The sequence below is a fragment of the Columba livia genome, chromosome 5 (assembly GCF_036013475.1).
Source record: "Columba livia isolate bColLiv1 breed racing homer chromosome 5, bColLiv1.pat.W.v2, whole genome shotgun sequence".
In the NCBI taxonomy this organism is placed as follows: domain Eukaryota; kingdom Metazoa; phylum Chordata; class Aves; order Columbiformes; family Columbidae; genus Columba; species Columba livia.
The window spans coordinates 14,069,399-14,197,543 of NC_088606.1; the positions used below are offsets into that span (position 1 = coordinate 14,069,399).

A 128,145-nucleotide genomic window follows, 5' to 3' on the forward strand; every position below is an offset into this window, starting at 1 on the left:
ATCGGCTGTGCGCGCGTGTCCCGCTACCATCACACTTCGGGTAGGGAGAGAGGAGGAAAAAAAAAAAAACAACAAACCACCACCACTCTCCCCAACCCACACAGATATTTGTGTTGTTGTAAAACTGTTCGAAAGAAATGCAGAGGGAACGCGCTCACCGCGGAGGAACTGCGGCGGCAGCGGGAGGGAAGAGCAGCCCGCGACCCCTCGGGAGCTGCTGCTCCCGGGCACGGACGGCGGAAAGCACGACCCAGCGCCGGGCCCGGACGGCGGAGATCGGCCTCCGCAATGAGTAACGGCGAGGCGGCGGCACCGGCGGGCAGCGCTCCGCAGACCCGCGCCTCCCTCCGCCGCCGGGCGCGGAGCAGCGCGGCCTCCGGCAGCCGCCCCCGCCCCGAGCGTGGCGGGGCCGGGCCGCCGCCCCCGCCCGAGCCGCCCCCGCTGCGGCCGGCGCCGGGCGCGGGGAAGTTTGGCCGTGCGTGAGGAAGCGGATTGATTCCATCCCCCCCCACCCCGCGCTTTCCTTCGCTGCCGGCGCTCCGCGTACCCGAGCGAGCAGCGCTGCACAAAGCCCGGAGCGGCTCCCGAGCCCGGCATGTGCTGTAGTTTGTGTGTGTGTGTGCGGGTGCGTGCGGTGTGTGCGAGTGGCGTTTCTTGTTCTCTTGCAGGGTACAATGTTAAAAAGCCACCGCTAGTCGCCCCCAGTGCTCCTACTCTCTGGGTCTTTTTGTCTCTAGTGCAGATTAAACGTCACGTCCGCACTTGAACTTGAATTTTATCCCATTGTACAGAGGCAGCCCCAGCCATAGAGAGACAGAGCGCTCCCAGAGAACCAGGACTCCGCCATCTTCACATTGCAATATATAATAGTAATAGCCAGCACCAGCCCAGCTGCACTGGGGGCTTCCTTCCTTCCAGTCCCAGTGCCAGGCGAGGGGGGAAGAGTGCAAAGTGGTGCAGGAGCACTGGCAATCCAAAAGCACCAGGGCAGAGCAGTGCCACTTGAACTGGGAAAGAGGAGACACAGTTTTGGCTACCCCTTTTCAAAAAATTCTCTCTATATATCTACCCAGCAAGGGTCAAGCTCTGAATTTTTTTTTTTTTTTGGCAATTTTTTTTGTCTGGGCAATCCCAATTCTAGTACTTTTAAAATATACATTCCTGCCTTTTTTCTTTTCTTTTTTTCCTTTTTTAATTTTTTTTTCCTTTTCCTTTTTTTTTTTTTTTTTCCTTTTTTATCCTCCTGTTGGAAAAGCGCACTTGCCAATTTGCGAAGCACTCTGGAAAGAGGGAAAGAGAAAAGTGTCACTGGCGGTGCTATCCTCCTAAGTTCAAGAAGAGATCTGGAAGTCCAAGTGCCAGAAGCAGTGGAGAAAAGACAGAGTGTGTGAAAGAGAGAAAAAAAAAAGAGCGAGAAAGCTTTTCCTGATGATGATGATGATTTTTAATTGAGAGAGGATCCCATCCAGCGCACCACAGCAGCAACAAAAAGGAGGCTTTTTTTCTTTTTTTTTTTTTTTTTTTCCAAGAAGAAGAACTCGATAAAGAAGAAGAAGAAAGAGGAAAAAAATAAAAAAAAGGAAGAGGAGGAGGATCGCCCCCCCAACACATCACCCCAAACCAGTGCAGCTCTCCAGGCGATGCCAGTGTAAATGCCAGGGCAATGTCCCGTCGCAAGCAGGGAAACCCGCAGCACTTGTCACAAAGAGAGATTATCACACGTAAGTTTGAACTTGGAACCAGACTGAGCCGAAATCGAGAAGCAAAATTAGGGAAGGGGAGGAAGCGGCTGGGGGGGGGGAGACTCCAAGAGCAACCAAAGCTGGTAAATGACTTCAGAGAGAGGGAGAGGAGAAGGGAATTAAAGAGGGGAGGGGGGTGTGTGGCTAGGGGGGATGGGCTGAGGGTGGAGGGGGGGAGAAGCCCGAAGTTTGCCGTGCGTTTTTGCAGCGGTGCGGAGGTGAGGCGGTCAGGCAGGCGGCGTGGAGCTGGAAAGGCGCTGCCGGCGGGGAGAGCGCGGCGTGGCGTGGAGCGGCGCGGGGCTCCTCCGGGGAGCGGGTGCGTGTGCGGGGGGCGGCGGAGCCGGGCGCGCAGCTGCGGGCCGGGCTATCCCGCTGGGGCTCCGCCGCTCGCCCCCGGCCCCGCTCCTCGTTCCGCGCTCCTCGGGCAGCGCGGAGCGGTGGGAAAAGTTGGCCGAGCGCCTCGCTTCGGCGTGACAGCCGGGCCGGGGCAGGGGGGGCGGCGGATCAAGGTGGGCAGCGAGCAGGGGTGAAGCGGAGCGGCCGGGGGGGGGGCTCTTAACGGGAAGCACATGGAGGCGGTGGGCCGGACAGAGCAACGCGGGCCGGCAGCGGCGGCCGCCGAGCCCCCCGGCGCGGGGAGCGGGGGCAGGTAGATGGGCAGGCTGAACCCTGCCCGCCCCAAATGCATCGCCGGCGGGGGGAGATAACTCTCCTCCAAAGTGGGGGGGAAGGCAGGAGAAGCTTCTTTGAGGCTAGAGGCAGGGCAGAGGGTGCAGGGGGGCCGGGGGCGGGAGGAGGTGTCTGTCGGAGACATGGAGCGCGGGAGAGCCAAGGTGGAGGACAGGTCTAGAGGGCACGAAATGAGGACCAGGCAGCAACACCCGCTAGGGTGCCGGGGCAGGAGCGGATGCTACACTTTGTCGAAGCTCCCATTGTAAAATGAAAACACACACATACCCGCCCGCCGCGCGCCCCCTCACCGCCCCCCCCAAAAAAAGAGAAGGAAAAGATAAAGTGGGGGGAGGGAAGGAGGCACCCCCCTCCAGCTCCAGCATCCCCCTTCCTCCCCGTTTCCACCCCTAAAGCCCCGGGAGAAGGGCGAGCGCCTGCAGGCACGGTCGTGGGCAGGTCCCCTCGCCGGGCGCCCCGCTCCGCTGCTCCGCCGCTCCCGTCCCCGCGGGGCTTGTGCCGCGTGGGGGGGGAGAGGAGTGGGGGCTCCCCCCGGGGCGCGGGACACCAGCGCTCCCCACTTCTCCGCTACCACCGGGGTACGGCAGTGGAGTCAAGGAGGTCCCCATTTTCCTCCTGTAGCATGGGACCCGTTTGGGGGGGTTGGTAGAAAATTCCCTGCACATCGTGGCGAGGTTTGGGGGAGCGGAGGCCGGGATGGGGCCCCGCACCCCGCCGGGAAGGCCGGCCAGACACCCCTTTCCCCTAAGAGGAGTCCGCAAGTTGCTGTGCTGCGGGGGGCGGCGGCGCACACCGAGCCAGCCCGGGGCTGAGCCGGAGCCGCGGTGGATCCGAATATTTATGTTGAGATTTTAAAGAATTTAAATAAATAAATAAAATATTCCCCCGGCTTCTCTCCCTCCCCTGAAAGCCAAGAATAGGAGCCATCTGCCAGGAGCATTTGGTGCTTGCGAGCTCCTCTTTCTTTGTTACCGGTGATAAATTTCTGTTTGTAAGATTTCCTTGGGAATGGAGATATCTATGTGTTTATCATTTTTCCACCTCCTGTGAGATTTATTTTCTTTTCGTATCGGAGGGGTTTAGTGGGGGAGGCAGTTTGAGTCCCGAAATTTCAATTTCTTAGTCTCTTTTTTTTTTTTTTTTGGGTGTACCTTTATTTTTTAACCCGTTCCTCCCTCTCCCCCCCCGCCTCCCAGCCCATCAGCTGGTGGAACACAAATGAAGATGCATCTAATATGAAGTTATTTCTGGGGGGGTTTGTTTTTAATTCATTGTTATTTTGGAGCCAGATTGGCATCACCATAAAAGGTGGATTCAACCCCCTCCTCAGCTCCCTCCCCTTCGTTAATTGCATTTTTGTTTTTAACCATCCGGTTTGGAAAATGCATTTCCTTTTTTATTGGTGGCTTCTTAATTTTTTATTTTATTCTTTTTTAAGAAAAAGCGTCAACAACCTAACCCCTCTAAATCGCCCTGTGAAATTTCTCCCACTTCTTTTCTGTTTCAGTTCCGAGGAAATGTGTGGTGTTGAAAGGGGGTGTGCGGAAAATCTGGTTTGTTGCGCACGTTTGAATTTGTTTAAAGGGGTGAAACATTTATTTTCTCGCTGATGTTGCTGGTGGTGGGGGGAGGTGGGGTGGAGAAGAGAGACAGGTAGGTTTGTTATTCCAGTTTGATCTCCTTTTCTGATCGCTTTACTTGAAAGTAAATAATGAGGCAGGAGAGCATGAGAAGGTGCCGAGGAGCTGCGTGTACAATGGGTTTAGCGAGGAGGCTGGGGAGGAATGGAGAGCAGAGCGGTACGCATATTCCCTCCCTCCCCTCCTGTATTTATCTGTCTCTCCATCCTGAGGAAGCTGGCGGAGAAATCAGCCTGCATACTGAACAGTGGCAGAAAAAAATGAAGGTATTCAGGGGAGGAGGAGGTGGGAGCCGGGGCGTGGGGGGGGGGCGCGCTGCGGCTGGGGCTGGGGGGAGCAGGGAGCGCAGGCATTTCAGCGCACAGGCGCGGAGCCTCAGCTGCAGGCTTGCAGGAGGAGGTTTCGCAATCCCCGCACTCCCCGGGAAGGTGTCATTCTTTGGGGAAATAGCAGCCAGGGAGACTGTCCTCTGCAAGGGAGAGTTTGGAAAGTAGCGGGCGACAGAATGGGAAACCAAAACACTTACAACAAAATAAAGACAACCCCAAGCCAAGCCCCCAAAGCTGGGATGGTTTGATACTATTTTCTGAAATCTTGCATTTATGTCATGTTCAGCTTGGGCTCACTCTCCCTTTTTGGCATCTGTCAGGAAAGTTGCATTTCAGGCTGGATTTGAGGTCTGTGCCAGGCAAGGAAATAGAGATTGGGAGAGAGGTGGGGGGAGAGAGAGAGAACAGTTTTCTGACACTGTTCAGCTGGAGTTTATTGGGTTTCATGCTCTTGGTGTTCAGAGAAACATTTAGATCCTGTGTAAGACAAACAACACAAAAAGCAGAGGGGCTGAAATGTAGTCGTGGTCCAGAGTTGCAGTGTATCCTTAGCACAGTGGTCTTTAAAACTACAAAACAGGATGGCCTGTTGATCCTCAACCAGGCAGCCCCGTAATAGATGCATGTGCAGGGCAAAAAGAAGGAAAACACTTAGAGAAGAGCAGCTCTGGACCTTTATTCAGCCGTGGTGGACAGAACAAACTTGGTAGTCGAGCTCAGTTAGATGAGTGGACAAAGCCAAAGAGGCAATTATGTAAAGAGGAGGCTGAGCTGTTGAGCTGCTCTATGCAAATAAACGTTATTTTAGTTTGATTCAAATTGCTGATTTTCCAGCTAAACATCTTTTTTTAACTCGAGAAATCTGTTTTCAAACTAGTCCTGCATTTTGTATTTGAAGGAAATGTGAAAGGCGAGAGCATGTAAAAAGCTTGCTGATAGCAGTTTTGCAGAAGGCGGCAATGCAAGAACATTTCTGTAGAGCAGAAGTAAAGACTGGGAGGGAAAGGTTCAGTAAAATCATACAATTCCAGGTAGAAAGCCAGGTTTCCCAAGGAGGCTTTTCAGTACCTGGTCAACAGGTTCCCTAGGAAAAGTAATAATTTCCTTTATTGCTTTGTATCTGTACGTAGTCATTAGCAATAATAATAAAAAAACCCTACAAGTTTTTGCATGTCAAAGTTTTCCAAATTGCTTCAAGGAGCTTCTCTTAAAATGCATTTAGATTTAGTGCAATTAATGCACTTTTTCCTACAGAAAAACAAAACAAAAAAAAACCCCCAAAAAACAACAAAACACACCAAGGTAATAAATTCTAATACAAAGAGAACGTAAGCTGTGACTAAAGAATTAGAGTGGAAATTATTATTATTTTGGAGGCAGCTGACTTTTTCATAATACCTGCATAGTTGTGCACAGAAAAGCTTAACATGTTTTTAAAAAGCATTACATGTGTTGGCTTTAAATAGGACAGGAAAATAAAGGTTGCATGTTGTTGGCTTTCACTTGCCGTTCATTTGAATGTATTTGTACCAGACTTGCGAGATTTAAAAAAAAAAAAAACTGGCACATTTTAATAGTTTCTGGTATTTTAAAATGTTTTTTAAAAACTGTTGCAGCGTAGCTAGATTGAGGATCTAGGTTGTTCTGTCCTTTTTGTTGGATGTGCTCAGTGGTTTAAATAGATATACAGCGGGTGAGAAATCATTTTGCATTTTATGTTATTTGCTGGTCGGCAGATGCAGAGCATATTTTGTCCGGCTTATTTAAATATTGAGAAATAAAAGTCTTCAAGATTTTACAACCTGGCTGCCTTTAATAGGAGTGGTTGGAGCCCTTGTCTTGCGCAAAATGTATGTTTCTCTGGAGAACAAAGGGTTGTCTTGTGGCATATTTGACAATAATTAGGACTTACAGGAGTGTGCGCTCGTAGAAGTAGTACAAATTATTGATACCGGTTACCGACTCCAGTTGACACCTCTTCAGCGGCTCTTCCCGGGGCTGAGCTTCCTGCTGGCAAATCTTTTCGCTTAAAAATTGCCTCTGTGCAAGACTTTTGCTTCCCTTCCGCGTTTCCTACCTGGATCGCTTTGCGCTCCGTGCTGTTTGTTGATGGAAAAACACTTTCCAAAATAAACTTTGCTGGCTTCTTTTCTGCTCGCCTCCCGAGCCTGCCTGGTGGCCCGGCTGCCAGTGGCGGGAGATGACGACTAGGGGGAGCTCCCGGCCCGCGGCACGGCGGGGCCGCTGCCCGGGACGGGATGCGCTGCCCGGGGAAATCACAGCCGCGGCTCAGGCAGTTTACGGTGTTGCAAAATGTTTTCGGTGTAAAGTTGTGGTATTGATTTTCATGCGAAGATCTATACAGCACTAGCTGAGAGGGGCTGTGAGCGAGACAAATCTATTTTTAGCTAAATTGTGGCTGAGTAATGGGCTCGGGCGGGCAGGAATTTTTAATTCAAATTATTTTTTAACAATGCCTTTTATCGTCAACGTACGATGTTTAAATTCTCAATTTGTTGTTGTCAGATAGCAATCAGGCTAATTATACCTGTACATGAGTGAGTCTCTGTGCGTGGGGGGAAAAAAACCCACAGAGACCCATTTGTTTGTTCCAGTGGACATAAAAACACAGAGCGGGGAAACTGGAGTTCTAGGGGAAGGTGTGTAGAGCAATAAAGCAGACATACATGTACATAATTTGGTGTTGATTACATGTCAGAAAGCCACATGTATCCCTGCCGAGAGGATTTAACATTAGATAGTTTACCTTACTTTCATCATCAGACCCGTATAGCAAAAAAAATCTGCAGTTCTTGCAAACGAAAATAAGCTATTTTTTTTTTTTTTTTTTTTCTAGAGAAATAAACACAAAATCACATCTGTCATGCAGAAGTTGCTGCTGAGCAGCTCACAGGCTGCTCTGCTGGTCTTGTGCTGTTCTCTACTGCAGTCGGCTTGTGCTTCATGGACGGACTTTAGCGGGACGCTTTCTTGCCCAAACATATAATTTTGTGGCGTACACATGGGAAGCTTTGATCGGTGAATGTTTATTTCACCCAACCCTAGAAATTCATCAGGTTATGATATTGCTAACATAGCACAAGCATCTTCTTATTTTTATGGCACAATATGTGGATGGAGGTTATCCTGTGACAGGAAAGTGCACTTTATTCTAACCTGAAAGAGAAGTAAATTAGGTCAGACAAAAGATCAGGGCTGTCATCAGCTGTACAAAACCCCTTCACTCTTGGGTAGTGAGGGCCAGCAATTTATCTGATTATTTCTCTACTTCATTTATGTTTGAATTGAGCTAGTTGGAAGCATACAGACAGCAGCCAGCTCGTTTGACAGACCGATAAGCTGAAGAGCACAGTGCCCAGGCCGCTGCTGATGCTGGCATTCCCCAGTCGCGGGAGAAACCTTCCCTTCTCCCCTCCTGAAAAATCAAACTTTTCTGACGATGGCTTTCCTTCCATTCCACAACTGTTAACTTTCACCAAGAGAAACAGCAATCTCTCTCTCCTCCTCCCCGTCGCCTCTGCCCACCCAGCACATGCACAACCACACTCCCCTTCGTCCTGCTCCCTCCTCTGCCTCCCACCCGTCCCACTCCCCCAGGTTGAAGCCTGGTGGAAAAGTCTCCCCACAGAGACCTGCTACCTGAAAATGGCTCTCTGCTTCACTGATGGAGCTTTTCCTTCTTTTTGATCGCAGTTTTGTTTCTCCAGGGTTGTGTTGCAGTGGTCGGTTGAATTTGGTCTTCCCTCGGTAGCCTCCAGAGAAAGCAGGCGGAAAAATAAATGAGGGTTGGGGGTTACCGCCTGCTTTAAAGTTAGTGGTACCATAAAAATGCTTGGTGAAGCATCAGCATTGGCTGTAGATGGATTTATATATATGTATCTTTTTAACGAGGGAGGGAAACGACAGCAATAACTGCGTGCATTGATAAATGCATGATTCATTCAGCTGCTCTTACTACAGCACCTTCCTCTTTCATGTTTATTTACTTTCTTAAAATGTATCTGGGCAGGCTGCACATCGTTCCTCGGCACCCACGGTTACAGCCTCAGAAGCAGCTGTGTGTTCAGCTCCCGAACATCAGTTAAATTTGCTCGCTGTCCACCCTCCCTCCCAAAATGCTGTTTCTTGCTCAGTACTGTAGACCCTTGTTGGAGCTTTAAGTAGTAGCCTCTTTCTGTTTCTTTTTTTCTTTTCTTTTTCTTTTTTTTTTTTTTTTCCAAAGGATATATAAAAAATGCCTAAAGCAGGCTATTCAAAAACAAATTAAAGCAGAGGGACACACTTCATGCGTTGCAGGCACACGCCAGTAGAAGCAGGTTAGAGAGTATCATCATTTTACTGGCAAAAGTGACACCAGATCGGGGATTTGATTAATGGTGCAGCATTCACGGGGACTTAGTTCTGTATTTTTGACATATGCAAGTCTTTTGTGCAGTTGCCTCAGTGCAAGAAATTCCTTTTTTTAAAAATTTTTTTATTCCTGGAGCAGCTGATAATTTGTGTGTGTGCTGGATATGCCCAAGGTACTTTCCAAAGACTAAGCACTAGGCAGCACAGTATAAAAAAGGAATCCAAAGTTAAGGGAGAGGAAAAAAACACGCTGGTTTACTTAACTTTTTTATGACCCCTTTTACTAAGCCACTGGAAGAAGCCATAAATTCGCTGAATGTTATAATGAATATGTTTCAATGAAAGTAAAAAAAAAGGCTTAAGAAAATTGCATATGAGCAACAGTGTGCCGTACACAATTGAGAAACACAGTTGCTTTTGAGCCTGATATTTAAGAAAAGAACAGAGCTGTTATGTGTTTAATACGTGTTCAAAACTAATTACTCAATTTTGATCATGCCTTTAAAATCCTTGGGTAAGAATCTGTGCTTCCAATATCCTTTTCTATGCCAGTTAAAAGCTTGCACCCAAATACTGCTCCTTCTCCTTTTGTGGCACCGAGCGCTCCTTTCTCTCCTTGGTTGTCGTTTAGTTTTAAATAAAACAAATGTATTCACTGGGGAACAAAGCATGCTTTTATATCACATCATCACATCCCATTTTATCTGTGGAGATTTACAGCTGCTGCAGTCTATAGAAGAGCCTATGCATTTTACACTTTCTAAAGCAGTAAATATTTTTTATGAACGTATAGCTTACTTAAGAGGAGACACATCCCTGCCTTCTTCACCGTACATAGTTTCTGATAAAATAACATATGACAAGTGTTGGGGGTTTTTGTAGATCCTCGGATATTCTTGGCTTTTGTCCTGTTTGGGTCCAGTGTGGTTATTGTGTTGTTTTCCCTCTTCATTTCCCTAAACCCTGATGCGTTGCCTGGCTCTTTGTGGGGGTGCTTGGGCTTGCTCTGTCTCAGGTGTGTACGGAGGATTAAACTGCTTTCCCAGGGATTTGGGATACTTCTGCAAAAGGTGTCTGATGTACTGGTGTTGCAGGAGAACCCTCTCACTCACAGCTGTGCACGGGGCTCACTCAGGTGCTGGAGTGAAACCTGCCCCACACCACAGGGTCCCGCTCCACTCGGTGCTGGTACCCAACAGGGGAAGCTCCGGGGGCTCCATCCCGCTGCTGCAGGCCAGTGTCAGTGCCCAGCCTGCCTTGGCCACCATTGCCACCACCGGACAGGGACACAGCGGCTGGTGTGTGGCAGCAGGGACCGGACAGCAGCGGCTTGACAGCTGCACCGGGGCCACGCACGGCACAGCAGACGGAGGTTTGCTGCTGCTCCTGCCGCCTTTGTGCACTTGGCATATGCCTGGGAACCGCTCGCAAAGAGCAGCAGAGCTATGGACCCCGGTGTTTCTAGGGCTTCCCCATTAAGTCGCCTCTTTTGGCCAACGCAGGCTCGGACTTTAATTAAAAAAAACCGAACAACACAACAAAAACCAACACTCTGAACAATTGTTTTTCAGTCCTCAGAAAAAAATTAAAAATTGATGGCAGATAAGCAGTGCCTAGCACCACTGAGCACGATGCTGATGCAATATATAGGCATAAGCTCAACACTGCACCTTGAAGCTGCAGGGAGCTGCAGGAAGGCTCTAGAAACAGGTTATTGATAAACTTAGATGGCGAGGAGCCCCGTCGCCTGCTTCGAGCAGCCGTTAGTCTTTGTGCAGCGAGGATCCTGACACCGATCTCGGCGATAACCCAGCTAGAGAGCGTGTGATCTGAGCTATTTCCGTTAAGCATGTTGATGTTACAGTAAATGTGACATGTGGGTGTCGATTGAAGGGACATCATTTTCAGGCCTGCTTTGGGCCAACACCCTGAAGAGCAAGTCACTTCTTTGTGCTCGCTCCCAACTAGGCTGAGCTCTTTCTGGATGTGCCTTCAAGACAGCAGTGCCTGTGTGTGGAGAACGGCACACTCCACACACTGCGGCAGGCTTGCGGGTGGCTTCCCATGCCTGGGCACCAGGAGCTGTGGCACCATGGCAGACCTCAAGCAGCCCCAGCTTGTCCCGGAGGCAGGTGACCCCTGAGGTAGCTCATGCTTTGCCCCCCGCTGTGCAGAAGGTTGGGCAGTGGCTGTGGCGGAGTGCCCTGGCAGGCAGGGCACTCACCCACCATCTGCAGCAAAGGCACTGGCAGTGCTTGCCTTAACCCTCTGTTATCGATTTGTGCAGAAGCCGACCGCGGAAGGGAGGTTTGACATGCAATGCTTTGGCCCAGCACCAAACTGTTCCCCCTTCCCCCTTCCTCTGCCTCCTGTTGATACTGCGGGACAGGAAAAATACAGAAGAGAATAGGTTGGCAACTTTTAGAGCTGTTCTTACCTTGGTTCTGCAGTGCAATAAATTACTGCTGTCTGGACCCAGCCTCACCCAAACCCCGTAAACAAGCATCCACGGTTTTGTCCTTTGAGGCCTTGGAAATTATTTTTAGTAACTCAGTCTTTTTCACTATTAATGGGTACAATTTTGAGACATCTGACAGGCAGAAAGTAGTAAACATGTGCATTTGCTTTAATATTGGGCACGAGAGTATTGTTTGTATGGGGCACATATGCTCTAATGATGTCACCACGCAGAAGTAGGAGCGCTGATGGTTTTGCGACAGTGCCTTTATGAAATTAAAGAGTTTGTCCACTGTATTTTGGCATGGTAGGCAGCCAGAGAGCTTGGACATGCTGCTTAGACTCCAGACAGCAAGTGTAATGCTTTTCAAAGCAAAACAAATGATTTAGATTGTCCGGTTGCATTAATTTCCTGTAGCCATCGGATAACAGCAGTGTCAATCATGTCCCCACAGATCACCCATCCGTGGCTCGCTGTGCTCCCTTGGCAGGCAATGCCAAGGCAGTCCTCTTCGGAGGAGTCTCTGGGTGCAGGGAAATTGCTGGGCACACCTTAGTGCACCTGGAAGAACCAGGGCACGATTCCTGTCTGGAAATAGCTCGTTTGCATTTTTTTTTCCCCTTTTCCCCCGTAAGGGAGTTTTTTTTTGTTTGTTTTTTGTTTGTTTGTTTGTTTTTCTGTGTGGCTTGATTTCTCCTTCTTGAAAAAAAATAATTTAAAATAAATACTTGTGAGGAAACACCCTCCTTCCCCCAAACCCAGCTACCAACAAACAGCAATAAAACCACAGAGTTAAATTCAAATAATGTGAAGCGACTTATTGGAAACCCACAGACACCAGTGGAGTCAGAACTTTAGATTGAGACCGGCCTAAATTGCCCCATTGGTATTAAAGGACTCCTTAAACAGCCTAAGATCTTGGCTGTTTTATTAACTAGGCATGACCCGATGTGTTATGGGCTGGACTTGTAGGCTTTTTTCTCTTTTCCTTTGTGGGTTTTAAATCTCTCCTGTAATGTTACTTGAATATAGGTTTTTAATGGCTTAATTGAGTTGTCAATAGGAAGCCTTTTTTCCTTTTCTTTTTCTTTTTTTTTTTTTTCTTATTCTGAGTGAAAAATAAAATGCAAATTGACATGGATAAAACGCATTTGAAGATCTATTCAGTATTTTGTTTCTTATTCTGTCTATTTTCTTTGTTACAAATAAGGGGATGTCATATAGCTTCTGTATTGTTGGGTATATGGCTGGTCTCATGCTTGATGATTTGCATTAAGCTCAAATCAGAAATAGAGCTGAGTAAAAAAATCTTTTGACAGTTTGAAACCCAATTACTACTGATCATGAGGGCTCGGCATAGCAAGAAAACGAAAAGCTGATTTTTGGTAATGCGATGACTGCCAAAACATGAAGGAATACCAGATGCAATTTTAAAAAAGTGCCATTGCAGAGTCCTTGGAAAGAGAGAGTGAGCGAGTGTAAGTGAATAGGCATATCTGGATTTAACTAATATTCAAATGAAATTTAGGACAGAAAAGAAAGAATTCACAACAGTTTAGCTGTTTAAACCTCCTTCGTGTTTCGCAGGCACCTGGTCAATACCCTTATCAAATGTAGCAGTTTTGCTACATTTTCTGAAGAGCACAATTTAAATCATAGGCAAAAAAAAAAAAAAAAAAAAAATCCTCACATCAAAAAGATAATAAAGTTGAGATCTGTGCTTCTCTTTTTATTTGTTATATGTACAAAAATGCCAAAATTCAGCCTTTGTAATTTGAGAGACGGACTTTAATCTAAAGGCTTTACAGGAATGCTAGATGGAACTAGTTGCAAGCATTTTCCCCCTCTGTCACCGTTCTTTCCTTACGACCCTTGGTTCAGTTCCTATTTTCGTGTTGTCTTTTCCAGCTCTTTGTCCCATGTCATGTGTGTGCATCTGCGTGACTGTGCCTCTGTGTGTGCATGCTTTTTTTTTAATATTTTGATGCTATAGTCCCCCTTAATAGGAATTCTTCCTAGAAATAGTGTGCACATTTCTAAAGGACCCTATTTACAGTCCTGTCCTTTTGGCTCTAAAACAATGTATTTGTAATTGGTAATTAAAGGTGCAAGCTCTCTTCAATATAAACAATATTGCTCAATGTTGGACCATTAAAGGGAACTGCAGCACTAAATAATTACCTTTTACACCATGACATGGTGTTTACAGGCATCCGCTGCCTTCCCAGCAGTCCCGTTCACTGCAGGGTTATGGTTACATTTTCGCTAAGGCAAGGAGGCATCTTTTCACGATATAAATTGGTGAACTAGTTACATAGCACTGTCTTCAAACTCCTTTTAAAATTAGATTAAGGGGAAAAGGTAATTAATGTTTTCCAGAATGAGCATTGCATTGTGTATTTGGTAAGCCTGGTGTGGGTTAGGAAAATGAAGCCTTTCTGTGCCCATCGTCTGCTCTGGCAGGACAGCCCGTGCTGGGGCACTTCGCTGGGGTCTCAGTCCTGCTGCTGCCGCTGGTGCTGCGGCTGCTCTCTGCTTCGCCGCCTGTGAGCTCCAATGCAACTTGTCATACATCTGGTAGAGACACCGATCAATTATTTATTCTGGAAGGCAAAAAGAGGGGGTGATTCTTTTTCTAAACTGCCTTTTTCAAGGCTCAACGATTTTTGTATCCAGGTAATACATTTCACCTTCTACCCCTTGTCCTTTTAATACTTTCCCCCCCCCCCCCCCCCCAATTTTCTGAAAAGTAGGACAAAACTCCTTTTGTTTTTGATCAGGAGGAGAATCCAGATCTGAATTGTAACATCTGTTTATCTCAGTCCCACTTCTCTGAGATATTTGTGTGACTTGCTTTCCCCAGGAAATCCATAAACAAACCACTCAGGCTAATAGAGAACATTTTTCCTCCTTTTCCTTTAATCCTGATTCGATTAGAGGTCTCACTTGCTGATTTACATACTGTTGGTTCCTCTGTTTTGTTCAGCCCAAATCCTATAGTCCTTGCAGAGGCAAAACAGCCTTAGGCAAAAGTCAGTGGAAATTTTGCCCGAGTAAAGCCCAAGGTTTGTGTGATTTGGCAGTTACATGGCAGAACAAGAGAAAACAAACCAAAAAAGCACGTTTTGCCCTAGAAATGGATTGTGATCTGTAATTATTTTATAATGTAAGCATTATCTCTAAAATGCTCATTAAAAATGCACTGTTTTATTAATTATGAAATGAGAAGTTACTTACTTCTTAGAAACTGATGCAGGTCACTCAGAAATGCTTTTGCAGTCTTTGGGGGTAATGGTATAAAATCCATCAGGTCCATGTGCAAGATTAAAACAAAAAACTTTTATTAACCTATATAGCAACTGCAGACATATTTGACATCAGCATGAGTCGAAGATTTCAGGCTCAGCCAATATTCTAGTACGTTAAATAAGTGCCTAATTCTCTTTCTCACCGCGCACACTTTTGAAACCCCTTAACTTCTCATGAGACCATATCCTGCTTACCTTAGTCTTGCAGTTGTGTTAATGGGTGGTTTTTTAACCTTGCCGGTATCTTTGTAATGGAGCAAAGTGGTACTCATTTCATATGCTACAGGTAGCCCAATCCTGCTTGTTTGGAGCACACAAGCACTTCCCTCCTTGCTTTCCCCCCCTCTGAAACAGGAGGAGAGGTTCAGGTGCATAACATTTGCTGGATGGGGCCTTAGCCAGACGGCTGGGAGATATGGTGGGAATGAGAAGGTGGGATAAAAAGAGAGGAACTATTTCAGAAAGTGACTTGGGGCTTGAATGTTTGTGAAATGGCTCTTTGCTGATATTCTTGCAGTGCTGGCAGCAGTGGGAAAGAGCTGTCAGAAAAGCTATGCCAGGTCAGCCTTTCCATTTTTTTTTCAGGCAGGGCTTGGTTGCAAAATATATTGAAATCATTCTGGGAGAGCAGAAAAACTGAAAAATAAAAAAAAGATCTAATCAGGCTTGGCTTCTTTGGGAGGGTTGGGGGAGGCTGGGCCTCTCATGATGCATCCTTCAGAGTGTGTGAACATTCAAAGCAATCTCTTTCTCTTCTCCCCTCATCCCTTTCCTCCCTCTTTCTCCTTGTCCATGTAAAGCAGAGGCTGACCATGTGGAACCGGCACTCGCCGACGAGGATGAGAGCCTGGCAATAGCAGAGCCGGGTGGCATCAGCATCGCCGCAGGTGGGACAGACCCCGACTTGTTAACCTGTGGACAGTGTCAGATGAACTTCCCGCTGGGAGACATCTTGGTTTTTATAGAGCACAAGAGAAAACAGTGCAATGGCACTGTTGGTGCCTGCTATGAAAAGAGCATGGATAAGAGCAGCCCTCCCCCCTCCTCACGCGCCGAGCTCAGGAAAGTGTCAGAGCCAGTGGAAATCGGGATCCAAGTCACACCCGATGAAGAAGACCGTCTTCTCACGCCTACAAAAGGAATTTGCCCCAAGCAGGAGAACATTGCAGGTACAGCATGTTTTACACTCAATCAACTGCCTAGGTAATCTTTTAACAAGAGTCCTCTAGAAAGTGCCATGAAACAGAAGCTTCAGTAACAGATCTTTATAGGAACCAGCGGTCTGGAGGATCTTCACGGCTCCGCAGGGATCAGCAGGGCTGTCCATCCCACGCTACATTCAGCGTAGCTGTCTGCCAGGGCCAGCTCCTGCAGGGAGGGAACTCTTAATCTCCCCAGGGAGCCCAGGGGCAACCTGTACACATAAGAAAAAGCAGAAGGCGGTGGTCAGAAACCATTTCAGGAGCATCTTTAAAGAGGTAGCAGTGGTGGAGGGATAAGTGACTTCGGTGAGATGCCCAATTCAGTCCAGTTCAGACACTCTGTAATATGCAGACCCACTGGGAAGGACCAAATCCTGACTTCACTGAAGACAGTGGAATAATCCTCTTCCCACTGCCCGCACTGCCTGCAATGGGAAGAAGATTTTGTTGCTAGAGTAGGGGTTTATTAAATCCTTGCTTGTCCCCTTGATGGGGATAGACATCAGCTTCTGGTCTGCATTGCTGACTGTGCTGCCTGTCCTGGGTCTCTGCAGCTGTCTGGAGTTGGGTGGGCGACACCTGAATTTACATGCACACCCCAAATGGGGCTTTTGAATGAGGAGACTAGAGCACTGGCTGGCCCAGATGAGTGAATTAGAGGCATGTCTTTTTCTAAAACACTGTGCAGTTAACGTTTGCTCTGCGGACCCCTCCAGCTCAGAGGCAGGTAGTTGGGTGATGGAACCCACCTGGTCAAGCTGCTGTGCAGCGGGTCCTGCAGAGCACCTGGCGTGGGGCTGCTTCAGACATGCTGGGTGTTTCTTCTCTCTGCAGCCATGTGTTCCTCTGCAGCAGTGAAAGGAAGGCTATGCTCCCTGCTAGTGCGTAGGAGTTTCAGGTTACACAGCAGGATCTTTCCTCAAACGGGCCTTTTTTGTTCAAATCAGTGGTATTCCATACAGGAAGCCAGTGGCAAATTGTCATTGCTGCCACTATTCCAGTTTCTCTAGGAATTGTCCTATGGGATTAGATCTGACTGTCCAGGATCCTGCCTGTAGTAGAGATGTTCCCATTAGGGTGTCCCCAGAAGACTTGTGAGAGGCTCCTATCTTTACAATTGAAGATTCAGAGTGTCCCGCTTTTTGCACTGGAGGTCTCTGAGTCAGTCCCCAGCATACCTGCTGGGCTTGGCCATCATATCATATGAAGATGGGGGCTTTGAACTGCTTCAGTCTTCACATCTCCAGATGATCTATAGGCACATGCCACCCATTGAGTACCTTGTTGTTTTCTAGGAATCTTTTATGGGTGCAGTCACCATCTTAGCAAGGTAGTTTTGGGGGCATTAGCAGTGGCAGCCCGCGCTGTAGAGTTGTAAGCAACCCTGCTGTAAGACCTGACCTTGTCCTTTCACCATCCTTTTTCAACTTTCCCCATCCTTTTGCAGTTGTGAATATCTACCTCATGTTGTAGCAGATTTGAGGGCTATATTTCCTTCCCTTTTGGTGGGAGCGGCAGAGACGCATTCAGGACCTTCTTTTCCAGTCTGCTGAAGGCTTCCTGAATGGTGCTGAGCTCTCTCAATAGCTGATGGTGCTCAGCCCCTTGCAGAGAGTACCCAAGTGCTTAGTAAGATTGGTTCAGGAGACCCACACTGTTGTTGCTGTCCAGATCTCACATTTTACTAATCTATGACCAAGTTCAGTCCACAGCAAGATACCTCAATGGCTTTACCCAGTGCAGAGGTTGCTGTCCCATTCCAACTTCTGGAGGTCAGCATCAATATAACTAACGCTTTTGCCATGCAGAAAATCTGCTGGGGGAGGGGGTGATGGGGGTGTTCACACATGGAAAAGGCATGAAAAAAAAATTTAAAAGCCAATCTGCAGCACCTAATCTCTTTCAGACGAAACTGAATATCAAATGAAAATATGTAGGAAAGATTTTGAATTGAGAAAAATAAAAGGATTTATCATTTGACTGGCATTTTCTCAGCAGTGCACGGAGATAGGGACATCCACTAAATAGTGCAGTAAGAATGCTTTCTCAATTAGGAGCCCAGCTCCGAGATAAAAAGGTGCAGTGTCCTTCCATATTTTTTTAATAGCAGCGGATAGTTTTCAATAGTAGGATAAAAGCCTCACATTACAGCCATGGAGGGTAGCCATGAAAAACCCACAGAAGTCATTCACTGGAAAGGCTTTAGTGGGATATACCAAACCCCTTATTTATATTTCAATAGAAAGGCTTTCTGCATTAGCCAAGAAAATCAGAATCTGCATTTAACATTAAAGGTATTTCCCAGTGAGCGGCTGTAGAGCATTGTTGTTAGATTTGTTAAAAAAAGAGACTAAATACGATTTCATAAAAGGGAAACTTAATCTCTAAGGCAGCTTTCTCCCACCCCGCCACCCCCTCTCTTTATTTTTTTATTTTTTTTGTAATAATGCAACAGCCTACAGTATTTTTACTTTATATGTGACGAAAGATATTCTTAGCCTTTCTGTACTGCGACAGGAAGAATGAATTTCTTTATTCCACCAAGAAATATGTAAAATAATCCCTTAGAAGTATGGGGAGATATGTTTGTTCAAAGCATTTAAAATGTTATTTTAATCAAAGGCACAAAACACTTCTACATGCTGTGTCAGCTAAAGGAGACCATTACATTTTAACAGCAAATCATGCTCTTTTTCCCCCTCCTAGCCAGCCCCCCCACTTTGAAACTAACTTTTTTTTTTTTTTTATTAAATAAAAAGGCGAAAAAGATTAAAGAATAAAAAAAACTTCAGTGGCTCAAATGTACAAAGTAATTTAATATGGTGGAAGCATTAATTATTTTAGCTTAATTGAATTCTGAGGACTGCAGTAGTTGCATTTTTGTAGACAAGCTCTGTTTATTATTTCTTTGTGTAGATTAACAGTAAAGGAAACATAGATAACTTTCAGTTATTTATTGTAAAATAAATGTGTCAATTCATGTGTAAAGCAAGCTGTTCAAAGATAATTGAGTCTTTATATTTGAAGAGGGAAACCAGAAATCACCCACTTGCCACTCCGGCTCCCTGAAATATGCTGCCACTGCTGCTGCCCTCAAATAGGTTTCAGCTCCTCTCCTTGATCTTCTGTTATTTTTGTAGACCTTCTTATTTGGTCGAAATGATTTGTGTGTCCTTCTGCAGTGTGACTAAGCAGCCAAACCGTACAGCTTACCATGGCTGAGTGTACGGAGGGTATGTCAAACGCTGAGCTTGGCTCTGCCATTGTACCTCTCTTCCCTCTGGGTGTGAGGATGCTGGGATGCAGCACCATGCCGAGTGCTTGCCCTGATGCAGGATGCTTCGGAATGCAGACATCTTTCCTCCTTGCTTGCTTTTTTTCTTTCTTTCTTTTTTCCTTTTTTTCTTTCTTTCTTGATAACTCTGTTTGCTGTGGTCACCGAATGTCTCTTGGCCACACAACAGACCTTGTGCTGTTTCAAGGGAGGCGGGTAGAACTCAGGAGTCTGCAGGAATTTGCATGCATGCAACACAAATCCCAACTGACATTTCTAGGTATCAGTAGAGACAAAGGCAACTTTATCTTTGCAATCAGCTTTTAAAGACCTCCTGATAATGAAGTCTGTCATCTTTTCCTGACTGGCAACTTGCAAATTCAAGCTTTTCAAGGTGCTTTCATTTAGTTACGGCTGTTCCTGAAGTGTATGGTAGTATGTTACTGGCACTGGAAGGATGTGACTTGCTTAGGAGCAGTCTGTCCTGTAAAGATTCTGGTTTTTTTTGTTTTGTTTTCAATTGGCTGACCTTTTTGAAAATCAGTTCTACCTCTTGTACAGAGGGTGTGATAGCATCAAACAGATGTACCAGATTGTTGCACAGCAAAACACAGGCAGGCCAATGAGTTGGCTAGGAGTTATCAGTTACTGCTGCTTTCATTTCACCGCTGGCAGGTATTTTGGAAACAATTAGACCACTGTTGTATTTTATACTTCTTTTTATCTTTCATATTTATCAGATCCTGGGCATAACCAGGTGACCTGTCCTGGCTGAAGAAGGTCCCGGGGAGGTAGCTCATGTTGTCCTTTTATTCATGGTATCTCCTGTCCTCCTCATGGCCCTGCTGTGCTCATGGGCCATCAGGCTGTTTCTTACCAGGGCTCTTTGAAATGATCCAAATTAAAGAAAAAGTAATGTACAGCTTGTTTTTAATGCTGGATGGTTTCAGAGAACCGCAGCAGAGAGGAAGTAGCCTCCATGGGCCAGGCACCGCTTGGACCAGACCTTCTCCAGCTTCACTTGCTGGTTCACATGTTTGAGACAGCATACCCTTGCAGACAGATAGCCACACCAGAAGCAGAGGTTCATTAAGACAGGATAGTTAATTTCTGCAAAGATGGTGGTAGAAATGGGGAGGCGGTTGGCTGGAATTCCTCGTGCATCCCATCCCGGCCACCAGTGCTGGCCTCCATACACAGCGTACTTGAACTAGATGTGCATCGAGAAAAAAGGCTCCCTGTCAGAGACAGGATTTAACTGCAACCCCTGCTCCATGAATGTTCATTTCAGGCTTTTGAATGGTAAAACTGCCAGTGAGAGAAACTAAATAACTCGCATGTGCTGGAAGCCAGAGATAAACACCGCCGCAGGTTGCCATGAAATGGGCTATTTGATATATTTAGAATTGTTATTTTTTTCCAAATTAAGATTAGTTAAATCCATGTGTGTTGTGTGAGTGATTGTTAACTCAATGGCATGGATTATCCTTTTTTCAAATCATGACAGCTAATTATTATTGCTGTCTACCCTGAGACATTCACTTACAATGTACCATTATGGACCTGTGCACCCATATTAACTGTAGGATTCAGACAGCCATCATGATGCCTTCACACGTGAGGGGAGGAAAACGTGAGCTGAAACAACCCGAGGCTGGTGGCAACAATGTCGGTGTCGGGCAGGTTGGGAAGAGACGTCCTGAGCAGCATTGAGCCAGCACAGGGCTCAGGGGCCAGAAGCTGCCACAGCACAGGGTCCTGCTGCCAGCACCTCTTTAGGGCCGTGGGTCTTGCAGGAATGACTTGTCAAAGCCAGGCCAGGGAAAACACTACTTGAGGAAGAAGAGGCTTCCAGAAGTGTGTGGTAACAGTGCCTGAGAAACTTGGGTTGTAGCTGCAATCCTTTTCGTGAGGCTTTTCCAGGCATGTTTCTTCCCTCGCATCTGCCATGCTTTCCCTGAGCACAGATTAGTTACCTGGCCTCCTCCTTCTCCTCCTCTGCAGCTTTACCAGGTATTTAGCAATGTGTTTTGCTAGTTGGTGTGGCTGAGCAGCTCAGTGGGGGGACACATGGAAGGTGTCAGCTGCAGCTCTGTGAGAGCAGGGCTAACAAGCAAGTCTCCTGCTCCTGGGGACCTTGGCTGAGGTCCTGGCTTAGGTTCTGGGTAGAAAAACAAGCTGTGTGATCTCACCCAGCGCCCTGTCTGCACGCAGGGAGGGTGGGGGCATGCTGGGAGAGCCTGGCTCTCCTCTGAGGGACAGGACACTGGCAGCTGCTTTCCCCTGGCTCACTGCAGCTTCAGGCATGACGGCGGGCTGCTGAAATATCGACAGCTTAAAGTTTTAAGGGTGACGGTGAGGCCAGGTGGAGGCGTTCCAGAGGATGTTATCCATATTTTTAGGGGTCTTTAGCGGGGCGGGTGCAGAGGGTGCTCAGTGGTGGCTTGGCAGCCCACCATTCTCGGCATGGCCCCCAGCTGGCAGTGAGAGAGGGCAGGGCTGCGGCTGTTGGCACTGCCAAGGCAGCGGTAAGCACCCTGCTGATCCCAGCAAGAGTTAAAGGGGAGAAACCTGCAATTATGAAACCCTTTCTTCCCCTTGCTTGAACTCCACCGCACCCATGTGGCGTGGCTCCAGCAGCCTCTGCTCAGCCCGGCCCAGGGGCCACCAGCCACGTTGTCCCCTCACCCATCTCAGTTTGCCCCCAGCCGTGTCCTTCCCAGGGTGTGGCCCCACCAGGCACTGAGGCTTTCCCAGCATCCGCCAGAGTCAAGTGTGAAATTAATCACACCGGGCTTTAAAAGCAGACCAAAAAACCACTGAGGAGTATCATGCCCTCAATTCTCCCTCCTGGTTTCAGCTTCTTGTTTTGTTCCTCTCGCCATCCTGTTTTTCAAAGTTATTTTCTGTGCCCTGTGTGTGATGAGCTGGACTCCCTTGAGGCCAGAGGACAGCAGGTGACGATGCCAGAGGAGCAGCAAGTGGTCGAGCCCGGTTTCACCTGGGGTAACTCCCCTGAAACCGGTGGTGCCATGCCAGATGCATGGGGTGGCACAAGCTGGGACCTGCCCCCTAATGTGTGGGGTACCAAACTGTGAAACAGGAGCTTGCTGCTGTTATTTTCTCTCTCTAATCACTCTTAGTTACAGTCATCTTTGGTTTTACATGTGACAATGCTAGATAAAACTCTTTCGACAGAAGTGCCATTTTGCAGGCTGATGAGAGGGGATTTAAGAAGGTCATTCAATAAACGTGGCCAGAGCCTTCTCACTCCGGGGTGGATATGTACCGGGAGTCACTCTGTTAGGAGCAAAACTTCCTTGTTTGCACCAGCTTGGCACTACCGTTTCCCTCTTTTAATTCAGTGGAAGGACTCTGGACTTCCTCAGAGGTAGAGCCTAGACAAAATGTCACCCAATAAAGTGTTTTTTTTCCGTCATTTGGGTCCTTTTGTGAAATTAGTTGGGTCATGTGTGGGAGACCAGAAACCACGTATATCTCCGCTTAGTATTAGCATGGAAAGACTGGTAGATTTTTTAGACAACAGTAATGGTAAATGATGAAAAGGCACTGGTCAGCTAGTCATTACTCATTTTGCTTGACAACTTTGTGAGCACTGTTAGGAGTAAAGTAAAAGTAGTGCCCAACCATCCTATAGACTGCTTTGGCATCTGTTTTGGTGTGACTAAGAGCAATAGGCTTGTGCTCAGTGGAGTATTGACTGCAAGAGAGGAATTTGTGTGCATTCGCAGGGGAATTTTGCACTGGGATGTAACTGAAGGAAAGCCAGTTCCATAGAAGTACTATAAAACAGGAAAGCTCCTATATAGATAGAAGAAGTTGCTGTTCCTCTCCTGTGGTGAATAAATATATAAAGGCACAGAAATTGTTCCTTTGCTTCAGCAGGACAGAAGTGCTGCGATAGCATGAGGCTGCCTCCCTTCATGTCTTTTCAATAGATTGTTTTTCTGTCTCAGCCCGTGTTTGAACTGCGTTGCCTATATACACAGTGACCAAATCGGCTGTGACATAAAGGTTGAACCTTTCTAGGGTTTTTTGGAGATTGGAACATTTTTCTATCATAACTGGAGAAAAAAACCTTGTGAAGTAATCATACTTTTTGTACAAGAAAGGCTTGGATTTCTATGTCATGTCACATAACTTCAAAGGGCATAGATTTGGGGCTGAGTTTCAGCGCTGGCTTCAGTGGCTGAGTGGGAAGATGGGAGCCCAGAGGGTGAGAAATAGAGGAGGGAGGCCAGGCATAGCAATAAAACTATGTTTCTCAGCAGAGAGCCCTGGAAAACTGGAGGAACTGGGTAGCTCTCAGCCGGGGAGATGCAGGCGCTCGCTCCAGCAAGAGCATCCTTTTCAGCATGGTTCCTTTTCCCCGATCCCTCCCACCCTCCAAATGGTAATTGGTGGGCTGTGCAGTATAAATGTTATAAAAAAAAAAAAAAAGAAGAAGAAAAAGTGGGTGGGTGGGGTATCTAGGGATTTGGTGTCTAAGCTCAGGAGTTAAGCCGGAAATCCCAGAGATGTAATGAAAACAAAACGGACTTTTCACTTGCGCTGTGGCATTCTGGCAGTGAGAACGCTTTCATGAGCCAATGTTTTCATTGTAGGTTTTCTCGAGAGAAGTAGTGGAAACGAATCGTTAACCCCTTAACAGGAATGAATGTGGTTGCTGCAGCGGGGAAAGGAGATATGTCTTGGCTTCTAGTTGCCATGTTGGAGAGCTTGGGGGTGTGTGTACGTTTGTGTGTAGTGGGGAAGGTGGGGTAGATACCGCTTGTAAGGAGTTTAATAATCTTACTGGCAGATGTGAAGTGGTTACTTAGCGGTTGTTGTTTCTTCCTCTTTGCATGTATGCCTTTGCAGAAAGGTTCGAGCACGATCAACACAAACCACTGTTAAGCCCAACGGCTCTTAAACTTGCTCTTTCTTCTGGCATTAAGTAGTGTATTTCTTGAACGAGAAAAGGGGGACACTGCTCACTGGTCCCTCAGCAGGGTCATAAAAGCTGCAGATGGAAAAGACCTACCAAGTAGCAGATCCCAGTTTTCCTGGAAAGTGGAAGTACAGGATGTGTGCCTGTCGCAGGCTTGTTACATATATAGCTTTAAATGTCCAGCAGCTTGGGATGGCGTTCAGCCTTACAGGAGTAAGCCCCTTCATTAAAAACAAGGGAGTTTGGGGAGGAAAGGAGGTGGGAGTGATTAATCTAATTTACCTTAACAACCACTTTTGGTGAAGAGATTGTCTATCCCTGTCCTCCATGCTCTGATTAGGCTGCATTTTATTTCAATGTTTTATTTCACCTTTTGATCATATCTGGCACTTACCATGTTTCTCTCTCCACTCTCTCATTAGGGTATTTTATCTGCATGTATTCTTGCAAGCAGCATAGAGCAGCAGCCCCCTGCACTAGCTAAAGAGCATCTCATCTACCCTTTAAGCATCTCGGAAGAGCAATTAAAATCATTATACCCCTTCTTCCAGCTGCCCTAGATCCTCCGGTCCCATCCTTACGTGCAGGTTGTGGGACTCTCGGTGCTGTGCAGAGTTTGGATGTAATTGCATTGCTGCTGCACAGGGCTGTGTCTCGGCAGCTGACCTCACTCTGCGTGTCTGGCCCCTGAATAGATGTTTGCTTTCTTTCTTCCCACTCTGACAGCTCCCCCCCTCCGCAATCTAGCCCCTCACTCTGCCCCAGCCCATTCCTTGTCTGTTCAAGCTGGAAAAGCACCACGGCAGTGAGGTATTTGTGGCTGAAACTGTCTTGGCAATGAGCAGAGGCTGAGGAGTGCGCTGGTTCTCCCACATGCCTCTGTTTAAAGAGGGGAAAAATAAGAAAGGAAAGAGATGCTGCTGAATAAATGATGGTTTTACATGTTTTTTTATACCACGCTGCTTGTGTAATGGTCATTTAAACAAGGTGGAGTAGTGGGGGAGGAGAGAACAAGATGAGACTGCAGTCAGGTATTAAACAGCTCTCTTCTTCTTTTAAGACATTTATTATTTTCAGAGTCAAACCTGTAACTGTAAAAGTCTCCTTTGAATTATTGGAGAGTCCTCTATTATAGCTGATGTACTTGTGCACAGGCAAAATCCAGATTTCATATTAGCACCTACTTGTTTTATTTTCTTTATTAAACCAACTCCCGGCTCATTTTTTCCTTTCAATACCCGCTTTTCGTTTCCTATTTTCTAGAGTGCCTTATTACTAGCTCATAAAAAGAGTTAGAAGCTGAAGGGAAGTTTCCTGAGCAAGAAGGAATTTTCTTTTTTGGCCTTTTTTTTTTTTTTCCTTATGGCTTGGCCTGGAGCCAACCTGTCTTTCAACAAGTAGAGAGCCATTCCAAGTTGAAATTTATAGAGCAGAGTCCAGGTTCAAGGGCTGAAGCCCGCCAACAGCTCCAGCCTCTTTGTTACTGATTAATTCTGCAAGCGGTTCAGCTGGTTTGCTCACTTCTGCCTGCTCTTCACAGCACCGCAGCACTTCCGAGCGGCTGCCGCTGCCTCCCCCTCCGCTTGCCTCCTTCACCGTAGTGCAAGCCCCCAAATTAATTTTAACCCCGTGCAGTCCAAGCTGCGCCACCTTGACTCTATGGTAAAATTATGAAAAAACTTTTCCTTATTTTTTTTTTTTTTTTCCCCCTACAGCTAATTTAAACATCTGGAGCTTCCCATTTCACTTCAGCTCATATTAACAATTGCTTCTTGGCATTGTTTGGAACCCAAGTTCCCAAGTTTTAATTAGTTTACTCAAATGCACGCAGCAGGGCAAAGTAGTTTCTTTCAGCTTTACCTGCAAAGGACGTTTCCCGTCTCAGCGAGGGGGGTTTCCCTTGTCGAGGGATTTGAAAGGTAGAAGTTTTCAAGTGGTCTCAATATGGGGCCCCACAAGAGTGAGTGTGGGAGGTGAGGGGGAGAAACAGCAGGAAGGAAAAAAAGGAGAAAAAAACCCAAACCAAAACAAAAAATAGTTTGGGAAAGTACCTTGAAATGAGGATGGTCCCAATCCTGTAACAGACTGGATGTCAAAGCACAACCTTATTGACGTCAATGGGGGTTTTGCCACTGGCTTTAGTGAGGGCAGGATTTCATCCCTGGCTGGCGCCGAGCTGTAGGTACGCCAGCCGTCCTTCCAGTCAGCGGGATTACTGATGTGCAGAAAGTTAAGCATGTCTGTAAGCGTTGGCAGGATTAAGATCTGTGCTGGTATTTTCAGACCAAGTGAAATGCATGTGGGAGGTTTTTAAAGAAGAAAGTGCATGGGAGTTTTAAAAAAAGGAGCGGATAGCCGAGCCTGCCATTTTTAAGTGCCTTGGGGAAAAACCTAGGTTGCTATTAAAAATATCGGAGGACTAATGTGTTACTAATTGTGACACAATTAACTTCTTAAAAGTATTTGATTGTGCGTCCCAAGAAAATAAAAAGATGAGGATAAATAACTAGAAATTCAGGCCTGCATTTCAGTTTAAGCATTTCTTTTTTATTAACTAGTAATTAAAGTAAGCCTAGAGGTTCACTTTACCGTGCATATTGGTTACTCTGCTCCTAGAAGTCTACTTCAGAGTAGGTTATTTAAAGAATTAAAAAGGACAACAACAAAGAAAAGAAGCTCAAACCCAGTAGCTGTCTGAGACCCCTATATGTGGCTTTACCACAAAGCTCTTAAATTCTTGTTTAAACATTTCTCCAGAGCTGTTACTCGAGAAATAAAAAATGTGTGCTGTTTGTCTATAGCAGATTAAAAGTTTACCTTTAATGTGACAGCTTCTCAAACCTAGTGTCGGAAACATGCCTCTATTTTATGGTATTATAAAACAGGTCTGGAGCAGAGACAATATATTTAACTAAGAAAGAATGAGACAGAATTTGTGGGTTTCTTTCTTTAATGATTTATAACTAGAAACCTTTTCTGTGTCTGTCTCTGAAACTTTTGTGCATACAAGTGGCCAGCACATGTAAACCACACTTTGAAATTTAACAGTTAACTTTAAAAAATTTTAAGTTCAGCAAAATGGTGTTATTTTTTTAGTCTATGGACAGCTCTTTGTAATGATCTGGCAGAGGAACCTAAAGTTGTTTATTTTGCTCCAAAATATTCATAATTTCAGCAGTAGAAAAGTGAAGCACACCCGAGCTCTGAGAAGGCTCTCTCACATCTGCCTCTGCCTGTATGCCGATTCCCTGGGGTCCCATTTATAACAATCTAACAAGATAGAATCTGCCTTTGAGTATCAGTAAATATGGCTAAAGATCACAAAACTGTACTCATAATTGTTCAAGACTAAAAGGCAGAATATAGTGTTTGATTAATGTTTATGGTACAGGGATTTCTTGCAGAAAGAAGTTAAAACAGTCACCCCCAGGCCTTCCTAGAAAAATCCTTGAGCCTCCCCTTTGGCCACCTCAGACTCCACTGAAGGATGCTATCTCATTGTGCAAAGTTTATAATTTAAGATGATGCACTTTATTTTTGCTTTTGAAACTGATCAAGCATACCTGATCAGAGCTGTTTCTTGAAAGAGATATACAAGGTAGTTTTCTGTTAGCAGCATTGTACACAGGAGTGAAGGACATCTTTACTACCCACCATGTGCACCAATCGCTCAGGTCGGGGGCTTTTGACCATGCGTTGTCTTGGACTGGCCTTGTCCTTATCATGTTTGCTCTGTGGATGAGGAAAAACATTCAGTCCTCAGTGCCCCCTATCTGACAATGAACGTTCATTAGAAATATTTAAGCAGAGGGAGGTTATGAGGGACCCCTAGCAAAGGCACCTGCTTGTGTTGGAAAGACTGATGAGCTGGACTGATGAGGTGTCCTTTGGTACTGGAGCCTTGCTGATGCTCCGGCTGGGGTTTGTGCCGGGGAACCAGCAGCTTGTGGCAGGCGTTACCTGGGTGGGGTTGTGCACCTGGGGAGGCTTGTCCTCACTCCCTCCGAGGGGCGCTTGGGAACTCCTATTGTCTTTGCTACAGGGAGATTTCCCTGCTGTCTGGAAAGGTTTATTTTTTAGAGTGATAGTGGGTAGAGAATTCAATACAGATGGATCTATTTCTCTTTCATTAGCTCTTTTAAGATGCTTGTTTAAATGTGTTTGCTTTGCTTTTCAAATGGTAAATGTCAGTGTTTCAAATATCACTGTTAGTAAAAAAAAAAAAATAAAAAAAATAGGTCTTTGAAAAAGCACAGGCCAGGACTTCGTTCAAATGCTGGTCTAAAAATGGCAAAGGTGACTCTGGATGTGCATGAAAAGGGGAAGATGCGGAGAAGAGTCGGGGTTAGTTTACATTCAGGACAGGTCCCTCTCCTGCCAGGGCGCAGCCCAGAGTGGGTCCTGCAGAGGGGGCAGTGGCAGGGGAGAGCTGTGAGTGGGGCTGGGTGCTGGTGAGGGTGCCCTGACTTCTGCAGTGAAAAAAAACATGCGTTTGGGAACAGGGTAAGGGTACAGAGGGAAAACCCTGAGGGATAGACTTGTGTATGCTCCCGCGGAGTTTGTTTCTTACTGAGGAAACAGTGGCCTTGGGGGTGAAACACTGACTGGGCTGGACAGAGCGCTGTGCTAGCAGAAATACTACTCCAGTGTGCCATCACAGAAGAACCTTGGCACTTCCAATACCCTTCAATACTTCTGTTTCCCACCCTTCTGTCCCTACACTTCACCCAGTCCTGACTGTGTGGTGGCAGTGCTGAGCAGAGCCTAAACCCCATCCTCCGTAACCCTTCTCTAGGTCTGTGTGGCTTGGTGGGTAAAGCACAGGAGACCATGAGCGCTTCTCTAACCCTGCAATCCCACCTTTGTTCCTGGGAGTGGAGCAAGTCCAGGAATATTTAGTGCTCATTGCTGTTGGTTTTAACCCTCCCATCTCTTTGCCAGCGCCAGCTTTAAACCGCCCACAGGAGATATGCAGATAGGCACTCTCATTTCTCAGATGATGCAGAAAAGATGTGAATGGCTTGATTTTCCAAAGTGCCTGGCTGTATCCGGCAGGGGCTCAGGGCAGCCTGCCGTGCTCAGCACCCGTTTGGATGAGGCCACAAGCACTACCGTCCAAAAAGGACAGCAGGGAGCGGGTGATGGCAGTGGGGCTATCGCTGGGAGAGCTTGCCCTCTGTTTCACTGCTCGCAGCCCTACCCTTTTGTGCATGCATTGATGTTTTTGAACAAGCCAAATCCCTCTGGGTCTCCATGCTGTTAGCATGTTTCCCCCTTCCCCAAATTACTCAGTAAAAAGGTTTGATTAAACAAATGTGAAATCACCAGCAGGACACTGGGAGGTGATACGGCCATCTCACCTGTCCCTGATCTCATGGTCTCGCAGCCTGTCCGTGGCCGGTGGGGATGAATGGTGGATGGGGAGGCTTCGTACCATTTCCCGGAGCTGCGGCAGCAGTGCCGCCGTGGGCATAGCGCCAGAAGATAGCTTCTGCCTTGTAACTGAATAAGAATCTAAGGAAATTTAGCTTGCAAGTGTACGATAGGGCTCTTCTGTGTGAGGGGAGATGGGAGCCCCAGAGCCGGGTGCCTCGGGTGAGATTCTGTCTGAGTTTGGCTGGGTGGATGAGGATGCGTGTCCTCGCTGCTGTGAGTGCCAGTCCCAAGAGGAGCTGGGACTCATTCGCACTGCATCTCTGAAATGGGGTGCTGAGGAAGAGGAGGAGGCAGGGAGGAAGAGGGGGGGGAGAGGAAAAAAATAAAAGATCTGTGACAAAATCATGCGACACCCACGTAAATATTGTTTGTATGAATTGGGTCCTTCATCTTTTGTTAGCAGCAGCTTGTTAATTAACAGCAGATTAGTGCTGCTTTCTTCTGACACATGAATATATTTTGGGCTAGAAAATACTTGTACTCAATAAAACTGTGTGGCTGAACAATTCAGAAAGTACCAGCGGAGTGCCGTAATGGATTCCCTTTTCATCCCCTCCCCCCGCCTTCTCCTCCTCCTGCTCTAAATGCAAGCAGATTTCTGCAGTCTAGTGCAGAAGAGACATGTTAAACACAGCTAAATAAATCATGTTTACTCTTGGCGTTCTTGGTAGTGAAAAATCTGTTGGCTGTTTTTGCTTCCTTATTTCTCAGCATTTGCTTCCTACCTGTTTTTGAGCCTGTGCCCAGAAATAGTAGTTTTGTCAAACGAGTGGATTATGCCAACCAGCAGTTCCCTCTGCCAAGGAAGCTGCTGGATCGCAAAACCTGGTGACTTCTTTCTTACAGTGACACTGAGATTCTCCCCCTTCCTCCCTCCCATATTAGAATATAAAATAAAAGTATTAAAATATGGAGAGGGAGAAAATGTAACCAGATCCTGGCAGTTTAAGAGCCCAGATTAAGGAAAGTTAAACTTCTGTTCCAGAAGCACTCCCTTAAGCTGTTTGTGGAAGCGAAAGCACTGCAGATAGCAATAATAGGAACCAGACATTTTCCCTTTCTTGTTATCATTCCTTGTCCCACTCCCCCCGCCCCAAATGGATGTGGGTTTTGTTTCAGTGTTATTATTATTTTTTTTTTTCCCTCTACAGAGAGCTTTACGGCTGGGAGGGAGAGTTAACTAAGCCTTTATTTTAACCAAGTCTTCTCACGAGTCTGCTATTGTAGGCACTGGGTGAACTCTGGCTACCAAAGCCAAATTCTGGGCAGCCCCATAAAGCTCCGGCTTGGGTGAGGGCTGCCGGAAGGGCTGAGCTCCCATTGCAAGGTGGGCTGAATGTCGATGTGACAAAACTGTGCACAGCTATATGTGCGTGTGTAGTTATAGATATGTTTGTATATACATATATGGCCCACCTACTGTTGTCTTCAGAGCCACATCAAGTGGAGGGGAGTGTAGCCCCAAAGGTAACTAATTCCATTTTCATGCAAACCTGGGTATTAAGTGCTCCTCTTTGGCCTCAGGTGGCACTTTTTAGCCTGGACCCATCCTCCTTGCTGCTGTTAATCCCAGACACCAGTGATCCTAAATGTGACTGCAACATGGATTACGAGGCTGGTGGACTCTCCCTGTTTGGTTTTAAAATTAGAAAAAAGATCCTTTTTCCCATCAGAGCTTTGCATGTATTTACTCTTTGATCACATTGGAAGGGCCTTATCCTGTCTCCAGAGAAGCTTTAGTTCAGCTTTCAGTGGTAACAGGGATCTGGCCCGGGCTGAATATTAGCATTTTAATGGCTTACTTAAAACCCTGTTGCTGGTTCGCTTGCAGGGCTCCCGGCAGGAGGAAAGTCCAGCTCTGGGGTTTTGCACAGCGCTGTTGCAGGCTGCAATGCCTGCTGAAAGAGAGGAGTAGGGATGGCCCATTTGTCATAGATTATTAGTATTGTCAATAATAACATGTCTACAGAAGGCAAATTAATTCCTTCTTCCACTTTACTAAGTCCAAGAAATGTCAGATCAGTTTCAGAGCAAGGGAAAAAAATAAACAGAATCAAAGTTTGTATGTTATGATTCCTCTGAATTTCTGGTGGGAATACTCTGCGATAGAAATGATATTTCCATAGAGGCATTGGCTGCCAGTTTGCTTAATTACATTAAGTAGCGGTATAAACCTCGGCAGAACATAAACCTCTGTTACAGTCAGTCATTAGAATATTGAATCATAAGGAATAATGATACCAGTGCTAACCTGTTATAACAGTCTTTATTATATTAGTGATTGAAGTGTTATTTAAAAAATAAGGTTTGTTGTAGTGGTTTAGGTGTGCATGTATATTTTCTCTGATCACCTATTAAGAGACCGAAGACTGGATTTGAATTTATTATAGAGAAATAAAAGGCTTGCTTAGAGAAAGACCTATTAGATTGTTGCTTATGATTTTACAATTTGATTCCGCTTGTCCTTAAGGAAGGTTCATAATGCTTACTTCGGAAATGCTATCTACATCTAGAAAATTAGGGTTAAAAGGACTACTTTGTTGAAACTAATTACAGGCTAGTTCAGTTTTTTAGTTGGTGACATTTTAGAGATTTTGCTTGTAATGCAAGAGGTTATAGAAAGATTTGGTTAGACCGTGATATACAGCAGTAAGCAGCTGTTTGAGTATATTGACATTTTCATCTGAAATGAAACAAAAACCCACTAGCCTTTGTTTTACTGGGGTGATAAGTATGAATTTAGTATCGCTTCCTCATCCTAACCATGAATGTTTGAAGAAGTTATTTTGCTTCACCTCGGTTTGCACAGTATCTCTGTATTTTTTTTTTTGTTGTTTTTGTTTTTTCTTTTTTTTTTTTTTTGAATACGCTTTCTTAGGTAATCAACTTTAGCTTTCATTTCAAGCAGATCTGATAATCAAAAGCCTTTTTGTGTCTTATACTTTTATGGAGAAACATGTATTTCTGTACAAATAAATGGATGAACTGGGAGTTATGTGGGAAAAAATACACCTCAGAAAAAATGTCATGTATGCAGAATGGTTTTTGCTTTCTTGTCTTTGCTCTCAGTTTTGTGTCATACTGAAAAGAGTTAAGGGATTATTTTTATACTGCATTTGTGTTTTACTCTCCTGGTGTAGGGTTCAGTTATCCTGTCTAATTAGTACGTGTGACTGGCCAAATTCTGCTTGGATCCAAGTCTTTGGGTGAAACTTTTCATTGTCCTATTTAGCAGCAGGATTGGGCACAGGCTCGCAACATGCTTCCTTGTGCAAATGAAACGTCGGTTTATTATTTCCTTTTTTTAACCTACATTATAGTCTGAACTAGATTCCTCATTGCTGGTTTATTTGTCTGCTTTCTTTCATTATTGAAAAGCTGGTTAATTTTCTAACCTCTTTTCCATTCAGAGCATTATTTACTCAGTTGTGTTGGTGTCCAGTAAATTGAAGACTGAAGCTTTAGATTTTCAGGGTTCCCCTCAGTTGGTAGATTGTTTTACCATCTACAGCTGATTGCTCTGCTCATTTAATTTGACAGATTCAGTTATCAGACTTGGACCCGCTTGCACACACGCAGCTGGATTGATTTTCCCCTGAGAGATCCAAAACTCAAAGGAAATCCTCATTTAAAAAATCTCTGTTGCTTTCCACTCTCACCGTGGTTGCTCGGCCTGTTTTGCTTATTTAAGTTTGCTTGGTGTTAGCGAAATGCTCTGCTGAGCGTGAATGTCCTCCATGCATGGGAAAAATTTGCAAATTATAAACGTGCATGTTAATGGGACCCCCCAACACCGTTAGTGTATATTACTGTGTAATGTATGCATTCATGCTAGGCAGGTAAACTGTTTTTCACATTGAAATTCAGCACTTATAAAGTGCCTACACTTATATTGCTTTTGGCAAGGGGTGAGCCAAAAAAGCAGGAGCTGTGATTCTCTCCCAGAGCTAATTGTGTCTGTGTATTAAGTTTGTCCATCTGTGCTTTGCAGGGCCATCAGCATCACCTGGTAGTCCTTCATATTTCCAGCAGTGAAGCAGTTAACAGTGCTGCTGCTTGGAACATTGCTTTTACAGACTCTTTTCAGCTCCCAGGACATTTAATGAAATCAGGTGGATGTCATTAGCTGGTTTTCACAGATGGGGAGACTGAGGCACGGAGAGGCAGGGTGACTTCATCTGCCCCTCTTTCCCCAAGTTCCCCTCCCTTCCAGGAATTGTTTTTGCTACCGAACAGCTGAAGAGCTGCTAAAGCCTCAGCCTGCCTAATTCTACCAGTGATTCTGCCACTCAGTTTGCTGCTGCTACTGACTCTTGCCTATCTGGGGCTCTTCCCTGGCCACTTCATTTACCGCATTTTAGCACTCTTGACCATGCTTTAATGGTCAAACCCTCAGATTATTTGTAGTGGTATTTCTCTCTCTAGCTGCCTGACTGTATATATTTTGCCCTTTGGAAACAGCTCTTTCCATCCACTGAGTTCCTTTATTAATTTGAGGGCCTGTTAAATTGTTACAATCGTCTATCGGGGTGGTTTCAATTACATCAGGAATATTTGCTGGTATATAGAAACATGGTATAATCAGGACTAAAAATTTTAATCCCCACAAGGATTTTTATAACGATTGAAACTCCCCAGGACTTAATTACAAGGGTTGGGGAACAAACTTGGGAAAATTGATGAACTGTTTACTGTCAACCCTTTATGCCTTTGGAAAACGAACTCCACAGATCAGGGTGATTATTGTTATTTGTTAGTTTATTGCGGTAGCTTCTGGACATTGCAGTTCAGATCAGGGCACCATTGTGTGAGACACTCTGCACCCCTGGAGCGAGAGCTGGGCTCTGCTCGGAGGCGTTTGGGGCAGAACAAACCAGACACAGAGAGGGTGGGAAGGGGAAAGCTGAGCTCTGGGGGGGGATGTGCCAAACCCCCAGTGGCTCCTCCCCTGGGGTGTGTGCCCTGGCCCCTTTCCCAGCCCAGAGCCCTGTCTGAAAGACCACCACCCTGAGGTGACAAAATGCTCTGGTTCCCTGTATCACATCTGTTGATATGCTGTATTTACTTATCTCTCATGGTGTTTTAAGCTCGGTCCTGCCCTTGTTTCCCATCCTCTTGCTCCTGGTTGCTCTCACAGCAGAGGAGCAAAGCCTTGCGTCACTGGGGTGGGCAGAGGGGACGGCAGGAGGACGCGATGAATGCAGCCTTGGGGGAGGCACGAGCCCTTTTTCTTGTGTGTTTAATGGGGGTGAGCCAAGGTGCTTCAGTTTTCCCCTTAGCTTCGTGTTCAAAGCACAGAAAAGGATCTGGGAGCAGGTTTGGATGAACATCAGGTGGGAGGGGGGATGGCTGGTCCTGCAGGAGTCCTCGCAGGGTCCCGGCTCATGGTGGAGCTGCCGATGCTGCCATGTGGCACCTGGACACCCCCACAGGCCACCCACTCCAGCCCTTGAGCGAGTCCATTGACAACCCACACCCCTATTTCCTAAAAGATGAGTTTTGGCACTGCATAAGCAGTCTTGTAGGCGTAGTGTGGGCTGCTTCTGGGGATCCACATGGTCTTTTAGGTAAGTAAAAATCTCCACAGTTTGTCCTCAACATCTGAGCCTCCAAAATGCCATGTGCAAATATGTGGACAACATAAAATGTAGATTTCTACACAATGAGAAGACTTGCATGCTCAAAACAGGATATTTAGATATATTAGGATATGTATTAACCGCACGGGGTGTTCCAAGCTCCGTTTATTTATCTTTGTAAAGTGCTTCCAGATCTTTGCATGGAAGGCACTAGAGAAATGAAAGGCATATTATTATTATTATTGTTATTATTGTTGTTGTTGTTGTTATTATTATTATTACAGCATCTAACTACTGACAGGCAACCACAGCTGCACGCTCAATTCAAGCCACTTAAATTTAGAGGCTGACTTTTACAATATTGACTCGTAATACCTTTTCCTATTGACTCCATATGCTGAAATGTGTGTTCACCTGCCCTGCTGAAGTATCATTATTCTCCAGAAATATGTAAATGGGGTTCTTTCAAAGAAAGGGAGAAAATGTGGCATAAATATTAAGTATTCACATTTATGTGCTAGAACTCAACTGCCATTTAAGACGGGCTTCAAAGCAACCAACTGTATGAGCTGGTAGTTGCTTCTCTGTCATTAAAAAAATAAAATGCATTGATTAAAATAAAGCCAAGGCATCTCATAGAAAAAGGATAACATTTATAGCGTTCAAGGGTCTGACAGGAGCTATGAAGAGCCCAGGAAATGGAGAGCTGAGTTTCACAGTCAAGCGCTTGCATCAGTGCGGTTGTGCACAGCCGCTGCCGCCTGTGCGCGTTATGTAATGTCACACCTCACCCGCCCACACACACCTCAAGACAACAGGCATCTTCCAAAGGGCTTGGCATATTCGGAGGGAAGACTCCCAGCAATACCCCTGCATGGTGTTTAACCTTATCTTTACTTAGGGTTGGGTGTTTCTTTATTTTTTTTCTTTTCTTTTTTTTTTCCTGTTTTTCTCCTTCACCTCTCTCTTTTTATTATTTTTTTTCTTTCCCTTTTTTCCTTTTCTTTCCTGTGGAATGTAAGTAGTGGTTTTTTTTGTATCTCCAAAAAAAGGAGCAGATATGGGGGAAAAATCCCATTAGCTCCATGATGTGTTTTCACGGCAGCTCTGAAGGTTCCGGTCATGGCCGTTTTGTGTGTTTTGTAGCATTATCCTCATGCTGTTATTCTTACTATTATTTTTCTTTTTTTTTTAAGTAGAGTTGAAATGTTACATTCTGAAGACACCAGCTAATTATTAAATGGCACTTAGACTATTGCTTTCTTTAGATTTTAAAACAGGAAATAATTAACCAGAGGTTTTAAAGATCTGCAGAAAAGCCAAACAGGCCTGTGAAACCACAGGATCTAATAAAAAAAAAGGTGAGTCGGTTTTCCAATGCCTTAAGAGTTTGAAGACATCCTAACTCTGTCTTTTGAGTAACAGAAAGAGCTCAACCACATTTCATCCTTGTATAAGGTAGCCCTGAAGTTAACTGCTTTTCAAAAAAAGACAAAAAAATAAAAGGATGTTGCTGGCTGCTAATTAGAAGTATTTTAACTGCAAAATCATTTTAGCAGCTAATATTGTTATTATGTGCTTCAGTGTGAATCCCTAGTTGAGCTGTGAAACTGTGAGATCCGGAACTTATCAGACATTTTGTAACATGGTTGGATTTTTGCATCGTTGTTCAGAAACCTGTGAGTAGTGGAGGACCTTTCTGGCTCAGACATGGAAAACACGTTTCTTACCAACTGATTACCAGAGTGGGCAGCTGAGACCTCCTTAACCCTCCTTTTGCACTTTTTTTTTTTCTTTTCCCCCGACAATAATATTTCTTCTTTCTGTTGCACTCCCTCACTCCTCTCCCAGACAGTGGTCAAACCCCACGGTGCACCCTCTAGACGAGGAAAGGGATTTAACGGCAGGGACTGGCCTTGGTTATTTCGAGATACTTTTGACTCCTGCCTGTTGTATACAAGAAGTTGGCGGTGCTCAGTAGCCCTTAGGCTCTCAGCATCAGGCAGGCTCCTGCTTTTGAAAAGCAATAGCCCACAGCAGACAGTGGACTTAGCCATCATTTTCCTATCTCTTTCTCACCCAGGATTCTTACTTTGTAATTGCTGGGTTGGGTTTCTCAGGGTTTGGACTTCCCCCCCCCACCCCGCATCTTATTGCATTGGTTGCTTTTATTCTCCTTCGCATTCTAAAACAAAGTGACTGATACAATATTCAAACTGATGAAAAAGAAGGGGATTTTTTCCCCGTTATTTGCTCAGATTTGAATTGGGTTATCTGCCTATCTTGTTTATAAAATTTTGTGCTGTCTTTTCTGCACAGACTGTGACTCCCAAATCTTCCACAGCTCCATTTCCATATTCCTGCGTGCTTGTTCTTTGTTAATCACTTGGCAAGCGCTTATTTGAATATTAAAAATTTCTTTAATCATCAAAGGCAGGAGCACAGCTTCATGAATATTCATATTTTTTTCCTCCTCAGACTGGATTCTAGTTCATTACCCTGCAGTAAAGCCAAACAGTCATCAATCGCGCTCATTACAGCCGCTGGCGTTTTGATTGGCTGCCTGCTGCTGGTAGCCCGCGTCCCCCATCCTCCCGCTCTCCTCCATGAGCTGTCGTGTACCTGCCAACAACAACAACACAAAAAATATATCAACAATGCAAGAATAAATTTCTCCGGTTGAAAAACAACTTTGCAAACTTGTCAAACAGTCCTTGTCACTATTTTTTTTTTTTTTTTGGTTTTACACCAAAAAATTAAAAAAAAAAAAATTAGTAGGGAGAAACTTGAGCTTTAGAGATGAATATTTGTCAAGAGAGTTGACGTAAGTTTCATTTGCATAATGACTTTGTACTTCTGCATTAATAAAATTTGCATATGAAGCCATGTTAATTACTCCTGATCATGCTTTTTGCATTCATGCATAGTAATTTTCTCCGACTTGTGAGAATTAATGTCTTGGCATGGGGGGAGGAAGGGGGGGAGCTGGGGTACTGTCAAATTTCTGTACCAGTGCCCCTCACTCATACTCTTTCTCCTTCTTGCTCACCATGTCGCTGTTCTTGATCTATGACTTATTTATGCATTATCATTTGAAATTCTTGGGAGAAAGAAATTTATCAATTCAAAGGGAATCCTTGTCTGTCAAAACAACAACAAAAAAATCCCTGTGCAAAATATAACAAGAAATCCCTTCCCTACCCTTCTTCTTTCCCCAATGCAGCCTTTCCAGCTTGAACGAAGTTTTAGGCTTAGCATCATAAGTTGGTGCAGGGGAACGGCTCCAAAACTGCCATGTGTGTATGTGTGTGTGCTGGGGGCAGAGGTGAAGACTGGTGTGCAGGTGTGTCTGGTTGAGCACCGGCCTCCACGCATGTGTACTGTGGCACGTCTGCCGATGCCATTGTGTCCTTCTGCCTTTCCTGCGGGATGCTGTGTATGTCTGCCACTTGCGGGGTGTGCACGCCTTGCTCTGCTGGTTGCTGTTGGAAATGTTTGTGCATCTGTGTCTCTGCGCACGGTGTGTGTGTACACGTGCATGTATGTGCACGTTTGCTTTGTCAGCCCTGTTGGTATCTGTATAAAAATCCATGAGAGAAAGATAATAATATCAGGTGGGAAGTCAGTATAAGGGGGTGTAACACAGATGAGACAAATTCTTTTAAGAAAAGCTTGGAAAAAAATCTCTTGGAAAAATTAGTGAATATATGTGTCTTTCACTTTTGGATATGTCTGCTCAAGGCTGCTGCAATGGTACATGTAAAACCCATCTCAAAACATCTGCAGTACTCTCCTTGAACACGATGGGCACAGGGCAGGGATGAGGCTGCAGTCTGCACTCTGCATTTGTAGCTGCACACTGAACAGATGTTTTTCTTTTCATTGAAAGTGAGATTTTTAATAATGAAACTGAGCTTTAGTCTCTAACCAGCTATTGATTGATTTTCCATCACCAGACAGGCACAGAGAGACACACAGAAAAACTTGGTTCGTGCCCTGTTAAGTGGCTCACACGTCTGCCTGTGCTCCCGCCCGTCTGCCTGTGCATGGACACACACCCCAGCAAGCACACAGCACCCCCAGGGATGCACCAGCTACATAGCTACTTGTGGCTGCATTTACACGCGACGCGAGACATAAAGCAAGATCTATTAAATTATAAAGGTCAGGTCCCCTGGTCTGAACCATGCTGAGGTGGGACATTGTGAATGCTGCTTGTGGCTGCATCTTTGTGCTTTGCTCAGGGACTTTCCTGCAGATGTGCCAGAGGAGCATGGTGCTTTACATATACCATATCGTATAGCCAGTCATGCCTAGGCTTAGGGAGAGGGACAACAAAAGGATGCAATTTATGCCTTGATTGTGGCTTTTGTTGTGTTCATCTGGGCTCTTATACTCATTTCCATTTTCTAGGGTCATGTCCAATTTACCTTATTTTCTTCTTTGCAAGTTTAAAAATAGCAGAGAGCATGGTGTCTGGAAGTCAACATAACCTGTGAGCTATTGCCATGTACAGGCACTGAGTATACACCGAACCTGCTTAAAGCGTAAGGACAAAAATCTTCCTTTATTGTCAGCAATGCAGATCTTTTATTTACATGGTGACAGTCCCTGTGCATGTTTCACACTCATGCTACGTGCAAAACTCCCCTTCGCATCCGTGCAGAATGAATGCAGAATATGTAATTGAGATCTGCAGTGCAGGTGAGTGATTTCCCAGTGCTGGCCAAGGAAGAAAATCCAGCCTCACCCATCATGTCAGTGATGTCTGAGTGACACAGAACTGTGTGTTTGTGTCTGCTCACCAAAGCCAGATGGAATATTTGCCTCTCAGACAGCAGCGCAGTTCTTGCGATCTGCTTTCCCTGAGTGCCAGTTGTGGCTATGCCCTTTGTGGCAGTCAGGGGCTTGCAGGAGCGTTTACTTTTTGAAACCTTTGTGCAACATGATGTGGTTGATTTGCCATAGGATTCCAGAAACTGGCTTCCCTCCCTCACCTGGTGCTGGGTGCATTGAGCAGAAAACTCTCAGCACCACTTTAGGATACTGTCTGTCTATTTACCTGTATCTCTTTTTCTTTTCATCTGTTTGTTCATTTCTGTTTGTCCATCACCTGTAGCAGTTAAGTTGAGGAATTATAAAGCCTCTGTCTTAATTTTCAGCTTTAAATATTTTCAGCTTTAAATAGTTTCAGATTTAAATATGGCAAAAAATCCCATTGGAGAAGAGTTGGAGAGGTAAAACATGGGCATGTTCCTAGCAAACACAGGCTGAGCATTTCTGAGCACCACTGTTACTCTTTCTATAGATATGAAGAGGTATCACGTACCTAATGTGGAGGACTCCTTTTCTCCATGCCTTTCCTTGAGGCCAGTGGATATGATTTTCCTGTTAATGATTTGTCACTTGACCTGACTGTATAGGACTGTCCTGATTTGTGACAAAGAAACAAACTAGATTTAAAGCGGTAGCAAAGAGGAGGAGGTATCACCTGATTTGACTTTGCTTGTTGGGGCAGACTCAGCCTCCTGGTCTGGTAGACCTACAATCTTTGTCTCTTAGCGCTGGACTCAGGAGTGGTGGTTGGACTCCATTAGCATCTGCCAGAGTCTCTTATTGTCCATTCTTCCTCTCCCTTACCAACCCCTTCCTTTCTGACAACAGGTTAGAACTTTTTAGATTTCTTCGTATACACATCAAAGAATAGAAAAAAGACCTGACTGATGTGTTCAGTTCCATCCACTTACCAGCAACTGATTCATATAGTTCATATAGTTCATTTGTTAGGCACCTTGTTAAAGTGGATTGCTGGTTTGTTCCAGTGTCTCTGTTGGAAAGCTCTTGAGGATCCCTTTGCCCAAATAGTTAGATGCCTCCTGTTTGAAATCTTAATTGCCTTTCCACTGGAGAGGAGATGTATTAGATAAGAGCAGGGCGGGCCTCCTTGTACCCACTTGGTGAGCTCTTAGCATCTTCTCAGATTCCTCAGGGCTGTGCAAATTGTATCAAGCTAATTGTCAAATGAAAGGTAGGACCCACCAGGACTAGAAGAGAGGCTGTTGCTCTCAGAGTAGCATTGTGTGCTAGGATCCATGCACCTCTGCATTAAAACCCCATGCCATTTTGAGGGATTGTACCCTTCATGGACTTCATATAGTTTGTCTGTTTGATGAGCTCCTTCAAAACCTGTAGTATGATACCAAGATGTGCAGAGGGCCAAGCGACTGCAGGACTTGTGCCCTTAGTCATGTTAGGGCTACAGAACTGTCTAGATGTGACCTGAGAGGTAGCTGTCCTATGGCCCTACTCTAAATCCTGATTTCAAGCTCACAGCTTTCCCAGCAAGGGTCCAGGCAGCTCAACATAGCCTATGATAGCCTAGTTATTTTTATAAGATTAGAAATATAAGAGACAATTGTTAAGTCACTTCAGGGAATCTTTGTTACTTTGTGCTTGTTCCCTGAAAAAAAACAAACTTGTTATTCATATATGTTACGGTGGAAGTAGGGTGGTTCATATACACATAGAAATCCATGTCTGACATCAGATTCCACATGCCTGGCACACAGTCCTGCCCAAAATGTAAGATAGATATAATGTGGATAGTAGTTACCATTACCTGCTTGTGTAGTACTTCCGGGAAGATCAAACTGCTACAAAAGCCAAAGAAATGAGCGCCACCCCCCCCCCCTCCCCCCGCCCCTGCCAATAATCCTTCCTTGTCCCACAAGCCACAGAGATGTCTTCTATTGAAAACCAGTCCTCAAAAAAGAGCACAAATTTTATCCTTGATGCTTGAAGCTTAAGTATTTACACAGGGAATTTAGGCTCTTCACTTGTGGTTTTGGCAAAAGCTTCACACAAATGTTTTGCACTGGTGGTCTCTTAGCCATTTAAGATAAACGACAAAATCAAATACAGTCCTTGCAGACTGGAGCGCTGGATGCTGTGCCAAGGATGAAGTAGCCCCGTTTACCTCACATGTTAAACTGTCAGATCAACATGCAGGCCTTGTTTCCTAACTGGGACTCTCAAGGTGGAGAGTCTTCCTTAGAAAATATTACTTTTTTAGAATTGGAGGGAGCACAGATAAATATTCCTCCTTGCTGCCATGATGTTTTTGTGTGTCTGCAAGGTGCACGTGCATGCACAGACAGAATTGCCACCATTAAAAAAAAGACCATTTGCCAGAAGTTACCCCACAATTAACACACATATTTCCTGATCTAAATACAGGGGGAAACTGTGGTTTCTGATCTACCACTGTGCGGTAACTGTTGGCAAATGGCAGCTTTTTAATGGTGACCACTCCACCACATATCTTCATCTGGGAACAGCCCTTGATTAGTAGCTGCCCTTAATTTAATAATTAAGTGGCAGGCATAGTTTTAAATGAAGGGGATGGGGTTCTTGGTGGATGTAAAGTGGTGCTATTCACTCAACTTCCCTTTAAACTCTGCCAGTTTGCGCCAGCCAAAAATGCGGCTCCTACCCGATTCTGCATGTGTGTATGTGTGTATCTGTATCTGTGCAGGTGTATATTGATATTTAAGACTTGCATCTTAGTTTTTTCAAAGCTGCGGAGCTCGGTTTGGACTAGTGCCAGGAGGAGCGAGCGTTTCCAGCGGAGCAGGAGAAAACGCTTAAATACAGCTCTTAAATGGCAGGTGGTTCCTAGAGGGGTTGAAAATAAATAATACTGTTGGAGGTTACAATGTCATCTTCTAGCTACCAGGAAAAAGGTTGTTCCCTTCTTTATAGGCTCAACAGGGAAGTAGCCTGGCTAATCGGGGCATGCAAAATGCACAACTGGCTGCAGCTCAAGTGGGAAGGCAGCACAGCGGCCGCCAATGCTGCTTCTGGGAGCTCGGCTCCTGGCACCTCGCTGAAGCCATTTGAGCTCTAAGTCACAGCACTTTGTCCAGGCTGGTGTGTGCAGCCCGCTTCAGCGGCGGCTGGGCAGAAAGCCTGCCCAGTTTTGTGTCGGCTCAATTCACTAACACAGCCGTAAAACAATAATCCTCCTTTTGATTTGGTCCCCGAGCAAGTGTCGGTGGCGATGTCCACTGCCTCTGGCTCTGCTCCATGCCAAGGCCGGCCATCTCAGCCCTCCTCACCCCTCTCTGTGCCTCTGCAGGCCCCAAGCTCAGGTTCACGGGTCCACCAGGTCTCTTCTTGCTCTTCTCCCACCCGGCGTGAGCCCACCAGCCTCAGCCAGACCCAGAGAGGGGATGAGACCAAGCGTGTTGCGCGTTAGGCAGCCAGCCCCCACCTCGCCTGTTTCCCCTGATGATGCCTCCTCTGTCCCTTCAAACTTAGATCCGACTGACAGTTTTTTCTATTGTTTTTTCTCCAGGGCCGTCCAGGCCTGCAAACCTGCCGGGGGCTCCCATAGCTGCCTCCTCCCACCCTCACACATCCGTGATCACGTCACCTCTCCGCGCACTGGCCTCCCTCCCGCCCTGCCTTAGCCTGCCCTGCTGTGGTGCACGTGCAGTCTCAGTTGGCGGGACTCAGACTGAGATTCAGACTGAGACGTCAGGCACATTTGGATGTCATTGTCAGTTGTCAGGTAATAGAAATATTTTTTTTTTTTGTTGCTATCTGAAGGTCAGTAGTGCTGCCAAGTGATGTCATCTTTGCTGTGGGAGAGCTGCCTTTGCTGGGTTGCTTGGGGAAGGCAGAGAAAATACCTTAGGCCACCCCCCTCCTCTTCCTCCTTCCCTGCTGGCGGAGGATGGGGAGCAGGAAATGGCCTGCGACTCCGTCCATTTCCCCATGCCTGCCCTCCTGCCTGCCCACCTTCAGCTGTCACCAGCAGCCGCTGCTGGGCTACTTGTGCCATGTTGTAAACAAACATCTGAGACTCCTCACAGACTGATACCCTGGTATCAAGATTTCATCTCTCTGAGCTGTGTATTTCAAGCTTAATTGGATAACATTTAACATCTGAGGTATTTTTTTTTCCTCACTCCTTTCTCCTCCCGCAATAATTCGTATTAAAGGCTCTCCTCCATGTCCATGTGCACACAGGATGTATGTGCTCCATGCCATTTTCTCTCTTGCTTTGAGAAAATGGTCCTTGATAACTTGTCACGCATCCCTTGCCTCTCCCTTGTCAGCTTTTCTTTTCTTTTATTCCTTTTGGGTGCCTGACTTTTGTCACCACGAGGAGGGGAAAGTGATGTGGAAATGAGGGCAAACAGAGCTAGCCGAAGAGGATATGGACATATTGTTGCCAGACTCCATCATTTCAGACCCAGCGATCTCTTTGAAATCAGTGGGTGTTTCTGAGCATGGCTCAGTTGCAAGATTTGGTCTATGATGAACTGCAGGTTGGAGAGGTGAAAATGGGGAGGGCTTGAAAGAAAATGCAGCTGTGGCAAAATCCGCAAATGTTTATGGAGCCTCACTGTGGTGGGCCAAACCCTGCAGCCCTCATTCATGCTAACGTGCATGGAGTTTTAACAGGAGTTCTCAGAATGATGTGTGGGTACCAGAGGATTTAGAAAGACAGTAACAACTGTCATGGGTAAAGACTTTGGGAAATGTCTCCTCATGTCCCTCTGAAGCTCACAAAACTTTGCTGAGCTCAGCTTTTTCCTTCTACAAACAGTGGAACCACCTGGCTGCAGCATGCTATATCTTGTGAAAATGTCCCTGTACATCTCTCATTGTTGTAATAAAGCAAGACAAAAAGTTTTGCAAGAAATCTAAACTTGCGTCTTGGAAACTCTCAGTCTTGAAAGACAGAATAAATTCAGTAGGAGGCTGTGAGTCCTCCACATGGTCCTGTTTCGACCCTGGGTGAAGCTCAGGGTGTATGTGTAAGTCTCCTGTATGGCCTGGGAGAGGCTCAGCCTGTGCCCAGGAACCGGGCTTGCAGCGATGTGATGAATGGTGCACTGCAGCATATCCAGGGGATTTGGTCAGGCTTCCTATTCGAGCTGAGGTACACAGCATGGAGGGGATGATCTTATAATCTGGCTCTGCTTCATCAGCCTCAGCACATTGACCAACTGGCTTGAGACATGTAGACATGGACTCTTCTGAATGGTGAATGCTGGGTCAAGAAGTCTCCTGCCTCCCTGCTTTCCTCTTGCACGTAACCAGTAAACCGAACTGGAACTGATCTCATGTTTTACTGTTCTCTTTCTTTGCTGGTGCAATATGCAGGCAGGTGCCTTTGGTAGGTAGGTAGCTATACCAGTGAACTGAATGCCCTGGTTCCCTGTTGCTTCTGATGCCAGCAGCTAGTGGGGAGGGAAGCAAGTACAACTAAATATAGAAAAGGAAGGAAGGAAGGAAGGAATAATTTATTAAAGAACGTGGGAAGGTGAGGCTTTTGTACTTTGCGTACGTTTTAGTTCTCACTTTGGAGTTGTGTGCTGTGAGTTTTCAGAATTGCCTGTTGGCTGGGAGAGTGATGCCAGCTCTGTGGCGAGAGAGACCTGTTATCATGGCTTCCTGTAATTACTGCTGCAGTCTGTGGCACTTAGAGAATAGGTTATATCAAAGTGCATGCTACATGTTTATGACAGTAGCTGGTCAAGTCCTGCGTGAAGGAAACATTTTCTTGCCTTGAAAAAGGAGATAATGTCTACTTAACCCTTTCTTAGCTCCCATAATATTCACTGTATGTGAGCCTGGGCATGGTTTAAACCATGTAGCAAGGGTTACGGGATCTTTCTGGCTCCCGAAATGTTCTGTGGAAATGAAAGAAAAGTGGGTTCTTTGTGTTGACTAATAATCTAGTGACGATCCCTGCATCATGCCCTCTTTTTTAATACAGACATTTACAACACTCGCTACAGCTTCAGAGATCTGCTTGTCTCTCTGACTTGATTATCCTTTTATTCTGTCAGCCCTGTTCTTGCTTCTGAGTAATTGTTTCCTTCTTTGAACAAAAGCCATCAACAGTTCCCTCCTCTCCTCCTCCTTCATAATTTCTTACCTTTCCTGTTTTTCAGCATTCATTTAAGTCAGGACCTGGAGCTTTTCTGTGCAGTTCTCGAGCAGGCTGCGACTCTAGAGGCTCGAAGTTGCAGGTACTCCAGATCTCTGCTAGGCACTCACAAACTCAAGAGTTCCAGCAGTTTTTTGCGGGAGAACCTAAACTTCTGGCTGCCGATGGTATTTGGGCAGGCATGTGCGAAAACTGCATTTGTAAATCTCCAACCTAGATAAGAGCGATCACCCCGTGGTATTTGGTCATGCACAGGGGGAGCTGGCCTGCCTCAGCCAGAGCTATTTGCGATCTTCAGAAGACATGCTGCTGAGAGTAGTTTCAATCACAGTAAATGATGCTGGGAAGTCTGCTTGGGTGTCCGCTGTGTTGCTTGGCTGATGCTGGTCATTGTTGCCTCTCTCTTTGTTCAGTTCTTCGTGTTCAGGGCACTACAGGATTAGGAATTTGCAAGTCAAGGTCAGTGTTTTTCCATGTGATTAAAAAAAAAATTCCACCACTGGAGCAATCTCTCATTCTCTTTATTTATTTATTTTTGCCTCAGAGGCTGCTGTCTACTCAACTGGCTTCTCCCGTTTAAATGTTTTTAGTGCCTATTTAATTAGAAGTTGGAATAGAGTCATGAAATTCACAGGGTTGTGTAGCTTGCATCTAAAATATAAATGGGCAAAGCATTCATTTTGCTTTACCCCTTGCCAGATTAGGGTGCTTTTTTGAGCCTGCTTTTTATTTCTTTTCAATGAATTGCAACTGCTCAGAGTAACTGTAAAATGCACACAGTTTTTTTTTTTTTTGCATAACAGAGACATGCAAATGGTTGTTGAGAGACGTTATTATGTAAAGAAAAGTATATGCCCATATGCATGCACACATACATGGCAATACTTTTTGTGGGGCTACTTTTTCACAATACATCTTCATAAGGCTCTTTTTATGATGGTGATTTATTAATATTGTACATTAAGGCGTAAATTGTCAAAGCTGCCTGAGAGATTTGGATGCCCATTTCCCATTAAAGTTAACGAGAAATGAGCTTTGAAAATCTCAGCACAGAAGTGCATGGCATTTTACAATGCGCTCTCCAAAGAAAAAAGTCTCTGCCCTGAAGATCCTGCAGTGCAAAAGCCCCAGAAATGGAATTATAATCGGGATAAGACAAAGTGGGTTGTAATGGCACAGATAATAATTTATCCCCTAAGCCCACATTCAGATATATACCTGATCCAAAAATCTTTGGACCTGGGCCCACGAGTGAGGGTTTTATATACCTCCATAAAGATAATTAAATCTGTCCAATACACATATATTCAGCTAACCAGTGAAACTGCTTCCTTCCCACATATAGGCTGATGGAACGAGGTGGAAAGCAATTACGACACTTAGTTGCGTATATAAAAACAGCAAGTGGGCATGGACAGCAGTGATTAATGGACAGGGCTGTGAAGTTTAAGGTCTAAAATAGAGGAAAGCATGGGGCCATAGCTCAGAAGACTGGAACAACCTCCCGTTAATTCAAGGAATCAGCTGTATTAGTCACTAGGACATTCTGAAAATCACAGTCATCTTGTAAAGTTAGTATAAATTTGCCTGGCTACTGAAATTCTACTTCCTGCATCATTTAACTAGTCTGGTGTTTTCTTGGCGAAAGTTAAGGTGACAGTAAAGATAAAAGAAGTACCTGTAAGTAAATAACAGGTTTTAAAAGAATACTTTCCCCTCATTCAATTATATCACCATATTCATTTTGTGTTGGCTTTATAACTGTAGTCAGCCAGTAAGGAGAGCAAGATTAGACCACCCTGCTGTAAAAAGCTTGATGCAATTAATAGAGTCTGTCTAGAAAGCTGTACTATTTCAAAAACTTTTATGTTAATGATATGGTATGCACTCGGCGCATTTTTTACTAGAACAAGAAGAAAGCTTTTGTTCACTCCAGAATGAGTTTTGTTAACACAGGAGGATCAATGGAAAAAAAAAAAGACAAAAAAACCAAAAAAACCCCAACAGTAATAAGAGCGGAGAATGCAAACTCAACCAGCAAAAACCTTCTAACTCATCAAGTCCCAGGACAATGACTGATACTCTACTCTTCACTTTTTGTTGAGTATAATCTCTCACACGCAAAAAAATCTACTAAAACTTGATGTCTGATCAGCAGTGGGTGCTTTTTTGAGAAAGAGGAATTTGGTCTATGTGTCTGAGGGTAGACAAAGACCTATAGTTTCCCTGAGACCCTTTGTAAATGTATCTTTTTTATTTTGCTGCATAAAGAAGAGGTTTGCATTAAGTACTGGCTAGAATTCAGGGGAGATGTCCCCATTAGTCATGGTTACATGTATTTATTTATTTTAGTGAAATATTTAATGCATGCTATACTAGCATTGACTTTGTGGACAGTACTTACAGAGTGCAGGGATGTGTGAGAGATGTATATACTGAAAACGGTAATGCATCAGTCTGAGTGTATGCATCCATCTTTTCATCCGTCTATCAATCTATGTGTTCATCCATCTATCCAAGTATTAAAATCATATGTGACCTGTCTGTCTATGCAGATCTCTGTCTCACTAGATATTAAAATCAGATCCAAACTCAAAATAGATGGATCTGATCATGAACTGATTTTCTGACTGAATGGTGTGTTTGTCAAGAGGCAGCAGAGACCTGAAGGCAGCAAAGGGTGGCTAAAACCAGGGTGCTGCATGGGGCAGCAGTGCTGGCAATTTGAGCGTGGCTGAGGCTTTGTTCTAGACAGACACCCGATTGCTATAACTTTGTAAGTCCTAATTATGTCAAGTTAAGAACCAGCAGGAGCAGTAGTGATATTTAAAGGTGCTTTAAAGTGGATGCCTGTCATTTCCAGACATCGCAGGAAAAAAGAAAAGCCCTTAATTGCAATATTAATGGGTGGAACCAAATCTGGTAGTCTTGGGACAAAAGGGTTCAAGGCAACATTGCCTGCAGTAAAGACAATGGCTCCAACATTGAGAGAGTTAACTCGATCGCATACCACTATGCTGAGCCCGAGAGTCTGAACTCTTCAAACGCTCCAAATGGAGAGCTAAATCAAAGAATCCTGTTTCAAATCCATCCAAGATGTTGCTGTTTTTCTCCTCTGACAGGAGAAGCATTTGGAAGTGCAGTTTCTTTCTTTTTTTATAGCTGTCTTAAAAAGGAGTTTGGATGTTTAGCACAGCTGGTGCTCATTACATTATGCACTATCAATAAAATAGCATGTGTAATTAATTTTTAATGCAGTGCTGTATGCAGCGCTTTAAAGCAGTTACTGTGTGGGGAGAGCCGACACCGGTCACTGACATCAGAAATATTGAAATAGAGGGCTAGATTTTGCATTTTTAAAGGGTGTATGTGCGAGTGGGGGAAGGGTAATTCCCAGCCAGCAATTCTCTAGCCACAATCAAATTTAAAAATATAGGAACAAGATGGATGAAGGTGATTTTATAATTTGCTTATTGGAATGAATGAATTTATTTTCTTTTAGAGTTTGCTGAGTGATGACTGGGTTAGGAGTAGGTGACTTCAGAGTATAGGTGAGCGCCAGGGAACTGCACAGCAAGTGATCCATCTTTGTTAAAGCACAAACAGGCTTTGGTGGTATCAGGTGGGAGATGAGGCAAAAGGAGAGGTTACAAGAAAGCAAAGGAAGGACATTTCTGTTTCATCTCATTGAGGATTTTTTTTTTTTTTTTTTACAGGGCTTCTTTCTTGTTGTTCCCATTAATAAGAAGCCCCATTTCCCCACCTTGATTCAGTAAATATTTGGGAGCTATCAATAGTTTGGAAGGGAGAGAGTAGCTTGGTTACAAAAAGGTACCACTGATGGCGAGTTGCCTGCTGCTCTGACAGAAGACCCAAACAAATCACAGAGTCTTCCTTTTCATGGCATTTGTGCAATACTTTCCAGGAGACACCAGCACAAATAAATACTGCTTTCATGGGGTGCAGTCGGCAGGGTGTGGGCACCACCATAGCTTTTGGCAGCTATTATGTACAAAAACACCTTGGTTGTCCGGAAGAGGAGCAAACCTATTTTTGAAGTTGTAGTGTGGTGCATGTTCATATTCAGCAAAGGGTTGGGAATGGCTTCCATGTTTCTGCAGCAGAGTAGCCACCAGGGATGGTTTGCAGGATAGGATCAGCTTCTCCATGCTGCCACCTCCTTCCAAGCCTTTTCAGGGAGCTGAATGCCTCTTGGTGAACACTTCCCAAGAGAAGAATTCAACTGCAGGAAGGAAGGAAGCAATCACCTACAAAGCGACAAAATTAGGGGTAGTGTTTGTCAGGTGCCTTGCCTTTCTGTTGGGCAATGCACCAGCTTTCGAAGAGCTGATTTTTTTTTTTTTTATACACATGCACGAGGCATAAATGTTTGCAATTATTCTTTCAGTAAATTGCCATTCATTTGTACATAGCATATGCTAAACAGTTCACTTGTACAGCCTCACCTGGCATATTCAGGATGGAGTTTTCTCCTGCCCCTTCAGTAGTAGTTTTTTGTCATCACTTTTCTTCTCGCTTTCTGTCAGACATGTGCGGATGCGTTTGTGTGTCTGAGCCAGGAAGTGAATTGGGCTGTTCAGTTTGTGAGAACAGAGATAAGTCTCTAGTGCACAAATATGATGCTCAGCGTCAAAGGAAGTAGGGCGAGCCATGGGGTATGGTGTAGGTAGTTGCGATAAGAACCGCGCTTGAATTCACAAGCCAGTGGGAAAGTTGGAAAAAACAGTGAAGTGTTGTACATTTTTTAGTGAAATAGCTTTATTTTATTTTAATTTTTAAAGGAATTGGTTCACATATTGCTGGAGTGTCTTAGGTTTAGGCCAGAGAACTGCAAAAAAATTACCTTATGTCCCTCCAGAGCTGCCTAATTCAGGGGACCTGGATTCTTTTTTCTTTTCTGAGTGCTTCATAAAAATAGATGAAAGGAAGAGTTCTGTGCTCAGATGGGATGCTTTATGTTCAGAAAGGAATTTGAGTCAAAGAAGCCATGCTGATGCACCTCGCATGTGCCCCACTGGGCTCCTATGTGCTGCATGTTGGTCTGTCTCTCTGCTAAGCAGTAAACAGTTGAGCAACTGTTAGCAACATACGCTTTTATGTTGTTTGCTTTCTTTTGGACAGGTTTTTTCCAAGCCTTTTTGCAGCACATACAGGAAGCTGATAGGGTAGAGTATGGTATGTGCCTTTGACATCCTTATTTCCCTTTTGCTTTTTTCTTAATCCATTGCTATGGGTCCCTACTCCAGCTAACACAACCTGCTGTAGCACAAACTGGAGAAGTCAGGTTCTATGAATCAGTAAAACGTGCGCTTGGAATGAAACAGGCAAAAATCCCACACAGCGAGGGCTTACATTTCTTAGGAATTTGGCTGTAAGAGTCAGAGGTCCTGGGACTTCTGGAATGAGGTTAACTCAGGCACTAAGCAAGGCAGTGGGGAGACATAGGCACTGGAATCATGCCATGAAACAATGCTTTCTAAATTTTTGTCTTTGCTATTAACATAAGGAATCTCTGGTTAGAGAGAGGACAGTTTGCAGAACATACCTGCAGCTTTTATGCTTGTTTAAATGTCACTTGGCTACTTGGAGCCTATTGTGAACTCATTATTTTCAGTCCATCCCCTGGCAATGGGAGGAGAGCATCTTACCCTTTTTGTGTGTCAGATGGTCTCCTTACCTCTCTTGTATTGACCTAGATTACTTCACTTGAGGCCCAGGTCTAAACCTGATCCTTACGTCTCTTCCATGGCTGTGTGACAAGCGTAGTTCTTCCAGGGCATGTTGTACCATGCCAGCAGTCCACTGATGGATGGGTTAGGGACTGCTGAGGGATGCTTAGCTGAGCACCTTTCCAGGAGCTGCTTTCTGACTTCAGTGGTGTTGTACTCTTATGCCAGCTGTGAACATGATCTATGGAATTCAGGGATGTACGGAAATTTAAGTAAGAATCAGAGTATTGTCGGGAAAGATGTACCATTTCAAACTGTCCATGGTGTTCAGTGAGAAAAACAAAAAATCAATGGGACAACAACATGGCAGCAGCACCCTTTGCTTGTGGGGGACCTATTTTTTTCAGTTTGCATCTCCTAACAGAGACTGGGGTTATTTTCTCTCTTCAGGTTGGACAGGGAGAGAGTAAGTTCATTTATTGTGGCACAGACAGGCTTATAATGCAAAGTCTGTCTAAAAATTGAGTGTTTACGGATTGATTAATCAAAAACCTTTATAAAAATGTGTGAACCGTCAGTTCAACTGGGAATAGGATCATTGTGGTTTTGGCTACGGAGAGGACAAGATTACTGAGTAACTTTACCTTTCTGCAATGCTTTTTAAAATATAATTTTAAAATAATACATTCTTTCTGTATTTTTTCTGTGTTCTCCTTAAACTGTATTAATACCTCCATTGTAAAGTCGAGGTAGCATCTTAAAAACTCTGTAGCCTACTGAAACCAAACCCTTCGCTATCATTGGCAAGAAATACATAGCATAGTTGTACAAAATCTTGTGAAATTGTTGTAAACTCCCTCCTAATTTCCTTCGTACTTTCTCTGCACATTTTCCATGCCGAGCAGTGTGAAAGCTCCAGTGATGCTGGCCCCTGCCTTCACCACCACTGTCAGCGTTCATTAGTGCAGTCGAGCACACTCATAAATGTCTTCCCATATTTAGAACCCTCTAGCCAGAAAATCTTCCCTTCTCTTCTCCCTGTTTTGAGTTAAAAACTGATGGTCAGGGTTTGAGGTTGGCACCTGTGGTTTAATTTTAATTCTGATATCATCCAGAGCTGTAAGGGAGAATGAGGATGTGTGGGAGACAGTACTATCACTGTTAAATAATTTGCTCCTTGCCCTTTCCTGTTAAGTTTGCCAGGCCATATTTTGTGATTGTAAGCTGGGACATCTTAAATTTGTTTTCTCCTTAATAGGTAAAGATGAGGGAATGCTGTTTCTCACTTTCTCCTCACTCTACTCTCTGGGGCTGGCTGGGGCTGCTGAGGAGGTGTTAACCAGGGGATTGCATTGTCCGTGGTTAGATTTGCTCCCCTCCCTGGCAGCACGGGGGCTGTATTGCATAGAGCTCCCTCCCAGCAAGGCCCAGTGAGTCAGCATCCCGCTTGCTGGGCTGGCTTATAGGAACAGGCTGCTCTGTCCTTGGCCACCCTGACCATGGAGTTTCTCCCCACCCACACCTTTCCCTTCCTCTGCTCTGCCCCAACTTCTTTCTTTTTTTTAATATATCATTTCAACTTTGCCATCAGGTAGGTCCTTCGTTCATTGCTGTCTCTGCCAGTGGTCCCTGCAGTAATAATTACAGCGTTTTTTCTAAAAATCAAGTGCATTTTGCACTTTTTTTTTTTTTAAGTGGAAGTGGCTGCTGAAAGTTAACACAGCTTGCAACATTCAGACTTATTGGGCCAGCATGAATTTCCTTAATAAGCTGGGGTATGTGACAGTGTGTGCACGTGTGCCTGTGTGCTTTTTCCCCTAAACTCTGGAATAAGAGTGCTGTCTCTTTAAATCCTAACTCCAACTTTACTGGCGATTTTACAGAGCCTGGTTTCATTTATAGTGGAGCCAGACTTGCTGTGTGAGAGCCGTCCGCATGCTGGAATTAGTCTTAAGCTCGCTTCTGTGGCGTTGCCAAATTCCATGTTTGTGTTTTATTTAGAATTCTTTTCACGGCCAGTCGAATCTGTTCAGGCACACATAGGCAGTGTTGCGCCCCATGGAGAAAATAAGCAAGTTTGCGTTTTCTTTGGCATAGGCCATGGCCACAAAAGACTGCGGTCTAAAAAAACATTTTTTAAAAGCTATTTTAACCCATAACAGATGTATAAAGTAGGCACACGCATGCCAGCTTCCTTAGTTTTAATTAAAAAATAATTACAGCTTTAATGGGATGCTAGTGACAAATTTGGATGAATGGTGGGTGACATTATCTCAAGGCTTACTTCAACTAATAAATTAGTGCATTTCCCTTGGCCAGTGGTAGAGATGAAATTAAATGAAGGAGCAGATTAATATTTCTTAAAGTTACATCGAACCAAACGAAAAACCAAATAAAATAAAAACCCAAGACCCCTTCCTCCCTCTCTTACTCAGATTCCCGTTTGCATGAGATCACAGAACATGGAGAAAAGGTTATTTTCCCTGGCTGATAAATGATCTGGCCAATGATAAACTGGTCTTAGCTTTGTAAGGTACCTGCACCTTTCGTAATTTGACATCGGTAGCCACGTCACCAAATTATTGTGATTAATGTCAGCAGACACTTCTATTTATAAATACATCTAACTAGCCAACACAGTACCTCCGAGCCAGGAAATCTTAAATATAAAACCATCCCTAGGTGCTGCATGTTGCAATGGTTCTCTCTTCATACCTCAGCTAACTGGCTGCCTTTTGCGCTGCGATGCTGGCTGTGATTCTTCACATCTTTAGGCTATTTTCAATTTGAGGCTTTTAAGGCTCACCAGAACTGGGCTAGATGCACAGCCTTGCACAGGTAACAACAGTTTATATTTATTAAAAAATAAACAAAGGAGTAATAAACATGCAATGAGCTAACCCCAGATGGTATCTCTCCTGTTATTACAGTCAGGTATATGCGGCGCTGGGGAAGGGAGAGGGAAGGATCAGCATGGGAGGCTGTGGGTGTTGAAGGAAGAGGAGGAGAGATCTGACACGTTCACTGGAAAAGTGTCTTCCTCCTTCCCATGCAAGCCTCCATCCCACCCATGGACAACCTGAGTAGGTGCTCAGAGGAGAAGTGATGAAGCAACTAATTTTTTCATGGTGTCCAGCAGAACCTCATTTCCTCTGGACTTGCTTGTCCCACCCTGGCGCTTTCCAGCAGCAAAGATAGCCCAGAGTGGGATGGGGCTTTCTGGATGTGAGCAGACGATTGATTTCATGATCTCTGGCACAGGCAGATGAGTATCATTTGTGTGTGGATGGCCAAACCCTGCTCACCATTCTCAGATGTATTCTTGCATGAAACTTCTCATCTGCTTAACATTTAGCACCTCCTTATTAAAAAAACTCTGAAATGCTGCTGATACATGTAATCTAGATTGTGAGAGCTCTTCAGGTAGGAATTGCCAGTTTTCTGTAGCAAGCACGCTATCTTGTTTCCTCGTTAAAAACTATAAGCAATTTTTGGAAAAAGCAATTGAAGGAAAGATAGAAAAAGGAATTATCAGGTGTTTGTTGGATAGCTACGTAACTTCTCCTAGACCAGTCCAGATTTGTCTTGTGATCTACAAATGCTTTGCTACTAATCTCCATGCAAATATGTCAGTGTCCCTCAACTTGCCCGCTGAAAGCTGTCTGCCGTGTGAAGCTGGGGAAACACAGTGTAACGAAGCAACTCTGCTTGGTTCAAGCTAGTCTGGAGAATCTGAGCTCCTCAGCCTGATCTACTTGATCTCTCAGGGAGGGCAGTGTCTATCCTTGGTGTGCAGGGGGTTCATTGCCTGACGACAAACCAAGCCAGACTCTCCAAAGACAAGATTCTTAGCCTTTGTTTAACTGCAGTGAAAGAGAAAGATATTTTCCTTTGTCGTCTGAATGAGGATTTCTGTGGTAATATTTCCCTGAGCTCGAATTCCTCATGAGTGAAAATGAAGTTCCAGCATTAAAAACATGAGTCACACAGTGCAGATGAGAGTAATTTTTGCATTCCTGGAATTTTTGGAAGGGAAACATTACATTTGCATTAATCCTTTCAATTATACCTTATTGCTAAAATAAGCCGTGAGGCATTCTGCAGTAGAGCCCTTTGCTATTTGGTTTCAGCTGAGGCTTTGAAACTAGCACCTGAAAGCTTTTAGACTCCTGTGTGTCAGTATCTTAATTTTCTTTTTATGTTGCTGCACACAGGATGGTCTGGTATCTTTTTTATTTACTCCTTAGGATTTTTTTGTTTAATAAATAAGAGTAATTTGATTTGTTCTGATCTGTCTCAAGTATCTAATTGCTGCTGTAGAGAATGATTAATGTCCAGTTGAAAGGATTCCACATCTATAAATGAGAATTGAAAGCAGATGTTAGTTTGATGAACGTGTGCTGCCCATTCCTTGTCTGCACTGGCTCAGAGAGAAGGCTGCTAAGATATTGCTATTTATCAAAAGAGAGATGTTAGATGCCAAATACAGTTCAGAGTCACACACCTATCATGAGCCAAGTGAACAGTTAACAAATAATGTATCCCAGGTAGTATTTTTCTCTGCTTGTGAAATATCTGTACACAAGACAGCATTATCCTCAAATTGTCAGAAATACTTGACAAACTCCAGTTCAAGAGAGTGCACTGTGAGTTGATTATAACCAGGACTTTGTGTCTCAGTTCTTACTTGGGGAGTATGTCGTCCGAGGGCAGGTAAGTTCAGTTTCCAGAGCTATTGCCTGCACAATGCTGATTCTGAAGTTAATTCAACCCATAAAAAGAATTACGAAGCTGATACTGTTCTCTTTTCTATTTGTGGACTGGCTAGGTGCTCAAGCATTTCTGGCAAGCCAGGCCAAATGCTTTTCAGAGTTTGCTAGCTTGAGTTCATGCAGAACTGTGGAGAGCAGACAGTAAAACGACCAAAAGACTGAATTGCCTGGGCACAAGATCAGTTTTTGTAACATCCTGCCAACTTTGACGTACACTCGCACACAGTAAGTGCAATAGCTTTTATATAAAAGCAGGTACCAATGGGATCTTTTCACGTGGGCTCCTCAGTTTAGTAATGCATGATGCTGTACAGTCCTTTCACACGTGGTGCTCTCTTGGCTGTCGGAGTTCGCCTTCCCAGCCAGTATGTAACAGCAGGTTAGCAGCCAGCGCATGTCAGAGTGGAGGAGGAGAAATTCTGGCCAAGGGCAGGCATTTCTGACAATGGCAATAGGATTGTGAGTGTTTCCAAAAAAACAAGAAATCTTTCTTTTTTAAAACCTCTCTTAAAAATCTTTCCTGGACTCTTAAATGTTCACCAGTATGACTGTGGACAAAAGAGTAAAAAAAAGATTAATAGATTTAGTCACTTTTGGGGTTTTTTTGGTGAAATGGTTTTTGCATTTTTATTTTTTGTTAAATCATCATTCAGATAATACCAAGACTAGCAAACTATCTCACAGGTGGACAGATGGAAATGTAAGGACCAACTCAAATCTTCCTTGCTGTCTATAAATCAGGCTGATTTGCGATATGTGTGTATGGCAAGAGAGAGAGAAGAGAGGAGAAGGACAAAAAAAGGTACAGAGAAAGGACCTGGAGTGATGGAGGAGGACAGGTACTGGCATCCCAGAGCTCTGGCTATGTCAGCTTCTGTGCTGCAGTCGTGTAAAAATGACAACAGAGTACTGTCAGTAGGACCTTCCATTCCTCTGGTACCTGAATAGGACTCTGTATCCAGTAGTCAGGTGAGAACAGAGGAGAGCTTGGTTTTACATTTATCTGTCTTTTCCATTTAGGGACTAACTATAACAACATTAATTTCAAATAAAATTGTTTCTTAAAATCCTTGGCTTTTGTTTTGTGGACAGTACTGAACTGAGGAGTTAGACAATTAAAGTAACTACCGGGGTAAAACCTGGCCTTTTAGATTGTTTCTGATTATTTTTCCTGGCCTATATCTACCTGACTCTGCTATAATGTCAACAGTTTCCAACTGATATACCTCACAAAGTGACTGGAAATCTGAAATTGTACCAAAATAAAATAAATGGTATCTCTCTTCCTACCAGATCATACTTTAAAGTTATTAAAACCCCAAACCTGATTTTTGCCTTTCTTTACTTGTCTTTCTCCACTCTCTTCTTAGCTTAGTTTTCTTATAGGGAAGAAATTTAATTGATGCAAATACAACTATCCTAAATTAAGCTGGAGAGATACTCATGTGCGTGATATCATCACTGGTCAGCCTGTAGTGCATGGTAAACTTCATTTCTGTGGAGGAGAGCTAGGACTGAAGTCAAGAGATGGGGCACAGCTTACAGTGCAGTCAGCAAAATATGTCAGAGTTTCTCTTGGTGTAGTCTCCTGACTGGTTGTTCCTATATCCTTATGTGGGGTAGGAGAAAACACCCTTGAGAAAGTGTGTGAAGGAAGCTATCCTTTGTAACATGGTGGCTTTCCTCATTGCAATGAATCCAGACTGCTGAATGAGCTGTGAATGTGTAATTTTTGCAGGACAAGGCTTGTCCACAGTATTTTATTGTTTCTGGAAGTGGTCACTTGAGCAAGTACACATGTGTTCTGACTCAGTGTTGATTTGCTTTGGCTGCTTCTTAGTAGGTTTTCCTGTGAATAAAGGTGTGTCTGGCCCTGAGCAAATTGTGGAACTCCCTTGTGTTGGCAGTGCAAAGGTGTAAAGGGGTTGGGAAGCACATAGCTCAACGTACATCAGAGGCTTAGCATCAGGAATCTCATGTTTTCTCTGCATGGGCAGATACTCTGTTGGCCTTACACAACTGAGGGCACGGCCCTAAGTTTTAATCATGCATCTAAAATCAAAGGCGAACACCACATAGGCAGTGTTCCTTGGAAAAGGCAGCTTTATGAGAGCAACAACAGGCTTGTTTTACAGCTGGGAGAAAAGAAAGCATTCCTGTCCAGGGCTCCCCAATGATAACAATGAAAGGACCCTGTATTTGGCTAAAAAAGGAAAATATAGATTGAAAAATATTAAGAGTGGATTTCAGAATTTGTTGTATGCTTTTATTGCTATCCAGTGAAAAGTATTAATAAGAGAAAGAGATTCTTGTACTTCATGTTCTATTCCCTATGGTTTGGGAAAACTAACTCCAAGCCTTGTTTCTCTTGCTGTATTTTCCCTGTAATCTTGGAAAAGTCCTTTAATTTCTTCATGTAAATTCTCTGACCAATTCAGTAAGGAATTCCAAGTCTTCACTCTCTGATGGGAGTAAAGATATGAAAGTTTCAGAGGTGTTCAAATACTGAGATAATAAAAAGCTACAGAAGTATATAAAATGAGTGGAAAAAATTTAGACTAATTTTTGAGGAAATGCTCATCCTGGTTTTTATTGAATGTAATGGAAATGATACTGGGAGCCAGTGATGGTGACTGATGTTTGTCCAGCTGTTACTGTATTTAAAATACTCACAAGTGTGTAAGAGGTACTGCTGTTACTCCTCTCTGTGAAAACGGTGGATAAAATTGTGCTCTCAGGTACAGCAGCTCGAGACCATTGCAAATTAGGCCATTGGAAATCAATGGGGTTGCACATTTGTAACTGAGATCAGAATTTGGCTTGGCCTTGTGTGGTGCTCTGTGTGTTAATTCTAGCATCTAAACCTGGAAGAAATGGCTTTTTTATTGCAGCAGTGCTTGAAGAGACCCCAGGAAAGTAAGGTGTAAATATTAGAGGCTGCCAGCAGCTAGTGGCAGTTTCGGCCTAATAAACTGGAAGTAAATAACTTGGTGATTAGCTGGAATTGGCAGGCCACTTAAGCACAGGGCTGACTGGGTACATGATTTTCCCTGTTCACACCTTAGTACTGTATAAGAGCAGGGATAGATGCCTGGAAGATATATGATCCTCAGCAGAACTTGTTCTGAATCTACCTTGGCACTTCTATTTGAGAATAATCTTAATGATACCAACATCAACAGTATATACTTAGCTTGAACCTTCCATCCTAAGGAGCCCAGAGCCCTTCTAATTTGAAGAGTGAACAAACAATACACAATAAAATAGAGCTTGTTACAGCAAGGACAGATTTGCGGCTCAAATGCCAAACTGAGAAGCCAGTGGAAACTGAGGTTTCTTGCTGCTGCCCCCACCACACAGCCTCTCTGTGAACCTGACCAACTCCCTTTCCCCCCAGTGTATCTCTGCAGTGGGGACGTGGAAGGGCTAATAACATGAGAGTCTCAAGTAAAAAGGTATGTGGATAAAGCAAGCAGGGCAAGAACCTAAACAGAATTATTGTGAATAGACTTGTATGTTCAGAGAAATTCAACCCTTGGAGATCCACTCTAAGAAGAAATATGATCAAATAGTAAGGGAACAAATGAACTCTTTCGGGGCAGGACATAGATGAAGTCCATGGGAGTTATCAGAAAAATCAATTGCTATTGATTCTGTGAGCATTAGATCAGGCTTCTTGCTCCCTGACTGCCATTAAGTTGTATTTCAGGAGACAACAGGGCATTTTGGCAAGGATAGTAAGAGCATGTTTGGCACAGTCCACTCATTTTTGCCGTTGCCATGCTCCTGTCTCACTTGCCTCTCTTTTTATATCTGTGAACCGTAAGTGGCAGGAGAAGATTCTGGTTCAGTTGTCATTTGCTGCCTTTCTGAGTCCCACTTTAAGCTCTAATACACAGGCTTGCTTTAACATTTTGTTGTTCCTCTGGATGACTTTACTTTTTCCTTTGCAGCAATGAAGTTCCTGCTGCAAGAAGGAATTCCCCTCTCCTCTGTAATGAAATGACCAGACTGGGCTGGCATTGTGTTCCCAAAGAAAAAAGGTTATAAAACACTCAAACAGTGCCAGGCTTCCTGACAGAATTAATACTTCACAGTATTGTGTCACTCCTATAGTCTCTGCTTTTCAGTTACCCATCCCTCTTAGTCATTTCATTAGTCATTATTTTTGGCAATAGGTGTAGTGATCTGATTTGATTGGAAAGCACCAGGGCACAGTGGCCAGGATTGTTACTTATGAATAGTGACCATTTAATTGACATGTAGATTCCTAAGAATTTAAGCTGTGTAGAGGGGTCAAGGAGTGTAGTTTTCTTGATGCCTCTGCTCTCTGAAGTGTAGTCTTTTGGTGGCTTAGAAATGCGGCAATAATCCTTAAAAATGCTGCAGCTTGCCTGAGATTGTGCAGCATAGTTCATCTTTGTGGTTTCTCCTATTCAGCTCTCACAGGTGAGTATGACCATTTTACAGGCATGAAAGAAAAAAGGGCTTGGGCACAGACTTGGTTAGTAAGTTCCTGATCTCTAGAAATCTGGTCTGGTCATGTCACTACATGAACAACAGGCATAAAATGAATGTACAATGGAAAGTGTTGGACTTTGGGTTTGGATTAGTCCCATCATCCAGTTCAGCAGTTATCAAGTTGACTTGCAGAAGATAAGAGTATTTTGGCCCAAGGTAGTCAGAATTGAATTGTATGACAAAAGTACATTTAAAATTCCTGCTTAGGAGGGCTAAAATGTATGCATGGAGACACTGGAGCATTTCTGGTGAAATAATGGCATCTGCTGCACTTTTAACTTTTACTGTAACTGAGAACAGGAAAAATAAATTTTTAAAAAGAGGGCACCTGGAAGATTTAAATATGACTAATTTTACCTTCTTGAGATTGAGTACTGGATACATGGAGCCTGCAAGGAAACCAAACCAGGGTTGGCTCTACAGGGTGAATCTTTGGGTTTTGAAGAAGCCAAGAATCCAGAGTGGCTGCTTTATGTGGGATTTCTTCTTTTCTTCAGCCTCTTGGGCGAAAGTCAGAGCTATGTGAAGGTAGGTGTGTGCGGTATTTTGCAAGCAGACATGAGCTTGTTCTGCCCATGCTTCAAGCCAACTGGACAGAAGCCAGCCCTGCTCCGGAAGCCATTCAGCTGCTTGGTGAGGATGTGGAGCCCCAGCCCCGTCTCTCTGCAGGGCTTGTTCGCTCGGGTTTGGGGTTGTGCTAACCACAGCTACATGTCCTCTGCATCAGTGCTGGCTTGTGTCTGGCCAGGTTGGAGTGCAGGCAGGGTGAGCCTTTGTCAGCCTGCCAGATACCACGTAGACATACCCTTCCTCACCCTAGGTAGCAGTTTCTCAGGCACTTCATTTTCGTTGAAGTCAGCATGAGCAAACATTAGTCATCTTGGGAAGCAGTTGCCAAAGGAGGTCCTTTGTGTAATGCATAGATTTAGCAATCTAGGCATTGACTTTGCATTACTAATATTTGGTCTGCTTTCTCCCAGGCCTTTCCACTCTCTTGGTCACTGTCAATCCCCTTCACTACTAGCTGCTCCAGTCCATAATTGCATCTGACTGCAGTGATACAGTTGTCAGCCCTGGAAAAGTCTCTAGACTTTGTCACTACCCTCCCTCAGGCAATGCAGTTTACCACCAGCCCTGAGTTGGTTTGGAACCTCTTGAAATTGTTGAGATCTCAACAGTGCCTTATGGTGATATTGGCCTTTCTTTTCACCTTGAAGAAAGGAGTGGCAATTCAGCCACAACAGAATGAGTGACTTTAGCAAACTGGTGTTTCTTCTTTATGGAGTATAAAAAGGTTTCACCCTAGAGGGTACAAACTATGCTTCACAGAGTAAAACAAAAAGAGTAAAAAAGAAGTTATTGGCTTGTGTTTCTGAGAGGTCTGAGCTTTGATTGGTTTTTCTAACTCAAGGAATTAAAGCAGTACATTTTACGTTTCCTCTTATTGTATGTTAATAATGCACTTGTATTCCTTCCTACTTGGCTTCTAGCTGAGGAAACTTGAAGTTCATAGTGATATAAAAGCTTGAAATTGCCCAGAAAAGTTCAATTTCCTTCACTTTTCATGTGCTAGCACTCGTGTTCTGAAAAACACTCCACATGATCTAAGTGTGAAACTGTGGTCTGTTCAACCCACTAGTAACTTCATGGTGACTTCTGTCAGGTTTCTCATAGGGATTTGCATCATGAGCATTAAGAAGAATAGCAAATGTTCATTTTGCAACAATATTGAAGTTTCAAATTGTGTTTTTCTTCTGACTGGATTTAAACCCAAATGTAAAGATTTCTGAGAAATGGAATTTTGTTTTCATTTTTTTAGGCAAAACCATGATATTTTGGTTCAAACCTAATGGCTTCTGGGTCAGTATCAATGTTGTTACAGCATCTTTCAGATAATTTGCAGGCTGACAAACAGAGTTGAATATGGGTCTCATGACTACCAGGGCAGGTCCCTATCTCTTCCACAGTCTTTCTTATGAAATTTCACTGAAACTCAGCTCTTAACACAGGTCATCTTAACTGTCAAGAATCTTTGGTAAAAATGCTCTGAGCAGCCCCAATCCATAGTCTTAAAACTTGTTTCAACTTTAACCATGTAAGTCAAATCTGTAATATAGGGTCTGTGGTCTTCTGTGAAAAGGAATGGGCTTTATACATTGACAATATTGCTTGCCTGGAACAGTTACCCTCCAAGAGCTTTTTTAATGTGATAGACATAAGAAAAGCCTTCTAATTATCTCTTCCATGCCCTGCATTTCCCATGTAGGTTCCAATAGGATCTGAAAGTCCAGACATGGGTCACTCAGTCCTGGGGTGTTACGGATGCCCTCTTGGACCTGGGAGGAAAGCAGGGGAAACATACGTTGTAGAGTGGATGCTCTTCACGGTTGGAGAGATGTAACCTCATTTGTCAGCTATCACAAAACACTAATTTCATTTGCATTGCTGCAGTTTTGGCTAGAACTGTTCAAACCCCGCAGGGTTCAGTTCACAAGGTTGTATGTGAACTGAACCTTGCTCTCAGGTTGAGGAAGGGTGGGTGGAGAATCAAACCTTTCAAGTTTGGTTAGAGGGATGAGTCTGAGAAATTCACACCTTCAGAACTCCTCGTCCTCTTCCTCTACTCACACGTGCACTGAGCCCTTCAGTATTCTTTACTCAAGACTATATAGTGATCCTGGTAATACTTTAGTTGTGTTTCTGGCTTTCTCCGCTGAGTCACACAAAGCTCTATACAGGGCTTTCCTCTCCTTCCTGGCTCTAGATGCTGCCACTGATGAGCTGTTACATTGTTATAAAGAACATTCAGGAGCTGCCCTGCATTGTAGGTTACCTCCTTGCAGATTTGATCTTCTCTTGGTAATTCACAACTGGAATCTGTCTTTCTACCCAAGTTCATGAGAAGTGTGGTTTATAATCAGTAGAAAATGTGATAGGGATACAGTTATGCTCAAGCTACTGAGAATAAACACCAATGCAATATTGTGGCTTGTTAAGGCTATTTGCCTATTACCCAACCCAAAATCCAGTAGGCAAAATCTTATTTATGTTCTACATCCTTGATATGGCACATGCAAGGACTCAGTGACATTTTTAATTCACAATTGTTGTGTCCCTATCAGCGTCCCTCTTCTCGATCATTCATATTAATCCCAACTCCATTTCGACGTGTTGGCTGAATTCTGCTCTTGCTTACACCTAGTTGCTTACCAGGGATTAAATACTTGTAGTGGCAAAAGATGAGGCAATAAAAGAACAGGATTTTGTGTACGCTCCCAATTACCGTAATGAGCACATATATTTTCACTTTGACTGCAGGGATGTTTTAATGTGGCTCCTCAACTTGGCACAAAGTAACTTCCTTTCTTGCTACTTTCCGCAGGTATCCTAAGAATGAATAATGCAAGCTTGTGAGCAATTTAGCTGCATGGTCCTCCTCACTTTTCTCACTGACAGTATAATTTCCCTGTTTAAGTGCAGTACAGAAGATGTGGCTTTGAATGTGCGGATTTCGGTGGAAGACAAACAGATTCCCTCTCCCTTTGACGCTAGAAATAGCAATAGCGCTGAGCAGTCAAAATATTTCAGTCTCTCATTCTAACTGTATTTGAGTGTGCCTGTGTTTCATGCCCTGTTATCATTGCAGAAAAGAATTCCCCATCGTTGATAGCTTTTTTTGGTGCTTTTTGCAAACATGAGAGTGAAGAAGTAAGGGGGAGCTCTTCCACAACAAATACCACTGCATGCTCTGGGATCTTTTGGAAACAAACCTTTTTTTTTTTTTTTTACAAATTTATCTTCCAACAGTCCTTATTATTAAGATATACATTCTTATGAAGGGATGTTAAACAATTAAGCCCCTGGAAGGGACAACATCAACAAATGCTGAAATATATTTAAATAATAAAAAACATCTTTAATTTTTACATGTAAAATAATTGTGGGCTGATGGCAGGTTAAGCATTCATATTTATTAAAATGCACTTGCCTCTCTTTTATAGGAAGAAGGTTGTTGTTTCCTATACTTTCCCTCAGCCTAAGCCACTTCAAGGCTTCCTTCTCTTCAATCAAAAAGAATCAATTATGCATTGTGGTTGCTTTCTCCCAAAATACTTTGATTGCCTCATTTTGTTTTAGCTGAGAGAGCTCAAGTCATTCCTTTTCTATACAGGAGGGATGAGGGATGTAGAAATTACCCAGTCTGTAACCAAATAACCTGGCCTTTAGTGCGGATTCCTACTGACTCAGAATATTGACAGCAATCAGGAGTCTCAGGCTGTTGAAACTTCCCCTCTAATTGAACTGGGAAAGGTAAACCAGTTTCAGTGCTCCACACGCTGTAATTGCAATAATTTAATTTAGCTATTTAACCTGTAATTCAGTGGTATTTATTAAAGAGCATAGGAGAAAATGAGGCCATTAGGAGCCAGAGATGAATACATTGAAATGAAAATGAACACTTCTAACTGCTAGTTGACCTTCGTTTTGTAGCAGTTTTTATTAGGCTGGTCACGGTAATTACTGGGACGTGAATCATGGAGAAAAGTGAATAATTCTGTAATGAACATTTTTATTCATTATCTCACATTTTCAGGAACCAGAAAAGTATCATGTAAAAGTATCTCCAGCATTCTCCTTTTGTTTGTTTTTTGACGAATAATGGTTTGTGGACAATAGCCTGGTGCAAAACATCACTCCACTGTGAGAATTTGTGTCATGCTAAATTGATGGGCCCATGATGCTTGGCATGCAGTGTGCGGGGTGCACTCAGGGAGACAGAGCAGTTTGTAAATCAAGCAGAAATCTAATAGTAGATGTAGGATATGCTGGTCACCTGTGATAAGAGTTAGGAAGCCACACTTTGGGACAAAAGCTGGGGTATTAAAACTTTCCAGTGACTTATGCTGGGCTCTCTGGACTTGAGTTCTTTCATCCTGGCTGCTGCCAAGTAGCAGTTTCTTTGTGAATAGGTCTTCCTGACCATCAGCAAGCTGTTTTGGGGAGAAAAGTCAGCATCCGTGGAGGCTTCTGAATGGTTTTTGTAGCGCAAGAGTGAGGCCTCTCCCAACACCACTGTGTAAGCAGTAGAGTCCTCTGTTCCTCTCCTGTTTCAGCACACACCAGCGTTGCCAACACCAGCCTAGCTCTGGAGTGCACAAGCCGCATCCCCGGGGTTTGCTCCAGAGGAGAAGGGTGGAGGGAAAGCAGGCGCGGGTGAATTTGTGGCTCTGCCTCATGCATGGTTGCTCTGGGACGGCCATCTCGCTGGGTACCAGGGGAGGGAATCAGCACCCTGTGAGGAGGTGGGAGCCCACGTGCTGCCATGCACTGGTGCTTGTGCATTGTGTAGCATGGTCTGCCGGGCGTCCTGTCACTGCAAACCTTCCAGCCACGTTGTTTCATTAAATCTGCTCCTTTGCTGTAGCAAATTGTTTGGAGTTAGTGTCTCGGCAAGGAGGAGAACGGGCAGCGTTTTGACAGTTGCGCTGTGATTGATATTCTGTTCGCTGCTCTTGAACACTCTGACACTCTGATCGTTCTTTTTACCACTCTTGTTTTCTTACTAGTGTTATTAAACCAGCCAGACTCTACAGGGACCTGGCCTCCTGCACTCCCATAGTTCACAAGATCTGAAGGGGTTTTTCTTTTGCTTTTGTAGTTTTTTTTTTTTTTTAAGTCTTTTTTTTTTTTTTTTTTTTTTAGTTTTGTTAATTACTGCACAATGTAATGAAATTTAAGTTCAGTGAGAGCAGTGAGTGCTGTGAGGAGGGTTACTCCCCATGCTCCCACATATCCGCACTATCCCTGGCCACAGTAATTCCAAGATGGATGAAGAGGGTGAATTTATTATTTGTAATTATTCACCCTAAAGAGGATATTAACAGTTCCAGGTTTGAAGCTCTGCATGCTAGAGTTGATCTTTGCTAGGCATTCTTTTCTTTACTTAAAGTGGCCAATAAACCTACACCAAGCAGCAGTGATGAAAAAATCCAGCTGCGCTAACCTCTTAATTTCCAAAAGTGTGTGTTTGCTTACTTGAAGCTAATTTTCAGCCTGACTTTGAAAAGGAACATAGGTCTCATTTATCTTTAAAGTGTTTCAGTGTTGCACATTCCCCAGATAGACTTCCTAATTTCTTTTACTGTCTCCACTTTGAGGCACAACTCGGTCCCTCTGGCAAATCTCTCATGGAGACTGCCATGAACTTGAGGTTGGGTATTCAAATGGATGAGGCTGTATTCTGTGGGTTTAAGGTGGTAAAAACCAAATGGCGTTCTAAGTGGTAAGGTATGAATATTTTCAACATTCACCTGGGGTCATAATTTGACATGACTTGAAATCTAAGACTGTCTCTGCTTATGCAGAGACACCAAGGAGCTGGGCTGAAAAAAGGGTATGTGATATTTTCCAGTTGACTGATTTTCCGGCCATATCCCTTTACCTGCAAGTTGCCTCTTATGGCGCAGCCTAGAATCCCAGCCTGGTAAAGATGCCACTGTTTGCACTAATTTTCTCTACCTGATACTGATTCAACCTCTACCTTGCTAAAGAGTCTAACCAGAATGCTTGCTGGGGATTGGAAAGCACTCACACCACTTTGGAATTTGGCAGTGTGATCTCTTGGCGGCATGCCAAGTTTTTTGTGGGGGGTTTAGTTACCTGTGACTAGTTTTCTTTAGCATACTGCCACGTCTCGGCCCCGTTGCTAAATGGAGATGTACAAATGCATGTCTGACCACCCCCATTCAGCAATCAGCCAGAAAACTTAATCTTAGGTCAACCTGATAGGGTTGACTTTTATTACTAACAGGTTTCGTCTGCGGTGGCTAGTTAACAATTACGGCTGATATGTGAATGCTGACTCAGTATTGCCAGGGTACTGAAGGGTTTGAGAAGGCTTATTATAGCTCAGAGTTTAAAAACAATTAGAAGATTCTGAGTTGCATATCTTTTAAAGACATTTATTTGCCTTGTTCATTCAAATTGGTAGAACTGAGTGTCTTTACTATAGCCATTCTCTTTGTAATGCAAGAGTTAAAAATCCTTGCTGTACATTTTTCTACATCTACATCAAATATACTGTAGTGGTGAGGGTTACAGGCATACCTGTACAAATAAGTATACATTCAATATATTCCTTTTATATTTAATATATATTTTATACACACATGTATCAGCACATATAGGTAGATAGGCAATAAACAATTTTATCATTAAACTTTTGTTTGGAAACAAATGCCAGTCTGTGGTAAATGGTATTCTTTTTCTAGCATAGGATCTTTTTAAGCCATAGACTTTGCCACTGGGGACTGTAGTATGAGATAATTGACCTCCACGTGAGTTATGTGTCCTGAGTCTAAAGCAAGGGCGCACGTGGTGGCATCAAAATCAATTATCTCACAATTCATCCCCCAGTGGAAAGGGCTACTACAGCTAGAATAGACCCACAAAAAAGATTTAGATATTTTAAAATGTTTTCAGTGACTTAATTATTGCAAATAGTGTTATTGCATTATGCAAAGAAATAGAATAATGGTGGTGGATTAAACTGTGCTATGTGCACCTACCGATGTATGAGCACTCACTAGCTGGAGATGAAATCTCATTGGGGTATCAATGATGGAGTATCATCAAGGCTGAATTAACCTGGCTACCTCCATTGCTGTCATGCAGGTGACTGTCAAATAGATGCATCTTCATTTCCTCTGTGGTCATCATTTGCTTCTGTGTGTCAGGGAGCAGCACAAGTAATGGACAGAGCTTCTAAGCTCTGAGGACAAAATTCTACCTCCATCAACCGTTGCAAACCTTTATGAGGGTAAAACTACCTGGAGAGAGCAAAGGTATTTAACTCCAGGATGGCGACTCCAGTCAAAGCCCTATCACCCAAATGATCACAGCTAAACTATAATGTACTGGAACTATGAAACTCTTCTGTTGCCCAGTTGCTTGGTTACAGGATCATTTGTCATCTCTTCTGGTAGCAGGGTGAGAGGTGGGGGAACTGGAGGAAAGGGGGGAGAAGATTACATGTGCTGTTGAAAATGCAATGAGCACATCCGATCATATCTAATTCCCATTTATATTACTGTGGACATCCCTACTGCCCAGCTGCCCTCTCAAAGACTCAGAGCTATGGGATTTTTTGATGCATGAATGAAGACTGGGAAGAGGGCCAGCATGCTGTTCATAGGCTTCTTCATCATTTATTACCTTCTAGTTTTAATTGTTTTCCTGCTTCTCTTGAGATATTTATCTAGGAGGAACTGTACTATGCAATGCAGACATGCGAGGTGGCAAGTGAAGATTGCTTGTTAGCTCAGTGCACCGTACGGTAGATGGATCTTAGTAAAATAGAGAAGACTATTTACATTAATAGAAGAGGCCCATTTGTAAATCTTTTATTACCTAAGTGCACAAGTTTGACTCCTGTTTGTCAATTATAGAGGTGTGGGCTATATAATGATCACAACATTGTCTGTATCCTTATAGTAATGAAAATCAGGTCTCTCCATATGCCTCTGCATTGCACCCTATTGTTTTTGCAGGGCTACACTTATCTCTGGTAAAAGGCTCTGGTAAATTTACAATAGGGCAAAATTTGGTCTGCTTAATTTCTGACTAGTATTTCAGCAGTGGAAAAACTAAACAGAAGCCACCAGAAGAGAGCTTGATGACAGAAGGTAAAACAAAGGGGATGTTGGCAAAGGAGGGAAGGATAATCAGTGAGGAAAATAAAGGAATGCAGTGTGTGTATCATAAAATAAGATTTGAAGAGGCGAGTTCAGATCTCTGGCTCCCTGTAACTTCAATGGAGCTTCACCATCGTTTTCTGTGGGCAGCTTTCAGATGTCACCCACGCTGCTGTTTGAATTCCCATGTCAGAGCCCAGTGGCTTTGTCGCAGGCAATACCTCTGATTACCTTTCATGATTCCCACGCTACATTTATAAATATGTATCATATGTATTTCCTTGCCCCATCCTGCTGAAGCTATGCGTGCCATGGCCACAGCCTTTCTTCCTGCAAGAGCTGGCGATGGCTGTGAAGGGGGCAGCACATGGCCAAGGTGTAGAGGAGCTTGGTTGGTGCTCAGTCAGCCTCCAGCTCCAAGACCTGACACAAACACATTGGTGTACCTGGGGGAAGGAGTGAGTAGCTGTGTGAAATATAGCTCCAGCCTTGGCCTTTTGGTGCTTTGTGTTTCCAGAGCACTGCACACTGTTCCAGAGATGGGATAAATCACTCTGAAGCTCCAAGGGAGGTCAAGCCCATAGGCTGAAACAGTAGTGACCACTTTGATTGAAGTTCTCTTTGATTTGAAGAATAAAAAGATGCAAGTCCCTTGTCATGCTTTGAGGGCTAGAGAATTAGGGGACCTTTCATGCCTTTGTCCCATTTCAGTCTTCAGGAAGGCAAGGTTTATGCATTACTCCATTTTATTTTTTCAAACACAAGAGTGCAGTTGAGAACAATGGTGTGTGCTTTGGGGCTTGGAAGAATTAAAAGCTACTAAATGTAGATCTTTCTTGGTGGAGGAAGTGGCTCTAGAAACTGGCATTTTTTAATTGATACCTCAAAAATTAGTTTACTATTTCTCCCAAAACTTCAGTGACCTTGAGTGTTTTTCTCACCTCTTGGAGGAGTGGATAGAGCTGCTCATTTCATCATCATGAAAGTTCATGTCATTCACTGAAGCAGTCTGGACTTCTCTGTTTATCTGGTACCTAGCAGTCACTTAGTTAATTGGGAGAGTATTTGTTGACTTTGGTCTGCTGAGCAGAGTCCATGTTGCCAAGTTCAGTAGACTAAGCATATACACCAGATTTATCCATTCCTCATCCATCTTGACAAAGGGATAAATATTGACCCAAGTGTTCAGTCTTGTTTCTCTCCCACCTCTCCTCCCGGCAAAACCCAATGAACATGTTTTATGGATAGAGCCGGATGACCAAACTTAGACAAAAATACCTTGTGCTTGAAGATATAAAATGTTAGTCTGAGTAACAGGTCATCTTGCCTGAGAAAGCACACATCATTAGGTCTAGAAAGATGGTAATATGTAATTTATAAATATGTATCATATGTATTTCCTAATGACTTAGGAAAAACCTTTTTCCGTCATATATTTTTAATTGTATAATGAACATTAAAGAATGTGAATCAGCTTGATTTAAAAATACAAAAGAGCTGAAGTACCCTAATAATAAATCTGTAGGTGTGTGTTAGGAAAGAGATGCAGTTCGCGTGACTGATGAGATATTAACAGTTTTGACCTGATCTCTTGGTGACTGATATTGATAACACTCATTTTTAGAGCACACCGAGGCTCCCATACGGCACAGCCTCCGTTGAGGTTGAGGGGGTGTGTGCAGCTCACGCTGAGTCCAGAGTTTCTAAATGGGGTACTTGGAGCAACCTGATTCATTTTAGTGAATCACGGCTGTAAATTTAGAAAGTAGAAAATGCTTGGTTCATAATGCTGCCCTGACTCTGGCAATGCAACATTATTTTTGCCATGTACCCTCAAGTGCTCCTTCTTGTCTGAGATGCCACTGGCTTGGGGCTTCTCTTAAAGATTTGCCAGCCTCAGAGTTAGGAAATGTTTTCCTGATAATAAGCCTACACAATCACTGGCCCTATTAAATTCCATTACTTCTTGTTATACCCCAGTGGAATCCCCCAAACAATTCCTTGGCATCCTCACTGTCTGTCCTGTCAGACACTCCTGGATGCTTATCTGGAGCCTCCTGCCAAACCCTGGTTACAAGTCAGCCTGGTTGCCCTCTTCTGTGCATGTCAAGGGCCCTTCTTCTTCTTTGCATCCCATATCCCTCAATTCCATTTATTTTGTAAATCTGACATGCCATGGTGTTTTGGTTAGAAAATAACTTCTCAGAGTTAAGCATCTACCTGAGATTGATAAAGGCAAAACAGTCCAGACTGATGGTTGTCAATTAATCCCTGTCACCCAGCTCTGTCTGCTGGCCTCAGGGGTTGTAGATCAGGGAAGGTTCTTGATCACTGTCCAGGGACAATGACAATGAGCTGTGGAAAATACCCTTACTTCTCAGTTTGTACACTTCAGTCAGCCTCTGTTATGCACATGGGCCAAATTCAGTCCTCAGTTTCACCATGCCAGGGTGTTCTTGAAGTCAGATTCTGATACGTAGCAAGACTAAATGGGAAACTATTTTTCCACTGAACAATAACCCAAGACTATGTATAATTCTGTGCACCTTGCTAATTGGAGAGTGTTGTCAAATTGGAAGTAATTCAGAGAAGAATAACAAAAGCGATTAAAATGTTGACAGGATTGTTTCTTAGGGAAAGATGAAAAGAACTAAAAATATATGAGCAAGTTAAACAAGGAGCAGGTAGAGGGAATATGATTCAAGTAACAAGGAACATTGGGGGTGATTCAGTAGTGTGACACCCCCTCCAGCCCCCCATTTCCAGAAGGTTTGAAGTTATGAAGTTCGTGAAGCTAATGGGGCCTCACCATCTGTTTGATGCTGCGCACCAGGTGCATTTTCAGAATGAGAGCTACAGCCATGAATAATAGGTAAACTGAACTATGTGTGAAATGAGCGTTAGGAAAAACTTCCAGACCGTGACTGATTTTCAGGCTGTAGAGTGTTCTTAAGAGGTAGAAAAATGCCAAGTTTCAGCGAAGTACTCCTAAACCCATCTCCCAGCGTTTGGTGAATACATCTCTTTCAGTTGAGACATTTAAACCTATGTTAGACATTACACCTAGACTAGGAACAGAACAAGAAACTATTTAGTTGATCAGAAATCAAGAGCAAGCAAACTAAAGGAAGGATGGTTTGGGAGAGAGTTGACATATCTGACTTGTGCCCAATTTTGAAGTTTTCCATTAGCTGTTAGTTAGAAGACAGTCTCCTGTGGAACTGGTAAGGATTTGGCTGAGGTAAGAACTGTGTGAAAGCAGTGAGCCTGATTTTGCTGTCCACATCTCTAGGGAGTATGGCAGCAATGGGCTGCTGCTGTGACACGCTCAGGTTGCACTTGGCAGTACAAGTGTCCCCGTTAAGTGCACCATGAGTTAGGCAGCAGATCTAAAGCAGGCAGATGCAGTTTCTTGCTCAGAGTGGATGAGGTGTGGAATTCATTGCTGCAGGACATCACAAAGGCTAAAAGTAACAAATGGGTTCAGAAAAGGATTAGGCAAAATCCAGGAGATAGGTTGGTGAGTGGTTAATAAAAATGCTAATTTGGTCTGGGTCAACCCCTGGCACTGAAAGACTCTAAATCGTTGATTGCTAGGAGCTGGGAGGTCTGGATAGGGTCAATTGTGAACTTTTTTCAACCTTGATTCACATGCTCTTTGCCTACACTTCTGCTGGTGGCCATGATTGAAAATGGGGTCCTGCACATGGGCCTGACCAAAGGATTTTATGTTCTTACGTGAGCAAGAGCGGTAGCATCTGGCTGGTGGGGGTCCCACTGATTTCACTCTGTCCTGAAAGAGACCTGGAGGTTCCAGCCCAGGATGCCATCATTTCCCTCACAGGCTTCCTGTGTGAAGCCAGTGCAGCAGTTGGGGCTGGCCTGAGTATCCTTTTCCACTAGTTTAACTAAAGCAGTCTTTCAGACAGATAATCCAGAATACTTCAGGGTATAGATTGTTTTAACTGATTGCCACCCTATTTTATCTGACCTGTTTTAGCATACCTATAAAAATTTACAGTGAGGAATTTCCTGGTACAGCCAGTTTTAAGCTGACAGAAATAGAGGCTACACTGGGGTTTGTATTGGTTAAAGGAAGTCATTTTGATTAAACTGGTGCCAAATTCTGTGTGGACAAATCCTCATATTGTACGAAACCCACAGATCCTCCCTTTCCTCTGACAATCATATCAGGCTGGTGAGTCCTGTGGACCCAGTCTAACAGAAATGAATTTTTTACCATGCAAATCTTATTATCTAAAGTGCCAATGAAACTAATGGGATTTTGGATAGTAAAAAAATGCTCTGTATGTGATACATAGTTTGGAATATCAATTCATTGAGAGGTGGAATGTAAGGAAAAGGAGCTGTTATTGCATACGATCCTTTGTGACTTTTGAGGACCTGTTCCTCCCAACAACCCTCAGCTCCCCCTTGATTTCAGTGGGACCAAAGTGGTGTTTAGCACCCTGCTGAAAACACTAGCTCCTTGCAGAGTTTGGTTTTCAAAATACACAACTAAGTGTCTATTTGCTTTAAAATTCATTTGAGGGAGGGGAAGAGAAAAAAAAATATCTCAAACACTCCACTCCAAGGACAGACATCTAAAGGAATATGTATTTTTCCAAAGGGAACCATTTTTGCTGTGGAGGTCGGCTGAAAGCATCAAAACCACAGCATTTGGATATATTTTGACAAACCCTGTATTAAAAAAAAAAAGAAAAAGACTGAATCTATTTAGATAACATTTTAATTTATATTTAGATAACATTTTAATTTACACTCTTCCCTGAATATGCACACACATCTATATATATATATATAGATATATATATAGTGTGTGTTATATAAATGCTAGTGTGCTCAGGCTGCCAACCGGTGTGACAACTCTCAGGCTGAGGGCAGTGTCAGCGGATAGATCCAAAGTTAATAACTGAAGTGCTGCAAACACTACAGCCTTTAAAACTGTCTCCTATAATTCCTATATGTTGTGGTAACACAGCACAACTTGCAGAGGGTTAAGCACCCGTTGCCGTTGGTTGTGGAGAATTCCTGCCAACTTCTCTAGGAGCTTAGTTTATGTGTATGTTCAAGCCTAAAATGTTTTAAAGTAAAATCTTTTTAATAACAGCATTGTGCTGTTTCGATGATGATGCTGATTACTTGGTCTCCTGTCACCTTGGAAGCAAAGATGCAATAAACGATACCTTTATTTTTCTATTTATTTTAATGAAACACACAGAAAAGGCACTTTAGAAAAGTGGAGGAAAGAGGAGGTCAGATAAAAACAACTGCAGTCTGATGTTCGTTTTTGTGGCGTTGATAGTTATTATTCCCAAAGAAAATAATGTCCTTTTTTATTTGCTTTTAACATTTCGCCCTTGGCATCTGTTCCATCCATTGTGGACTAACCTAGACTGTTCTCTGACGATGGGTTAAAGCGAGCACTTACTGAAAAGCATTCTCTACTTAATTACTTTTCCTTCTTCTGGAAGCTATTTTTTTTATAGTCACATGTTAATTGTCTATTAGTAGGCCTTTCTGATTAGTTGAAAACATAATGAAACCTTTGTAAACAACGAGGAGAAAGAGGGAGAGGGAGGGAGGGAGCGGGAAGTGGGGAGAAAGGGACAGGGAGAAATAGAGGTGTGAAGTGGGGACTGGACTGGGGGGGGAAGGTCGGTGAATTTTGAAAGGCAGCAATAATGCCAGTGGAAATTTCTGCTTTTTTTTGTGGTTGTTTTTTTTTTTTTTTTTTTTTTTTCCAACGACAACTTCCCTCGCCCAAATTAATCAACTTACTTAACGAGAAATGAGATGCATGGAGATGCAAATTGCTGCTGATCTCCAAAAGCCGGGTGGCAAAGGCAGCAAGTTGGAATGGCATGGAGGGGGGCTGAGCTGCAGCTGTCCACTAACAAGTCACTCCTATTTGTAAAGGGCACGGAGCTGAATAACGGTTTTGTTATTGGCTTTCTCTCTCCCTCTCAGCCTTAGGTAGAAATGCTGCATTTGTTTCCTGCAACCATTTCAGTGAGATAGATGTCCTCTTTCATCTCGCCTGCAGGTTTGATTCTCACAGCGGAGCCCTGTTCTCCCCGTGCACCCCAGCCTCCTCTGACTGGGTAGGAAATTGGGACGCACGAGGACCACAGGCTCAGGTGCAGGGTCTCAAACACACAAGGTAATACCAGGAATTATTAAGTTATCTGCACACCCCTCAGAAGGGGAGGATTTTTATTTTTTTTTTTTAAAAAGAAAATAAGCGGTACTTAGGACCCAATTCAGTGATGCTCGGAGCCCAGCCAGAGCGGATCACATTCAGTGAATCAGCTGAATTGGGCCCTCTTCTCGGAGATGTTTTTTTTTCGTTTCCTGGAAAGCTGCTTCTTAAACACAATTCACATTGGTTGTTTTTAAAAGGACTATGCTCTGTTTGCAGCGCTGGATTTTGAACGGGCAGAGTCCCCCCGCCCCGCTCCCCTCCTCCGCCCCCACCCCCTTCTGTTGCTGCTTTAAAGAGCTGTGCTTACAGGGATTTTGCAGCTCTCCGTGTGTTATTAGAAAACGTGTGGCTGGGACGGTTAAAATGAGAGTGCTACTGTATGCAAGAGCAATGTTCACTGTAAGCAATCCAAGGAAATCCTGCCAAGGCAGTATATGAACAGCAGCCAAACAAAACACAGGCGCCTTTCCAGTGAAAACCAGCACACTTCTGCAAATAGAGGAAAAATTGACTTTCTGATTTGGAGTGTTTCTACAACTAAGAAGAATTACTACAGCGATTGTTCTAAAAATATTTTTCGGCAGCACATTCTCAATGGGGTTGGGATGCTTAGCATTGTTTAATTATGCTTCTCTTAGGTGATCAATCTGGATTGTATAGAAATAAAATACGAAGTTTTTAGGATCTTCCTTTAAGCCAACATTGGCATTATTTTCTGCAACATTATAGTGGCATAAACCGCCACCTATTTAAGGAGCAAAAATTGTATTTTTATTTTTGCACTTCAGGAGGTATGATCGGAAATTCATCTTTAGCAACTTCATAGTAATAGATTGCAATGCAACTGCTTAATCTAGAGCAAACCCCAAGATCCTTCTGTAACTGACAGGTTTTATTTTTCATATGAAGTATTTTATACCTTCCTCCTACTCTTATTCCCCCCGTGCCCCGTATTTAGACTTTTAATGCTTCTGCTCATTTTGCTGCTTCATTCACCCAGTCTGGGATTTTCCTTTACAGGACTTTTGAATCCTGTATGAACCCTTTAGTATAAGATGTGTCCGCAGACATTCTGGCATTCAAAAAATTGCCATAATGATGGAAATTGAATGGGATTCCACAAACTTGTTTATTGCCAAGAATAAATATGTTACTAAAAAAATAATTTTACTAGCCTCAGCTACATTTTTTTCAAAGAATTCTTAATAACAGAGTTTAAGAATGCAGTCAATTTATCTAAAGTGAGTTAATGAAATAGGATAGATCTATGGCGAATTATTATTATATCTTTTTCCTTCCAAAATCCAACATAATATCAGCATAAGGAAAAGCAACAAAGATTGTCAAAGATTAATTTCAGTAATGTGTTTATCCTACTTTAACTGTTTTTCTTTTAACTACAGAGACAAAAGATGCTTTACTAGATATATCTCCATTTATTCTTCTAAAATATTTACAGCTTACTTCTTTAGGCGTATAGCTGCTGTGAACTCACTTCTCTTCTTTTAGCTACACCACGACAAACCAGATTTATCCCTACATTGAAGACAGTGCCTTGAGATTAACAAATCCCAGTGTGGAAGAAGACCCTCATCCAGAGCCCACTGAAGGCAGTGAAAAGATTCATATTGACTTTGTTAGGCTTTGTATTGGGACATCAAACTTTCATTTCACCTTCTTCTTTTGAATTTAACTACTAATTTTCAGGGTGAGACACTCTCTACTTTAGAGAAATATTACAGTTATTCTAATTTATTATACTAAATTAACTGGTGCTGTATTTACCATTCAGGCAAAACTTGAAACTGTTATATATGATTCTCCCAAGGTAGGATTGTGTTTTTGAAGGTCCAGTTGGACTAGCTAAGGAAATACAGACCTCTGCTCTATACTCAGCCCTCTTTCTCCTTTGTTCATAGTGCTGTGTTCACAGCCAGTCTTTACAGAGAGCAAAAAGTGTATATATGTATACACACAGATACATATATATGTATATATATAAAAATAAAGCTTGAAAAGGTAAGCATTTCTGCCTTGAATGTGAGGGATGTCATCTGCTGTGTTTAAATTAGGACATGGAAGTTATGGCATATGCTGTGGCAAGACACAGCAGCGCAGTTCTGTATCTTTAAATGTTGATGCATAACAGTGAAAGCAGGTGAGATCTGGCCCCAGGTGCTGGCTGCTGCATGCATTGCTGAACAATTTTTAAAGGATACAGATTGGGTAGTTGGAGGAGGAAAAAGTAGGTCTTTTCCAAAATAGACTTTATTTTTTTTTTTAAATATGTTTTAGATTTAATGCAATTATTAAAAAATGATCAACTTAGGCTTCGTGCATTCCTCTAATAGCAGCTCAGTATAATCCAGTCCTGACCTGGCTCCCCCTGATGTGCAGTGTTAGTTATCCTGGAGCCCCAATTGTGCCAAACTGGGGGAAGATATTGTTGAGACCATGCAACTCATTTCACTGGTGACTGTACACAAATGCTGAATTAATAGTCCTTCACAGAATTACTCTGAAGGGAAAGTTTGGATGCTGAAGAGGTTTCCAAGGATTGCTTCTGCTTTCCCTGTCTGCACATTGAGAGCCCACATGGCTTGAAAAACAGCTCCGCGGCAAAGTTTTTGCCTTCATTCCTTTCAATGTAAATCCAGTTTTCAATCATTTTACCTTCAAATCCCTAGGTTCAAATTCTGCAGTCACTAGAGATGAGACATCAAGGTAAATTTGCAGATAATTTGGATAGTAGTCTGTGCTGAACGTATGTAGCTTCTAAACCTAATTAGAGGTGTAGTTTGTTGCAGGCAAAAATTATTGATACACAAGGAAGGTTTTATTTAGAGACATCTGTAGGTTGGCAGCTGTGCCAGCCATGTCTGTTCCTCTAAGTAACGGAAGCCATGCAGCTGGGAACAGCAGTGTTGTGCTGACAAGTGTTGGGAATGTTGGTTGAACTGCAATATGAAAATATTTTCATTATTTTTATTATTACTATTCTGCAAGAAGACTTGAGATGTGTGCCTGCCTATGTCTCTGTGTGAGAGCAGATGAGGTAGAGAGGAAGGGCTGTTACTTTTATTTTTTTTCAGTCGCACCTCCTTAGCATTTTATACATATCAGCATTCTAGCAGAGCGATTTGCTAATTGCACTGGAAGACCCACTTTAAATTCAGGAATACTGAAACTTTGAAACTGTAACATTTTGACTGGCGAGAATGACCAGTCTTCTTTTCTGTTTCGCAGTGAGCTAGTTGAAGGAAGCTGGCATTGTCGCAGAGTGAAAGCTCTGCAGAAGTGCCGCAGGTTTTTCATATGGAAATGTGAAATAATGGGGTGATTAAATAGAGCTGTATATTAAAGTACATCTGACATTAGAATTAGCATAATGTGCTCTAGCCCTAGGCTGAGTACTTTATTTGCCATCTGCGTCGGACCAAAATCCCCTGGGGAAGCGCTAAAATATTCTGAATAAACTCAGCCCGAGTTCTTATTGAGAGTAAAATACCATTTGTGGCACGTCGTATTGATTCGTCTTAATTGCGGTGCAGAAAAGAACATTCAGTTGCTGATGACTTTTGTACTCTGTGACAAGTCGGCTGGAGTTATTCTAACACTGCAGTTGGTTAACCTGAACAGACTGTTGTGCTCAGAGAAGGAGAAAACCTTATCTTCAGTAGCATAAACTACAGTATCATCTCCTGGCTTCACTCCTTTCTATCTCGATGCAGATTTTTTTAAAAAAATGATTATTATTATTATTATTTCCTGAAAACAGCAGCTGATGAACTGAAGGCGGAATGGGGCTGCATTGAATCAGTGCAAGAAAATTCACGTTCTTACCTAGTTACTCCCCAGTCTCCCTCCCTACACTCACACCCCCACATCTTCTTAAAAAAAAAATCCAGAAACATCTGATCAGCTTTCATCCAAGGGAGTGAAAATCAGTGGAACTTGTCCTTGAGAATCCATCTCCGGAACCATTAGTTCAAGAGATTTATTATGTATATTTTGTAAAAAGCTGTGGCTTCTCCTGTGCATAAGCCCACAGTCTTAGTCGGTTGTAATGGTTTGATTTTTGTCAACTCTCCACTCAAATAGGTTGCTGAATACCTTTGAAAAAGTGCTTATAACATGCATAAAAGATAAATATTTCATCTGAAGGAAAATACTTTGATGCTCCATGCAATTCTGTAACATTCATAAGGTCCAGTTTTTACCCTATAATTGCCTATCATTATACACAATTTACATATTCAAACATTCTCTACAAACCTTAGTCTAGCATGTTTTTATTACAAATTCAGATCAAGGGAATAACCTTTAACTTCAGAGACAAATGAGACAAATTTACAAGTGCATGTCTGCTGTTTTCTTGTGTTTTATAAATCCCTGCAGACCCGAACACTTTTGCTATAACGCCACTCAGAACAATATACATATATTACTACTTGTTTGTAGTGCTTCGGTAATGAGTCCCCTTTGTATTAGATAACCTATATAATTCAGCATCTAGGCTCTCCATAACGTCAATTATCTCCTCATAGCTAAATGTACATTCCATTAAAACAAGATTTACAGCCTTTATAATACTTCTTAGGACTGAACGTGGAGATTTTGTGGATTTAAAGAAGCAGAGATGGGAGTTAGCATTTGTTAAAGAAGTAATGAATTAAAACAAAAATGCTATTTCATTTACTAGCTATGAATAGGCACCTAATACCCTTAAGAAATAGTTGCAGTAAAACAGACTGAAGTACTCCTGGGGAAAAAAAGCAGGAAAATTTGTTTTCACCCCTTGGCTTTTTTATTATTTCCTAATTTACTCTTTATTTTTCCATTATATGACATGGACAATTTCCTTTATGTATCCTCTTTTAGTTCCTATTCAGATACTGATAATTCTTGCTTGTAAGATGAGAAAATGGCACCTTAAAAAAGTCGGTGGGGAAAAAAAAACACACAACACTTGCCAGTTTTCAAACAAAACTGCTTACAGGAAACCGATTTAAAGGGAAGCTGCTGGCATATTTCATATGTTGTAAAAAAGACTGACATTATTTCAAATGCATTTGAATACTGTATGCAAAGAAAAGGCCTAAAAGTGTCCTTGAGCAGTACAAGGGTTTTTTGTGAATGCTGTAAGTAGGATCCTATATATTAAACCACGAGCCATGGGTAGTCCTATGGTCTTTTCATCTCATGAGTGGGTACATTTCCCCCCCCTCCATTAAATACCCCATTTTTGCTGATAGTTTTCACAATTTTATGCAGCAGATTTGTAAAACATCCTTTCAGTCTCCTAGCTGATGTCTTAGGTTTAGAGAAACTAATAGACACAAAGCTGTTTAGATGCTAAAGGTGGAGTCAATTGAAACTGTTGTATCACAAAGGGCTAATTTAAAAGTTAACTCATTCACTATTGATCTTTCAATATTGATTTTCCTGTTTGTTCTTTACTTTTCACACTTCACCCTTTCTCTGATTTATAAATTGCCTTTGTATTTTAGAATTTAACACCAATTAGAAGAAGGTGTTCAGAGATGACAAGCATGTATTTTATCTCCCATTCTAACAGTGTTTCTGGGTCAAAATCACTGTGTCGTGAGTTCTATTTTTTGCTATGCATTTTTCTTTATTTTTCTGCACTAAGTAAAAGCACTTTTTATACTTCTGTAGGCTGAACATTAACTTGCAATAAGCCACAGGCTCTTTTAAGGAATGAGAAATTGGACATCCAGAAGGAAGTTACCCAAAATGACTATTGACATTTTATACCTAAAAATATAATATTGCCATTTTGTAATGCACTAGAAATTAAACTGAGCTGTGCATTTGGCTCGTTTGTGTGAATCTGGCAGTACAGATCTGAGGTATGATTAAGTCTCACAGAAAATGGGACTATTGAACACAAGCTACATCTTCAGCCAAAGGTCGCCTGTGTCCATTAAGAAGCAGGAAGCATCTGTTTGTGTTATGCATGGCTGTAGTCTGCCTACAGTCTCCTTTTTAAGTATAAATGCCAGAGAGGACATATAAAATGCTTCTGGGGAAAATTTAATGAAAAAAAATCACAACTTGGTATATTTGTATAAGTCAAGATCCTTCTTTGTCATAACCTGGTATAGCTTATCTGGAAGAATTTGAAGTGTGCAATGGTGGTCATCGAAGCTACTTTGAATTCCTAGCAGGTTAATTCAAATCAGAGTTTGGCTAAGAGTATGATTTTAAGGTATCAAGTTGATATCTCTGAAGTCTTTCAAGGATTTATGCTCTTTGTTCTTGGAATTATGTAGACAGACAGCATGACAGTCTGACTTCTCAACTTTGTGAATGGTAATTAATCTGTTTGTTTTCCACTTGTATGATAGATAGTTCATTTGACAAATAATGTATTTATTATTAAAAGTATGATAAACAGACAATTCACAGTCCTGCCTGATAGAAAAGGAACACTGCTGAAAAGCTTCAGAAAATAAAATAGGCTCCCAAATGGGGCAGCATTTAATCCACCAAAGGCAGAGTTTGGCAGTTGTCTTTAGCAAAGAAAGAATTAGGAGTACATTACTAACAATAGTGCAATATTAATATATTTTAATATTGGTGTCAACCAGTGCTATTGTAGATCTTTTTCAACAGGTAGAGAATGCTGTTGAGAATATTTGCATCATTAATTGAAATCAGTGCTTGGAATGAGAGTGTTTCGGGGGGTTGCAGGTTCTCTTGGTATAAAGCTTCTTGCATAATCTCTGCAGAGAACTTGCAGTCTCAAAGTAGAAACAGGATGGGGAAAGCTGTAAAACATGCAGGCAGTGTGTAGGAGAAGAATATTGCATGAGGTCGTGATTTTTCTTCTGTTTGAAGATGGCACTGGAGGAGATAGGCTATTCAAGAGGTGAAGTAGAAAAAGAGAACCGGGCCTAGTATTGGAGGAAACAGCATTCTGTTACTGAGGAGTAGCACTGCACTGGAGGTGCTTATATTGTGAGACTGCGAGCACCTTGCTAAGCCATAAAACACCAAGTTTAGTTGCCAGTTGATGCTTACTTTATGAATTGGTAGGGATAGTCTTGGTCACGCTCAGCAAGATGTGCTGCAGGATTCTTTTGAGCCCTTTCTTTAGACATGGCAGTGCAGGGATGGATGCACCGTCTTAGCTCTGGGTATTGATAGAAGCACTGTGCTTGTTTTACATCTTCAACTTGTGCTGCCATCAAAACAAAATTAAAATGAAGAGAGGTATGAAGTGAAATGGTTCCTTTGCATTTGGTGTTTAAAGCTGGTGACTGGCATTGGACTGGCAGTGGTGATCCTCACACAGGCTTAAACCCGACTTCACACTTCTGTCTTTTTTATTGAGACTGTCAGTCCCTCTGAAATCGAGGTAGCGGCACTTCCAATCACCCCAGAGAGGGTAAAACCATTGATATTGGGTGTGTTCAGCATATATTTTTTCAATTATAAACATACATAAGTAAATATTCTTGCTAACTTGGATAATTTAGAGTGGTAACACAGCTTATAAAACTTCTTCAGCAGAAACACCCATATTCAAGATATTTTTGCATACCAAATCCAGCATCGGGTATGAACTGATGTAGTTCACACTGCAGATCCACACTGCAGACACCTGGAAAGTATTTGGCCCTTGTCTAGGTGACCTGTCAAACCACATATAACCATATATTTTCTTCACTATGAAACACTAAATCTTTCCAGTATTTAATGCCCTTCTATTTAATGTCAGCTGGTCTTATAAGGAGACTTGTTAAACTAGTGTTCTCAATTATAGCATTTTAATTTAATAATAATTCAATTAAAGTTGTGTTTTTTATGGAGCATCCACGCTACCTTTATTGGTATTATTAGAGTAACCATCATAATAACAAGGGGTAATTATTTAAATGCTCATTAAAAACCAAGCGGTGTAGAAGAGAGTAACATTGGTAGAAAGATTGTAGGAACGTGATACATGTCTATTCCTGAGCACTACAATAAAAGGTGTCCTTTCTTTAAAGCTTGCAAGTTTCTACTTTTCCTGGACTTCTAAGGGTGCAGTAAAGCAGCATTAAAATTCCTTTACATTTTTATTGCTGCTGTTGTAACTTTGTAACGGGAACCAGAAACATTATCTGGAAAGTATTGCTAGGGGTAAAGAATGGCAGTGGTTATGTGGACCTGACTGCAGATCCTCACCAGCAGTCCTGGCGGGGGTTGTGGGTGGGTGATTAAAAAGGGAGAGAGTTCATTCTCTGTTACAGCTAATGGAATTATTCAGGCATGCTGAGGGGAGGATTCGTAAGGCACTGGATGTCACTGTAGCCCAGTAGAAAATAATGAATTCTCAACAGTTATCTCACACTGATTATTGTTTGATGGTATCCAGAATAACTGAGGATATTTTGAGGAAAATTTATCTCCAGGGCAATGGCGCTCGGCATTCAGGGTATACAGAAACTCGTGTATCAACTGGGCCAGGAAGATCTGCGTATCACTAAATGATACAAGTCAGACTGCAGAGGACAGATAAGTCAGGGGATTCAGGCTGCCTGGTGCAGCAGGATGAATGTCCACAGACCCAGGCTGCTCTTGGTCTGGGCTGGTTTAACGGAACTGTCTTTAGTCACTGCCCACTGTGAGGGCACAATTTGGGAGGCAGGATCTGAATTTAGCTTTGTTTTGTGCTGTTCACGAAAGAGAAAAAAGCTTATTATTGCTCTGACATTTTGAGTGGAACATAATCTGTCATGCAGTAATGGAGGGAACACATTTTAATATTTCTGGAAAAGATCATCATTTGTCATAATACACAAAACCAGCAAGAGTGTTCAATAAGTTCATAGTTTATAATTACCTGGTTATGGAGAAGATACTAGAGAGATTTTTAATCTACCATTTAAAAACATAACAAGATCTAATGGTTGGCAGTTGAACTCGGCAATTTGAATCAAAGAGAGGACAGGTTTTTTGACACTGAAGGTAGTCAGCCATTGCCACAGACTACTGCTATACATTGTGAATTCTCTCTCACTTGGCATTTCCAAATCAAGCTGGGAAGAGGGTGCTAAAAGACATTAAGTGGATCAACTGCAAATCACTGGGCTGGATGATATCTGGATGTGACGTGTGGATTTAAATTGTTTCCTGTGTTTTTCATGTACATGTAGACAGGAGAAAATATTATGATCTTAAGCTGCAGGAAGAAAGATTTATATTAGCATTTGGGGAACCTTTATGATGGTAGATGAGAGAAGGAATGAGGTAGATTTTGGGGAGGTTGTCAACTCTCTGTCTGGGTGGACTTTGAAGTAGGATAATGGAGCATCTGCTGTAGTTATGAATAGATGCATCGATACAGACATCCCTTAGGTCAGGAATTGGACAAAGGCAACTCTTAAGATTTATCCCAGTCCCCTCATTCTTTAATTTCACAGTCCTTCCTCTCCTTCACATCTATACTTCTGAACCTACGTGCCTGTGTCTCAGTAGGATCCAGGCCTACAAACCTATCTCATGTGTGAACTCCAGTGGCAGTATCTGGCTTTAGTGCAACCTTGAATCTGCCGTTGACTGCCCAGGGCTTGTGGCCTGGATGTCTCACCTCAGTATGTACACCGTATCTACCAACTAACGTAAAGATAAAAAATTACGCTTGAGCCATCAGCCCCCAAAATCATGCCTAGTGACAGATTGTAGGGTTGAATCCATATGCAGTTCATTAAACAGTATTAATGAAGTCTCAGCTTGTGCTTAACTCTAAGCACATGAATAATTTCATCACTATCCAACAGAGCACTTCAGCTCATGCTTAAGTTTCACGGATTTTGATTACTCACATGCTCGAAGTCAAGCACATGCTAAAGTGATAAAGACTACATATGGCAAAGCCTATATAGCTAGTTGTCATAAAGCGGGTATTTAGACAGGCTTCATGCAGGTGGCAAGGGATTAAGATAGCCATATATCAAAAGTAGTCTTATAACAAAGAGTTTTATAGTGTAGGTGCACTGCATTATTAAATATAAGGATCATTCTTGAGCAATATGTGGCTGTTTCTGGGCATGTTTAAAATATTTAGCAAGTTTTTGAACATAAAAATGTTCGGAGTGGATCTTCAAAGACTTTTTGACATTGTTCTGTTCTTAAAAGTGAGCATCTACACTGCTCAGGGCAACTTCTAGGCAAGATAACCATGAAGTGATAATGTGGAAAAGAACATTAGAACATTTTATTTTACTTTTTTTTTTTTTTAATGGAGAGTCTGGGGAGAGTCTTTGAGGGTTGTGAAAGTTTATATATATATATACACATATGCATATATATACACATATACACAAGCATGCACACACAAACACTTGTGAAGCAGTCAGAGAATGGTAGCCAGGTAGCCTGCAGTTAATTTTGCTGTTGTGTTGGGGTCTCCTGAAAAGGAGTGTTAAGGAGCACAAAAGCTAAACAAAACAGAAGAGAATACTGCTAGCTTGTAAATTTTAGATCACTAATAGCACTAATTTGCTCCATTTGAAAGAAAACTAAAAAGGAGGAGGATTTACTGTTCTCACTTGAATTTCACAGAGGTGTAGTTTTGGAGAACAAAACAAAACAAAACATCTCAGTTCCATGTAACATGTAGCAGCAAGCATCCAGCCAGCTGCCATTTTGAGGGTAATTTTTTTAATCAGCCATTTCAGTTTTAGATTGGCCTTGATCCTCAGCCTGCTCAGGAATTTTTCTCCTTACATATGTGCCTTTGCTGAAGTAAATGTGTTGCTGTTGTTATCATTGTCATCTAATACACAGCTGCTTTCTTCCTCCTGTCAACTCTTGAGCTAAGCAAGGAGAATGCGCTCACACACACACACACACTTTATTTTTTTAAAGAAAAAAACCCACAACAAAAAAGAATGCATGCTGTGACTTTAAAAATGAAAGAATTGAACAGCTGTGGGTAATAAATCGATTAATTAGAGTGGATAAAATGAAGGTGAAGGGTGCAGAGAACTCTTTAATTTGAAGATATATGACCTTGTAAGATCCTGCACTTCATTGGCTATTAGATCACACTTCAGAAGGGGCTTTATTAAAATCTATTCTAGGGTGAGCTGAGGTAAAACATATTGTTAAAAAAAGCTTTTGACAGAGTATGTTATATACTTTAGTCTGCTTCAGTGATTTCTGTCACTTTTTATACTACACATGTTGCCGCGCAAGAAGTTAAAGGTCTAGACGTTTTCATAATATTTCTGTTTGAAACAGAAATTTAAATATTTGAAGTAATAATGGGAGCATTTACTGTTGCTTTGGCTGCAAAGCTGACATAAAACTCCCTAACTGCCTCAGTGCTGAGTAGATTTTTAAGGGATAATGTATCAATTCCTTTCTGTGTTTGTATGTGGCTTTCGTTAATGTCAATAGCAGTTATGGGCACTTTTTCCAAGCTGAGTACAGTTCCCAAACTTGTGCTTTTTCCAATAGTGGTTGTTAGAGATTAATCAAAGCAACGTCCTGCACGATGCAGTGTGCAGGGCTGGGGCACGGGGCCTGTGTCAGCCAGACAGAAACCCCTGCTGTGTTATGAACATTTTTTCTTGGCTGTGGAGAGCCAACTTCTCCAAAACAGGGGTCTGAAGCTGCTGTTCACAGAAATAGCCTTACTAAATCAATAGGAGTGTGAGGAGCTGCACGACATTTATCACCTACCTTTGTAAATAAGTCTTAATCTGATAGATGCTCTTTCCTTTACACTTTTATGGATGTTCATTGGGTGATAAGATTAGATAGACTGACAGGCTGATAGGTAGGCAGATAATCTTCTAGCCTTCTTGTCTAAGGTTCTGTAGGTTTTGTTAGCAGCAGCCATTCCTGCAACAGCCAGAAGAGGGGAATTCAGTCAGCAAGGATCCTGCTTTGCCTGCTGTGCCTGAGCTGATTTTTTTCTTTTTTTTCTTTTCTTTTTTTTTTTTTTTTTTGCCTGCTGTGAGTCATTCCTCTTTACAAAGGTAGTTTCAATAATATGATTCAATTCACCTTATAAGCTCTTTAGTTTCAAGCTCAAGTAACAGTCTTTTGTGAATTGCAGTTCCCCCCATCTAGAAAGGGGTTGTGTAGTTCAGCTGTGGAACTGAGCCCTGTGGATGGGCTGGGATTGGGCTTCGTTTGGGTCATTACACAGGTACGAGTCAGGTACGAAGCTTGGTGTAGGCTTTGAACTTGCAGGAAGTTTAGTGCCTTTAGGTGCAGTGGGGCCATTTCTAGCCAAAATATGTGCTTTCATAAACAAACAAGCGAGAAATTAATTTTAGATTTTCCAAAATGGATAGGTTGTTTGTTTGATATTTTTTTTTTTTTTTTTAGGAAACCTCCCCCTCTTTTAAAAACAAGAACAAAACAAATCCTGGATAATGATTTTCAAGTTGACACATATTGATGAATTTATCAGAGTCTTGCAGAGGCATTGAAAAAAGGAGGAGGGGGGGAAGTGTTTTTTGAAGGTAGCACATAGTTTATATTGTGCCCAGGAGTGGAATTTTCTAGCTAGCAAAATTATGACTGTAGTACAGACTTGTTCACACGTGTCCTTTATGTAAAACTGAATCAAGGTTAAAGGAATGCTTTCCACCTTTATGCAGCCGCTCAAAGAGGCTAGAAAGGCAAACAGAACAATGTTTTTGGCTCCGGTGAGCATTTCTGCATTGGAGGGCAGGCTCAGGCTCAGAAATTCTTGGGACTCAGTTCAAGCATGGCCCGACATTTGTTACTGTTAATTGCAACTGTGTTGTCGGCTTTGATTATCGGATGTTTCATTTGAGTGGCTTTTTGGTGTTTTGGCAAAAAGAATGTCAAAGTGGTTTATGCAAGGGTACGTTTTCCAAGCTCCTGTTGACTTGAATAGGACTTGGGCAGCTAAATACCTACATAGTATTTCAAAAATGGAAGTGCTGGCATGACTGAAACATGTATAAATTAAATTCAGCAAGATCTCAGAGGACTACTACATGGAGTATTTAAAAATATAAAATGAAAGAGTGAAAATGACACTGAAGCTCCTTGCAGGTGCCTTGTAAAGCCTACCACACTGCATTTTCCTCGGTTTTTGTCTGTAGTCATAAATCCCTTGAAACAAATTCCTTTTTGGAGAATAAATGTGTGAAAGTATTTGGATCCTTATGCGTCATAAAGGAAGGTTTTATTTGCGAGTTAAAGGATATAAACTTATATGGCACCAATGCATATGTGTGATATTTGTCATACATGTTAAGTGAGTAAGTGTGGTGAGTAAATGTACTGTTCAACAATTTATATCAGTCAATACATTGCAATTAAGTTCTTCTTTCAGAAATGCCAAGAAGGAAATGTGTTAGCAAAATAAAGCACATGCCAACTGTGTTTAAATGTTCTTCACTATATTATTTTTTGAGTGCTCTTTCTGTTTTTCTTTTATAGGTAAAGATGAGCCTTCAAGCTATATTTGCACAACATGCAAGCAGCCTTTTAATAGTGCTTGGTTCTTGCTTCAGCATGCCCAGAACACACATGGATTCCGCATCTACCTGGAAACAAGCCCTTCAAACAGTTCCCTTACTCCACGCATCACCATCCCTCCTCCTCTGGGACCGGAGACTGTTGCACAGTCCCCGCTGATGAATTTCCTTGGAGACAACAACCCATTCAATCTTTTGCGGATGACAGGACCCATCTTGCGTGAACACCCTGGCTTTGGTGAGGGTCGGCTCCCAAACACGCCTCCGCTGTTCAGCCCACCACCTCGTCATCATCTGGATCCACATCGCCTTAGTGCCGAAGAAATGGGGTTAGTTGCCCAGCATCCCAGTGCCTTTGACAGAGTTATGCGTTTAAACCCCATGGCAATTGAGTCCCCAGCGATGGATTTCTCCAGAAGGCTTCGAGAGCTGGCAGGAAACAGTTCCACCCCTCCTCCAGTCTCGCCCAGTCGCACCAACCCTATGCATCGCCTATTGAATCCTTTCCAGCCAAGTCCTAAATCACCTTTTTTGAGCACCCCACCACTGCCACCCATGCCCCCCAGCAGCACTACGCCTCCCCAGCCTCAGGCCAAGAGCAAGTCCTGTGAATTTTGTGGGAAAACGTTCAAGTTCCAGAGTAACCTTATTGTGCACCGACGCAGTCACACAGGAGAAAAGCCCTACAAGTGTCAGCTCTGTGACCACGCTTGCTCCCAGGCCAGCAAGCTAAAACGCCACATGAAAACGCATATGCATAAAGCTGGCTCCATGACGGGCAGGTCAGATGATGGACTGTCTACCACCAGTTCCCCTGAGCCGGGCACAAGTGAGCTCACTGGAGAGGGACTGAAATCCAGTGAGGCAGATTTCAGGAATGAGAGCGATCCTTCCCTGGGCCATGACAATGAAGAGGAGGAAGAGGAGGAGGAGGAGGAGGAGGAGCTTGAAAATGAGAGCCGTCCAGAGTCGAGCTTCAGTATGGACTCGGAGCTGAGTCGTAACCGAGAAAATGGCTCCAAGTCACTGCCGGATGAGAAATCCCTTGTGCTGGGAAAAGTAATTGAGAATGTAAGTCTAGGTGCCATCCAGCAATATAATGACATGCTAGCTGAAAAACAGAAGAGGAGTAGCTTCATGAAAAGGTCTTCTGACCAGCGAGACTTGTGTCCTCGAGACCTCTGTCAGAGAGATCCAGGTGATGAAGACTCAGTGGTAGGAGAGCTGGACCGCACCGAGGAAGGGACGGTCAATGGAAGAAACTTTGGCCCAGGTGAACCCTTCCCAAACCTGTTCCCTCGCAAGCCAACGCCTATCACGAGCCCCGGTTTAAACAATTCCTCTAAAAGAATAAAGGTAGAGAAAGATTTGGACTTGCCACCAGCAACGATAATACCTTCCGAAAACGTTTACTCCCAGTGGCTGGTAGGGTATGCAGCGTCGCGGCACTTCATGAAGGATCCGTTCCTCGGATTCACAGACTCCCGACAATCCCCCTTCGCGACCTCTTCCGAGCACTCATCGGAGAATGGGAGCCTGCGTTTCTCCACCCCGCCGGGGGACATGCTGGACGGGGGGCTCTCAGGGCGCAGCGGCACGGCCAGCGGAGGCAGCACCCCCCACATCAGCGGTCCCGGCCCCGGGCGACCCAGTTCGAAGGAAGGGCGCAGGAGCGATACATGTGAGTACTGTGGCAAGGTCTTTAAGAACTGCAGCAATTTGACGGTGCACCGTCGGAGCCACACTGGAGAGCGGCCTTACAAATGCGAGCTCTGCAACTATGCATGTGCCCAGAGCAGTAAGCTGACGCGCCATATGAAAACGCATGGCCAGATAGGGAAGGAGGTCTACCGCTGCGACATTTGCCAGATGCCCTTCAGTGTTTACAGCACCCTGGAGAAACACATGAAAAAGTGGCATGGAGAACATTTGCTGACAAATGACGTCAAAATTGAGCAGGCAGAAAGAAGCTAAGGCCCCCCTCCCCTCCCTGCCCCCGCTAGGTTAAATTTCAGGGGTCTAGGTAACATTTTATTTGTACAGTTTAACTATTGCCAACTGAGAGAAGATGACCTAACTTGCCTCCGTAAACATAACTTAGCATAACTATGGTAGGTGCCAGACTTGGGCACTTAAAATATAACCTGTGTCTACAAAGTTCTATTAAACCCGAGGGTTGATTAAGGCAGTAAAAATTGTGGAGCCTTTTAACTGTGCAATAATTTCTGTATTTATTGGGTTTTTGTAATTTTTTGGCATGTGCAGGTACTTTTTTTTATTCTGTTTAAATTTCTTTTAAATTTTGTTGGGTATCCCGTTTTAATTTTACCCAGTTGTAGCCTGAGATTACTTGCATTGTAGAGGAGAGAAACATATCTTTTTAAATTATGATTTTTGGGCCGCTGCTTTGTTGAAATTTAAGCTAAGCATGTGTAATTTCTTGTGAAGAAGCCAGCAGTTGAACAGAAATATTCCTTTGTTTTAAATGTTTTTTTTTTTCCTCTTCTAAAATAATCTTGAAGATTAGGGAAAACAAAATTGTACAGCGGATAACAATCTTTAAAATGAGCACTTTCTTTTGGAATTGGATTGAATATGCAGCACTGACAATGTCGCTGACGATAGAGGCCTTTTCTAAATGGATTTAATCACTAAAGTTATGGCAACAGGAAAGACATAGGTGCAGAACAGCTACATTAAAAAGCAGAAACATTCTTAATTGTGCATTACTATTCGATAGTTTCTTCCTCTTGTTAAAAACTATGGCAACATAATGGTGCTATTTTGTCACTTTTTGGGGTGTCATTCCTTTTCTCTTCCCCTCCTGCCACTCTTCCCAGACACAATGACAGTACATCTTGAGTATTGTAGTATTTTTTTCAAACCTCAGAACAGCAAAATGCCATCTTTTTTATTTTTAAACCGCAAAATCATAAATCTGAGTTCAGGATATCTACTTTAGTCCCAATTTGCCGTAGTTAAAATAATTACTAGAGGATGAGAAAGTGTGAATTTCTCAATGAAAAGCCTCCACTCATAGGCATTTGGTTTATGAATGGAAATATTCTAACTATCTTATGTGATGTATAATGATGCTATTATAAGGAAGGGAAAAATAAATTCTAGTTGATTTACCTGTCTTGGCAACATTTTGCTTCTACTGAAGTCACTAAGAGTTTTCCCCTTGACTTAATTAGGAATAAAACGGAATTGTATTCAGAGAAAAGCATTAGACCGAAAAAAGTAAAGAAAAATGCACCTGCTCTACTTTCAAATTCCAAATTTTTAAAGCCCTTTATGACTAATATTAACAAACAGTGGGCAATTATGGTTAGAGATTTTAATTATGTTGACCCGCACTTTAAATCTTTTGTTTGTTGTTAAGAGTGAAATGGCTTCTCAACAAGAAATTACATCATATTCGTCTACTTGGCCCAAAGGTGGGTTAAACTGTAAGGGAACAGCTGAGATTAAGTGTCAGTGTTGCTAAGCATGGCATTCACAATACTGGCACTATAAAGAAAAATAAATAAAAATAATTTATTGGACAGTTCTTCTACTGCCATTCAATTTGACGTGAGTGCCTTGAAAACTGATCTTCCTATTTGAGTCTCTTGAGACAAATGCAAAATGTTTTTGTGAAATGAAAAGACTTTAACAAAAAAAAAAAAGTAAAACAAGAAAATTACATTCTTTAGAAAAAAAGAGCCACATTTACTTAAAAAAAAAATTACTGGTTGAAGATAGTGGACATGAAAATGCCATAAGACCCAATCAAATGAAGATGTATACCCAGCACAACTTCGGACATCCATTAGCTGAATTATTCTCAGCCTTTTTTTTTTTTTCAGGACAACGCTGCTTAGGAAATGGAATGGAAATGATTTACTGCTGAATTAAAACTCAAATGACACAAATTACAAGTTGTTATCATTGAATGAGAAAAACAATTCAGGAACAACGGCTAATTTTTTTAAAAGTTAAATTTAGTGCACTCTGTCTTAAAATACGTTTACAGTATTGAATACATACAAGGGTAAAAAAGAAATTGTGTGTATGTGTGTTTGAGCAATCTTTTTTTTTTTCAAAGTTTGCTTAATAGGTTATTAAAAAAAATGCCATAATGGCCATGTGTATATTGTTTTCTTTTGGTGACGGGGTTTTAGTATATATTATATATATTAAAATTTCTTGATTACTGTAAAAGTGGACCAGTATTTGTAATAATGGAGAATGCCTGGGCATTTTACAAAACCAGAAAGAAAAAAAAAAATACCTTTTCTTTTTTCCTTGAAAATGTTGCAGTAAAATTTAAATGGTGGGTCTATAAATTTGTTCTTGTCACTGTAACTGTAAAGTCTTGAGTTTTAGTAAATTTTTTTCTGCCTTGGGTGTTGAATTTTTATTTCAAAAAATGTATAGAATCTCGTATTGGGGGATTAAAAGGTGATTGCTACACCATGTAGAAAAAGTATGTAGAAAAAAGTGCTTAATATTGTTATTGCTTTGCAGAAAAAAAAATCACGTTTCTGACCTGTACCTATTTTTCTCTTTTTTTCTCCCCTTCCCCCTTCCTTTACCCTTCTGGAATGGATATTGATATTGGTTGATTCATATGATGTAGGCACTTGCTGTATTTTTACTGAAGCTTGTAATTTTTTAACTGTACGCTTGTCCTTTTAAAGGGATTTAATGTACCTTTTTGTTAGTGAATTTGGAAATAAAAATAAAAACAAACAAACAGGCTGCCATAATATATTTTTTTAATTTGGCAGGATAAAATATTGCAAAAATAAAAAAAAAAATTTGTATGTGAAGTCCTTATTGTACAGGAAAAAAAGGGGGTTGTTAGACGACCTTTGAGTAAAAGAAACAAAACAAAATAATTAAGTGCTTTTTTATTTTTAATTTTTGCTGTTGTTGTTCACAAATAATTTTAGTTGTATATATATTTTTTTTTTTGTCAGAAATGGCCTACAAAAAAGTGCTGTTCCCACAGGGCCCTATATAGCTTCAAAGTTGCCTGGACCCCTTGCATCAAGGTTTTACCAGGTATGGTTGAACCAGGCTGGATGGTTATTGCCTATTTGTGTGAAATGAAATTCAGTTCCTGTAAAAGTGTCTGGGGTGACATCCTGCAACTTCTCCACAGATTTGAGAGGGGAGGAGACTTTTTCCCCCTTCCAGACAAGAAGATGTCCAACACATCTTCCCTCTCCTGGCCACCCCCTACTCACTGCTCCCCGCACCCTGCCAGTGTCTTCCTCTGGAAGAAAGTAGTTTTTATAGCAAACAGCGAGAGCTGTTGCATCCACCTTGAGATAAAATGGTACAATGGGCTGCTGGTGGTACAGCTGTAACTAGGTTGAAGTAAAATTGGTCCAGGCACAGCCCTCCTCTTCCCTGTCAGAACAGGACCTACTCTGTGTACAGGTCTTGCCAGTCCATGTTATTAGCTGCTTTGCTGCTGTTCACTCCTAATTATACATTCCATAAATTTCTGAATGTTTGAGGGACTGGGATGAAATCCTGTGTCTTTTGATTTCTCTCTTCTTTGCTGTTCTTTCTCTCTCTCTCTTTCTCATGCTCTCTCCCTTTTGGGTCGAGGGGAAGACAGGTGGCAGAAGAGGCACTGATGCTCTAGTGAAGGGGAGAAGGAGAAAATGCTCACCACTCTTGCAGGAAATGACGGTAAAACTTAAACACAAACAACAAAATTAATACTGCCATGCCAAATTCTTCTGCTACTTTCATTGGTGCAGAACTGCTGGAGCATTTCGAGAGGCATGGGTGTGACAACAGGGAGAATTTTGTCCAGCTACATAACAGATAGATATATGTCTTCCTGGCTTGAACAATGTACACTTAAGACTTCTGGACAAATTCTGGATCTCAATTAAACTGATATAAATCAGGAATTATTCATCGCACTCAGTCCAGGATTACTCTGGCATAGCTGAGTCTGGAATGTGGTTCCTTAAAGGCACATTTTAAATTTGGTGAAAATGCAGATCTCTGGCATTCATATAAATCCAGAATCATGTCACAGAACTCAGCAGAATCCCTTGGACATGCATTGGTGTAACGAAGATCAGAAGTTAACCACATACTTTCAGTCCACAATTCATTGATTTAAGAAAGAATTTTAGCTTTCGTTTTAGTGTAAGTTGCTTAGGTTCTCCAGTTTTCTTGTTGTTTTTAATTATCCAGGATAGCTAACACCAGCAGTTATCTAATTTTGTGACTTGAATCACTGAAACTAACAGTAAGTCACCTAAAAGCACAAGGGTTGTGTTTCTGCAGACTGTAGTGATAATGAAATGGCCCTCCTTTTCTTCTTGCTTAGAAGAACTGTAGTTTACTAGGCCATAAGCACAATATAACATAGATATAAAATAGCTAGAATGCTGCCATATTTCTCGTCACAACTAAAACAGTTTTTTTGGTTATTATTTTAGGGTTGAATTTATTACTTCCATTGTGTCTAGTCCTGCTGCCTTTGAAGTCCAGAGGAAAACTCTGGTTGACTGCCTTGGCAACAGAACAGGTCCAAGAAACTAGTTTTAGAAAGAAAAATACCATTTTTTAAGGAAAGGGTCAAAAAATCAGCATTTCATCCCAGTCCCATGTAAAAGACAGTCCAAGGTTTTGTTTATCACAGGCAAACTCATTTTTATGGTGCTCTTTGTATTTTAGAACTGCAAAGCAAAGTAACGTTGATTTAAGTTGTTTGCATTTGTACCGGCAAGGCAAAATATTTTTATTACCTTTTTCTATTACTTATTGTATGAGCTTTTGTTGTTTACTTGGAGGTTTTGTCTTTTACTACAAGTTTGGAACTATTTATTATTGCTTGGTATTTGTGCTCTGTTTAAAAAACGAGAGCACTTTTTTTTTAATTATGGATAAAATGTTGAGATGGCTGGAGGTCATTTCAATATGGCTTAGTGAAATATTTATTGTTCCTTTTATTCTCTGTACAAGATTTTTGGCCTCTTTTTTTCCCTTATTGTCACAATGTTGAGTTCAGCATGTGTCTACCATTTCATTTGTACGCTCGTTCAAAACAACGTTTGTTCCAGTTTCAAGTTATAAAAATAAATTGGACATTTGACTTGATCTCCAAATCTTGTCTTTCCTGTTTTTTTGAAATGAGTGGGTGGGAAGGGGACGAAAGAAGGGAGTGAGGAGTTGAAGCTTCAGTACAGATCATAGAGCTTGTGCCGTATTTTCTGTCAGTTCTTGTGGGAGCCAGTCGAGGGAGAATGTTTGTTTGAGGAGGACACATGAGCACCTGCACGATGCTAAGCAGATGCTCAAGTCCTGCTTACATTCCTTGTATGTGAAGTATTTCCTCAGTTGGGGTCTTCAGACGAAATGGTAGAATAATGCTCAAAACGGTCAAATTTCTTATACGAAATTGCGTGACGTTTGGGGCGATTAGCACAGTTTTCTGAAGACAGTGAGGAGAATGCTTTTGTGTTTCTTTCCATCCCCATTAACTTAACTGTGTGCTGCATGAACCTAAGTTTGTTAATGTGTTTTGCTTCTTGGATGAAAATGCAAACAGGGAGAGCACTTACCAGTTAAACCAGGAGCTGAATTTGGGCCACAGACTATGTATTATTGTGTGAGAAGGACCAAAATGTAGCTGCAGCTAAACATCTGCTCCTCCTCCTCAGCTAGGGACAAAGGCATGCACAGTTAGAGGCAGAATTTTGTACAATTTGCAGTCTGAGGATAAGAGCTGACAGCTACAGACAGTGCACTGGGGCCTGATACTCTATCAAACCAACCTGTTAGCAAATGCATGGAAATCTTAAATGAGAGAATTGTTATTCAAACCATTTTGGAAAGCTCAGGAAAAATTTGGAGTGTTGGAGACCAGATTCTGATTTCCTGGAGGCCCTGGTCCAACAAACCATGTAACAGGCTTGTGATTCAAAGCAGGTGGGTGATTGAAATTCATTTCAAAGGTACTGCTCCTGGACTTTAAAGTATTTGGCTCAACTCAGAAGTCAGGAGGGGAAGCTAAGTGGTTTGTGCTACAAAAGAGCTTCTACAGATGGTCCCTTCCTGATCTCAGGCTCCCTGAATCTGCAATCTAAATTTAGGTATGTGTGTAAGTGTTTTGCTGGATCGAGGCTTCAGAGTGATATAAAAGTTACAGGCTTTGAAAAGTTACACTCATGAAAAACCAGTGAAAATTAAATCAGAACCCGATGCTGACAATTATATTGGGCAATAGTTCACACTGTAATTCCCAAAATGCCACATTCATTTTGAATGCCTTCTGCAGTGATCTGTAAAGGCTGTTACATTTTACTTCTAAATTTTGTACAGTTTGCATTTGAATGGGGTAGTTTTTGGCACCCCATAAACATGACTTCACTCTAGTGGAGCTTTATGCTGCTGTGTCATTTTGTCACCCTGAAAGGCGTTGCAGGCCTTGCAGATGTTGATGTGGTGTTTGAAGACTTAGCGGCAGCAGCTGCTGCTGTGCATCCCGGTTTGTGGCCGCAAGGATCTGGAGGGATGAGAAGACTTTCCATGCATTGCTTCTGCAAGAGGAGGTGGTATCTGCCTGGCAAGGAGAAGCATGGACCTCCTGGAAGTGACAATGCCTTAACTCATCACTTCTGGATCTGCTAGAGCTTGTCTGTCAGAGCTGTGATTACTCACACAAGTTGGCATGAGGGAAAAAGAAGGATTAGGTCCTTTTGACAGGGGAAATGTGAGAAATCACACAAACAAGGCTGCAAACAACTAAATCTAAATAAGCTTCTTTGCAGCAACCTCGGGTTGAATACTCCTGTTTCACACATGCTTGTGTAATCCAAGAAGAATTCTATTAAAATCAGTAAAGGAAAAAAGTTCAGAAAAATCTTTGTGAAAACCAAATGTAACCAATGGACTTCAAACTTCGGTATGAGTTGAGAGGTACTTTAAGTCAATGTTGTAATTATTATAATGAAGAAATATTATAAAGGTGATTTAATTTCTCAAGGGCCTTATTCCTCACACTGATTCTGCACCATATTACTTCTTTACATTCAACAGATTTACTCCTGATTTACTTAAGTATTCCATGGGGTGGAATTTGACTTAGTGGTTTTACATACAAAACATGTACATAAAAGGTAAGAACATATAACAGAATAGCAGTGGCCATTGAACTCTAACTCCATAATCGAGATGTTTCCATCAGAAAGTGGAGTCAAAGAGTTACGTTTACTCTAAGGACAGAAAAACAACATGTGATCTGTATGTCCAATTAAAACAGCTTGAAAACTGAACACTCAAAATGAAAGGCTTGTGAACAGACCAATAATTATACACCAAAATCATTCAGGAAATAATTCAGAATAATGAACATATTTGAGAAAATTGTGATCTATTTGCAGACAACTTGTAAGCAAAAAAGAGGCAACATTTGCCTAATAGTTGATTTGCTCTGAATTATTCTCCCAGCTCAGCTAAACACTGACCTTTAGCTACTCAATGACAACATGCATTTCACTGTCTGACAGATGACAGACCGTTCTCTGGGATAGACTCATAGAATCATTTTGGTTGGAAGAGACCCTCACGATCATCAAGTCCAACTGTTAACCTAACTTTGGCACTAAACCATGTCCCTAAGAACCGCATTTACGGGGATCACACGTGTTAGAGATGGAAGACTTATTCACTCCTTTTGCCCATCCACTACTAATACAAGACTATTTCTTTCAGTACATTTCCTAAGCAGGACATTATGCAAGACATTATGCAGATCATTATCAAATATAATTTTATACCTACCAACTGAAAAAAAATATTGGCTTGTAAGTAAAGATTCTTCATCCAGTTTTGTCACTGTCCATTTCCCCATGGGTTTAATCACAGGATATAACGATATGGTGCTACATTTATTAAGAACTGACACATGCTTTGAGGCTTAGTTGGCCTGTAGTTTGAGGGTGAGGATAGTTCCAAAAAATGTTCTAATTCTTCTGTTTCCCATACTAATCAGGAGCCCATCGTGTTATACAGACAATGCACTGATTTACATATTAGTTTTTCTGCACAAATGTTACATGTAGGTTTCCTTTCTTTGCTTATTCTGTCAGGATATCTGTGAAATACTTCCTGGGCAAGTGAAAACCACTTACTTGTTTTCACGTGCATTTGGCAAGTGCCTGTGCTGATTATGGTAGAAGTCAGAGGTATCATCAGAGAACATAAAAACTAATGAAAATGTGAAGGGAAACAATCATGTTTTAGTGATTCCTATAAACTGTCTAGGGATTGCAATAATACAAAAATACACATGGCTCTTCAAACATGATTTAAGCATAAAGAATGGATGTCCAATGACTAAAAAGCTGTATACATGTGAGTGTGCAAAAATTATGTATGCATCTCTGTGTACGTAACTTAGATACAAATTTCAAGTGTACTTCTAGAAAGCTAGAATAGAATATTGATTTCATTTGAATTTCTCCTAATTAACAGACAAGTGTAACTGAGCTCATTTCAGACCGTAGCACTGTAACCTTAAGACTGCCAGTTACTTTAGCAAGGCTGATTTAAAATGGATATTACAATGATAAATGAAGACTCCTTGCTTCCTCTCTAGAAATCTCAACTGGAGTAGCTATTGCATATTGGCAATGTCCATATAACATTCTAGTAGACACTGTTAAAATTCCTAGGAAGCTGTTTTTTACTGGAAACCAATAGATCATAGAGTTCAGTGACTAGTCAGACTAATTCAGGGCATACAGAATTTCCACAGTACCTAAGTACTGCTAGGAGGTATGTTCAGAGTTCTTCTTTCACTATAATTATTGATTCATATGAAAAGATGGATATAACTACCTGTGTGTTTGGGGGATGTGGGTCTTCACTTATTATGGTGCATGGGTCTTCCCACCAGAGTGAGATGTGGAGAAATGAGTGAAACTAAGATATATTACAAAAGCTGAACAGACATGGAAACACTCCAGAACAAACTCTTATCATTTAACTCTCTGTGGTGTAATGGTGAGAGCAATTTTCAGAGTGAAGGGGTCTGGAGGAGTAAAGTCTTCATATGATATATTCCCAATGTGAGCCATCTGCAAAACCAGGGAAAATTGATATTGATAGCAATAGTAGTTTCTATTCAGGATGTGGCTGCAGCAATCCAATCAGAAACCAGGTACTTATCACAGAATACTTTGAATTCTTAGCAATGATGTAACATAATGCAGCTTCACTGAGAAAAGCATCATTCCTGCAAAATACCCCCAAATAACCGACCAAATGAAATGATACAATTACAGAATTAGAAGAGGAGAGGGAAGGAGATGTTAAGAGATATAAACAAGGGAGAAAATCATGTTTCATGTGTTAATAGTGTTCAGATGAAAGGAATGTGTTGGAGGATCATTGATGAATCAAACCTGTTAGACATTTCAAAATACCTAAGTGAAATGGGAATTTAAATCCCATTTTAGATGTACCTTGAGTTCTATGACCCACTGATTTTTAACAAGCTTTGCATTGTCAAATGACTTTTTGAAAATAAGGCAGTGGTTCAAAGTTATTTTAGCAAAAATCTCGTGTCATAGATACTATTCTGCTTATATTCCAATGGCTTAAATTACTACTTTAAATACCTGAACACTTTTGAACATAGAGAAATTGGAATGGCAGACTCATGCTGTTTCAGTTTGTGACTTGGTCACATTTTTACTAAAGAGAGACACAACTCCTAACTCCCCATATTTCAGGTCTAGAAACTCATCACTGTACCCAACAGAGAGCAGAAATTCAGGGCAAACAGCACATGGCCAAGACAGCGGTCTAACCATTTCACTAGGTATGAAAACTCTAGTATAATTTCCAGATCAATACATCTCATGAGTGTTCTAGTAGTCCTATGGAGAAACTCTTGGAATGACACCCTAGTGGAAATCTATGTACAGAAGGTTCAAATTTAGCTCTATAATTTGGCACATTGCAAAGACTCTTGAAGTAATAGTATGAAATCATTGTTATTTAAAATGCCCAAACTACCAGCAACTAACAACATGAACTTTCTTGTTCAGGAAAACACATTTTGAGTCAAAAATCATGTCTCTGTATAACAAACGTTCACTGATGAAAATGTTTCTATGTATGTACCAGTTTTGAAGTTTGATATGTGAAGCATTTGCATTTTTCTCCTCTGCCATCCTTTATCCTTTCTACAAAAGAGTTTCAGGACAGATAACATGGTTACTCCCCATCTACTCTAGTGCAAAGTCAAGTAGATCAACCAGTTCTCTGCTGACAGATCAGGCTAGTCTGACTAGAGGAGAGTATCTCAGCAGTGCAATTTCAATTGACACATCTTGTTCTACAATGGATGTTTGACCATGGCTGTAGAATGTCTTGTCCACCCATGGTGCTATGGTGTTCCAAAGCAGACAAGTGCAGAACAGGGGTAGCAACCAGTGAAAATGGGGATATGTCTATGAAGAAGGATTCTCTTCCCCAATGTGGATATGAAATAATATTTATTTTTTTAGTAGCAAGTTAGAGAAATGTATTTTCTAGTTCTGCTTTGTGGGGGGAACAATCTAAAATGAGACATTTCCTGATGTAAGTCAGCATTGCTCTGTTGTGTCATGGCAGATAGGCTTACTTATCACCTGAGAGTTAATTTCAAATCTGTGATACCCACCCCAACTTGGTAAATGGCTTTAATATCTGATATATTTTTCAAAATGTCTAACATGTTTCTCACATTTTTTAAAGCAAGAAATGTCTTAAACCAAATTACCTTGATTGCTTTGTGATCCTGAGTGTGACTTCCCCAGTAAGTCAATCCTCAAAAGGATTGTAGTAGAAAGTAGTAACTCTTGGTAAATTAAGTAGACTGTGCATGTCAGTAGGGACTTCTCTGATGTATTTGAATGAGCAGCCAGCAGAATGAAGTTGCTTTTTTGTCATTCAGTCTGACATAATCTCTGAAGCAACTTTTCCAAGAAGTATGTACTTGTCTTGATATGCAGAAACTCTGGCCACAGAGCTCACGTGATTTTCCGTACTTGGAGACTGTTTCTTTTGTTAGCTGCTATTGAGATGTGATTTCATGTTACCACTTTAATCCTGGTGATGAGTGATTCCTCAATGTAAAATCAGTATGTTTCTCTTCACCATGCTGTTTTCCCACAGATGAGGCTTTGGTCATTCCTCCTCTGGCCAAGCAAGACTTGACATTGGCTTCCCCTAAGCTGTTAATGTGAACTAATTTGTACAGGTGATTGTGCCTCAAGGGAAGTTTCTTGGTTCCTGTGAAACACTCCTGGCCCAGAGGACTGGTGATCTGTTTCTGCAGTTCTCCCACACCACAGCTGCTTAAGCAAAATAGGAGCTTAAGCAAAAATGAATTCAGATCCTCTGGGTACAAAGGACACTAGAACAACCTGCATAACTAAAAGTAAAGTGTTGAGTGTTGCATGGCTTGCCTCTGTGCCTACCAACCACACATCATATTTCAGTTTGTTTGAATTCCTATATGCTCCTGATTTTCTCTTCAGGGTACCTTTTCTGTTCAGGGAGAGAAAGAGACATACAGCCTGAGGGGAACAAAGCTGTCTTGGAGAAGCCACTCTCAAAATGCAACATGTTTTAAGAGGTCAGTACTGGGAGTAGTTATGTGCAATGTTCCATTAAAACCTTAGATGTTGGCCTGGAGATAGCACTTATTATATTTGCATATCAAACCAAGCTGGGAGAGATCAAAAATATGTCGAAGGTTGGTGGTGGTGTTCAAAACGATTTTAATATCTCACTAAGTTCACTAAACAGCTGTTAGTCAGAAAAAAAAAAGGATATGAAGGATCACAAGTGACAAGAAGACAACACCACACTGTTGCAAAAAAACGCAGATGTGGGATGGCAGTGTGAGATGTATCAACAGGAGAGTAGCCTGCAAATGATGTAATGTAGTCTGCCCACTCTGGCCAGCATCGGTGAGGACTTTAGATGTCCATTTGTAGGTTCAGTTCTTATGATTCAAGAAAAACACAGGGCAGTTGGAAAGTTGTCCTGAAGGGAGAAAATAAAATGATCAGGAGTCTACAGTGTATGTTTGATGAGGAAACACTGAAACAATTTGGATAGTTTATCAAAGAAAAAGAGCAGAAGAAGGAGCCGAAGTGAAGGAGGGAGATAACTCTTCTCAAGTAGGAGAAAACATGTTGTAAAGATGTTCTCCCCCACCATGGTTTCATATGCCTCCATGGTACTTGGAAGAAGAAATGTACCCACTTCACTTTCACAAGAAATTTCGCCTTATGCCACTCAAATCCTTTCCTTGGAAAACCATTCCTTTCCTCACAAATCAGTGGTCATGGTTCCCTTGACTGGCATCTTAAAAGAGGAAAGTTTCTTTAAAAATGTTTACTAAACAAGGGAGTTCAATGGCAACACGTGCCTTCACCCAGGATTTATCAGACAGACTTGTGGACCACATTCAGACCTGGTGTAAGCTAGTTCATCATAAGCTTTGAAAGAGTTCCTCCTTCTTCCACCAGACCCAAATTTAGACCTTAATTTAACTCAGAGAAAAATGCAAATTAGCCTAATTAAACATACAGTTCAAGCAATCAGGATACTGGTTTTATACTATATTGATCTATTTTAAAATATCAACGTAGGACAGTTAAAAGTAAAGGGGGCAATTAATGTCGTTCCCTGGAAAGGTGTGAAAGGTACCTGTCAGGTTTCATTAAGTGTATTTATTCTTTCCTTTCAAATTGTCTCTCATTTTAGCAGACCGCTCTTCTGGGTTAATGGTGACAGAAGACAGCAGCCCTGCTGTAAGCATCCTACACAGCAAATGCAGCTTATTAGTGAAAGACAGAGAATCCTGAAAAGGAAATACTTTATTGTTGATGCTTCTGAAATACCCTATATGCCTGTACATGTCTCAGAAAAGCAACAGTAGAGCTTGCTACCTCTGGCTTTGTGAGAGACTTAATATCTTTGGGCAGGACATATAAACAGTAAGAGAAAACAATTTATTATAGTAGCTTTATGAATGGGGATCTGAAGCATAGAATAGTTAAGTTACCTATTCAAGGCTATACAAAAAATTCTGTGAAGTAACCAGAAGTTTTGTGCAGATCTCCTGAGTCCAACTCTGGTGGATTTTGATCCTGTTCCTCAGTCCTAAAGGAACATCCATCCTTTGATAGATTTGTTGTTATGGCAAGCAACATCTGAAGGTGTAAGAAAATCTGTTTTTTCTATACAAGGTTCACCCAGAGCTTATCCAAGTCATTGAAAAATCTCCCACTGGTTTCAATGGGTCAGCTAAAAACTGGAAAGGGCAAGGCCATCTTCCCATTTCGGGGTGACCCCAGCATGACTGTGTTGGACCACGATGTCCTGCCTGACCTCAGCCACCCAATACACCTGTCCATCACTGGGAGAGCATGACCTGCCATGGAGAGCGAGAAGGAGCTGGGGGCAGTTTTCCTACTGGACTTGCTGCAGTCGGAGGGGAAGAGGTGATGGACAAGGAGGATCTTCCTGTATTCCCTGGAAAACCTGCACTGTGTGTATTTGTGTGAGTTCCTCTGGAGTGAGTACTGCAGGGCTGTGATCACAGCCGTACAGTTTGCAAATAACCAACAAATGTGAACAGCCGTAAGTCTCTGAGTTATGACCTTTGATGGTGGAATAGATTTCCCTCGTGATGCTGAAATTTTTTGACAGCTGAACCTGACTCCAAGTTTACATGTTCTGTCAGGCCAGCATCTCTCAGGGTTTGTGGTTAGGGTGGCCTTGGTGGCAGTCACTGTTTTCAGTTCAGGCCATGAAAGAGATTCTGGGCCACAGCAACAATTCTTCAGATATTTCTCCAGCTGAAAATATGCACATCTCTGAGTCTGACATTTTCTTCTTAGTAGTTTTTAATGTTACACAGATTTTTAAGAAGTATAATTTATGCCAGTGATGTTTAATGATGCACCTTTAAGCAAAGATAAAATACTACCCCTGTTGCTTCTGATTTAGCCTTTTTGGCCTGGTTGCTGCAGATCATTTTAGCAAGGGAAAGGTTGTCTGCAGTATGAATCCCCCAACCAGTGAAACTACTTTGTCTTAATTACCTCAGGACGAGCGAGTGCCCCTGAAGCAATCATCTTTGTTTGTTAACACACCCTATTCGCTGCACTACTCCCCATAAATAAAACATGACCAAGATTACAATGTCATGTTCCTGTGGACTCCAGACCCTGGTAACTGCTCAAGTAGAATGCACAAAAACATCCCACAGCAACCCAGTGCGTATCGAAGGGCATATCGAAGGGATGTTTCTCATTCCTAAGCAACCACATGCATACGGGCTTCTAATATTAAACATGATGCTTGCTTGAATGCTAACAGGACGTATAAGACATACTCTTTCTCGCCTTTGTCATGGGTAAACAGCAGATCCCATGCCAGATCTGTAGCTGCTAAAAATCAGCAGAAGCTCCAAGATCTGGCCTAAGTGTTTACCCTCTGTAGATTGCCTAATTGGAGCCCATACCCACACTACCAGCAATTTCCCTTGGCATTTGTGAGAGAGAGTTGTAGGTGATGTTAAAGAAGATATAAGAATTTGCAAGTGTTTTGTCTTGTTTTTCTCTGTAATTGTCCATTAGTGTTCTGCTAGTGTTGCTGTGCTCCCCAGGCAGGATAGCCCTTGATTGCTTAGGCTAGGACAAATTAATGTTATAAACAAATAGTCTGGCCTCTTAAATATCTGGGAGAGTGAAGTAACAGGTATCAGCTGTGAAATAGTTTCCCAGGCTTTGATTCTTAGAGGCAAAAATAGAGGGTTGTGTAACTTCCGGACTGAATAGTGTCTTAATCTGTGGTTGATCTCTATTAAAATTAAGGGTCACTGTAGGGTTAAAGGTGGCTTAATGGAGGTTAAGACAAAGGCAGTGCAAAATCACCTTCCCTGAGCATAATTTAACATTAGAGTAAGAGGAGCCCAGTTAGCTCTGAAATGCTCTCCTGCTCATCAGAAAGAAGACATATTTTGCTGCCATCCTTAAGAAGATTTGGCTATTGGTGCAGTGGCAATCTGGGCCAGTGTGGTAAGACAGAAGGGAAGAAGGGCTGGTCTGACATCTGGCACCTTCTGCCTGGTCTGCTGGGCTGCTTCAGAAACATGTGACTTCAAGAGGCTTGAGGAGAGCTCTTCTGACCTTCTGGTTATATAGGCCACTTCTATTACAGAAATACTACATTACACCTGCATTGCATATCTGCACATGTGTTGGGCCCAAATAAGTTAATTTAAATGTAATCTCAACTCTCACCTGCCCTCTTTTCTTAAAGAAATAATGTTTTCCATTCTACTCTCATCTATCTCTAAAAAAACCCCTATTAATCCTGATGTGAAATTGTCTTCTGTTGGTTCACAGATTATCTACTAAGACCATTGTTGTTACTTGTTTTTTCAAGTGGTTTAGCATGGTTCTTATTTGGAGAAGGTTTCCAGGAGAGATTTAAGATATGGAAAGAGGACAATTAAGAAAAGGTCTCTTCAGACTGTGAAAGAGATATCTGAAGTCTCAAATTGTGTGGGTGGATAGGGATGGATGAAATGATGCTGGCTGGGGAAGGTCAGAAGTGGTTTTCCATATAGTGTGCAGGTAATCTACAGAACTCCTTGCTGTATATTTCTAAAGGTTTATGTGCCTCAAAGGAGATGTTTTGCAAGCTTGTAGAAGAGAAACCTTCTGAGGATTCTGGAATACACAGAAACCACCTCTGGCCTAGGAAGGTGTTGAACCACAAGGGGCTGGAGGTTGAAAGATGATTCAGAGAAATGTTGTACATATTGCCTTGATTTTAGCTGCTTCAGATGCACCTGTGTTCAGGTACTATTGGAGAAAGAAGATACAGACCTTTGTTCTGATCCCACACATTGCTCCTATGGTCATACTCAGAGGATGACAGGAAAATCCATATGGCTGGTGTTATAGACTTGTGTATACATTTCATGGCACCATTCTAAAATTTTCTGAAACAATCTTCAAAAGCTCTCCTAGTTGAGGACATCTTGCATGTTTGCAACTGTGATGCTGTATTTGTTCATTTAGAATATCTCTGTTTCTGTGGTCCACATTACACACACACAGAAACATGCTCTATGTCCAGTCTCAGCACCTCTGTTCAAAAAATCAGTTGTGGCAACTGCCCTGGTGATTTCTGTGAGAAAGACAAACAGCTCCTGCAAGGGGAACCGACATCTCCTTTTATACAGGACACTAAACAGACATCAGAAAGGGCACACTGCTGTCTGACAGGCTGTTCCACGGACTATCAAAGGCAACTGCCTGCCAGTGCCTTGACCTACTGTACACTTTAGTCAGGCCATGCATTTCATTCGTGATTTCAGAGGTGCTTTTTTGAAGGCAAAAACCTCTTTTCTTGACTAGTTGCTCTAAACGCAGGACTCTCAGTCTCTGTAGAATACTCCAGTTCTTTTAATGATTTGTGCCCTGTCACTTACAGAGTTCTGTCTTTTTCCCAGCACTGCAATAAAATGATATTTGCCTCTCTTGTGCTTTCTTCCTGCTACTGTACTTTCAAGTTTTGTTTTGTTTGTTCAGTGTTGTCTTGATAAATTCAATATTGTTCTTCCTGGTTTCCTCTCTCATCTTTGCCTTTATATCGTTGTCCTGATTTACAAAAATCTGCTTTATTTCTTGAGCTTAAATCTCTAGATCTGCCTTCTTATCTCTTGCAGTTGCCTTGTTTCCTCAGATACATCCCTGGCTTTTATCTGGCATCTTTCAGCTTCTCTTGGCAACTTTCTGCTGAGTGTCTCCTATTTCTTCATTTGTAGCATCATTATTCAAGTGGGTTCTACTTGAAGATTTGCTGGCTTTCATCAGTCAGGATGGCACACTGGAAGTTATGTAAGCACTGATTTTTTTTTTATTTAAAAGCTATCAGGTTAAAATGTGTAAAAAAGAGGGGCGTGAAAAAGAACGTTGATGGCCAAAGCAATAGAAAAAAAAGAAAAAGAGCAAATCTCCATGTTGCATCAAATCTGTATGTCTTTAAATATCCCCAGCTGAGGGTTTGGCCCTGGCTGTTAATTCATTTATCTTGCTCAGAGACCTATCATCTGTGGAATATTTCAGTCATTTTGCAGCTGGGGAGAGAAACCTGTTGGGGCAGATTTATGTGTCCGTGCAGAGGAGTCAGGATACTGTGAACCTGCCTGTGCCCAGGTGTGCAACACTGCGGGTGGAGCTCCTCAGCTGCTTCCCTCTCCCACGGGCAGGTGTGTGGGCAGTGGCTTGGAGGGACGGCTGTTCCGCCAGGGGAAGGGCTACGGGCTGCTGCTGGGAGGAGATGGTGGCAGACAGCACTTTCTGCCCTGGAGAAGAGGCAGGAAAGGGACTGTGTGCTGGTGGGGCTGTCTCTGAGCTCCTCAGCCTCCCAGGGCTGCTTCTGGGCTGACTTGCCACCATCAGCTACTGCTCTCCGGGGGCTGCACCTGGAGGTGTGATCTGAGCCGTAATTTGTTGATGAAAGGGTCTCATAATGCAAAAAGTCTGAGTTACTGACCTCTAGGTCCTGTTAATTAAAGGCTCGTAATTCAGGAGGAAGGAGGACCTGAAAATTCACATTTTGTTCTACATGAGTGTTGGTTATCAGAAGCCACTGCTTTCACATGCTGACACTAGGGGAGACTCCAGACAGACCAGCAGAGTTAACAGACAGAAACCAGCCTTGTAAATCTGAACTGCCAGTTTTTGCAACAATGAACAAAAATGTAATTGTTTAACCAAATGTATGTGTCATAACTTGGTGACCTCAGTGAATACGCTTTAATTAAGTCCTTTTGTTACTTTTCACCCTTTTCCCCCCAAGCAATTCCAAGTTTTTTAAAACAGCCAAACAAAATCTGTTGTGGTTATTATGTATCTGACAGAACTGTGAATGACCCACAACTATAAAAACACAATACACAAGCTCCCGTCTTTGGCTTTTAGGCAGAACTAGTCGTAGCCATTGCTTCCAGTGTGATGTGCTACAGTTCTACCCTAGGGCAAAGCTGTGTATGAGCTGCTCAGCTACTCTGAGCCTGCACATTTCTCCTGAAATCAGGGGGGATGAGCTGATGCATATCAGTTCAGAATTTGGCCCAAAGACATTTGCATTCGCCTTGAGAAAGGGACAGTCTGTAACTGTATCATTCACATTGGAAACCTGGCCTAAAGGCATGAAGCAAAGGAGATTATAGGAGCTGCAGGTGGGATGGAGCTATGGAAGCCCTTCAGACAGGTTTGAAGAAAAGGTTCAGGTGATGTGGAAGATGCAAAATAGGGGTTAGAACAAAAGAAGCAAGGAGAGAATGAGGAATGCATGGGAAAGAAATCCAGGCCAGGGAAATGGGAAGGCGGTGGGAAAGAGCAGGGCTTTGTGGGAGGTGAGGGTTAGCAGAGTGGTTAGGTGGGTTTCAGTGCTGGGCATCAGAGCAGAAAGTGGGAAAAGGTTTGGAAACTGGAATTACTCATTTCCCAGGTGGGATTGTAAGGCATAAGAAAACCAGGAGGTCCCAGCAAGGTGGGAAGTGGTATGATCTGAGGCAAAGGGCTGAGTGATGTGTGTTTGAGTGGCATTGGTGAAGGGTGTTTGAGTTTTCATTGTAGAAGCAGGTGCAGGAAGGATCTTGATTGAACAGGTAATTATTCTGCTTTTGCAGACCTATGAAGAATTTTCTAAACTCCAAAGAGGATCACAGAGAGACAGACCATTGAAAATAACTAAGTGGATGATCTCATTCCATTATTTTTGACTCCATATACCATTGATAATTAATTTGTCTGACACCATATTGATTTTCTGTCTCTTGTTTCATTGTCAGTGTTTTGTTTGCAATATATAACTGGTAAACATACAATTAACCCTTATTGCCCTGTTCAAACGTATCTGTGCATGGTTAGAAGCACAATATGAATATGATGCCTTGAAATGGTGCTTGCAATGTACAGTAAAATGTTCATGCCCATATAAATGAAAAAAACAAACAAACTACAAGACGGGTGCTAGCATGGATGAAGGTAGAGCCCCCCTGTTTGGGGAACACAGTACATACCTCATAGTGACTTTATTCCTGTTTCACCCATATCTAGGACAAAAGATCTGTACAAAGTATTTCACTGTAGATTTTTTACCTAACTGATTAGCATTTCTAAGGGAATACTTGTGTTCAAGCCAAATCAGGATACTTTGCATTTCTTGAAAGAGCTTCCCTTCTGATAACATGAAAAACCTTGATATGCATATGCTAAACATGTGATTCTATGTTTTTTCTTGGTGGCCTGACACTGTTTTCATTGTCTTAAATGTAAGCTTTCTTGCTTCTAGGAAAAATAATTCTGTTTTGAATCTCCAGGATAGCTAGTATGGGTATTTACACACACATTCTCCCTTTGATTGAGGTTTTCACTCCCACACTATGAACCTCAGCCATCAGGAACACCAGTTCTTTTGAGTAATTTCCAACAGAATAACCAAAATGCTAAACCCAAACAAGTAGCAATGACCTCCTGTGCGACTTCTCCTCTGCACTGTCAGTTCTTCATGGCAGAATGGCTTTGCTTTGCCATCAAAACATAGAGTCAACTGGAAACAGTCCCAGAGAAGCACCTTCCAGCCACGATGAGAGTGCTCACAATCCTCTTCTCCTCCAGCTGTTCATTCTCCTGTAACTCAGACACCCGGACCTTCCAAAATGTTTAATCCATCTGCAATTTCTCTGACAACTGCCCCAAACTGTCCTTCCTGGCTGCCAACAGCTATCAATATATCCTGGACAAGCTGACTAAACATCCTCCTTCCTCTCATGATACATGCCAGTAATCATGGCCATGAGGTGTTGTCATATCTTGAGACTGCTCCTCCTAGTTTTTACATAACATTATGGTCTGGAGGGAATGGAGTCCTTCAGTTCATTCTTATTTGTGAGTAGTTCTGTGGTTAGTGTTGGTGTGATTTGTGTTCGTGCTGGTATGAGGAAACTGACATAAGAGCCTGGGCATCTGGGAGAAAGAGCAGGCTCCTAGCTCTGAACCTTGAGCCTCTGAACACATGGGAGTACAGTCTTAGTCACCAAAGCTCTCTCCTGAAATTAAATGGTTTGTACTTTTGTTGCAGAGGTTGCTTCGGGTGTTATATAAAGCTACTGTGCCTATATTTTCTCTTGTTGTCATGGTTCATAGTATGAGGATCATTAGGTTTAGTCATTTCTAATCAGAAATGGACACAAGACACAACTCCTCACTTGAATTCTCTAGGGGACACCTGGGTTTTATCCACTGAAGTTTGTGGAAAGCTACATAAATGGCATTCTGCTAGTGGACACTGACAATTTTGCTCTTCTGGCTCAAGAGAGCACTCTTTCATTTGGGTAAAGCTTGTCTGTGAAGGAAACACAGCCTTACAAAGTATCTCCATCAATTAAAATAAAATCCTATGAAGCTAAGGACCATCACAAGCCTTACAGTCTTCCACTCCAAGTGTGAGACATGCTTTGTGACCTTGCTTCATCCAGTATGCAGCAACATGTGCAGACAAAACCAGAAAAAAAAATCCCTAGGAAAACAAGAGGCCTGGCGCCACATACTCCTTCTCCATGGGGAGATGATGAGAGAACAAAGAACATGTGATGGATGTGAGACACATCTCATAACGTGATGTCCTCAGATACTGAGATGGGCAAGTATCCAAGTTTTGACAGGACAGAAAGATACCTGAATTTCTGCGATGGATTTCAATGGAGAGTGAAGATGATGGGGTGAGTGTTTTGGTGCCACGGTGTTCTTGCAGTGAATGTTCATGGATCATCAAATTTAGTGGTTAGTATAGACATGTTCTCTTCTGGACATCTCATGGCATTCCTGCCTTTATTAAAATCATGTGTTGTACTGCTGTGCTTTTTTTTTAATTTTATTCTTCCTTGTATGTAGAATGTCCTAGTTTGACTGCTGGTCCGGTGGCTATTTTCCAGGAAAACTGTTTTGTAACAGCTGGCGCATGTTCCTTGACATTGGCTCATAGACTATCAGAGCTGAAAGTCTGCCTGTAATCATGTAATGGAGACAGGGCATGTTTTTAACTTACATAGCAAGGCTGAAGCTATGACAGCAAATATCACTTTCCCTACAGAGAAAGCTATAGATAGGCAGAAAGAAAAAATAATTGTGACCAAAGGAAGAAATTCTTCAGTTCTGTTTCCACATTGAGTGACTTGAAGTCTGTTGGTACCTGATGTGACTACTTGCCTGTGGGAGATAATTTTCACATAGAAGGATTAATAATAACCATTTCCAATACTTCCCAAAATTAGGAGCTGTTTTCAGCAGGGAAAACAAATTTCTTTGTTGATTTTCGGAAGTGGAGCTTTGAAGAGAATCCTCCTGGAAATTAAACTTCAGACAACAAACAGCCATCATTTAATACAGTCTCATGTAAATCACTCAGGGAGAACTGAAATGATAAAGGGTTTTTGGAATTTTCTGCCCATAGCCATCAAATCCATCAGATCCAATCTTCAGTTATTGTAGTACTGTAGGGATAGTGGAACGTGATACTTTTTACAGGTTCTGAAAACCTGACTTTGTGATTTTTCAGGGTGTACAGGAGAGAGCAGTTAACTGGACAAATGACATATTCAGGGGAAAAACAATTGATGGATTTCTTTGTCCCTCTGAGTCTTGCCTCAGTTGCTGGGGTTTGTGGAGATGTATAATGGGAAGGCCAGGAAGGGTTGTTGGTTAGCACAGGAGCCGCCTGTATCCTTCCTTTCCTCATCTGATCCTTCTCACATGATTTACATTGTTCTAAAAGGACAGGCCAAAAATTCAGGACACAGCAGCTTCCTTGTTTATCTTTTTGAATTTGAGTTGAGAGAGGGCAAGTTCTGGCCTCAGAAGGCTGAGCCTAGCTCTAGTTGTTTTCCCATTGCAAGCTGTCCTTGCAGTCTGAGGCTGAGAATCAGAGGCTCAGCTCACCAGAACACTGCTGGACAGGCATGTCCTGCATATCCAAATCTGCTCATCACATTTGCTTGTATGGGCGTCCTCAGCCCATCAGTTTTGTTCTCTTGTGTTTCATCCTCCCCTGCAGAAGACAGCTGGCTTTCTGGGTGACATCTTCAACTAGATACCTGCTGAAATGAGACATGCTGTTCTAGCAAAGATCCAGTCTGCCTAGTGTAAAGATTCAATCTGGAAAGTGGACTCTAAGGCACATAATTAAAAAGGAAGTTGAAAATTATTTAAACACGAGTCTTAGCAGGGGAAAGCTGTAATGTGAATGTGTGTTTTAGCTCACTGCAAATATTTAGTGGCTGTAGATACACGGAACGAATCCGCTGGCTTGGCTTCCTCTTGGAGGTGGGTGCCTTGATATGGTGTGTGAGCTACACACTCATTTGACATGCAGGAAGACGTAACCTTGCTGAGCTGCAAAAAATGGGACATGGTAAGCAGTGGGATGGTCACCTGCCTTCTTGCAGTCAGCATATTTGGGTTCATTATCAGCTGGGCTTATTATGTCAGGTTTAATGTTTTGCTAACTGCAGCTGACTGGAGTGTGGCTGGCTTAGCAGGCTGGCAGAGTGTTCATGTCTACCCACATACAGCATATAGACATGCTGCATGATTGTTCCTATGCTGTGAGGAGGTTGGTCTCAACAGCAAAGTTAATTCAAAATATTGGAATTTTCAGTTGTAGATAATAAGAAATGAAAGTATTAGATTTTGTGTCACAGTGTACAAAAACACTATGGGAAAAACATCCTGCATTGTTCCTGCAGATAAAAACAAAATAAACAACAAAACAAAGGCCTGCAAAAGCCAAAGGAGCTACTGGAGAAAAATGTGAGATCCACTTTAAAGAGAAAAAAAAAACAGTAAGTCAGTACAGCACTAACAGATAACACAGAAGGTGGCAAGTAACATTTCTCTTCAGAACCCCAGACAATGCCTTCTCTTTTACAGCTGTTGTCATTTCATTTGAAGGACATTAGTACCTTCATCTTTACTGCACTCGTGGTAAGAAAGGAGAATAGGCAGCACCTAGAAGTTATATTTCCCTGAAAGGAAGTATTAAGGTTTATCAGGTAAGCTAAAAAGGTGAACTAAGAGTGAAGTGATGTCCTTGGTGTTTGATGTTCAAGCACAAAAAGAGAGAGAGCCAAAGCAGTGCATAGTTCAGGTTTTAATCCTTCCTACACATACTGTGTCTTTCCTAATGTGCTTTTTGCTGTACATAGCATAGCAACATTAAATGTGGTTAGCAGAATTTTCTTATAAGCTTAAAATTCTCATCAATTGTATAACTTAACACTGCTTCATACCAAGTTCTTTCTTTTATAGTTTTTGTGAGCTTCCAACTTGCTTGGAGAATTAAGGTGTTTTCTTCTGGGTTTAAGAGTTACTTTTTTCATGCCAGTATTGTACAAAGTCTTGTGTTTACCTTGCAGGCATCTTGATGTTGGTGCCAATGCAATTTATTCTTGTGATGATAAGAGACTGGCTTGTACGTGGTTCTTCTGTTAGCAGGCTGTTTTGAAACTCTGTTCTGATGTTAACTGGTTGGTTGTCTGCTATGTTCCTTTCCACATCCTGCTGACTGAGTCTCGGTACCACCTTCATGTTAATGTCCTGAGTTTGTAATAAGTGTGTATCTGTGATATTTGTGAATAATATACCCAGCCACTGCTGTGCTACATGATTGAAGCTTTATCTGATCAACACACGCATCTTCCTCACAAATATATTATTTCTCCTGAGATTATATTTGATCCCAACAGGGTCTCCTGATGGTAGTTTTGAGATGATGCTAGTTCATCATCTATTGTGTGCTTTGAACTTTGGAATTCTCAATTTTTTGTCTTACTTATCCTTTTAATGTGGGTTCTAATAAAGCTTTAACAACCAAGGGACTATAGGCATGCATCCATGCATTTAGATATCAACCTAGTAAGATCTTATGTGGGAGACAACTTCTCTGTCTTTTCTTTTCTCATTGAGGTTTTCTGTAACAGGATGGAAATTTTTTCCTTTCTCTACTTGACCAGCTTTCACATTTCCTGCTAAATTGCACAAACTCATTGTGAACAAACTAGTGTCTATTGTCTGAAATTACACAGCGTGGGATAACATCCATGATGAAATGCTTTACTGCTTTGTTTGGGATGGTCACTGTGGTTGTGTCTGACAGTTTGTCTCATTTCCAGGAGGAGGGTTTTATATTAAACAGTTTAGCATGAGTGTATCCCTTGTTTTGACCCAATCGCTTTTTCTCGAGATGCTGCTCTCTGCAGTGCCCTGGCCAGACTCCAAGTCAGGGAATAATTTTCTGTCTATAAAAATCCCTCTTGAAGTTACAAATAATCAAGTCCTAAAGACTCCCAAATTCAATTTGTCAGGTTGAGGAAATATCAGCTTAAGATAAGAAGATGAAAGCCTGAGATGTTTATTCCTTTTTTCTATTCTTCTCAATTTTGACGAAATAGAACTTTGTTTTTTATTTAAAAAATGGAAAATGTTTTGGAATGCTAAATATGTTTCTCCTGTTTTTTTTATAAATCCTATGTCTCAGGCAGCTGTTGGGGCGTGTATCTCACAAATCAATCTATATTTCTATAATGAAAAAAGATGTTATGATATTGAACTCTTACATCATCCTTTAATGAATTATCAATTTAAAATAACTTTGTTTGTTTAATTGACATTTTGATCAAAAGTTCTTTTTTTTTTTTTTTTTTTAAGTATTGATCAGAAGACGAAAATACTCACTTCTCATTTCTTTAGTTTTCACCAGTGGAAATGAGAGTTTGTTTCCATGCAAATCCTTTAAAAACAAGATTTTATCAGTTTAGTTGTTGCATAACTAAAATTGCCCAATCATCTCCAATATTCAAGTAAAATATTAGCAAAATGTCTGCAATGAAGAAGGAAGGTATGATTTATCAGCAACATTTGGCTTGTATTTGAGCAAAGATGCCTGTTTATCAAAACTGCATGGAATCCCAAGTCACTGGGGAAAAAAAGAAATAGACACACACACACAAAATCCCACAACACAACAAAAAACCTGAAACAAATGCACATTGGCAGTTTCATGAGAATGAAAAGAGAAGTAGGAAATTTAAGTATGTATCGTACTGTATGGAACAAAATAGTTAAAGGTTGACATGTTATTTTTTGGAACGAGAAAAATGGAATTAGTGACAAGTCCCTTTGAGATCCTTTGGGATGGAAGATGGCACATAGTGGCAGGATGCACATTATTTGCTGTATTATTATAATCTTTCTAATTGTTCAGAGAAATAAAATGTACTTTGCTTGCCATCCTGTCCCTCAAATTTCCATGCCCTCTTAGAATATGCATTTGAACAGTATAAAATGATGTTTTGGCAAGCCCTGTTGAAGATAATTACACAGACACTTTATTTAGGTCAAAGCAACTGGGACTACAGTTTCTTCTTCCAAGTTCCTAGAGATTGTTATTTTTGCAGAGGGGTCATCTACATAACTTAGAAATGAAGAGGCCCTTGCATTGTATATTAGGATTTTATTTTTTTTTCTTCCTCTTTGCCTTTGATCTGCATAGAATGGGGAAAACCTCCTCCAGTTTGAATTTCAGAATGACATGAATTCTGATTTTAGAGAATCACAGTGTGCTGAGAAGAAAAGGGAGAGCTGGTTTATCTCCTATAATGCTTTCTGTACAAAAGGAAGGAAATATCTTAACAGCATGTTGCAACAACAAGTGCGTTGTGCGTGCGTGTGCACATGTGTGTATGAGTGCACGTGTGCTCATGCCTCCAAGTTTGTGGTTGGAGTTGGAACATCGAGACCAACTAATAAATAAAGCTCTGACGGGTTGTGTTAATCATTGCTACTCTTGGAAAACCACTTTCATAGGTTTTAATTTGTAAATCTCATGCCTTACTTAGATGTTTAGAGCTCTCCTTCTGGGGAAACATTTTGTAAACCACATGTGTCATTTATTTTCTGTAAACAGAGGAGGAGAACCTAATTTTGGGGTTCTCCACATTTACAAGGTAAATTTGCAAATTTGCAAAAGCCAGTTCCAGGCTATGGACTAAAAGTTGCAATTACTGATGCATCCTAAATAGAGCATGAGGTTTGGTTTAAAATAAAATTGCCAGTAAAGTAGAAAACTTGTGTGATGTGCAAGCATAGTAAAAGCTACAGCAATTCACACATCATCCAATTCAGTGATGTTCCAGAAGTGGTGGATTTGGCTCACACCTTTTCCATAGTAAAGTATTGGCTCAAGAGTGATGGGATGTCATATGTGTTGATAGTTTCCAAATAAATTAGAGAACTATGATCTCTTCATGTGTTTCCACTAGCTGCCTATCTGATGTGTTCCATATAAAATTATTAATTAGCAGGACATCATGGGCATAACTCCCTTAGTGCTTGACATGACAGTAGATAATTTCCCTTGGTTTTATATAGGCCTTATAGAATACCTACATACTTATTCGTATCTATAAAAGCATAACTGTATATTTTATGTGTATGTTATTACTTCTGTATTTGTAAAAATAATGTATTCACATGTTAGCTCAGAATATTTCTTTATAAATATAAAACGTCAGAAAAGCTTCTGTTGTCTTGAGAGTACAAGTAGAAAACATTTTTTTTTTAATTGCCACAGAACTCCAAAAATCCTTCTGTAAAACTGCAGCTGTGTGGTGCTCTTTGGCTGATAGCCTGTGCTATGGAGGGATGGCAGCAGGCTTCTGCTGTTACATGCTAAATGAGTCCTTCCTTGGCTCAGTGCTGGAAGAATATTCTCCTTCAGTTTTATATATACATGTATATATATCTTCATTTTTGGAAAAGAATGGAAGCTTTCTTTATTCAGAGGCAGAGAAATGTAGCATATTAGCAATTAACTTCCTTCTCCAAGTGATAGAGGAGCCAACGAGCAGAGGTGCTATGCTGGGCCTTGTTCTCACCAACAAGGAGAGACTGATGGGGAATGTGAAACTCAAGGGCATCCTTGGCTGCAATGACCATGAAATGGTGGAGGTCAAGATCCCTAGGGCAGCAAGGAGGTTGCACAACAAGCTCACTACCCTGGACTTCAAGAGAGCAGACTTTGGCCTCTTCAGGGATCTGCCTGCTACAGTACCATGGGATAAAGCCCTGCAGGGAAGAGGACCCCAAGAAAGCTGGTTAATATTCAATGACCAGCTCCTCCAAGCTGTGGAGTGGTGCATCCCAACTAAGAGGAAGTCAGGGAAAAATGCCAGGAGGCCTGCATGGTTGAGCAAAGATCTCTTGGACAAATTCAAACACAAAAAGGAAGCCTACACAGGGTGAAAGCAAGAACAGGTAGCCTGGGAGGAATACAGACAAATTGTGTGAGCAGCCAGGGATCAAGTTAGGAAAGCTAAAGCCCTGGTAGAAATAAATCTGGCCAGGGATGTGAAGGGCAATAAGAAAAGATTCTATAGTTATGCTGGTGCTAAAAGGAAGACTAAGGAAAATGCGGGCCCTCTCCAGAAAGAAATCAGAGACCTGGTTACTTGGGATATAGAGAAGACTGAGGTACTCGATATAATTAATTAAGGATATCTTGGTGTGCTTTTTTTGAAAATACATGTACCACAGGAATGCTGACTTCTACAACATCTCATGTTACTCGTCTTCAGAATTGCTTTCCATTCTTTATTTCCTACCTTACGATAGATGTAGAAGCAGAGGGATCATCTAAGACCAAAAGGAAAAGAAGAAAAGGAAAAAACTTTGCTGAGATGAAGGAAGTCAGTACAGTCCTTTATTTACTCAATCAGAGGACTATATGGCTGTCCTGTGAAGTGGAATCATTTAATTAGGAGATGGTACAAGTATTCAACTGAAGTGCTGCAGTTAAGTTCTGTAATTGCCACATGGAGCATCAACTGTGTCTTCTTGTATGCTGTCTGCTCCTGTAAGATTACATCAGTATGATCTATTGTGCCATCAATATTACTTCGCATTTTCAATGGGAACTCCAGTGAGACTCTGAAACCTTGTCAGACTACTGAATGACTTGAAGTTGAGTTGGTTACAATAGTATCAATTATTATAAAGGAAAATTATTAAAAGTTTTATCTGCCAAAATTAACTTTGGACCACCATTCAATTAGTAGCTTTGATTGAAGTACCCCAGGATCCAGAGAGACTGTGTTTTAAGTGGGCAAATGAAATTCAGTGGTGGTAACTGCAAAGTAGTTGTATAAAGAAGGAATCCCCTGTGAAATCCTTGTCTGTTGATGTCCATATATCTATGGACAGGATGGCACAGGCAACCAGAAATATTTAAATCATTTGCGAGGATCAGCTCAAGGAAGATAAAGGGAATATTAGGAACAATTAGGTAAATAGTAGAGGAAAAAATCATGCATGTTCATGACATTTCTGTGTCTTAAATACTGAATGCAGTTATGGTTATCCTGTCTCAAAAGGGACAAAGATACCCAGAAGTGGTAGTGAGGAATGTGATGTGTTTTACCAAATGCAAGAATGCCTTCCATACTCTGTAGAATGGAAAGGGAAAGAGTTGGAAGTTTTAGCTTGGAAAAGAACTCAAGGGATATGACAGAAGTCTATAATATAACTAACATTGCAGAGAATGTGATTAGGAAAGGATTAGGCTCTGTTTTTCACAATCCTGTGGAATTATTAGGTTTAAAACAAATAAAACTTCCATTTTTGTACAGTGCATAATCAAAACAGAGAATAGAAAAAGTAAAATATGAAGTAAAATAGTAAAAAGTAAAAATGAGTTAATAAAAGAATTAGACATATTCTTGAAGTCCAGTGGTGGTTGTTAAACCATATGTTTCAGAAGTAAACTGCTTCACAGAGTCTTTAAAACTGGTTGAGGGAAGCTGGGAAGGTAAACCAGAGACAAGGCCCAGCCTGGAGCTTCTGGAGCATCTCTGATGCTTGTCCAAACATGCATCACTGGGCACAGTCTGGGTAGATTGTCATCTATACCAGAACAGGATTTGTGTTCTTATGTGTCTGGTGTTTAGAAATCTTATACTAGATTTATGTTATCATTTTTATTAATTTTTTTTTTACCACTTTGAGACCTTTTGTGTACTGCTCTTCCCACCATCTTAGGTCCAGTCGAACAAATCTGGGAGACAGCTCCTGTGCTAATGGGGTTTGAGTATAAACACAAGCTGTGGGAAAGACCACAGCTATCTGGAGAAGTGACTTGCCCTTGCTCACACAAGCACTGAGTGCTAGTCAGGAATAACTTTATCTATCTGTGGTGAATTCTTGACCTTGTTAAAATTAATGTAATAAAAATCTTTGGTTCCAAAAAGAGTTAGCTCTTCACCCTTTGTAATGAAAATTCTGTAGACATTAGTTAGTACACTGTATTCTGAATTATGATATATATTAGAATAGGCTAGTCCAGGCTAGAAAAGTAATTAGAGACTGCTCTTTCCAATTAATGGAAGCCTATTTACCTTACCTTCAGAAACTCTGAACTGCTTCCATCACTGTGCATGATACTTATCACAAGCTGCCTTGGTGGTTATCCAGTAAGGAGCTGCAACTTTGAACTCACAGAGAGCTCTGAGAACCCAGGAGATGTAGAGACAGCTCTAAAGAGACAGCGTGCAACTAGCAAAATCAGTTTTAAAATGAGTTAATCCATTTTTCAGGTATGCAGATTCCTGTCCTACATGTTGGTGCTCCAAGTCTCACTGTGTCTAAATCTTCTACTTGCACAAGTTAACTTCAGTATGGAAAACCCCTGGGGAACATAGCAGTGCCTGTGAAAGGGGGACCTGGATGTTCTTGATTATGAGATGTATATCTCAGATCGAGTAGGAATGGTTTTAATCCAGATTATGACATTTGTATTCTTTTAAAGTTAGCCTGCATAAGGGAAAATTTATTAGCATCCCAAATCTATGGTCCAAAAATTATTTTCTATATTAAGATTAAAATCTTCAAGTTAATTTTATTTTTTTTCCTTGGTTTGCTTATTCTTTATGATATTTCTCTTGTCCCAGTGCATTTAATGAATAATAATCTTAAGTCTTCAAAATAACAATAGCACTTGGATTTTCTTACACGTTAACTGGACTACATTTTTTGAACACATGCTAGAGATTTGCAGCCATATCCTTGTGAAAACTCAATCAAAGGAGCTTTGTTGATTTACACAGTCTGAAGATTTTTCTCTGTGTTCTGGGTTTGCTGCTAGCCCCAGATTTCATGCTACAAGAAACCATGAGAGTTTCCGCCATCACTGTATAACTGGCTCTATGCTTCCAAAAGCCAGGGGAAGGAGAAATACAAATGATCTGGAGAATATTAGTAGTAGAAATTGGTCATACAAAGTGCAAAGTATTTCACTTAGGACACAACAACAAGAATTTCTGCTAGAAAAAGGAGACTCGTCTAGACAGAAGACAAATGTCTGAATCTCAGACATTGCAGACTAACACAAGGAGATCTACCTGAGCCATTGGCAATGATGTGGCTGTGAAAAAGGCAAATGAAATCCCAGGTAAGACATACCTAGTAAAATAGCAAAATATTATCAATACTGCATCTGGAATAGGATGTACAATGCAGTTCTGTGCACTCTTCCTGAGTAAAGAAAGATTAATTTAAATGGGGGGAAATTGTATGAGTGAATCTACTGGGAAGAAGACAGGGAAGCAATCTGTCTCAGGAAAAGAGATGGAAAGAACTTGTCAAGGGAAGCTGCTGTCCTGACTTAGCCCACTTTCCTGAGAGCATTCTAACTTCTCAGGCAAAAATGGTATCGGTATCACCCAGATCACCATTCTGTGTTCAAACAATGGCTGAGAGCTACGTGTAGACCCTTAAAACAATCACTTCTCAAGTCCTTTGATATTTCACAGCTTGCTTTCTCACAGATGAATTTTAATACATCTGTCAGTCTTCTTTAGGTAGGAAAAGTAGCATACAGTATGCAACACTGAAAGTATTTCCTACCAGCTCTCCATATGGATGCCGTCAGAGTAAGCTGCTTCACTTAAAGGTATTCTTAGTGGGAGCATAACAGCATCCGCGTGAAGATCGAACACGGGATTAATTCTCCCTAACGGTAGGTGCCTAAGGTGCTTCACATACAAGCCTAGTTGTATCCAGAGGGCAATCAGATCTTAGGTGGATTGAAACACCCTGGAGGGATGTCTCTCTTGACTAAGCAGTGTGATTTGGCACTCGGGGTTGGTGTCTCAGATGGTGTCTCTGTAATATCTCATAGGTGAATCTCTCTCCCTTTCGTGCAGAATTGTTGGTGTGCTGCAAATTCTTGCCTCAATGTGAATCAATGTCAAGATGAAGATGAGGCCATCATCAAAGAACAAAATCAGTGGTTGCCTTGTCACTGATTTGAAGGCAAGAGGATTTGGTTTAAATTAACATTCCTACCCAGAGTATGGCTGCTTAAAATGTATATCTTACTATGAAACCCTTCCTCTCAGGGCAAGAAGATGGTAGTTAACTGGTTCTAAGTTTGTTTACTGGTCGCTTCTACATGATTAATTCAAGCCTCTGAGGAAGAATTACTTCCAGGTTGACTTTTCCACTGGTTGGAATCTCTCCTGTCAAGATTATGAAGCTGTCTCCCACACAATTTAAAAATCTCTTTGATGTAACCTGTATCTCGCTTTAGCTGCACGGCAAATATCTGGGAAATTAAACTCTCCGATGGGGAGAGTATCCTGTGGTTACAAGTATCTTGAGAGTTGGTCCAAGAATTATAATTCTTGCTTTCCTCCAGTCTTGGTGATCTATAGCATTTACCTCCTGTAGATTCCTCTTTGATTTTCATTCCTTTTGTCTTTATCCAAGAATTTCACTACCTTATTCTCCATTTTCATATTGTCGTCTGCTGGCATTGGAGAAGTTTTTCACATACAAAACCATCCCTCCTCTGTCTCTTCCCATTGTATCTTTTCTATATAAATTGAACCTGTCTGTACTGATATTCCGGTTATGAGAATTATTTTACAAGGTTTCACTTGCACTCGTATTTTCAATTCTTTAGTGATATTTCTAGTTATTCTTGCTTGTTTCCCATACAGAATTTCCATTCACTTAAAGCCAATTTATGACTTTAGTACTTTTATTATTCATCTTCTATTTCAGAGCCTCAACTTCTGTCTTATTTTGCATGTTGAAAGCATACTCTGGATTCCTTGGGTTAAGTAAAAGCTTTTCATTTCAGCTTATTTTTAAACCAACATAACAAACCAATTTTGCACCTGAGAAGTTGTCACTCTATCTGTTTTACCAGAGACCATCTAAGCAAAGAAGCCATCTCTCATCACAGAAGATGGCTGAATACCCTTTGATTCTAAAATCTTCGTGCTGTGGGAGAATATAGTGATTGGTGTCTCATATCTGTCTTCACTTTCCTTTGTCAGTGCATTCTATTGGAAGACTCTGAGAAAAAATCACCTGGGTTGATTTCAGCTTCATTTCTTTCCCTGTTTCTTTTCCTTGATCTCTGAGGAGGTCTTTCATCCTCCCTAAACAAAATTATAGCTGTTCCTTAAGTCAGAGATTGCTTATCAGGAAAAAAAAAACACACACACACACACCTCCCTTCTAAAGAAATAAATAAATAGAACAAAACTAGATGAATATGGAACAAATGTTTCACATTTCTTCACTTATCAGTATGTTAATGTCCATGCTCTGCAGTATCGCTGTGGAAATACTGCAGTATTACTGTGGAAACAGTGATGTGGGTTATTAAAAGAGATGATCCACTGTCAAATGACTGCCAAAAACAAAGAGGGGTCAATTTCTTTATGATTCTTCCTATTAAAAAGAACAGCAGAAAACTGAAAGTCCAAGCTGATTCAAATTGCTGCAGATTTTGAAGGCTGAGCTCACAGCATCATAATAAAATTGCAGCCCCAGCACTCCTGGAAACATTCTTGGGCTGTGTAGGATCGCTGAAGGGATAAGCAGAAATATTATTTGTATTTTAACAGATAAATGTCAGTTAGCTGCTTTCCTGTTTTAACAGAGAATTTGAATTATGATTCCTGAGTTTTTGTGAGGTTGGTTCACTTAGCAGCACTCTTTGATATTTGTGAAATGCCAGCTTTCTATGAATATAGGAGTTTGGCAAAGAACGAGAGAACTATTCATTAAAATTCAAAAGTACATAAATGACAAATAAGGAAGTAATTTAGAGGACGTATTTGGCATGTGGGGTATGGAAACTAACCAAGTAGCCTACTGCAACTTTGACTATATTTGAAGTTCTGTGTTTAACTCATCCTTCTGATCCCAGGCTGCCTGGAGTCTGCAGAGGAAGTGTTTCCAGTCCTGTGAGAGGCACCAGGTGTGCTTTGTACCCAGGTCAAGGGATGGCCTCTAGACATTCATGAGGCCATGGGAAAGGCTGAAGAGCTGGGCCATCTGCTGCCTGTGCTCCATGGGCTTGATGGAAAGTGACAACACTGACGTAACCAAATGACAAATAAGGTAAATATAAGTGATGTAACTAAGAGCTTTATTTTTTGTATCTGTTGCCACATGAGGCCAGGAATGGGAGTTGTCCAACTGATGGCAATTTTTTCTCAAGAAGGGACAAAGGCAACACAATGTTGTATTTCCACAAGGATTAGAAGAGATTGCTTTGTCTCTGCTGTGCTTAGAGCTGACCTGGCTTTGGAGATCATCTTGAGCAGGCCAACTTAAGGGGGGTTTTTGCCTTGCCTGAGCTAGAAGTCCAGGATGTTGAACATTCATTGCTATTTGGACTTGGAATAGATAGATGAAACCTATATTGGGATCACCTGTATGTGTCAACTGTGCTGTTGACATGTAGAAACAGTGATTTGTACTCAAACTCACGTATTCTACCAGGCAAAAAGCATCTCAGAGACATCAAAACTTCCTTTGCACGAGCAATTATCTTTGCATGCCACAATGATTGTGCCGACTGCATCTCAGAGCTGTGTTGCTGCCTGGAGTTTGCAAACATGCCTTAGCTCCCTTTTCACAGGCAGTTGCTTTCATGGGAAAAAGCTAATGAGTTCAGAGGCAAGGTTTGAAAATACGCAGTACCATGAAAAAATATTGCAGAAGACAGCAACCCTAATCACAAAGAAAGTGAAATATCAATCTATTATTACTTCTGATAAGCTCATTGGTACACACTAAAGTCAGGAATTACCTTTGCTTGCTTGCATGCCATTTTAGGGTACACAAACTGCACGGTAACTTCATTGTTCACAATGGTAATTAAGTCACTACATTATCTCATCACAGTGAGTCACTTAACTGGCATCACTGTTGCAAGATGGGAAAATTTACCAAGCTGGAAAATTATGGGTCAGATTAACTCCTAGTGTAACATTCAGAAGTATTATGCCCTGAATACATTTGGCCCACCCTTTATAAATGAGATTGTGTTTAATGTGCTTCGGAGAGGAGATGAATCAGACGGCCTGTTTGAAACAGAAAAAAAAAGAAAAAGAAGAAAAAACCTGTCTCATGCTTTTAGTTTGCCCATTCCTCAGGGGAAATGGCTCTTGAAGTTGTGGAAATAATCCCTTGTTTTTCCAGAAAAGGCCTACCTGCAGCTTCAGCAGTAGATCACCAAGAGAATGTATCTTCTGTACCAGGTCACAGGAGTTCAGTGCAGAGTTGTACAGTAGAAAGAGCATGCCTGCAGTCTCTTAAAGACATCAGACTGCTGCAAGTCAGCCATGCACATGGTCCTGAAGGGATATCTACAAGGTACTTAGAGCTATAACATCACTTGCAAAGGTCTGAGATGGGAATCGAGTCTAAAATATACAATTATATTTGAGACATGTTTTAAAACAGGCCATGAATGTCTGCTTTTGAACCCCACCATGACTGAATTTTCCTTTTAACTGTTAAAAATCTTTTTAAGAAGAAGGAAAACAGAAACTGTTGATACTGTAATATCTTTTACTGATGACTTGTGTTATCCCTGAGTGACAGCTCCTTAATTCAGTTGCTGGAAAATATGGACATCATGCCCAGGTAAACATTCATTAACTTTTCTTGACAGCCCTTTTTAAATTAAAGAAAAAAAAAAAAGGCACTGCAAGTGGCTGCCAAATTTGGCAGCTCTGATCTTGTCCTGACTCTCAGCCCAAGGGGCGTTTACCAGATTTGGTTTCCGAGGACACTGGTGTGCTCAAAGCAAAGTGGGTGCTGCTGTCCCTGGCAGGATGGGGGCTCTGGTGGCCACCACCACAGTGCTGTTCCCAGGTGGGAAACGTGTGGAGCAAAACCCCTGGGTGGGTGCAGAGTGGTGCTCTTGGGTTTGAGTTTTGTGGAAAGAGTTAAGTGTTCAAAGACGAGGGTTCAGGGAAGGAGAGTCTGAGCCTGTTGAACTTGTTTTTCTCTCCCCCAGAGCTGCCCAAGTTTACAGTCTGTGGCGCTATCTGTAGAGCTTCAGACAGCCATAAAAGGGAGGCAGAGAGGTTCCCTGACAAAAGCCTGAAACCCTGGTATCTCTTTTGTTTTCACCCTCGTCTATGGCCACTGACATTACTCCCTTACACCACGGATGGATAATAAGCCCCCTTCTCAGGAATAGAAAAGCTCTTATACATTTTAATGTGACCTTAGACAGTGCTTTTCAGAAATCACAGGCACATCTGACTACACTTGAGGTTGAATTGAGCTAATGGCATTCACCTCATCTTTAGATGCAAAATTGGAAGATAAAAAGACCTTGATGTGAAAAGGAAAGGGGGGTTGTGGGGAGCAGGGGTGGGGGGAAGAGAAGCAGATTAGAGATATTGCTTAAAAATCTTATGATTGCTAGCTGATAACGAAATGTCTCCTTCTCTTTCTAAAAACCCTATGGGCTTGCAAGATGTCCTTGCACTTTTATTTTTAATGATAGAATCTTTTTATTCCCTGGCCAAGGAAATTTCAATGTTGCTGCATATGTGGCCAGGAGATATGTTGACCTTTAGCAAATCTTATTTTTAAAATCAGATGGAACAGTTATTGCAATATTCCAGCCCTGTAAGATTAAAAAAGAGCTTTCTTCCTCTGTAATCAGACGTGGATTAAATTTATTAAAGGTGCAGTATCTCTTTTTTAAATGACACTTGCCAGTCATACTGAATTCTAATAAGCCATTTGAAGATTTTGTATCCTCCTGCCTTTTTTTTTTTTTAAAGTTGAGACCACGGCATTATAAAAAGAGTGGGATAGCTTATTTGGCTAGCAAAGAAACTTGATGTTAACAGGAGAAGGGCAGCACACAAAAGAAAGCAGCTGAAACATTAATGAATGATAATGCTGAGCAATGAAACATGCAAAGGAGTGTGCAATGAGGAAATTCAATGAGGAAAACGCAATTGAAAGACCAAAGTAACTCTACTCAGTGAAAAGGTGCAACTAGCACAGAAAAAGGCTTAAAAAATCAAGTGGTGAGTTGGTTATAATAATTTTAGCACTATTCCTGAGCAGAACTGCCTGCTTGGTGCATATGCCCATTTGAGAATGTGAGACCAGTCAGTCCTATTTGAATGTGTTTGTATTTGTTAAGTACAAAGGGTTGCTCTGGGTTGTCCAAAATATAAGTAAAGCTACAATCCTTTCTTGTAGAAGTGTACAGACTGACTAGATGGGTTCCTTGGCACTGCTGAAATTTTCAAAGCAAATTTAGGCAGTTATTCAGCAGCTTCTATTGAAATGAATCTATTTTGAGTCTTCCTTGAA

General features: G+C 42.1%; 1 protein-coding gene across 10 annotated transcripts; it reads left to right on the forward strand.

Moving 5' to 3' along the window:
• The first annotated feature begins 444 nt into the window (after nt 1-444).
• BCL11B (BCL11 transcription factor B) lies at nt 445-96,456 on the forward strand. Of its 10 annotated transcripts, none has more exons than XM_005506107.4 (4): nt 445-1,721; nt 15,339-15,707; nt 43,337-43,552; nt 89,292-96,456. In XM_005506107.4, exons 1-4 carry the CDS (start codon nt 1,664-1,666, stop codon nt 91,301-91,303), a joined length of 2,655 nt encoding a protein of 884 aa, XP_005506164.1. In that variant the 5' UTR covers nt 445-1,663; the 3' UTR covers nt 91,304-96,456. The 10 variants fall into 10 exon arrangements, with proteins under 10 accessions (XP_005506164.1, XP_005506165.1, XP_064919607.1 ...); XM_005506108.4 differs by having other exon boundaries at nt 450-1,721; nt 15,342-15,707; XM_065063531.1 differs by lacking the exon at nt 445-1,721 and adding an exon at nt 1,935-2,058 and having other exon boundaries at nt 15,342-15,707.
• The last annotated feature ends 31,689 nt before the right edge of the window (nt 96,457-128,145 follow it).

Bases quoted from the DNA above. Each gene is read 5' to 3' on its own strand.
- BCL11B (XM_005506107.4), top strand. From the start codon at position 1,664: ATGTCCCGTCGCAAGCAGGGAAACCCGCAGCACTTGTCACAAAGAGAG. The intron at 1,722-15,338 runs GTAAGTTTGAAC...GTCCATGTAAAG, and splicing joins ACAAAGAGAGATTATCACAC to CAGAGGCTGACCATGTGGAA. The intron at 15,708-43,336 runs GTACAGCATGTT...TTTTTTCTCCAG, and splicing joins CAAGCAGGAGAACATTGCAG to GGCCGTCCAGGCCTGCAAAC.